The 144,161-nt window shown below is 37.2% G+C and overlaps 2 protein-coding genes and 1 long non-coding RNA gene across 5 annotated transcripts; 2 read left to right on the top strand and 1 right to left on the bottom strand.

The window, feature by feature from the left end:
• Window positions 1–43,804: 43,804 nt before the first annotated feature.
• Window positions 43,805–61,039, bottom strand: GPR65 (G protein-coupled receptor 65). 2 transcript variants are annotated; one of them, XM_085225462.1, is made up of 3 exons: window positions 60,890–61,039; window positions 59,031–59,086; window positions 43,805–56,262 (listed from the first exon to the last, which is right to left on the bottom strand). In XM_085225462.1, the coding sequence occupies exon 3, from the start codon at window positions 56,140–56,142 to the stop codon at window positions 55,114–55,116; it is 1,029 nt and encodes a 342-aa protein (XP_085081588.1). In that variant the 5' UTR covers window positions 56,143–56,262; window positions 59,031–59,086; window positions 60,890–61,039; the 3' UTR covers window positions 43,805–55,113. The 2 variants fall into 2 exon arrangements, with proteins under 2 accessions (XP_085081588.1, XP_085081589.1); XM_085225463.1 differs by having other exon boundaries at window positions 59,031–59,083; window positions 60,890–61,014.
• A 3,313-nt stretch (window positions 61,040–64,352) lies between these two features.
• Window positions 64,353–102,376, top strand: GALC (galactosylceramidase). Of its 2 annotated transcripts, none has more exons than XM_003206656.5 (17): window positions 64,353–64,585; window positions 64,960–65,028; window positions 66,861–66,924; window positions 67,765–67,878; window positions 70,659–70,798; window positions 72,193–72,231; window positions 81,151–81,281; window positions 86,237–86,392; window positions 88,459–88,583; window positions 89,583–89,710; window positions 90,104–90,193; window positions 91,236–91,325; window positions 92,404–92,548; window positions 93,429–93,609; window positions 95,906–96,069; window positions 98,010–98,086; window positions 99,771–102,376. In XM_003206656.5, the coding sequence occupies exons 1-17, from the start codon at window positions 64,415–64,417 to the stop codon at window positions 99,912–99,914; spliced, it is 2,028 nt and encodes a 675-aa protein (XP_003206704.1). In that variant the 5' UTR covers window positions 64,353–64,414; the 3' UTR covers window positions 99,915–102,376. The 2 variants fall into 2 exon arrangements, with proteins under 2 accessions (XP_003206704.1, XP_010710101.1); XM_010711799.4 differs by lacking the exon at window positions 81,151–81,281 and adding an exon at window positions 75,955–76,082 and having other exon boundaries at window positions 64,354–64,585.
• A 29,971-nt stretch (window positions 102,377–132,347) lies between these two features.
• Window positions 132,348–136,346, top strand: LOC146544335 (uncharacterized). Its single transcript, XR_014883286.1, has 3 exons — window positions 132,348–135,209; window positions 135,873–135,898; window positions 136,138–136,346. It is a non-coding gene; the product is annotated as an uncharacterized LOC146544335 (long non-coding RNA).
• The last annotated feature ends 7,815 nt before the right edge of the window (window positions 136,347–144,161 follow it).

Below are 144,161 nucleotides of genomic sequence, written 5' to 3'. Positions count from 1 at the left end.
AAGTAGAGAGGCACTGAGTACCTTTTCCTTCTTGTACACTGTATAAACCTTGGCCTTATTTACTACAAGCTGTCCCAGCCATGCTTTGTAGATTGGTATTTTATCATTAGCTTCCTGATAGCATTAATCACAAATGTATCTGGAATGACTTACAAGTATGAACTGCTCTTCTGTAGTGCTACAGGGAAGTAAGGCAATGAGATTCCTCCACTCTAGCAGAGGGGAGTGTCTGTCCATTAATGCTATGGGTTACTCTAACTGCACTTGCTCATAGCTTATAGTAATCATAAGGATCCAGCTGATCCAGCTCCAGAAGTAACTTCTCAGAAAATGTGGGTGAAACAGATTCTCTTTAAAATTTGTTTTAAAAAGATTGTGTCTCGTTCCTTTCTTTTTCATTTACTCCCAATGTTTTTCATTTGGTTGCATAACAAGATTCCTTCTGGATCTAGGTTCAGCCATTCTGCTTGTGAGTAGTTATCTCGCACATCTTGGAAGAATAGCGGGGGAAGCAGGCTTTACAATGGTTTGGCAGCTGAGGGGCTCACACTCTTATTCCATAGAAATGCTAGTTCCCTATACAGAAATAACTCAACATGCACTTGAGTTTGAACAGGGCATGTGGGGGAGCATGTTCTTACTGGAACTGTTTATGCTGTTAAACTGATGATTGCTTCCCTTGATGGTAAGAAGAGGGCATTCATCTGAAGTCCTCTACGTCACAAAATCAGAATATCTGGAGTTAGAAGGGACCCACAAAGATCATTGAGTTCAATGCTTGGTTCAACAGAATTATTCAAAATTCAGTGCCTATGTTAAGAAGCATAGTCCAAATGCTTCTTGAATTTCAGCAGTCTTGATGCTTTAACCACTACTCTGGGGAGCCTGTTCCAGTGCCTGAACCTTTCAGTGAAATACTTTTACCTCATGTCTAACTTCGCTGTCTCTTGATGCAGCTTCATGCCATTCTCTCTGGTACTGTTGCTGTCAACAGAGAGCTGAGATCAGTGTTGCCCATCCGCTCCCTGTGAGGAGTTGTATGCCACCAACAGGCCTCCTCTCAGCCTCTTCTGCTCTGGGCTAACAAAACAAAAGACCTCAACAGCTCCTCATACATCTTTGTAGCACTCCTTTGGATGCTCTCTAATAGTTTTATGACTGAAGTATAAAGGCTGAGCAGAATGTGTAAGAGAGATATCCTTTTGCCTTAATCACTTAAAAAGCCCATTCCAATAGGTGGTATAGTTGAGACTTACCTCCTTAGAGTGAATCCCTCTTCTCCTTAACAGTGAAGAATAGTAATTTCAGTATAATTTTTTCTAGCTTCTAATAGTAGGTTTACTTCTGTTCCTTGAAGATCTGGGCATCTTCCATTTGGAAGGAAGGAGAATAGTCTCTGTTTTGCATCCTGTGAAGGCACAAATGTTCTCATGAAATTCCAAGAAAAAATACTTGAGGAATAATCCTTCATTCTATAACAGAAGGTAGTTTTAGAGTTAGGCAACAAAAATGTTAGACAGTATAGCACCACTCTTTTATTTGCCAGATCTAGATTTGTACTGAAGTTCATTTTTCCAAGTTTCAAGAACTTCAGGAAAAAAACTGCCTATGTGTGCAAGAGCAAGGACAAGGAGAACGTTAGTGTCTGAAGACAGCAATCCATCTGCAAGAAGGAAATGCAGCATAGCCAGTTTACACAAACCGCTGTGCTCTCACCCTTTAAAAACAGCAGTGCAATGCAAGTATTTTCCTCGAATGAAGGTGAACTTTCAGCAAAGTGCTGTGATATCCAGCCCTCGCTATGTTACATAGACTGTGATTTTTTTTTATTTTATTTTTTTGAGACTGGGAAGAAGAGTGGAAAATGCATACGTAAGGCCATGGATGTCTCAAAGTGCTGCCTACATGCAGTTCAATTTAAATCCTTATGGGTATCTTAAATTTTACATACAGTCGCTAGTGCAGTATTAATAGAATGTACAAAGCTCCACAGACCTATCATGCTTGCTAGTTAATCAAAAGCTTGATGAAAATAAATGGCAGCTTCCCAGCTGAAGTATTCAGGAAGTTATATGGCTGCACATTTTTTGGAAAGATAAAGTCAGTGTCTACACTAAGCTATGAAGATCAGTTTAAGGAATTGCATAGTTTGTGCTCCTATCTCTTCAAGCAGAACTTTATTTCTGACCATGCAATTAGAAAGTAGCATGATTTTGTTTTTCCCGAAGTGTTCCCCAAATGCTTAAGATTTCAAGTTACTCTTTGATCAAGGGTGGAAATCGGGTCAGTCTTGGAACTGCCTGATTAATTCCCATCTACGTTTTCCCGAAGTTCTGCCTCTGCTTCTCCTAGGATTTCTGTCTTTTCACGACTATCCCTTTGTGTCCCACAAAGGCTAGTAGAACTGATGAGGTAACAGATAAGCAACTGAGTAGCTGGCCAGATGGGTCCTGAAATAGGACCCTTCTCCAGAGAGTCCTACTACATGAGTGTCCAGTTTCTTCAAGGTTTTTTTTCTTTGATGTTTCTTCTCCTTGTCAAGCGCAATACCTTTTGCACTACTCTTTCTTTTTTTACTTTTTTTCTTTTCCCCTACATCTTTGCATATATCAGACATTACCAGCACAAAGTGAGAGGTCTCTTTTCAACTTATGCCATTTGGTGAACCTGAGACTAAGAAGCTAAGTAATTTATTAGTTTTGATACACAGGGGCTCTTCTGCTTGACTTCTCATGTGAAGCGGGAAAGAACATGAGCTGCTGGCAAGAGAGAAGATTACAGCATGGGATGAGAAGTGGCCTCCTAAGTCAGTCTGGAAAGCCTTAGAGTTGGGGAGGGGGTCCCTCAGCACATTCTAACATCTTTTCTGCTGCTGCTCTCCTGCATTGAGCAAATGCTTATGGAACAATCCTGCAGAAAGCGGGCATGCTCACGTTTGTCACTCACTGCCTTTTTATATAAATTTTAGCGCTATCTAGATAATACAGATCCCTCTTAGAACACAGCTGTTTTTTCTCTCCTCTTATCAACTAAACCTAGCTGTATTCATCCTTTCTAGAGAACTCCTTTCATTTAAGGAGTAGTCTTCCTTTCTTATTCTACCTTTACTTTATTTATTTTATAAGATCAGATGGACTTAACTTGCTGCTTTTTTTTCTGCAAAGGAAGAAAGAATTGCACTAAGGTCCTGTAGAAATTATCTTTCTCTTCCAAATAAATTCCAGTCACAGATCTACAATCTCAGAGAGAACTTATGTAATCTGCAGTAAAAACTTAAAAGTAATGCAGCAGTGTTTTCCCTTGAGTATGGAAAATACTGCTTGGCCACGTTTGTTTATATTTCACTGCATTTCCTTCTATTTGTACACAATTCCTCCTAAATACAGTTACAATCTATGCTGTTTGTTTTTTTTCTTCGCTGCATCTCTTCCTTTACAGGTGGAGATTAGCTTGTTTTGTTTTCTTGCTTATTTTATTTATTTATTTATTAATATTTCCAAATAAAGCCTCAGTTCCTCCACTGGTGACTGTAGAAACTACCTAGTGTTGCATACTAGGATCCTGAGGTCTTTGATCTTGAGCATCACTTGTAGTATTTCCATTTATTTACTTCAGTATCCAAAGTGAAAGTGTATTTTTTTTTAAAGCTTTTTCAGCCTTCAAAGACTGTTATTTTGGCAGCCAAAAATCCTCTGGTGGCTGAGCTGCTCCACTCACTGCTGTGAGGTTTTAGGAAAATTCGGGGGAGAAAAAAAAAACCCCTCAGCCTAGTTCCCTCTTGCTTGGCTACGTTAACTGTACTAAGTTAACAGAAGAAAGAAGCAGAATATATTTACTGTCAGCATTACTTTGCTGTGGCTCTGTAACACACCAAAAAGTGGTGAAGTTCAATCATAGTTTTATACAGCAAATTGTCAGACATGCTATCATACTAATGTTTATCAGCTGCTTTGGAGATAGTCATATATGCATCAATTCAGTCACTTCTAGGAGCAAAAATCTTGTTCTCTGAAATAAAGTGGATAGAACACACCACAGGTGTAAAATTGCAAAAAAGAAATATGTAAGGCTCGCATGTAACTTTTTAATATCTATAAAAAGTATAAGTATAAAGTATAAGTATAATCTTAAGGATTTAGAATGAAATAAAGCCACATTTTTACCCAGCTCCAACATAGTTTTGAGAGCCTTTATTTCTGTATCCAGTAGACTATTAATCATGGAACAAAAGGCTTTGCCTAAGAGTTTTGATTTGTGTTCCGGTTAGAAATTTCTATGCAGTAAATGTTTCTTTCAACTTCTAACTGAAGAAATGGCTTTGGCGTAGTATTATCAAAAGGCATAGAAATCATTTATGAAGAATGCGGAGGAACCAGGGGAATACATCTTGGAATTTTACTTCTTATCTAAATAACTTCAACTTAATGTAGGGATTTGGGGTCCTGTATGAGCAAAGAGGAACTGAGAAATGGAAATTCGCCCTTTAGTTCTGTGAGGAAATATTCTGACATAGCAGACCCATAAATTATAAAGACATGGAAGCAGCATTTTCAAAGATCTCTTTATGCACTACATTTTTATGTTCAGCTGAAGACTGAGCATGGTAAAGTCAGTGTGACACTTGTCAGAAACGGCACTGGTCAGGAGTAGAGATCTTTATCTTCTTCCTGCCTAATACAGGCTCTATCCTTAGGTTAGAGAATTATGCTCTTGCTGACCCAGTAATATTTAACTTATTTCATATATATATATATATATATATATATATATATATATATATATATATATATGCTGGTGTGTGTGTGTGTGTGTATGTATGTATATGTACATACCAGCAGCTGAAATAGCCACATCCTAGAAGACTGAGTCTTGTGACAGTGATAGCTCTTTTCTGGAGTATGGGGGGAATGAGAAGGATAAAATTCCTTCTAGTATATCCCATAGCTGAAATGAGTTCTGTAAGTAGTGATGTCCTGAATATGCATTTGCCACTCATGTTTTGTGGGGAGAAAAAATGGCAGAGGCATCTGATTCTAGATGAATTCTCATCACTATGTATCCTACTGGTACAGTTAAGTCACTAAGACCAAGGCAAAATAGGATATTTAAATATCTGAAAACAGGATTTTTCAGACACTTTTCTGCCAATGAACTGAAATATGTAGTTATGTCAGAGTCAGATTAATAAAAACTGGGAAGAGTGAACATGATTGCATAGTGTGGGCTAGAACCGGTCCTGTAGTCGCTGTGGAAAATTCCTGCCACTGAAGTAGTCCTTTTCTATGGCCCAGTGCTCACAGGTCCTTATTCCTTCACTGACAGCACAGTACTCATTTTTCTGGAGAGTTTTGATGTAGGAGTGGTGATAGTAAAATAAATAAAATTATAAATTTAAATATGGGTTCTTAACTGTTTCTCAAAATATTCCAGTGGGGGTAATAGATAAAGACAGGGGGAAAAATTGGTAGGCATTTCTACCTTTAGAATGAAATACGTGAAACAAATTATTTTTTTTATCAAGAGGTGAGATTCTGAGGTACTGTTTAAATTTAAAGACTAGCTCCTGTACTCTTACATTGTAAATCCAATTAATAATCCCCATAAAACTTACATACCAGTAGAAGTATATCACGTTGTTTCTTAGCTAATGATGGGGGCTTCATTTCAGTATGGCAGTATGTCACTGAAATGCCTTCCGAATGGCAACAAACAAATAAAACAGGGCTGTGCATGTCCAGTGTCTTCAGCATGTTCAAAATGTCTTCAAACTCATTGCCATGACAGCACAATGAAATTATCTGTTTATGTATGCATCAAAGGAGAGAGCAAAGAACATTAACTTGCTTCAGCGAGCTATGTGCAGAAAGATAATAGTTGATGGCTGAGGGTTTGGAGAACACTGTATCGTATAATATCTAATTCAGGAAATCTTCTGAATTATTGATTACCTTTTTCTTTTCCTTTTTTATTTCATTTTATGGGTTGCTTACCATGTTTGTGTTAGCCAGCCACAGTCTTCTGAAGTTATCTGCATTAAATTACAGATGGCTGCTAACTGTCACGCTAGTTCAAAGCAGAATGCTTATTCTTTACCCTTTCTTCTGAAATCATCAGCAGGAAATGTAGAGTGATTAATATGATATTCCAGCCTGCTGCAGAGAGGTTGACAACAAAAACTCATATCTATCATCTCCTAAGGAGGTATAAAGGCAACAAAGACCTTTTGGTTAATGAGAGGAGCCAAATTCAAATACGTCATTAGAGGTATTCACATCTGTCTCGTTCATTCAGACCCAAGAGGCTTCCTATCTTCCCTTCTTCTTTGGACTTCATACATTTTTACTGAAGATTAACTTCAAAAAGGTTTTGTGCTGTTTCATCCTGATGGATGTACTGTATGTCACAGTGCTTGGCTGGTGCTGTCTGTCTGTTATGGAGCCCAAAGTATCCAGAAAATGAAGTCTGAAGGTAGGAAAAGCCAGAAGGTAGGGGATAATTTTGCCCATCTGGACAGAGACTCTGGCATACTACCTGGGACCAGCTGTCCTTTGTGGCAATGCTGTTGTATATGCTGGATGCTTTGTGATAAAGTAGTTCTTTGGGAACAACAAAATGACATGCATGCCCTATCTTCATTGCACAGTGCTGTATGTGGCTGGCTGGTACTCCTTCTGCTCTGTGGCAGTGATCAGCTGAGGCTCTGAAGCATGAGATTCCCCAATTTAGAAGGAATAAATACTTCTTTCTAAGCTCAGGGGACTCACATGAAGGAGACAGAGATTAAATCAACTCTGCAGAAGTGTCACTGGCTCCTTGAGGTCTCAGTGTTCAGCTAGATGGTTGAGTGATTCCTGATGAGCCTGTAGATAATCCAAAGGACTGTTGGAAACCATACCGCATGAGCATTCACTTAGTAATTCTAATACATTTCAGTATTCACTATACAGTAAATACACTGCCAGCAGATGGCAGAAAAAAAGAATCTGCTCTACAAGATTATATGATCACTTCTGCATTAATATGTCCTTGCATGTCCTGGAATGGTTCTGGGCTTTATTATCAACCCTTGCTGAGAGTGGTCCTGGGTGTTCCTTCTCTGCCTCTTCCTTGCAGGGCAGCTCCACTCCACTGCAGGCCTACCCAGCTGCCCTTCCCAAGCTGTGTGCTCATGGCTCCCACAATGAGAAGGGAGAGGATATCACTAAAAAGCACCTCTTTTTTTGGTGGTATGGGAAAAGCTGTAGCCATTGTCTGCACTAATCAGAAATGCAACAAGAAAGACATCGTTCCTTGGGCCTTACCTTTTAAAGTACTTATCTTCTTATATTGTAGCTTTTCCACTCCCCTGTTAACAGAGAAAAATCTCTAGACAATGCAATTCAGATTGTATGGATTTTTATACAGAGTTTGATGTTGCTTAATGTTGTTCATGATACACTTCTCCAAAAGAAGGTGTTGGGAACTTCTTATTACCTCCCTTTTCTGTTTTACTTATTTTTTTTTCTCAGATAAGATAAAGATGAAATTCCTTCTCTGATCATCTGAAGCCCAGCTAGAGTTCAGCATCACTTATTTAGGAACTTCTACATGATTTAGCCCACCAGCTGATGGACAAAAGCCTTTTGCTTCAGGCTTCCAAACAACCTCTGAAAACTGTGTTCTGCTGGCTCCTAATTACATTACAGCTAATTGCAGTGCCCAGTGCTGCATGAATTACAGCTGAGGAGAGCTGCTACCTGCTCCCAGGGAAGGCCACTAATCACCAGGTTAGCAGAGGTTAAGGTTTTTTTGTGCAGACAGAGATTCTGCTGGGGTTAAAAGCAGGAGGAGTACTGACCTGTGTACTTGTGGCCATCCTCGTGGATAAAAGCCATTGTGATGCTGACAGTCATCATCACTTGAATTCATGACCACATGGGAAATGGCAGGCAGAGCATGAGCATACAAGGCAACAATGACAAGATTTTCTATTCTGCGAGTGGAAGGGAGTGAAAGTTTTTCTTGGCATTTAGCAGAGTCTTTCAAAGAACAGATTGCTAGTGAAAAGTGTCTATCATTTGCCCACAGACAAAAGGATAGGCGCAGACTAAGCAGCCCCATCAAGAAGACAACTAACACAAATGGAGAAGGGTTTGCTCACTTTCCTTGCTAGTAAAAAACAGGAAGAATGAATTAATAAAAACTCTCTTCTAGATAATCTGATTTACAATATTCAGTTGAGTAGATCCAACTACAAAGTGCCTCAAACCCATGCAGCAGCACTTGGCATCAAGCTGTGGATGTGCTATTGTATTTGCTTTTCCTGAAGCCACTGTACCAGAGTCAGCCTGGATCATTTATCTGATACAGGCTAACCCAGGTGCATCTCATTCAGTTTGGAGAGGAAAGGTAGGGTGGCCACAAAGTATTGCTCCATATCTTAGTGCTGAGGAAGCAGATAAGCTAAAGAAAGGAACTGAGTATGAGACAGTGCTAGCTGTGGATGACAACAAAAGCTCCAAGTGCCCTGGACTAAACTGCTTCCAGCACAGTCATTTACAGCATCAGTGTCACTTGGCATCAAAACCAGAACATCTGAAGAGGAGGAGAGAGGCTTTTCACATTTTTGTAAAAAACTAATTAAACACTTTGCTGTATTTCACCCAGTACACCAGAGTTTGGTGCTTAAATTCTGTACCAGTAATCTTCAGAGAGAGGTTGAAAATTCCATTGTGTTTGAGCTACCAGGAATCCATGCACAGGGAAGTAAAGCTTTACCTTTACCCTTCTGCTCAGGGAAAGCAGATGGAGATCACCTCAAGTCATTCCTTCACAAGCCAGCACTCAGGAATTCATTCCCTGAGTGGTAACTCTAGGGCAATGTTTCTGCTTAAGAAATCATTACTAATCACTGGAAAACCATGTGGTTGAAGTTGACAGAGAACAACCGGATAGTAAATTGCAAAAGTTCTCCAGGGAGCTAAGCAGCTTTTCCATCTGAGCAGCCTACCAAAATGGGCCCTTGTTTTGCTATTCTTCAGTCTCTGGTGTGTTTCAGGCTGTTCCCTGGCTGAGATTGAAGACAGAATAGCATTCACCCCAAAATCGGAGCGAATGTAGGTGGAGATGGGAGGGAAGCCTGCTGTTCTCTCTGCTGCACTAGCTCCCCCGCCTGCAGCTCGGCATGGAGTTTGCTAGCAAAGACAAAAAGAGGAAGTCCTGTGCAAAACCAGGCCATCTCCATGGGCAGAAGGTTGCTTACCTATTCGGTTCCTTGCCTGAGCATTGTGATCAATTCAAATGCTTGAAATAAGCTTGGTAAGAAGTTAGCAACAGTGTACAGGCTTCAGAAGTCTGTTCAAATAAATAAACACTGCAGAGCACTACTGGGAAGCTACTTGCTTATTTGGGGATCCTGGAGCATTTTAGAAATGCTTTAGCTCTCCATACCAAGTACAAATACTGTTGTGCTGGGTCAGACCAACGGTCCATCTTGGCTTTATGCCTGACTAAATTCCTTGTTGAGTATGATCATATTTTATGTGAGTATCATGAGATACAGAAGTAGGAGAGGAGCATACATCAAACTATCCTCCTTTTGCTTGCTGCTGCTGCTTCTACTCTCTGTTCAGTCTACCAGACAACACAGCTCCGAGTTCTCCCTTTCCCCGGAGACCTTCTGGCTGATGATTATTATTAGTGAAGCAATTTGACTGTGCTTTTCTCCTCTTTGCTGCATTTTATCAAAGGTGACCAGTGTTAATAATTTAAGCAATCATTTATATCACTACTTATTATCCAGATGGCTCAAGGCAGCAGTGTAAAACACAACAGCAAAACAATTAAAATCAAATTAGCTCCTTGCTAGTTTTAACAGTGAAAGATTTTCTCTGATGCCACAAATAGCAGGAGCTTGAACTTTGGAAGGTAATAGAGATGGTGAACCTTCCCATGCACATGTGAAAGAAGCAGTTTCAGTATAGGCAGTTACCCCTCTGGCAGCTTCCTAACAGATTGTATAGGTAAATAGGACTAGACTTCTTAGAAAATGAGGGTGAGAGGGCTGCTACAGAGCAAGAAGACTATGTGTGTATATATATATATATGTGTGTGTATATATATATATATATATATATATATATATATATATATACATACACACACACAAACTGAGAACAATTTTGACCCTGAAAATCTGCACTCTGCTTGGCTTGCAAAGCTGTCCACACAGTACGTGCAGCTGTATTTTTTCCTTATTTTTGCTACACGTGCTACAAAGAGCGAGCTGCAGAATGAACAAGCGCAGTGCTACATGTCTGCAGATTATGTGCATAGACAAACTCAGGCAGGTCTAAGCTCGCATGCATCTTGCACAAACCTGCTATGAAGCCATGCTCCCTTCTATGATCTCTTTGATCTATTTTAATACACACATATGTATTTATCCTTCAGCCAAAACTCTATCAAGGTTAGATACAACTTGTTCCTCAGGAAATGAAACAAATGATTAAAGGAGATATACATGCTACTCTGTGGAAATTGTCTTGTCTATGGGAAGCTCTCTCTGCTTGTGAACTCATCTGAAACCAGATTATATAAAAAACATAAAATGCACTTGAAATTTCAACCTCTTATAATTGGACATCACCTTATCCTTAGAGACACCTAAAGCTAAATGTCCTGATTAGGACCACTGCCTGAGGCCTTGTACCCAGCCAGGCTGGCTCAGCCAGTGGCCCTTTGATGGCTGTGGTGAAGCTTTGAATCAGACAGCTCCTCCATGTGCTCTCCAAAGCCAGGATGTGTAGTCAGGCCCTTGCTCACGAAGGGAAGTTTGTGGTAGGCACAAGCACACCTTTCTGGCACCACTGGGTTGCTCACACATGCAAACGGAGGCTTGCTGACTTGCACAGGGCTGAGGTCAAGACCTAGACATGCTTCCTCCACAGCCCACACACCGCCCATCCTGGCTGCAAGCACATGGCTCTGGCACTTCCTCTGGGGCACGCAGGAGAAAACCTTTGCAGCCATACCATTTATCTTTAACAGGACTGGCTGCCCTCCTTTCCTCCTCTGCAAAATTGCGCAGGACTGCTGCTGGTGCAGAGGAGGAGGAGAGCATAAAGACAAGATTAACTCTTCGTTCTCCTTATGTGATTTAAACATATTTCTTTCCTTGCTCTCCCCCCGCTCCCCCCCTACTGTTTGTTTACTCAAAACATTCAGGGGTTCTTTTGGTAGGGTTTTGTTTTGGTTTGGTTTTGGATGTGCAGTGTGGAGTGAGAAGGGCACGTGGCTGTGGGAAATCAGATAGGCCTTTGAGCTGGCAGCGCAGGGTGGGTCCATGCATGTGGGTTAGTGCTGCAGGAAGTGGGTGGGGAGGAACACAACCGATAAGACTGCTAGAGTGTAAGCTTGTCTGGTTGTAAAGGTTACATCTGAAAAGATCTTATAGAATGAAAAACTTGAAAAGAGGTTGTTGGTGTTGGTTGAACATGTGCATTTTCTGGAGTGGATGGTGATTTCATAATCACATTCTGCAGTGATCCACGTACTAGAGATTATAAATCTTGAGGATCTGAGCTCCAGTGCAGTAGGCAGAGAAAAAGTCTGCTGTCTTTGAAACAGTAAATACTGGCATGTTCATGCTTGATCACATTTGGAAAACTGGGGTAATATTATAACTGAGGTAATATTTTAATAGAGCTGATTGCTGAACTGCAGAAACTCCCAACATACTAAATGAGCTCTTGGAAACAAGATGAATATTTGGATATGAAAAGTCACATCAAATTTCATGCATTTCAAAATACTTGTAGGGATGTAGATGTCTTTAAGGAAAACTGTTAATGTTGGGATTGCTAAGTACTGTTTATCTCCACCTTTTTCAAGCAAGTTTTTTTCACCAATAGAAAATCTCTGTCTCTCCTTCCTCCCTCCCTCCCTCCCTCCCTCCCTCCCTCCCTCCCTCCCTCCCTCCCTCCCTCCCTCCCTCCCTCCCTCCCTCCCTCCCTCCCTCCCTCCTTCCCTTCCTTCCTTCCTTCCTTCCTCCTTCCTTCCTTCCTTCCTTCCTTCCTTCCTTCCTTCCTTCCTTCCTTCCTTCCTTCCTTCCTTCCTTCCTTCCTTCCTTCCTTCCTTCCTTCCTTCCTTCCTTCCTTCCTTCCTTCCTTCCTTCCTTCCTTCCTTCCTTCTTTTTCTATTTTTCTTTTTTTTCCTCTTTTTCTTTCCTTTCTCTCCCTTCATCTCTCCCCAGTGAAATATAGAAATTCACAGCAATTATTTTGAATAGACTTTTTTTTCAGACTATTCCTGGGAGACCAAATGTTGCAATTTGTGAGAACTCATGTGACTTCAGTGGAGGTAGATTTTGGCTGTTTTGAAAGTTATTAGAAGTAGGTACAGATTTATTATAAGAAAAAAAATAAGAAAGAAAAAGCACCAATACCTCCCTGGGGAACTGTGGAAATGTAATAAACTCTTGCTTTATTGACAGAGAGAACCATTATGGAGGAAATATGTGTACTGAAATGAGAGCAGAAAAAGCAGATAAATTCTACTTGCATATGTTGATTACAAACAAGGAAATGCAATGTGGATTTGTTTTTACTTTAAGCCAGTTAAGGAAACAAAACAAAACCTTCAATGCTTGAAGTCAGCTACATATCTCCCATGTCTCCCATTTTGTTAGTTAACCTGTCCAAAGTAATTTATGGACCTATAGTTTCAGCTGGATGTTTGTAGCCATGATACCAATCTGAGTTTGTACTGGGAAACAAAAAGTTCATAGATTGTAAGAACGTAGATTTATGTCACAGTGCAGGAAAAGCAAACAAGCCAATTCAAATCTTCTTATAAAAGGTTGTTCATAATAGATGTGAAGTCTCCTGAAATTACTCTTTGTTCTTCATGTTTTGATGTTGAGTCATTCCAATGCAAGGATATTTTTTCCTCTGTAATCTAAATATTTCCAAACTAGGATTTGGTAATTAAAATAAAAATGTAGTAAGATCCACAACATTTCTTTGATGTTCCCCAGCCCTTGACATTACCTTGGAAAATATTAAGAATGAGGCATTTCTATCTTTTATTAGTCTGCAAAGTCTTGCAGTATTTGTCTCTGCTTTTAATTTCATTTCCCACTTTTCAAGGTTCTTTCATATGGGGAGTGGTGGGAAAGAAGGCAGACAACAGGCCTTCCATATTGCTTAAGAGGTTAATAAAGCAAGGAAGAAGCAGGAAGCTAGGAACCCATTGGGATCCCATAGCTCACTTCTACGGAATCAAGTTTAATTTACACTGTCATTTCTTGCATTCACCTGAGAATCTTTTAGCGAAAGATTCAGACTCATTCTTCTCTGGTATGGTGAATTAATGGAGCAAAAGTGAAGATAAAGTTTATCCATCTTCAGTCCTAACTATGGAACATCAAACATTGTTTCATAAAAGTGCATACAAACTGCCAGTACCCTGAAACAAAAGCATAAGAGAATTTGCATTGAAGGCAGAGTAAAAACAAGTGTCTAGCCACTGCAATGGTTAGACTAAGGGAGAGGAAGGGTTAAGCCAGGCTAGGCTTGCCTGTAATGCTTCTTGAGGAGAAGATAACATTCTAGAGCAAGATGGTCCCCCGATGTACTTAACTTACTGAAGCCCAGTTACCATCACTTTTTACCATGAAGCCCAGAAGTCCATTTCCCCAGAATGAAAGACAATATCCCAACAGCCTTTGGCATTCCAGAGCCAAATGGACAGAATTCTTATTAAAGAGATCTCAGAATTAGAAAAAGATTTCTTAAAAAAATAAAGAAGTAGGCCAAGAATAAGACATTTTGGTATTAATATGATGTATCTAGAGCAATGCTGTTCAGTTAAAAAATGAAACAAAGTGGGGGGGAGAACAGGGGGAGGCAGAATCTGGGCATGAAAGAAAGAACAAATTTCTGTGTAGACAGAATTAGATGGATTTCCAGCTGGAAGCCAACAATGCAAAGTGCCATATCTTGCACTTACTATACCAAGAAGAACAATTATTTGCATTAACCGTGGACATGGCACTTAAAGAATAGGTGTCCAGAATATAAATCTGAGTAGATGGGTTGATGGGACAGTGATTAAAAAATGTTTGTTTAGTTCTTCTTTGAAAAGGAATTTTCACTAATGTTAACCTGCCTTTACTATTCAGTAAACTTTGATTTGAAGTATTGCACGTTGCTGTCAAAAAATTGATTTAAATTAGAATATATGCAGAGAAGTATGTATAGGATGATTTGGGAAATCTGATATTTGAAGCAAACCTTGGCTTGTGTAGCCTAAGTAGCCAAGTTAGAATGAGTTGCCACATTGTATTTCAGGGACAAGGAGTCAACATCATGGAAGGATAATAATTGTTCAAAGAAGAAAAAGTATTTAAGTTGTGCTGCCATAGAAAGTGAATCTGATCAATGAAGAAAAAAAATATCTGATGGAAGTTACTGTCTAGAGTCATTTCATTCACACAGAGCTGACCTGAGAGCCATATGTGTACTTTTAATCTCTTGGTGCATGGGGAATTCGGGATACATCACGGTTTATAATGAAACAACTTAATTAGAGATCTGCCTCCTTATGATATCCTGTGGCATAATATAGCTGTGATTTTCTTTGGTCTTTACCATAGGTCTTAATTTTCTTAGGGGATTGGGAAATGGCTGGTGCTGCGTGGTGGAAAATGTAGTAGACTTGCCCTTGATTTTCCTCAAGCAGACTTGTGTGTAGTACATGGTTGCCAAAGAGGGCATCAGTATGGATGTGATTCCTAGTCCCATGCTCTCAAAAAACTGTCTTACAAACCAGATCTAAGGAGCCCCTGGGGAAGTGGGCAGAAAAATGTTTCCATGATGGAAGCAGCCTACACCTGCACATTCTTTTTTTCAAACTATTTTTCAGACCCAAATAGGGATTGGGCTACCTAACATGAATAGATACATGCAGAATTAATAGTTTGTATCTATGTTACAATTAGAATGGAGAAAATTTATGATACTTTTGCAAATTAATATGTGTGTAAAAATGTCCAAAATCAGTCACTGGTATCACTTCCTCCTAGTTTCATCAAATGACAGCATAGCTGACGATGACATTGCACAATTAATAATGATTTTTACCAAATTCTGATGAAGAGGAGTGCTTGAAAGATCATAGTTAAAAAACAAACCCAAAAATACTTCCCAAGGCTTTCCTTAATGGTGATTAATTTCTATATTTACTTTGATGAACATGTATTCTTTTTTTGATAATGGTGAAGAAACAGGGAATGTTGGGGAAATTAATTATTTTGTGGAGATACTAATTTGGCAGTTCATCTAAGTGGGTAATTAATTCCCAGGAAGTGGGCCATAGTAGTTAAACAATAGTCATATAAAATTTAACTTAAAATGACTTTGGAAAACATAAATCAACATGAGTGACTGTCAGAATATGTTGCCCTTAGGTCAAGTCCAGCTGAACTGCATTCTAAAGATTCCTTTGAAAAGTCTTGCTATGAGCATGTGTTTGTGGTATACCTGCAAAGCCACAAATTTGTTATTATGTGTTATTATAATATTTTCATAAATTTGCAAACAAGGCACAGCTAGCTTTGGTGTGATGTAAAAGTTATACATACACATACAGGTTACACTTGTTTAACTCAGCCAACAGGAACTGCACTGTATAGGCACTCCTACTATGGCCTTGCTAATACTCTGCCTCATGCATGGCTTTTTAGCTATATCAAAAGCATCGTATTAAATTTATAGTTGAGGAGACGTGGTAAAAGAGTTTCTATCTTAAGTGGTGGATGTTGTATGACAGTTCTTGAAAATTGACTCTTAAATTTGTGTTGTTTCAGTGGGTAAATATATTTTTTTCTTTCTTTTTTTTTTCTTCCTAGGAAGTCTATTTTAGTTGCTTTGAAATGAATATTTCTACAGGTAGGATGCTGATTCTTTCTCACTTCTTGGAAAAGTTTGTTCTTTTATGTTGTTTGTACATATTCTTTTTTTTTTTTTCCCAGCAAAGAACTGAAGATGAAAGTAATACTTTAGGAAGTATTACTTTTCAGAAAGGGTGGTCAGGCACTGGAATGGACTGCCCAGGGAGGTGGTGGAGTCACCAATCCTGGGGGTGTTAAAGGAAAGACTGGATGTTGTGTTGAGGGACATGGTGTAGTGGGAGCTATTGGTAATAGGTGAACGGTTGGACTGGATGATCTTTTAGGTCTTTTCCAACCTTGGTGGTTCTATGATTCTATGATTCTATGATATTATAATGCTCCTCACAGAAGGTCCTCTCCTTACCAGTTTTTATGTTGTGATGTTAAGTAGTCAACAACTCAGAAAAAATTATGTTTTTCACCCCTGCAGAGAAAAAAGGAATGTCACTGCAGAATGCAGAAGAAAGTTTAATCCCAGCTCAGCTCTGGACCACTGGTGTGCTCACACAAGCTTGATTTAGAAGGGTCTGAGGGCAACAATAGATTTTTTTTATTTTTTATTTTTTGGTCTAAACAGGAAGCAGAGAAGGAGACAGCCAAAAACCACCTGAAACTGTAATGAAATACCTTATAGAATTGACTTGCTTAGGTCTCAAGCTGCTTTTATTTCTGAGAGCAGGGTCTGTTGTTTCTTTTCCTAAGAAATATGGCATGCAGTTACAGGGAAGGTTAGGCTGTCCAATGCAACTGTTTCACTGGGTAAAGGAAGAGGTTTCTTTTCTTCTTTCGCCACCCACCATTACATGCTGGCTTTCTGTTATCATGGTCATGAACCGAGCATAAATGTAGGAAGCAAGATTTTTCAAACAAGTCTGGAAGATCAGAGTCTATTTAATAAGCCCTGATAGTTTTTGATCTGGCAAGCTATTTCAGATGCATTTAAGTCAACATCAACAAATATTTAGCAAACCAGTAAGTACTGCGCTTTGGAGAGTGGAAAATCTTATATTTCCAATGTACAGGAGAGAGTGAGAATTCACTGTTGTTAAAATATTTGCCATAAGTCAATAACATTCAAAATTAAGTGCAATTTTTTGACCTCTTTAGATACTGACTGTTTACCTGGATAAAAATGGTGAGAACATGCTGCATTTTTCCAAATCTCAAGTTTTCTGTCAAAAAATTCAGATGGTAAATCCTTTGAGAGCTGCCTTCTTCATCTGCAATGGAAACAGAAAATGAAAATTCTTGCTCTCTCCTGTACACTGGAAATATAGTATGATGTAGTTTCCACTCTCCAAAATGCAGTACTTACTGGGTTGACTGCATATTTGTGCCCTTATATATCTTAAAATGTACACATCTTACAATTTATTTGCATGTGATTAGATGTGCGTTTATTTAACATGTGCTCTCATCTGATGTTGCTCACATGTATGGTCAGCAGTTTTCAACTCAGAGCTGTAGTGGAGAAGGAGCATCTGACTAAAACTGAAAATATGAACAAAAAGTGGACTGAAATTCTGTCAGAAATGTAGAAATCTTAAAGATAAATGTTGGTGTAATAGTCCTAATATCAGCTGGCAGGCAACGGCAACTTTAATGGAATTGATGTAAGGGAAAGTTATGATGTTTCTTGCCTGATTTTTCTTTTCTCCAAGCTAGGAGCAGCAGATGAAAAATGAAGTTTCTCTACTGTATTAAGCACTGATCTCTGTGCATAGTGGAGACATTTTAAAAGGCTGTTTCAGCTGTAATCCTACACCAACAGGTTTTTTTTGTTGTTCTTTTCTGTTGATAAAAACACTCCTAGAGTTAGGCAAAACTAACAAGTATGTACTTGAAGACTTTTTGACTTAATTTCTTTCTGAAAAGAATTTTGTTTGGTAAAAACTGTCAGGTAAAAGAAACAAGCAGTGTTCTACGGTGATAGCTAGCTCCTTGACAGATTCTTGGGCTGCATTCCCCGTGTATCATTGAGCAGCAAGTCTGACCAATGTTAGCCCCTTAGTAACTCATTTTTCTGTAGTCCTTTAATAGAACATCAGGTGTCAAATGGATGAACTAGTTTGATAATGAATACTACAGTGATGCTTAGATTGTTCCTAAATTTTCCCAATCTATGAACCAAGAACTCATATTTGCAGACTACAGCCATTTCTAAAAACAAGCAGTACTAATTCTTCTCCCTGCTTTCTTTTCATTAACTGTGATTGTACAGGAAGGGAGAAAAGAAAATGTATCTTTAAAGCGTTTTTATAATGTCTGCTTCAATGTGGCAGTGTTCTTTTGCTATGACCACTTATTCTAAGATGCTATCTGTTTTCTTCAGATCAACACAATCTGCAGCATTAGCAATAAAATTTGCAGCAATGGCAGGAAAACAAGGGGAGCTAGATTTCAAAGTGGAACAAACCTGAGCCATGTATTTTGTAGCACAGAAGTGATTGCAAATATCCTCTGGTGCTGAACTTATTTGAACCACCATTTTTCTTTGTGCTGCTTTTACACTGAGTCTTCTCTGTGTTTTGCTTTTCAATTAAGGCATCTGACACTTTCTTCTAGGTGTCACCTTTCATGTCTTGTGGAGACATCCTTGGTCTAACCTTGTCAAAACACTATTTCAGCAGCCCATGGTATTGACGTTTAAATCATTGCTGTTCTGCTTGGCAAGCTGTCACGATTCGGCCTGGCTTCTGTGACAATGATACCATGACACAAGCACTGGGAAATCCTAATTTGAAAGGTTTGCTTTCATTTTGAATGCATGCAAGTATTCCTGCAGGGGCAAACCTGCAGAGAATTTGGATATACAGTCAACAAATTTAGAGATATATATATGTGTCCTATCTTTCTGCAGTGATGCTGAAACTCAGAAGTTCCCCATCCACACATTAAAAAATAAATACACACAATGTGAGTGAACAGTATTCTTGTGAATAATGTTGTTGTATGAGCCCTGCTGCCTTTGTTTGAAGGATTTAATTCTGTAACAATTGGAAAGAAATGAAGAAAAGGGGTAACATTCTGAGATATCTATATCTAGCAGAGAAGAAAAAGATTTTACTCATGTTCATAGAATCATAGAATCATAGAATCACTCAGATTGGAAAAGACTTTAAAGATCATCAAGTCCAACCATGACCTAACCATACCACTCTAACAACTCTCCGCTAAATCATGTCCCTGAGCACTGCATATTACATATTGAGATAACTTTTGAAATCTAATACATTCCTTATTATTGTTTATAATACTTTCTAAATACCTTCCTCTAATTTTTAACTTACTACTTAGGTCTGTAGCGTGCTTGTAAGATATTTTTAATTTATCCTCATGAGTGGAACTGTGTTCTAAAATGTCAGTAATATTTAGAAACACCAGCTGACCAAGGCTATTTTGTATTGACAAAGTGTATTTGCTTTTTTAATAAGATGAAGACTGATTTATTGTTGGAAAATACATGTGGTGCTGGAAGTGGGAAAGCATATATGTATAAGAAAGTCTTTCAGAAGTACTTTTGGATCAATACATTGCTGAAAAGAGATTATTTTTTTTTGCCTGATTGCAAATTTTAAATGTAAGCATATGTTCTTAATGTCTTGAAGAATTAAATACTACAGCAACTTTTTCCAGCTATGCAGAACATAAAAATATGCTTACCTATATCATGCACTCATCTGTCCTTACAGTGTCAGACAGCAGCTCCTATAGGTATAGTGAAATGCCTGATGATAAATGCTGACTTTCTTACAGAAAATTCTGCAAGTGGAATAGCCATTTCCACAAAGTTATTTGCAAATTATCTTTATTTCTGTGCTTTTAACAAATGAGTAGATTTAACTACAGAATCAATTCCCATGCCTCTCTCTCAGTGGTCTCATTCAAAGTTTTCCAGCAGGAGCCACACGATTTTGTCTTCCCAGCTTGCAGTACTAGGGCACCACAGACAGAACTTTAATAAATGTGTGATTAAGTTCATGATTTAAGCATCATTTAATTGGCTGGGAGTTTATATGCTGAAATCTTCCTTAATGCCATTTGATTGGAGAAGTATGCTAGGTAAATCAAAACAAACAAACAAAAAAACATCAAAGATGTCTCATCATTTCAAATCATAGTTCCCCCAGGATCATATAAATGAGTTAATACACTTCTGAATGTATTTATTAGCAGTTTACTTTCAGCATGTTCTTCAATGAGTGATTTCTTTTACTGGCCAGCTTTTTAATTATGCATTCTCTGTGTATCATCAAACGACATCCTCCTTCACATAAAATGTTAATAGGTAGGACAGGGCTGATACATCTGTTTAAATTTGGCATGAATGTAAGAAAAATCCCGTACTGCACTGGTAGCTTCCTTCACACAACCATTTTGTTTTCTTCAGCATAAACAAACTGTGCTAAATTAAAAGATTTGCTATTATAACATTCAATTTAGGTGATTCATGGAATTACAGCTCCAAAAACCTGTGTAGAATGAAACTGATGTAGAATAAAAATAACTTGAGTTCAGTACTCGGTGAACTCACCATCAAGTGTTGTAAGCTGTAACCACACTGCCTTGGCGTACAGTGCCTGTGCTTCGACTACAAGTGTTGTATCCATCACTCATTTTAATGCTGAGTGTTTCATTCAACCTCACATTTCTCATCGTGCACTTCTTGGGAATTGGTCATGCCTCATTTAACTGCCTTGAATGAAGCTGCTTGCTGTCTGTCTGACCTGATAAAAAGTGCTTGCAACCATGTCTAGTCGGAGCTCACCTCCAAGCTGCACTGCAGCTGCTGCTGGAGCTGAGTACAGCCTCTGAGGGATGGTGTATATGGGGTGTACCTCAGGGCCTATATGAACCAAGAGGGTCCGTGATTAACAATTCCTTAACTGCTTCCCCATCTCTGTTCTTAGGATGCATTGCAGATCTTCTCAAAGAGAAATTTGTTTTATCCATCACCTCACTTTTCAGTCTTTTTCAGTTCAGTCTTTTCTCCAGGAAGCTTTGGTTTTGGAGTGGGACTATAAGCATCCATTGAAAGGATTCTCTGCTCCACTCAACATACTGTGACACTGACAGAAAGCTTCTGGTTGAGGTAGGCCATACTCAGTGCTGGGAGCTGTTATGCAGATACACACCATTTCATATATCTGTCACAATTGCCTCTATTTTAGGTTTCTATTAAAAAAAAAAATATCTGAAACAAATGGTGAGAGGGGCAGCCAAATTCCTCCCCAAAACTACACTGCTGTTATAAACACACCACACTACTGGAATTAATCTGAAAATCAGAGAGAGAGAGAAAGAGCACGTGTGTATGAGAGATTTTTTTGATGTTTGCTGAATGGTTTGAGTTTGAAAAGTATCTTTTCTCAAAATCAACTGATTTTATATGATGCCTGCAGACCTTACTTTGCATTGACATTTTATTCATAAATCAAGGTACCTCTTAAAATCATAGAATCACCAAGGTTAGAAAAGTCTTTAAAGATCATCCAGTCAAACCTTCCACCTACCACCAATATTTCCTCACTAACTCATGTCGCTCAGTAACACATCTAAACATTTCTTCAATATCTCCAGGAAATGGTGACTCCACCACCTCCCTGGGCAGCCCATTCCAGCATCTGACCACTTCTCAGAGAAGACATTTTTCCTAATGTCCAACCTGAACCTCCTCTGGCAGTACTTGAGGTCATCTTATTAAATATTGCTCTTACATTACTTGGTGAATGTTTTACTGTTTTATGCAGGTCTGAAGGCTGTGTGATGCCTCAAATCATTATCATTAATGATTATTTAAATGAAAATTTATAGTTTGTGTCTGCTATTTAAAATCATACAGTGGTGGCATATTTGCTCTTGTGGAATGTTTGTCTGGCTTCCATTGCCAGGTTTTCTTGCTTGTACTCATAGACAGCGCTGGAATCATGCTAATGATATCCTAAGATGCAAAAATATATGGAAGATAACTGACACATAAAAATACTGTAATGAGCTCCCTGATACCCTGGGTTAAAAAAAATCTGGATTTTATAAAGTATTTTCTTTCGGGGGCACTGAACACCTGATGAATAACAGCAATTCCTGGGCATGTAAACCTTTCATTTTAATTTAAACAAGAGAGGAGCTTTCCTGACAAAGGGAATTGTAAAGGCAGTAAGAGAAGAAGGATTCTTTATATTACTGTCGAAGGAGAACAAAATGAACAACAGAAGTCATGAATCTAAACTTGATGCATGACTAAAGCAGCTGAGTCGTGACTAAAGATGTTATGACATTTTGCATACCAAACTGCCAATATTTAGTGGAAGTCTGAACTGTGTTCCTAACAAATATTAAAAGCACAAATGTACAGTTGCCAAATAAGTCTGACTTGCAAAGTTCATTCTGTTTTATTCTAGCTGTTTTGTCCCATTCTGCCCACTCATATCCACAATCATCAGTAATCAGCCTGGTGTCTAGAATGATGACAACTATGCATGATATCTGAGATAAGGAAATCTTGATTAAAGGGAAGATTAACATAATAAATTTTTTAATGAAAGTCCCCTATGTGTACAGCCCCCTATGTGTACATGCCTGCATCTGCCAGCTTGAAGGTGATCACTGAGAACCTGGTGGGTGCTGGGAAAGGAATAATTTTGAATCTTTCTTAATCTACAAAAAAAGCAGTTTGTCCCTTTAAGAATGCAGAAAAACTCTTTACAGGCTGACACTTCATACCTAGATATGAGCAGGTGTTCTGTGGGGAGCAATACCAAAACTGAGAGTTCAGTATCTTGAAATCATTAAATGAACTTGGCTGAAATCAGCCTGTGGCAGTGAACTGAAAGCTGTGTTTGCTTTTGAGGCAGCAGTGCAAGGCAAGTTTGGTGCAGCAAAGAGGAGTTTCACCTTCAGTTCTAGATAGAAATTCTACACAGCGTTTGTGTTTAGAGAAGATGTACTGGATTCAGGTAATGAAAGCCCTGAAAGAAAAATCCATACAAAGGTGATGACTTCATGAATAAATCCTGCTGTGTATTTCAAGGGTACATTAAAGGCACATTAAACTGCTCGTGTGGATTTTCACCACAGAAAACAAAGCACAACCAGTGGCTAGGCGATCGTGTAAAAGCTTTTCTTTTGATGATAGATCTTTTTATTAAACCTCTTTTCTTTCCCTATAGTGAAACCTCTGTAAAACTACCCTTGAGTCCTGTTTCTTCCTTGATTACAGCGCATCCCAAGTCATTTCTGTGACAGAGCTTCCTTACTGGGGAAATCTCAAGATGCAAATTGTATGTAAATAATTGTAAGTTATTGTAATTTTGTAAAAATTGTAATTGTAAATAAGCCACAGAGCGTGAGAGTTTAGTTGTGGAAGTCATGGTCTGTCCTCCTAATAGACACATTCTGTATGTAATATGAGATTTATCCTGCATCTTGCCACAAAGTACAAGCAAATGCAGAAGCATATGAAGTATTTCACTGGAGAATTCTTGGGCTAATCGTGATCTTTTTACATTTACAAATGCTACTAGAGGTCAATAATTTAGCCTATTCAAACAAGTGTTCATCACAAAAAAAGCCTCTACTTGATAGAAATGTAGGTAAATGAGCAAATCAAAACAGAACAGCATTATTTGCTGCAAATGCTTAAACATAGTTCTCTCTCTTTTCTCTCTTCAAAAGTACTGTAGAGAGAGGAAATATTCTCCCTCAGTGATCCCAAGGAACTCATTACAGTAAACACACTAACATGCATAATAGGTGAGGGGAAACATACGGACTGGGCCTAAGAACCTCCTAGATAGTGCCAAAGGGCCTTGAAATCAGAGCCTCAAATTCTTTCAGATGGATAAATATTAATTCCCTTCATCCTCACTTTTGGAGTTCATGATGACTGAAATCTAATTGGACGTCTCTGGCACATCTGTAATGTCCTATGATACTGTGAAATATGGTCTCTCAAAACCTTGCACTGACATGCTCTAGCCATTTTTCAATGGTTTAGGGTTAGGATGAGCAGCTACATAGCATGTCTATGTGAAGAAATGTGAGAGATATTAGGTGAAACAATCTTTGATTAAAAACAGGGCTTTAGAGAGTAAGCTGCTGACATCTGACTCACTCTTTCCTGCAGCATGTAGGTGGCTTCTGGAGCTCCATCAAAGAGTGACCCATCTTGATGATGCTCAACATGCAAGCTGCTACTGAATCACAGCCACAGCACTACAGTACTGTTTGATGCTGGGTCTTGGGGCAATGAATGTGGAATAACAGAAGTGGTATCTGGTAGCTAAATGCACCTACTGTATGTCACCTAGTTTTTAATACTTTTGCATTACTTTTGCACATTGAAAATAAAAGATGGCATTTAATTGCTGGTAGAACTGGATCATTGTGGCAGAGTTGGACTGAAAAGAAAACAGGCCCAGAGATGTGATTCACTGGCTGCAAAATCAAGTAGCAGAAAGATCAGAATTGAAGAATGCAAATGGAAGATTTCCCTGCTCATCACTAAAATTTAAAAGCATAACAATAAGTAACATGGTTGTCATGGTGACTGAGTGTTTGTTTATGGTAAAATGCATCAGGCAAATCTGGAATGTTTTTAATTTAAAGCTCAGATGACAGAGAATTGAGTATTGTAAGAAAGAACAGGAATATATTCTTGGTGGATACAATGCAAGTAATTATTTTTCCTATGAAAATTCCTTTCACAACTCACTTTTTCCTGCCTCTTTCTTCATTTTAATTCTGAATATGTTTGTCTTTTGATAATGGAGGGAGCCATCAAGTTAGGTTTGAGGAAGGGGAAAATGAGCACTACTCGTAAGCAGACTCTTGGTAGTAAGCAGACATTATGGCTTCTTATAACAATCTTTTTTAAAAAAGAATAATCCTTAAATCTGATTGCTGCACTATATGTTGTGCTGGAGCTTGCAAATACATGAGAAGTCAGTCAGATAGTATGCTGCATAGAATTAGTTTAGCATTTTTTCTCCTGAAATTGTCAGGTGACTCAATTTTCTGGGCCCCATATTCTAAAATTCAGTTTTATTTGCCTACAAATAGCACACATAAAAAAAACCCCAAAACACTAAACCTCCAGTACCAATATAAGAAAACTTAATAAAATATTCAATTTGCTGCTATTTAAATTGATGGGAAAATCTTGTTAAGATTAGAAGTGTCCAATAGGCTGTAAGATAGTTTGTTATATGATAATAAATTAGTTTTGTGTAAATTACTCTTGCTGTAATAGAGCCTACATTTGCAAGCATTTCTTTGAAATCATTCGGGAATAGCTCTCCATTTTGAACTAGTGACTTCAGTGCCTCAGGGCTACACTGGAGGCCAATGAACAACAGCATCCTCACCTACAGCTATGTACTTGCAGACAGTATTTAATGCCAATGGCAAAATATCCAATGGACTTTCACAGGAGACGTTCAGAAGGTCTGGAGCACAGAACTCAGTTGTTTAAGGATGGCAAGAAGGTTTTTAGAAAGCCTGAAAATCATCATACCTTCACTCTCCATCTCTATCTCTTTTTAAGGGTAACAAATGCAGTAAATGGAGGGAGATATCTGATTTGCATGCAGTACCTGCCAGTTTGCAGGGAACTTTTTGCTGTCACTGGTCAGAAGATAACATTTATTTTGCATTTAATTGTATTTTTGGGAATGTATCATCGTGCCTTGTGATTTTAAGTGAACTGGCAAAAATTTAACTAGTAACAATCATTATATTTTAATACTCATAGATTTCATTGAAATGAGTGGTAATACATGTATTAACTTTAGTAGGCACAAGACAGGCTTTAATGGTACACCACCTACGAATCTTTTAAAGATATTGCTTTAGAATGAGAGGAAAAGTGTTTGAAGTTCTCTTCTTGTACAAGGCAAATGATGTGGGTTTATGTTAAATTTGAAAAAAATATCAAATGACTTTGTAAAAAAGTTTAACTTAATCAGATTTGCAGATTCTCATATAGATTACCAGACTAGTAACTACCTTCTTGGTATTATTACTAAAAAAAAGAATTATTATTTGCAAATTGCATAAAAATAAATAGAAGAAATTTGAGAAGTTGCTGTAGTGCATTGGGGTAAGAAGCAGTAGTAACAATATCAAAAACACTTGAATGCAGAAGTTTCAATATTTCATAGAGGTTTTTTCTTTGTTTGTTTTTTAAGTAATAAAGTTCTCCACTTTCCTGGATCCCTTTAGAGACCTTTTTAGTGGTCCATCAGTCTTCTGAAAGAAGAGATTGGTGAAGTATTTACCATGAAAGTAGCTTTGACTTGAAATTCCATCTTCATGGAATGAAGTCATGGGTGAAACTCAACAGTGATTGTTTGGCCTAAGTTGATTTGTTAAATCAATGTTGCTCAAATTATTTTGCTAGTTGTATATTTTTTTCAACCTCAAACGTATGCCTTTGCAATGAGCATCGTCTTTGAGATGCAAAAATTAGAGATTATCTGTAAATTGTTCAAATCTGAAATAGCTGGAAAACTGAGATGACTTTTGTGGGGAGATGTCACAGAATTCAGTAGATCCAATACCTAATTCTGGTTCTACTGCTAGCTACCTGTAGTACTGGTAGTACAGATCCAGGTAAATATGGACATTTGCTTTCTTCTTCTGGCCTTACACCCAAAGCAGGAAAACTACTTATACTATTGAAAAGATCATTCTTTCATCTTGTATCTAATAGTTCTGAATAATGTCAAAGGCTCTGCTGTGAGGATATTTGGTTTCCTAAAAGGTGGGTAGACATCCCCTGACCTGCCTCACATAGCCCATACAACTTTCCGTTGCGCTAGGTGAAAGCTGCTCATACATTCTTCAGATCTTTGATGTTCCTCTTTCACCCTTTATTGTTTCCCCCTCATTTTCATCACAAATATTTCAGGCATATTATTCACCTCCCAGTCAAGCAAGAGTGGTATCATTATGTAAAAAAGAAATGATCACACAGACATAATTTTATTTGTATTTGTCTATGATTAAGGCTGTCATTATCCTCCGATGGTTCAATTTTTATTATACAATTCAGATCTGAAACATGAGTCTGAAAGTTTCCACTGGAGTATGTTAATAGGGTATCCAATGTCCTGTCTATTTCAAGAAAATTAATGGTAGAAATTTTAGTATAATGACAGGGAGAAACGCAGAACATTAAATGTCCTAAGCCTCTTTGCTGATGTCCTTGCCTGTTGGTGTAGGACAGAGTCTAGGGTGCAGCTGCGTGCCACCTGCTCAATTTAAGGGGCACAGAGGAGCAGTGGGGAGAGGAGCAAGCTCTGCAATGGCCTATTCTGCTCAGCTGACACTAATGTGTTTTGATGGCAGGGTCACAGGTGAAATTAGAGACCTTTTTTTTCCTAATCTAGGGTAAAATAATCTTTCCAGTAACATATGGGTACAACCTTCAGGCTGTCTGGCTTTAACCATGAAGATGAGGATATGCAGAAAGCAGAAAATGCAATAGCAGTAAAATAGAATTCACTCAAATAAGCACTTGTTTTCTGTTCTAGGAAGCATGAATACTGTGCCTCTATTGGATTCCATCTGGATGTCAGTATACTCCTGAAAATCAATATTTAATACCAAAAGATCAACCACAAACCAAACCCAGGGAATATTAATTAATTGGCAAATGCTCCTTTGAAGATAAATTAAGAAAATAGGGTGGAATTTCTACTCAAGATTTTTCTTTTGATAAATTCTGGTCCTTCGTTATTTTTGTTGATGGTTTTCTGCTTCAGACCTAGATTTAAGCTGAATGTAATTAAGCATGAGTGGATGTCTTCTGTCCATTCTTGAGAAAGGCAAATGAGACCCCTAAGAATTGATAACATATGCTCAGAATACTATTCTAAACACTTAACAAGGCTTTTTTTAGGACCAGACAGATTTTGTTAACACAGTGTTTTTTCTTGATGAGTTTTTTGTGGTTTTAAGAAATAGTTCCTGAGCTTTTTTTTTTTTTCTTTATAATTACTATTATTCTTCTGAAGAATACTAGTCCAGAAAGATGCAATATTTCTCAGTAATTTCAGAACGTCACCAATATTTTGGCAGAATTAATGCTTACATGAATCTCATGTTCTTATTTAACTATTATACAGTTTTGAATAATTATTTCATAATATTAAAGGTTACAGCACAAGGAGTTTCATTTTTTGTGTGGTGTTTATCTGTACCTAAACAGTCCCATACCATCTGCCAAGATTGCTTTTCCTTGATTATGGATCAGAACAATTGTAGCAATAATGAATAATTCATTTCTATGATAAACCACGGATGTGTCAGAAGACTACAATGCCTAGAAAACAAGCCTCTGACTTCTGGTTCACTGAATCAAATGCAGCTTGAGCCAGAATGGACCAGAAATCAGAGCCAATTATTTCTTGGGTTACCATTTAGAAAAAATGTTGTTGTATTATTATGGGTATGACAGGACTTTATGGGCAGAATGAGAGAAGAGCCAACAACCTACAGGACCGTACCTAAGCTGAACAGGATCAAAAACAAGTTAGGACAGATAAAAATATCTGATCAAGTATTACGTATACCATAATATCTTCATTGTTTTTTGTCACCTGTTCTTTAACAGAATATTTTGAGGCATAGGGCAATAACTGACTTCTCATTAGAAAAATATATACCAAAATCTCCTGTCCCCCACCTTTCCCTACCTCTCCAATGTATTATGCCATTTTGCTAAATGACAATAGCATTGGACGTTTTATTAGGCTTCTTAGCAGAAAGGCTGTGAGAGTAGTAGGGTAGGAAGGGTGGGCTCACCTTTGTAGTGAGTTAAAGTTGCCCTGCGGCTGTTCTTATCCTGGGAGATGAGAAGGCTAGAACACAGAAGTCGGAAAAAAGCCTTTATCCTGAGCTCTTCACACCTTCTGGAGCTGCAGAAAGAGAAGAGTTTTGAATGAGGCTGGCTAGAGTTCCAGTGTCACTGCAGAGGGAAAGCCCTGGGCTGAGCTGACACCTGCCTCAGAGGGAAGAGTTGCTTGATATGGTTCTAATTCATGCATCAGATGTTGTGCAGTGCTGTCTTTATCTCCTTCATTATTATTTTTCTTTAATAAAATACTGCTAAGCCACCTGATTTGCTTGTTAAAAAGAAAGTCAAAGCAGAAAATAAGTTTTGTTTTCCCTGGGTTTCTAAGCAGATGCTCCAGCTGGCATTTTGTTAGAGATCCCTTTAAAGCCTTGTTGCTGTCAATCAGTAGTTGGCAGAATGCTTGCAATAAAAACATTAAACATTGAGCTCCATGGCAGTAACACGATGCGTAAAGAAAAGAACTGCTCCAAGGGGCCATGGAAAAATGTCCAGTATTTAAGTGTATCTCCTGGCACAGATCTGAACCAGGCTGAAACTGCATCTGTTAAGGACTATTAGTGAAGCAGTTGAAATTCAAACATAATAAAAGAGGCTGTGGGAAACCATTTCTTGCAAATGGTTATGCAAATAATGACTATTTATACATTTTATGCATAAGCTTTCTTCTGCATGTTTCCAATGGCATTGGATGATGAATTAAGTTGGAATCTGCCCTTGTGAGATATTTTACTCCCATTTTGATCCCGTAGCTAATCCATAAATAAATGAGTGCACAGGGAGCTAAAGTGATCTGTCATTAAGAACACTACAAGTTTACATGGAATAGAATGAAATTCAGGCTGAATGGTCCCAGCTCTCTGTACCACAGCCGCTCGGTATTTGTCCTGTCAAGGACATTAACTAATACACTTAGAGTTTACCCGATGATAGCTAGGTGCATTCATTTTCTTGGCTACCCAAAGAGGTATTTCAGCATGGACAATAATCTGTCTCCTATGAAAAGTATAGGTGGTGATATCCCCCTGAAATTGTTTAAAAACTATACAAAGATTAATGAGAATTATTATATATATAATGACTATTAATATCAACAGGGAGTATAGAAAGAAGAGACTCAGGGATTTATACTATATTTCTTTCTTCTTGAATTCTCATTAGTTCCAATGGATTTCAGGTTTTGAATATCTACAGACAAGTTGAAATATAAGATGTGTCTGTTTTGATGTAGCAAACAGGACAAGTTCTTATTCTTTGAAAAAATTAACTTTGAGTAAAACCAAAATCAGATGTCTTCCTGTAATCAAACTCTATTTTCCCCTTGATTATTGCTGTATATGTAAGGAAATTGTCATGTTTTCTATTTTTTGATTTTTGGTTCAAAGCTCTGGTTCACTTAGAGGTGCTTTCCTCATCCTTTTAAATCTTTTTATAGAGGATACTTTGAAACCAGCTCACATCCAATTTGAGCAAATAACTGGTTTTGGTAAAAGAGAAACAGAAAATGCGATCTTTTCAATTAAAAAAAAAAAATCAAACTTCAAAAGAAGATTTTTTCATACAAAAAAAAAGTTTAAAAAATTGGTGATTTCATAGAGAGATAAATGTGTTTTCTCTGTAGTTTCCTTTGTTCCCTCTTTGTTGTTGAAGGTTTTGTACTTTATCTATATGCTTACCTACTGCAGTTTAGGCTTGCTGTCTCTCCAGAACTACTCTTTGATGGGCAGATCTGATTCTCTTTGCCTGCTCTTTAGCCTTTACACTCCTGCTGCTTCATGGATTTCAGGAAAGCATTTCTGTCTGACATTCGCATGGAAGGAGAAGTGGCTGGAAATGACAATGTGATCTGAAGCCTTGATAGCTGTGCATTGGCAGCCTTTGCTTTCCACTTCATTCTGCAGACTTCATTTGGTCCTAATCATATAGAGCCTATCTTTAGGATCTCAACAATTAGTGACTAATTTTTGTCTGAAAGGGACAAAACTTAACTTTCTGCATAAATAACTTTGGTTGCAGTGCATGGGGAGAGAGAAATTCTGACATGCACAGGTTGTGTTTCACTGGCTTTCTTCTTCAAGGGCCAGGATGATAATTTCAAATGGGATGATATTTCAAATTTTGATTTTCCACAGTTCCACTTCCAAAATAATAGCTACTCCTGTACACTTAAGAAAAATTATTGACACTTTAGACATACATAGATCTGTTTTGCTTCTATAAATGTGAAATGTCTTTTGGGGGAGATTGTCAAAAGCTTATACAGGATTTAGGAGCACACATGAGTGGGCTTTTGAAAAATGTGTACCTATATTAATTCCTTTCTAACTGTATGATTGGTGTTTTTATACAAGGCAGTACTTTTGTTTCAGTTTCTCCATAGCCTGGCAGATTGGCCACTGAGAGAGCTGAGCTGCCAGTCAGCTCAGATGATGCCAAATAATTAGTTATTGTGTTTGAAACCAAGACCTATCCCATATCTTTCACATTCAAATATTTTTCCATTTTGCTCACTCAGGTCACCTAATACTTGGAACTCACTTGTCACAGAAAGCTGCTTTTGAAAGTTAAGTTTTTAAAGGGGGTTTCAGGAATCCAGAATGGAAGAAACAAAAAGAAAACGGTCAAAATCTACAATTAAGGCATTTTTTGAGATGCCATGATACAGGGGATGCTTGTGTTAAAATAAGGTGCCCAGGGTTAAAAAAAAAAAAAGGCAGTTTATCAATTCACTGTAAGAGCTGGACTTCCAAGTGAATTAATTGAAATTGGACAATATTAGCCAAAAGGGAGAGCATAAATTACTAGCTGGAAGGAAATGAAAGGACAAATGGATGAGAGTGCTGGGGGACTAGTCAGTAGTACAACAGAAACGAAAACAAAAACAAAAAACAAAATCTATAGCTGTTCTACAGAGCCAGTATTTGTGGGTAGAGAGAAATAAGACAGACAGGCTTATTACTTTTATTTTGCCAGGTTATTCACAGTTGTGCAGAAATCACAGAGAACAGATTTGGAAAGACTCTTCTGATGTCAATGAAGTTTCTTAATTTTGATAGGCAACATGTAGGCATTAACCACCTGCAATTTCCATCTGTAATAATATTCTGTTGAAGGTGGTAACCATTTTGTAGTAGATTCAATTGCTGTGTGCTCCAGAACTACACTTATACGTGAGCATGGTACTTTTTTTTTTTTCATGGAAACTTGACTTCGGTCTTTCTGAGTACTTCTTATCTGATATGATTATGATTTAGATTGCAAAATGCCCTTTTTATGAAAAGGCAGACTTCTCTTTAAAGTTAGTTATTATCTACAGACTGCAGCATTTGAATGGGAGTCTGTAAATCTAACATACCTTGCCATTTTACGAAGAAAAGAAGATCCATGAATTTAAAAGGTATTATGTAGATGTGGAAAGGCTGACCTGACATAGTGCAGGAAATTCTACTAAAGATTTTTTCTCTAATGTGTTTTAAGCACAACATCACATAAAAGAAAAAACCTATCGTCTCCTTTACAGGTGCCTTCGTAAAACATTTAGCATATGCTTCAAAATCCTTGCTGTGCAGATTTTCTTTAGTCTTGGGTGAATTTCCCTTTTAATTCACAGCCAGCATTCTTACTGCAGAAACCAGCTCATTTGCGTTTTGGACCTCTGACTTCTGCTGCAACTATTCAATCTGTCTTTCTGTTTCTGTATGTGACATTTTCTGCCCTTTCATTCATTCCAAATAGATATTCTCTTTAACCTTGTGCTACCAAAACATTTCATTGTATGTGGAAGTAATGGCATTTGGTAATTGGCAATGCACCAAGTGGTAAAGGGCACCTGCAGTAATTTACTTGAATGCTGTCTGTTTGAAAGCTGAAATAATGTGATTCTTCAGCACAGGGGTAAGAGCTTGCTAACAGTACCTTCCAAGCCATTAGTGCAAAGACACTGAGAGCAGGGTGCCTCAGCTCTTTGCACTTTCCCTTGTACTGCATTATTTATAATTCTTAATCAACACCTATTGATACAGAGGATGGGTAGAAAAGGTTTAAAAGGGTTTGCAAGGATATTTCATAGTTGTTTTCATTGGCTAGGGGATATGGTAGCACGACTGTAGCTCTAAATTTCCATATTTAATTAAAAATAGTCAGGAGATTTTAGGATTATTAATTATTTTCTGTCTACATTCTTGAAAGTTCAAAATCTTTCATGTGATTAAATTGTAGTTTTATGGTCAATCCTAAATACTATGCTTATCCACATACAATAGACAGATATGTATTAAAATTAAAAAAAGTGAATATTTGTGTATATGAGAGGGTGTGCATGTACAAGCACCACTCTGGATTGAAAGCAGTGCAAACTATTGGGTTGTGTGCACAGCTGGGAATTAGAAATTAAAAAGCATGTGATTATTGAAGTGTGTGATTCACTACATAACTTAATATTAATTTACTATTTCTTCAAAATGAAATGATGAATTAATTCTGTGGAAAATTCTGAGATCTTTAGATTTTTGTTCCATGCAAAGCACGACAGGCTGACACAGCTGTCAGCTGCTGTTACTCTCTTCTGTTGAAATAAAAACGTAAAGATTCATTTAGACCAGATCTTTCACGATTAAATCAGTCCTGTTCACCCTTCTAGGCATTACTATCTAACCATTATCAAATGTGATGCTAGGCTTATGTTTTTGAGGAAGTTACAGGTCAGAAATACCTGCCCAAACCAAAGGAGAAGGGAGTAAAGAGAGAGGCACAGGTAATTGAAGTAACTTGCATAATGATCTGGCTGAGAACCCCCACTAGAAATAGAAGAGCATCCTATATATATATATTTTGATATGTGGAACTTATTTTGTTGACTGTTTCTCATTCAGAACAATTCTTCCTAATTTTCATGTCATTTTACAATGCTGATAGGCTTCTTAAGTGACAAGAATTGCACCAGCCTGTAGGTTCAGCAATAGTTCAGCTAAACAGATAGACATTTCATTCATTCAGAATGACATTTGTTTGGATGGCATGTGGTTTGAGCGCATGTTATTCATGCTCAATTATGGTGGAATAGATAAAGAACTGGAAGACACAGACACACCCATGTTTTTTAATGAAGAGCCATTGTGTCATGCTTTTAGAGTCTGAAGTGCCATCCAAGTTAATTAATTATAACAATCTGCTTTCCAATTCCATCTAGCAATTATTCCCTTTTCAGAATAGTCAACTTTGGTCTTGTTTACAGATTTTGAACAGACTTTGCAACAGATCCATAACCATGTCACCATTTCACTGTCTATTCGAAGGAATCGGAAGACAGCTGTGCAGCTGGGCAGGTGGACAGCAGCACTGAGACTGAAGGGATGTCACAGTGTTTTTCTCTGCCTCAGAGCATCAGGGCAGGTCCACTCTGACTCAGATCATATTTCCAGGGATGTGGGTAAGAAATGAGGTAATTAGATTATTCTATTTCTCAATCCTTCCAGTCCTGAAGTCTTTGTCTATAGCGCATGAGTCTACTTCATGGAAGTAATAGTTTAACATTTTTCCACATAGCATTTTGATCCACTCAGGTCTATACAGCAAAAAAAGTTGAATGTGTCTCGTGTGGACATATGGAGATAGTAACACCACTTCTTCTTAGACTTAAGTTCCTTTTCTTTTTTTTCCCTTTTAATTCTTAACAGTTTTTTGTAATGTGTGCTGCGGTGAGAGCTGTCTTCAAAGTGCAGATAAGTTTCACCCATGCTGCCAGGGTGGCTTTATCCTCAGCTCCCTTTGGATTACATGCTTGTCACTCTGATAATAATTTTCTGACCTCTGAATCACAACATTAAAGCAACTCTGTCTGCTTGGAGTCCTTTAATATTAATATAATCTATATTTAGCTTCTACTATAAACCTAAATAAAGTAAGATATAAAACCATTGACACACTTTTCCATTAGCAGTATAATTAATCCTACAAATACCTAGTATAAAACTTGATTTACTCAAGACAAGTTCAATGTATGAATAAACAGGGTCTGGATTTACGTCACATTACACCAAGCTTGAAATTGGCTCTTATATTCCTTTAATTTCCAGCATAGTTAAAGTAATGATGGTCTTGCATCAAATGTTAGATGGATATGTGGGTATATGTGTATGTGTATGAAACTAAATTATTTCTGTCGAAAGATACTGCACTGCATTTTTCAAGAGCACTGAAGAACTGCAGGTTGAGGGGGTAATTTTCTTTAATTGAAACATGTTAGGTGTCTCATGGCTGTTCACTCAATGAATCCATCATGATAGTGCTGTCTCCAGGGAAACTTGGAAAGTTATTACCTAGAAACTCAATGAAGACCAATTATGTCCTACCACCTGCACACGAGTAATACATTTGAAGATTGACAACAGCATGAAATGGAAACACTGGCGAAGGAATTTTTTCCCGCTTTAGTATATCAGTCATAGTAAGCAGCTTGTTCTCTCCTTGTCCTGTCTGATGAATTATGAGGGAAAAGTGCTTTCAGTACCAGGAAAAATTTTGTCTTGCTAGACTGTATCCCTTTGCTGTAGGGTGACAAAGTATCTTTACAATACTTTGTGCTTGGGTGCCACCAAGAGCAAGCGCAAAGCAAAGAAGGTCCTCCAGTGGGACCTGGTGGAGAAGGCTAACCCCAGAGTCTTTCTTGCATGGGCCAGCAAAAAGCTGCCTTGGGTTTGCTTAATCAGCAAATGCTGCTAATTGCCAGCAATGGGGAGATAAAACCTACCCCCCCCCCTCCCCCCCCCTCACACACACATCAACATAAAGGGAGTTTTTAACAGGTGTGAGAGTTGTATGAACTGCTGCAGAAATTATTCCTGTAGTGATTCCTGGATTTAATTATTATTAATGATAATACAGTGCTTAGAGCCATTATTACAGCTCTTTATTAAATGCACAGCATGCACTTTTTTTGTATCCTGGAATTACAAATTCTAATGGATGTTCACTACTAGAAGGCTGCATTACAAAAATTCGAATTGTGGTGGCTAATTCTGCTGAACTTATCTCATTTCTGGATTTTCACATCAATCTTAATTAGCTACTGTGGAATTGAAAGCAAATAAGAGGCTGCAGGAAACAAAGTTTTTAAAGAAAATCTGTTAAAATATGTATTGGAATGAATTTGGTTACTTATGATGACTGATAAATTAATTGATTATTTGTTCTACCAAAGCCTTAGTGCAGAAGCACAGTTTAGTACCTGTTTTCCAAGCCAACATCAGACCAAGCTGTTTTTACATTTGCATCTGAGGATGCCTAAGATTTGACCTAAGAATTCTTATGGAATCTGCATACATATATGGCAGCAGTGCAGCAGATCTGGCAGTGCCCTACCTCTTCTACAGTTATATGGATAAGTGCCTGCAAAATCATGTGCTCTTGTGAAATGCAGCCTGGCTTTGCCACTTTCAGCAATAAACTATTATATAAAGCACCATGTAAACACAGAATAGTTGATTATTTTGAACATTTTGAGGTGTTGATTAGAAAATCACATCACCAAGGAAGAGATCAACAAAGTTACTGAGGAAACATTCTTCCTCAGTGGAACAAAACCCATTTGCTTTATTCAAGCCACGTATTTGGATATCAGTACATACCCTACTCCTCAATTCCTGTGGAAATGAACAGCCTAAGAGAAACCTTAATAGCCAAGGGGAAGCAGCAGCTTCCAGCACTGCCAGACAAATGAAGGCTCAGAGGAGGAATGTGAGGCCTGGAGACCTGGTGTTTTGATCTTGAAATGCCTCAGCCTTAGATATAATGTATAACAAAAAGCACCACGTAGCTTTAAAAAACTCTGCTTCTCCTTTTATCTCCTGTTACATACAGTCATAGCTACAGATCACTCACTGCATGCACTCAGAGTCATGTTCTTTGTTTTTTTTTTCTTCTGGTCATGGTGTTGAGTTACTGAATTTCTGCAGTAGAGGTCATAGTAGCAATGTTGGGGGAGCAGCAGGAATGAAACTCCTCCAAGGCACAAGCTGTTCTCCCCTTCATGTGGCAGAGAGCATGTAGCATGCTCCTGTGCCAGCTGTGGTGAACCGGGGGCAGCTCTAATTCTGACCACCACTCTGGAAATTCTCTGCTTGCATTCAGGGCAAGCAGCAAGGATTCATGGACTCAAAGGTCCACACAAACCACACTGCTTATCTGCTCTGCAGACCTGTACACACAGTGTTCTCTGGGAAAAATAGATTTCTGAAGCAGTTTTGCATCCTTTTAGAGACTTCAAGTGATGGTGCTGCTGTCTAGGGAATTTAGCAATATTTAAACACTTTTGTCAAAAACAAACCTGGCCTCTTTTGGGTGTGACTGTCAAACTGCAATTTGTCTTGTGATGCTTTTCTGGCTGCTTGTTGTTACACAACTTTTCAATGCCTAAGTGCCCAAGAAAGTGATCAAATTAGTTCTCAGCTTTTTTGGGGGGTAACCAAATATACTGAGTTTCAGAATCCTTATTACACGCACTACAATTTTTTAGCTTCTCGATAATTTTTGTGAAGTTCTGTGTTCAGACTGTGCAGCACAAAGTGTTCTTTTAAAACTTGTCATGAAGATTTTCTTATACCAAATAAGCAGCAGAAAGGTGCTTCTCTTCTATTATGGGCTCATGTGTGCTTCACTAACAATAAATTTAAAGCTCTCTGCTCACTGGTGCATTGCCAAAATATTTTAGCTGTTGAACATCACATTTCTTTATCCTCTGTCTTGCTCTTCAGACATGCTCTCTCTAGGAATTTGCCATAGTTAGTGATACTAACAAGGATTTGTATAGTACTTCATGCGTTGATTTTCAGACAAGCCAGAGGAAATGCACTATTTCACAAGTATGCCTTCTTTTGTGTTACTGACAGAGACTTCGACTGTAGTCCTTTTTGCCTGAAAGGTCAGTAATTTAGTAATGTCAGCCAGGTGGATCTTTTCTTATTGACTCATTAATATAACAAAGGGCAGCTATATCCAGAATGATTATTATGGAATATATGATACCCCCATCTGTTACAATAGGATATCGATAGCCCAGGGAGGATGACTCATAATTCTGATGCAATGTCCTATGCATAGTATACATCATGGTGGCAGATGGAAGAAGATGGATCCAAGCAGATGAATCTGGGTGAAGTAAATGTTGCACATATGGAGGTAGAGAGCAGCAGATCACCAGGCCTAATTTCTTGCCAGAAATTCCAGCCTGCCAGCTGGCATCTCCACAATCACCAACTATTACCAAAATAATTCAGCTGAGCAGGCAGAAGTGCTTACAGCACCATGTATCCTGGCCTTAGTAGTGGCTAAGCAGCTGCACAGGGATAGCCAAGGGATATTTTAGCTCCAGAACAGTTTTCCAGTGTGACAAACTGCATAAACTGCTCAGGTATAAAACACTGACCGTGTCTAGATTTATTTTGGATTGACTGATAGGGCTTCCCAGTGCCAGAAAAAAATCATTCTGAAGTAAGTTACATGATAAGCACATTAGCAATGGAATGCAGGGCACCATATTTTCTGTAATGGTGATAAGTACACAAATCCCAGAATTTGTGTGAAGAGTGCAGCTCTTAGTAATGCTAAAGGTTACACTTAGGTTTGCAATGTAGTGTTTTCTATACAGCATAGCAATATTTGAGATACTCCAACAAGAAACCTAATCAAATAAAACTTTTGACAATGACGCTCTTTTAGAAAAGAAAATCACACTGATTATTTTCTATTTAAAATTTGAATTCACCATTACTAATGTCACACATACTACTCATCCTGTGAAATAGGATCTAGTCTGGACCTCTCTAGAGTTTGTAGGAATCTTTCCTTGTAAGTTCAACAGGAGCTATATTATGCCTTCAGTATACTGATACTGATTTTAGGAAGTCTGCTCCATGGAAATAAACACCTTTACAAGCTGACGCAAGATGATGAGTGAAATAAGTGACTACCAACAACTTTAATCAATTCTCTAGCATTATTCTCATTCAATTCAGAAATTACAGTAATATATGAGTTTGGGAAGGGAATATTCTTGATGTACCTTCTTAGAGGATTTCATGCAAAATCCAGTTCTGGGTAAGGGTATAATTTCCATTATATTCACTTAACTGGGGCTTTCCACTCAGAACTACATTTTCTTGCTCTCTTGTGATCTGCAGGTGGGTATTCTCAGGATTCATCAACTTTATTTCTGGGGGTTGACAAATAATACAAATATGTGACCAATTATCTCAATGGTATTCTTGAACTCTGTGAGGCTATTTCTTCACAGTTACATCAACCTGCATAGATGACTTGAGAAAAGAGAGAAATGTATTTGAAATATGCAAAAAATGTATTTGCAGCCGGAGGACATCCAATGTAAGGCAGTGCTGTGGACCAACGATACGCCATGACTTAGGATATTTTAAGTTTGACATGGGGCGTGTGCATTTTAACAGCTCTCCCTAACATTCACAAAAGAGCTCACATGCCATGCTTTCCTCCGTGCAGGCAGTAAGAGCCATCTTTGTGAGGTCTCAGGTCTGTTGCTGGGAGCCCATGAGCCTCAGTTCCTGTTCTATCATGTTGTCTTGGATTCTGCTCCTTAAAGCTTCTGCATAAGCTACAGCTAATAAAGAATTTTGTGTACCTTGCAGGATCTGGGCAAACAGTGTTCAGCTGTAGACTCAGATGCTCAGGCCACCCAGAATCATCTTGTAACATAAATCAGCTTTGTAAAATAGACTGTGTTTAATACTTTACATACTGCCTACAGTAGTATAAAGTTAAAGAGAAGATCTGAAAGCAGAGGGCAAATGTCATGGAATGACACGTGAGTTGTAGACTTGCACTTTGTACCTTCCTCCCTCTCCTTTCCCTGGAGGAGGATTTATATAAGTACATTCCCCATTCCATACCTTCTTCCCTTTTTGCCTACAGTGCAATCCTCGTAACATGAGGCTGAAAAAATCAGCTGTCTAAGAGCCATGTCTATTTTAGGAAATCTAATGATTTACCTATAAACAGAAAGGAGTATATCTGCAAGGTTCGTCATAGTAAACCTTGTGCTTCTAATAAAATATTGATTTTTACTCACCCAGTAATTTATGGCCTCAGTTTGCTTGATTGGGCACCCTGCTATTTTTTCACAAGATATAGCGATCACTGGGGGAGTTACATTCTTTTTAGAATACCAGTGAGTTGTGTGTGTTTTTTAGTTCTTTTTTTCAGTTCTTCTTTTTTTTTATTTTAAAGACAGTATAATCATGCACAGCTTTATACATTCTTATTACAGATAGATGAATCCCTGCAAGGCAAGTACAATTGCCATACCCACGGGAATCACAATTTTACATTCACACTTAGCTGAATTAATTTACTGAATTGGTGCATGCTATAGTTAAAGATTGCTATATATAATTTCTCATAGTCACAGCTTTTTATGTGAATTCTCAAGAGCCACTGATAGAAAAATGAAAGCCAGGTTAGAGATAATGGAGTTCTGTGCTGAGATGTCTTTCTTCATTACTCCCTTTAGAAGCATCTTCGTGGTTTAGCACCTTATATTAAATGTCGTACATTTCCACAAATGGCTGATAGCAGGAAAGAAATGCAATTGTCTCAGGACAAAAATGTTATTTTTAGTGACCTGTATTATCTCCTTGGCATCAGTTTTCAGTAATACTTGATATTAGCATGACATAAGTAACACGTATATAATTGGACTACTTGCTGCATTGTGTCTATACTCTATTCATACTTAGGTTTTTAGGAAGTTAAATATTTGCATGTGGTGACTGATCACAAAACTAAAAAATGGGAAAGAATGTCCTTTAAAATCTCTTTTAACATCCATTAGAAAATAGACTGTGCTGCCAATTATTGTCCAAGAGGACATAATTCTGGTTAGGTAGAAGTGACCATGCAATACAGAATTTATCCTGTCATGGTTTCCTATCATTGAGGAAGAGAAATCAGATATACATTTTTTTAGCTAAGGTGATTCGTTTTAATGCTACCTTCCATCAGCTTTAGGTATATCTGTGCCTGCCAATATACACTAGCCTGAATGCTATTTCCCAACTGAATATGTGCAGCATGTTGCTCCTTAAACAGTGATGACCAGTACAAGAAAAGAGCAAAACCGCCTGCCAGGATGGTAGCATGACAGGAAAGGAGAGAATCTATGGGCATAGTGACTCTGGCCCAGCAGATTTCTATGTTAATAAAAATTCCTATATGTGGCTCATAATGAATGACAGGTACACCTATTGCTAATATCAACAGGCAACTCCACACAGGATCAGGCCTGTACATTCCTTTAGTATCTGAGTCATTCGATCATGTTCCCACAGGACTAGAAATTTCATATACCTCCCTTATTGACAAAACTTTCTGGCATGTATTCTGTCTTGAACAGAATGGAATGAAAAAAACAAGACATCTGTTTTTCTTTTGATGAATTATCAACCAGTAATTCTTGTCATAGAACATAAACTTGAAATGTATGTTAGTGGGAAATGATAACAAGATCAACAACCATAGTGAGTAATAATAATAATGATAGTAATAATAATAATAGTGACAATAACAACAAAAATAACAACAATTGTGTTGCCGAGGGCTGATGAGAACACTGCCAAAATACATTTCTGAAATTAAAAATTTAACTTGGTTCAAACATTTCAGAAGTTCTTTTTGTTACAGAGTCTGAAGCTGAAATCATGTGATTTTGCCAAAGATTCTATTCCCAGAAGCTGACCATACTGCTGGTCCTTCTAAACCATTATTGATCAGTTCTATTTTTGCTGCCGATAGGTGTTGTTGGCATTGTTTGCAATTTCAGACCTTGAGACAGTCAATAATAATTGAGCAGAAAACTTGCATTGTCCCTGGGCTCAGCTCTAGCATGAATTACTATTCCTAGATTGCAAAAGGGGGAGATAAAGGACATTTGTCAAGGTTTTTGAAAGGAAAGTGTAATTAGAGCAACTCAAGCAGCCTTGATTTCTTTGTTTTCATTCTTGATTTCCTTTTTTTACCTAATAATGTTCAAATGGCCTTAGTCTCTGGGTAAGAATGACAAAACCATAAAACAAAGTAATGTGTGTTTCTTTGAAAGCAATGGCATGCTTTGTAGAAAGCCCAGATACAGAGGAAGAGCATTAAAATAATCTCAGTACACGCAGATATGTGGGGTGCTAAACTAGGTTATAACTGAATGATTTCCTCTCCTTTCTCTTCTTTACTATTGTGAAGGGAAATACTCAGTTTCAAGTTTTCTCAGAAAACTTTGGCGACTTAATTAAATCAAAGGAAGCTTCAGATGCAAATATAAAAAGTCACTAGGCCTAAAAAGCTATCCCAGAAATTTCTAGTGGTTTCTGGTGGTATTCTGAGACCCTACAATACGAACTGTTGGCTGAATGTTCAATGTTAGCAGTGGTTTCCCATTAGCAATGGGATCTACAGCTAGAGCTGGTGTATCTCCCATCTGTGTTACCTATGTCACCAACACACAAGTTCTGTAATGGCTCTGATGAGTTCTGTCACAACTTGGTATTTGAAGTCAAGGTGTGGAAAAATAACAGGTTAGTGGCAGGTGCCACAGAAATAGCAGCTGCTGAACCTCTCCAAGCTTCTTGTGATCATCCTTACTGCACACCTTAGGAAATTTTTTGAGTAGAAGTATGCAATGGTCTCCACATGTCTACTCTGTTTTACTTCAATAATAAACAAACAAATAGCTTCTGAGAGAGCTAGAAAGACTTTTTCTGGATCTCATCAAGCTCCATGGTCAGCTGGTCAGATAATTTTTAATTAGCTATAGTTTATTTAGTCCTTTGTGCAACTCATTACAATGCTTGCATGTCTATGAAGACATTTTGAAGCAAGTAAACATATTTAATTCTTTCATCATTGATACTAGTATCTGAGAATATTAAGAAAATTGCTCAACAATGAAAGAAGGTTATGGATAAGAAAACTTAATGATAGAAAGTTCTTCACTTGGGACTTTTGAAATGAAACTAATGAAAAGATAGTAAGGAATAGTTACATAGAGAATTGGAATGATGGAGACATTTTTATTATTGTTTGTATCATTTTGCAGCTGTATGACATCTCAGGTCCCAGCTGACAGGGATTTCCAATTAGCAGTGCCCACTTATGATCATGAAATTATTAATTAGTACTATCGTAACACAAGTTCTGAAATGTGGATATTTGCTTTTGTTTTTAAGAGTCCGCATATGGGTTTCATACTTACATGTTAGAAAAGCAATGTTAACTTCTGAATGAGGTTTTCAATGGATCAGTGTTTTTTTAGCTGCATTTAGCTCATTCATAATTAACGATGGTATCTCTCTCCAGAGCCTGATTCATTCAACTTCTAAAAAAAAGTTTCATTCAGTAATGCACTTTTAAATACATTTATTTTACCTTTACTGTCACTGCAATGATGAATTAAAAATACTTCATGAATTAGTGGAATAGTGGAGTAGTGGAGGATTTTTAGCCCAGTAACATTATTTTAAACTCGGGACATGGTGCAGGACAGAGAAACTGAAAAGGAGTAGTTTTTGAAGTATCACAAATCCATCTCATTCTCTGGCTTTTTTTTTTTTTTTTTCTGCTTTTCATTGCATAGAGGTAAAAGCATCCCATTTTAAATAGATGTTATTTCTGCCCAACATAGCACCCTGCAGTTATTCATACTGTGCTTATCCCCATATAATTATTAACATCATGTAAGGGCTCAGCAAGACTCTTCTCATTATCCCTCTCAAATGAGAGCAAAATGAACTAGCACTGAGCTACCAAAGAGCTAAAGCACTGTGTGGGAGAGCAGTGTGATGCTTAACGCGTAATGGTCTGTCCCGCTGTCTCCTTGAGTGTGCATACCACAAAATTATCCAGTGAGTGTGCACCAAGCAGAGTGCTGAGTGACACCTAGCATTTGCGAGCCTGAATCTTTCCTGAAATAAAAGCGTGGTCTGAAATGATGGAAAAAGCCGGAGTTTCTCATAGCAGCAACAGGCTTTATTAACAAAGGTTAGTTCCATCGCAGATGTACAGCTGTCCAGCTCCATTGACCTAGAAGGGCTCATACCAGTTTGCAGAGCTCTGGAGCTTACTTCTTGAGCCTTAACATACTCCAAAGACATAATAAAATCTGTTCCTGACTGCACAATGTAGTCAATTCAAAGTCCAGTTTCTATAGATCCATAATGGAGCTAACTTCTTTGAGGGCATGTCTTATGCAGGTAGCATAATCTGTATCATCCCTGAGTTTCACCTAGGAGGAAACACTGGAGCACAGTCTCAACTCTGACCAAAAGTAAGGGGTAGCTCTTCTGGATGGCAGGACATTGAGATCTGACTGCTGAGTCTTGTCCACTATAAAACAGATGACCAGAGCAACTCCTTAGGAACTCATGATTGCTCTGGTTATGATAAATGAACATGTAAATCAATAAAATGTGCTCAGCCCCCTTTCCCAATAATAATTATATCTAAGAACCAAAGTCTTACGCAGGTATATAGTTGATCTTATTTAGAAATAATATGTCCCCTAAAGAAGATGTTTGTAAATAAATACTATCAGAATAATAGCATGGAAAAATTACACCTTAACTGAGAAGTATTGAAGGTTAAATATCTGTATACATTGTAGCCTATAAAATACAGTCTTCCAGAATCAGGTTATAATCTCATTTCATACCACACAAGCGGGCATAATTCTATGGAAGAACTTTTTACATTGCAGTTTTCCTCTTGAAGCTTGTGAATTACTTAGACTAGAATTAAAATGGTTAAAGCTAATGCTTTTCATTGAATTATGCTTTATTCATTGTATCAACCAACAAGTACTCATTTATCTATGCAAAATTTAAAGATTTAAAAAAGGAAATGTAATTTAACCTAAAGATCTGAAACCATCTGTAGAATTATGTCTCTGAGTCTTCAAAGCTGCTCCTGTTGGTTGGTGCGACTCAGAGACCATGCTGCAGTGTGCTCTGGATATCTCCTCTCACAGACTTCTCAGAAACCATTGCAAATCAAGTTAGTCCTAACATCTTGTACCTTTTCTAAGGACATCTGATTTTAGTAATATCTTGAAATTCAACATGAATGTATTTAGATTGTGGTAGTTGTATACTAAGGTTAAGATGTAAACTTTTTACAAATAATTTTAGATGTTAAAACTACATTTTTAATGTTACTTCAGCTTTGTATTAAGAAGGTATTCACCCATACAGCTAGCAAGAACCAAAATAACCAAATAACAGGAAATGTGAAAAGGGGAAACATAAAGCAGAAAGTTGTCTGCTCTTGCATTAAAGAGGAACCAGGTTTTGATTACATCATGTTTATTTTCTTATTGCATATAGGATTTTGTGGTGATGAGTTTAGGAGATTATTCCAATTCTGACAAAATTCTCTTCAGCCTTGCTTGTGAACGTCATTTTGGTAAATGTGTCATTTCTTAACTCAGACAAAATATTAATGTCTAGTGAACTTTTTTGTTTGCGCTGCTCACTTCTCTCCAAAAAAAAACCCCAAAACACACACACACACACAAATAAATAAGTAAAAATAAATACCCCCCCCCCCCAAAAAAAAACAAATGAAAAAAAAAGTAACAACCCTAAACAAAAACCAAAATAACCAACACCATAAAATAACCATAATAATAAATAACACCAACAAACTTAAACCTATAGTAATGTATTTCCCAGTGTCAGTTGCTCAGGGTTGTTTAATAATAAAGATGTAAGGAGATAAACAGAGATAATTTTATAAATGTTCCTCTGGACATATAAGGGAGCAAGGCAGAGCAATGTAGAAATATAGAAATATAGCAATATAGCTTGGAGAAATGACAGAAGAAGAGAAGGAAACAGACATCAAGGACTAGCAACATGGGGGCAGAAGAGAAAGGAATAACAACAACCTAACGCATAATATGGGACGGACCTACAAAACTTAACATTCAATTTCTTTCCTTGTTAAATTTAGAATTTAAGTGTATATGATAGGAGCAGCAAAATAAGAGCTGATGGGACACTGCAAGTCATTAATTACAATTTAGTGGCCAGGGTTTATTAGCTTAATTTCTCATTGTATTTGAAGACATTTGGAATCATCCCAGAGCATCACATTACTGAAATGACATCTTTTTCATATGAATAGTCTAGAAAAAAATTGAGTGCAAAGAAACAAAGCTAATAAATTCTGAGAATTTAAATCATTCCATACTGCTTCCTGAAACACATAAATCACTTTGAAATGAATACCAAAATTGTTTAAAAGCTAGATAATTAATGAAATTTTGTCTTTCGAGGTTGAGAAGACTCATAATTATCACTAAAGTATTGAAAGAGGCTTGTGTAATTGTTCTGTCCGTTCCTTCCATATAGAAAGAAGAAATGAATATGGCAAAGTATAAAGTTATAGTTCCCTATAGTTATAGGGAAAAGAAAGTACAAGAACTGAACAAAACCATAGTGGATAATAGAACTGGTATTCCAACCAATAGAAGGAAGAGGCCTAATCCTTCTTGGAAGCAGGTGTGGTGAGTTTGGAGCACCTGAAAAGCTTTATCATAATGTGAGCTCTTTAGGGTACAGGTACTGCCCTGGATGTGAAGTTAGCTCTTGCAGGGACTGGAAGAATGTTGTGGAAGAACATGATTCTAGTGCAGCACTTGAAAGGTCTGATCACTAGGAATTAGAGGAAAATGATTAATTGTACTTCAGTGAAGTGAGTATCTGTGAAGAAACACGTAATTGTAATGTGGGTGAAGTATGAATCTGTTTCAGGGGTCCTTCAATAATGCAATATGCTCTAATGTACTTTGAGGTTGACAACAAGTGAGCTGTACCCCGGGAGCTTATTTGCCATAAATGGCTGAGGAGAGGAGCTGGCTGGTATGGGGGAAGTGTGAATGTCCAGTGGAATGTGTTATATGCTTTGTTGCATGATACATCAGATAGGGATTTTGGCAGACATGGGGAAGCTTTTCAGCAGCTCGGACTGAGCACAGGTGAGGCCTTGGAATTGGTGCCAACCCCAGGAGCAAGCACATGAAAGACATATGAAGAAAAAGTCTGGTGGGTTGAGCACAGGAATTAGGGGCCCGTCAGGCTGCAGATTGGAAGTGCTTGCTTTGTTAAGCAATACAGATGCCTGCTGTCTGTCTATGTATTTTGCAATAAATAGCAGGGAAGAAGAAGGTAAAAGTTTTTTTTAAAAAAAAAAAAAAATTATAAGCAAGCTGCCAGTAAATCTAGGCTTGTGGGAAGCTCATAATGTACAGGTAAGGTCTTTTGGTTTTCTTTTTGTTTTGGTGGCGTGTGTTTTTTTTTTTTTTTTTTTTTAAATGTTTAACTTCTAGTTCTCAGGTCTGGTGATTCAAAGCCTGGTAGTTTGCGGCATCTCAAGGCTGAATCTGAAAAGACTACAACAGCTCACCCTGTCTTCCTGGAAACTTAGGGGCCAGACCTGCTTGCACACTGCCTTTTTTTTTTCCCCTATGTAAGAAACACATCTTAGAATGAGGATATTTTTATTTTTTTTTTCTCTTCTGTAAGTCCTGACTGAGCAGACCAAAATCGCCACCTAGTGAGGAGAGTCTCCCAGGTCTCTCATTTCAGGCTTTCTACTGCAGTTACAATTGAGTCAACTATATTTGTGAAGTATTTTGCTACATTGCTTTGATTGAAGATGCTACATCATTTGTTCTGTGCAAGAGCAAATTAAGTGGAGATTAATTTGCTGAACAGGAAAATAGGCATTTTATAGAAAGTGTGTACCAAGAATAGGGATAACAATCACCTCTCTATGCAACTACAACTTGATTACTTGAATGTCTTTGCAATATATTTACAGGGGTCTTGAGGAAAGGGCTACACTCAATGTCTGAACTGGATATCTTATGTTTCTTGTGTGGCTCTTGGTCCTCATTTTTTTGAAGGAAATGCTAGAAATAGGTAGACTGTGTAACTGGCTGAAATCCACAGAAGTATCTGGAAGTGGTTTCATTTTTAGTGTCTCTGAAATCACTTAAATAAGTGTACAGCAAAGACAAACCTACACAGACCAAGTTAGCAATTTTAGTAAATGCTTTCAGTTAAATCCACTTTGTAGGGTTTTTGAATCCTCACTTCTGCACTCTATCACTTTCCTCTTATTTCTGGTGCTTTTTTTGTGGCTTACTTCCTGTTATTGTACAGAAATAAAAAGAACATCAAGCTTAAAAAAAAAAAATCTTATTTTAATCAAAGTGTCAAGATTTTATTAAAAATAATGACATTTAAAATGTAGTTTACTTAGAATTCTTTTCCTCCACTGCTTCATTTAGGTATATAAGAGTCATAATTTCAAGACTCTTCTTCTGCAGTGGTAAGACATGAGAGAAGGGAAACTATGAGAACCTCCAGGTACTCATAGTTGTAACGTAAAGTTGTAATTTTTAAATAACCACATGAAAGACTTCTGGTGAAGTCACATCTGAAAATAGCGGAAATTACTGCCTTTTACTTTTCTTGGTAGAGTTTGAGTTGTGGTGATAACTGTTTCTTTATGTTTTCAAGGCTGCATATGCCAGGCCCATCTAAAGTCAATTTTTGAATCTACTAATGATGTAGAAGGGATAAAAATAAATAAATAAACAAACTTCAGAGCTGAATTTTTCATTTTCCAAAGGAGCTAATTTTAAACTGCTAAATGCTACTGCCTAAATTTACCTCCTGCTTTCCTCAGTAATAATTCTTCCAAATGTGAATGTTAGACTTAGTGAAGGAATGTGTTACTCAAACAGAATATTACAGGGGAATTAACAACAGCTGTAAATTTCAATGCAGCTTTAAACACTGACTCACCGGGAATTCCTTGAGAATATATATGCTGCAGTATTTTACTAGTTTTGTTATGTTCCTGTAGCAATATGTAGGCTGGACTGTGACAGTGCATTGTGCACTGATAGCCATGCAGTAAGGAAGACTGGCACTATTCTTGTTAAAATAGGTGAGCAGGAAATTGCCAGATGTATTTCACACATCTGGCACTAATGCCATAAAAAAAAATGTGAGCATAAAACCAACATTGTTTTCCTGTACAACATCTTAGTCTGAAACATTTAGTTAGGTTGGTTATATTTCACAGAATCTGTACGCTGGTTACTGAGTGTTCAGATGGCCATGTGTACATGCCCACTGCATGCCAGGAGGGAGGGGTCATTTCTGCCTTCATGGGATTACTGTCAATGTATCAGTAGTCATCTTTAGTTTGACCTTTTGTATATTCTAAGGAGTAGAAACCTTAGTTTGCTGAGTGTTACTTAGTGCATTACAGTCCTTTAGGATGAGTAAGGCATAAGGGTGAAGCCATGTGTTTATTCTCTCTTCAAAATTAATCTTATAAATCGATACTTGGAATAATTGGAGTTACTCTTGCCCTCCAAGTGTTAAGTGGTTTTTTTTGTTGTTGTTATTGTGTTTTGTTTTTAACTGTTCTTTTCATTACAGAGTTCTTGGGTCTGCTAAGGTGAAAGCTATCTCAAAAGATGAGCGGCTGTAAGCCAGCCTGCTTCCTGAGGCCGTGGAGATATCCTATGTGAGAGCTTTGAGAAGCACAGTGCGTCTAGGTTAGCAGCAGGTACAGTGAGGTGTCAAGGGAAAAAGAAGAAAAATGAGAAAGAGTTGTGTCCCAATGGCTTTGGGATGTATTGGTTGCACCTCTCCTGTAGACTGTGACTTTCTGGATTTAGTACTTGCCTTGACATCTGCAATGGCAAATGAAGAAAACTGAGGGGATGATTCTTCTAATAGCTTAATATATCTCTGGATTAGGGCTGAAATCAAGGCACAGATAACTGTGGTAAAGTGCTAGAAGCTTGAAATGTTTCGAGGTGTCATTCATGTGGGACTAGAAAAATAGCCGTTACTTCACATATCTGTTGTTAAAGGGGAGGAAACTTTTAAATGGTGAGAAACAAAAGGTAAGGTCATGGTTTTACAAGTCAAAATAAAGCTTCAGCTAAAATTGAATATGGCATATTTGAGGATATTACCAACAGCTCTTGAAAAAAGACAGTAAGTGATTGCTTATGATGAATGATCTTCGGTTATCTCATCTGAAGGACAATGTACCACATCTAGATATCTAAAGATCCACAGTAAAATCTCTGAGGTTCACTGACATATGTAACGAACATAAAACTAAATGTTATGTTTATATGTATAATTATATGTTATCAGACACCAGTTCAGTATCTGACTGCAGTTCTACGAAATCTGTCACCACCTTAGTTTTTCATCTAGCAACAGATTTTGTGTTCACTAGGGAAGAAGAAAAAGAAAAGAAAAAAATCTGTTGTCCCTGATATTGAAGCTTTAACCAAGTTGTTGTTGCTATAGCAATAATATTTCTAAAAATACTAAATTTAAAGTAATAGCTTGTAAGAGATGTTTTTTTTCTTTCTTTTTTTTTTTTCTCAAGGTCTCTCACACTCCACTTAAAGAGGCCGGATAGCTGTATTCTCTGTCAACAAAATACTCAAAGTCGATTAAAAAAAAAACAAGTGAAAAAGTTGACCTATTTTTCCTTTAGGCTAGCATTATATCATTAAAACAGCTATTGTAGTGCAGCTGTACAAAAACTTAGAAACATTTAGAAGATGCACAAAGACTCCATTATTCCCCTCTCTCTATCAATACTAGGCCATGGCGTTTCAGATGTGGTACAGTGCAGCAGGTGAAACTGGGCAGGATTAGGCTGCCATTTCACAGGGCTCTGGAACTACAGGTAACTGATGTCTCATGGAAGGAAAATCCTGGCCATTTTCAGTGGGTGCAGCAGTCACTCCAGACTCCTGATTTGTGCAGAACCACGCTTCAGTTCCCTTTCTTAGGGCACTGGTACCAAGCCCTCTAACACTCTCACTCCTTTATCCTCTCTATTCTGAGTGGAGACTGGGAGCAAATGAAAGAGATGCTGCTTTGCCATGTTAGAAACTGGAGAACTAAACCAATGACAACACTGATGATGCTGGTAAGCAATGTGAAAAGTGGCATGTAGCTAAACTACGGCACTGTACTCCTTTCCTTACTGGCATAAAAGAGTAACAGTCTCAGAAACTTGTCACTGGAGTAGTTAGAATCATTTTTAAATGTCATTCTCGGTGAGTGGAAACAGGAACTGGAATATAGCTGAAATTCAAGTTTCTCTTTGTCTTTCTCAGTTGCTCTGAAGTCAGATGTGTTAAAGACTCAGAAAAAGTTAAGTGAGAGTGTCTGTTAGTCCATATTAGTCCACAGCTGTGTGAGTCAGGACTGATGTTAAGATGTGTCGTTGGATCAAAAAAGAATAATGATCTGCATCATGAATGTTGTGCAACAGCTTGTGGCTAGGATTCTAGGAAACACAGCTTAAATGAAGACTGAAATTGTACCAGCAAAGTTGCAACTATTCTCTGAAAAACTCCTGACTTAAGTTGCATTATATCTTTGGACTATTGGAAGATAGATTATGCTTGAAGTAAATTATTGATATATAAATTCACCTCTGCTGTTATTGTGCTGAAAACAGTATTGTTTAGCTCTGGCAGTTCATACAGTAGTTATTAAATAAATTACCATCACGATTCTTCAATTATCCATGTTCTTATTGAATAGCTTGAGAAGAGAGAGTGGTACTAGTGTATCCTCAAAGTCATACATTAATGATTTTAGGCCATGTCTGTTAGGGAAAAAAATGAAATTTGAAATCATTTATTTCTTCTTGACATTAAATAAATCTTTGGATTTTTATAAACTCTTTGGTATAAGAAATGTCCTTGCTTTTGAAGGAGTTTCTATGAACTTGTATTTGATTTTTGACTGCAGAGCTACTAGGAGTTCTATACAAAATATTCAGTAATAATAGTAAATGGATTGAAGCCTTCATGACGACATTTATTTTTCACTGTTCTATTCTCCTATAACATTGTGTGATTCTGAAAAAATATAGATGTTTATTTTCATACAGTAAATTTGATCCAGCTGGGACAAACAAATTTGGAGAGACAATGAAAAAGAATGCAAATCTTTAGCTATGTAAAAGTATTGATGTAAATACAGAAATGATTGTAGTACAGGGCATTGCAGTCTCCACATCTCAGCTTCCTCATTTTAACAAACAGTAAACAGGTAAAGCTAGCATTTCATAACAGCTGAAGAGATTAGGTACCTATGTTTTATTTTCCTGAAGTGGACCCCTAATTTATCTGAGTTCCTTCATGAAGCCCAGCCTCTGGGCCAGCTACTGTCATTGATTTCCTTTATCTCAAATTGATCTTCAGTAAGGTATGGAGGGACTATAAGAACTGATGCGATTAAAAAGCATTCATAAGTAATAATGAAAGCTGGTCCAAAGCTAAGGTTTTCATAAACAATGGTGGAAAATTCTAAGGTATAAAATTATAGGGCCAAATTTTGTGGAAGTGAAACTCTTTGAGCAGGGTCAGGACCTTGAATATACACACTCTACGATCTCTTCCCCTGCCTTCTTGGATTTGGCTGCTGTGAGGAGGCCAGTGTTGGCACTGTGCTGCCATGCAACCTGGGCATGTGAGAAGTTATGTGAGAAGAAGCTGGAGGATTCTTGATGGTAATTCCCCCCCTTGGAACAGGAGTTACTTGTCAGCTCAAGCACTTACCATGCTGTGCTACATCTCAGGAACATAGTGTCTGGCCTTGTACCTCACTGAACCTGACTTTAGCTTGCTGCCTTGGCTCTTCATCTCAACCTCAGAATGCTTTGTCACTATGGATTTGTCCAGGGCTGCTGGCTGATGCTGGTTACCATCACCAGATCTGATCTGCACACCTTGCTTGGGTGCTGTGGGATTGCACAGCTCCACGTTGAGCTTTCTGGTTCCTGGTTCCCTGTCCCTTCCAGAGCAGCCAACTCTGACTGCTTCCTGACACGTGTTAAAGTTGAATACATTTTGTTGTTTAGCTTTTGTTGTCATTCCCCTTATTTAGGATAATTTAAAACCCCAACAGATTTAGATTTCCAACTTTTTTTGCATGTAAAAGATGTAGAAATAAATTACTGAGATATTGTTTTCCCCATGAAGCTACAGTGAATCTTAGTTCTGCTTTTATTTCAGAGCTGCAGTGAAAATTCATTCTATTGCATAACACATTATGTTCTTAGGTTAGTACATGGACGCATCTGTGGTGAAGCAATTTGCACTGATGTTTGCATTCTTTTTCTTTCATAATATATAAAATGGAATTAGAGAAAAAAACACATCAAAACAAAATCCAATATAAAGATTGATGGAAACAAAGAAGGGAAAAGAATATAACTATTTAAAGATGAAGGTAGCAGCTAGAGTAATGAGACAAATGTTTTTATAAAAGTTGATAGCATTACATGATAATTCTGTTTGGAAGAGATCTAAGGAAGTCTCTAGTTCAATTTCCTGCTCTGAACAAGGTCTGCTATGAAGCCAGATGAGGTTGCTTAGGGCTTTGTCCAGTTCAATCTAAAAAATCTGCAAGGATGGAGAGTGCAAGACCTCTTGGTGCCATGTGCCCCACTGCTTGACAGTCCTCATAGTTCAAAAAATTTTACTTTTATCAACTCTGATTCTTCTTGCTTTGAGTTACGTACAATTTCTTGTCCTTCGCTGCATACTGCTGTGAAAAGCTTGGCTCCATCTTCTCAACACTTTTTGCAGGTATAGAAAGACTGCCATTAGGACCCCCAAAATCTTCTCCAATCTGAACGTGCCCAGTGTCCTCAGCCTCTCAAGTTCCCTTCTCAGGATGTGAAATAAATAAAAAAATATAAATAGATATAATTGGGAACAGTGGAATGAAAGTGGTTCTTTGTAATGGAGATATTTTCTGTGTAGAGGGATCTTGTTTAAGAATTTCCATGCTGACACAGTATGCTGGTCGTTCAAGTATAATATCAGTCCTGGATGTGTGCTGAAAAATGCTGGTTAAAATTCTTTCCATTACAGACTTGATAGAGGGACATTTTTGGTGGAAATACTTTTTTTTTTATCCTTTATGAAATTGGGAAACCACTGCAACTGAACATTCTTCCTGGAAACTGGCCAAAAGTGAAAACTTTGTGAGAGAAGACAAATTTTGACCATCTTTTCATGGGAATGTGCAGCTATTGCTGTCTGTGAACCATGTGAACAAATCTCTGCATTAACAGCTCTAATTTTGATCTGTGCTAAACTTCAACCTTCAATATTTGTGTTATTTTGTTGCCTTATTATTGTTTGTTATTGTTATTATTATGGCTTGTTAGTATTGTTTGTTAGCTTACTGATATATTATTTTTATTTAATTGTCTGACTGAGAATAAGTAAATGAATATAAATCTTTTTGCTCCTTTGACTCTACAAACAAAACTGTACTCCAGATTTCGGTCACTAGAAGCTAGACCAAAGATGGTCTTTCATGGAGACATGAAACCTCACCTTCCAATCCTTTCTGTTCCTTCATGAACATGTAAAGTAAAATTTCACCTTAGTTATCCAGCTGCGGCTTGAATTTTGTTCCTTATGTGTATTCTAATTAATGAATCTTCAGTTGTCTGAAATTCAGTATTTGTAATGAAACTGCATGCCATGTGATAATATACATTAAAACATACATTTCCCAAAAGCTAAAACGCATAAGATCAGGTAAGTAATTGTCTACATGAGGTAAACAATTTTAAGAGGTGGTTAATTGGGGAGGTTATGCTGAAGGAGCATTTGAGTCATTACTGAATCAGGAATCATCATAACACTATCAGTTTGTCTGCTCCTTTGTCAATCATTTGAATATTCTTTGCGTGTGTGCATTTTTCATTCATTTCTATCACAGTACTGATTTAAGAAAAAAATCATACAGAAGAATCTTTCTCAGATGAACTTGAAGATTTCTGTTAAAACTGGAGAACTAGATTAAAAGGACTTCAGCCTTCTTGCAGCTAAGTACAAGTGTACTGAGCATGTGGGCTAGCTAGCAAGCTGAGACAGGAGGAAGTTCTTTGGGGGACCCTCTGTAATTCTGTCAGCATATCATGTTCTTTTTCCTTGACTGTTTGTTGACACTGATTTATGTATCACACCTGATTTTAAGAAATGTCATGATGCTCCACTGATTTAACTGACCCTGCAATATATTCTTATTAGTTCCAGCTACTGGTTTCACCTAGATTAGATTGTTTTGGAGTTGTTTACTTAGATACAGACAAGGGAAGATTTATTTTTACTTTTTTTTCCCTTTACATTATCCACTTTTTCTTTGACTGTGATCTCACAGACGTTTTACAGAGTTTCAGTTTCACAGGAAGATCTGTAGGTGACCAGTGCATTGCTCTTTGTAACAGAACTGCACAAAGCATGTTCTTCTGGTTGGTTTCCTTCAGGCTTTTGTAGGTATAAGCAACACCTGAGCAAATTCAGAATGTCTGTTCGTGCAGTTTCACTCACAAAGCAGTAAAGAATGGGATCAGCAATGCAATTCAAACTTGTAAAGGCTTGTGTGATTCTGTAGATTTTGTACATTGACTGTAGAAGCTGTAGGTTAGAGGTCTGAGGTTCTTTGATGCTCCGAATAAGCAATACAACATGATAAGGAGTGAAACAAATAATAAAACTAACTGTGATATTCAGTATAAGTTTCCTGATTTTTTTCTTCTCTTCATTTACTGTGGCTTGATTACACCTCACTGCTTGGTAGATTTTATGGTAGCAAAACAAAATGATTGCCAAAGGGAGCAGGTACCCTGAGCATATCCGGAATAAGTTCAGCTGTGCCTGCCACCATTCCAGGGGGTATTTATCATAACATAATATATGATTAGTAGAATTGCAAGGATCATTAAATACTTCTTTATTCATCAGTATAACTGAATTAAAGGTACCTTCCAGAAGCCAAACAATTATGCTGACAATCAGTGAAATTCTTCTTGTACGTAAGTGCTGGAACTTCAGGGGGTGAACTAATGCCAGGTACCTATCGAGAGAGATGCAAGCAAGAAACGCAGTGCTGGTGTAAAAATTCATGTATGTAAGGAAGGCAGAAAACTGGCAAAGCCTGGCAGAGAGTGTCCAGTTGTCTCCATTCCAGGCATAATCAATCCACAAAGGCAGAATTACAGAGTACAACAGGTCAGCCAGGGACAGACTAAATAGGTAGACTGCCAACTCATTCTTTTTCCTCACCTGAATGCAAGACACATAGAGGGATATGCAGTTGATGGGAATACTGATCACCATCACAGTGCCGTACACAAATGGAAACAAATACTTATCCAGGGTATGATCATCATGGCACTTAACAGTGTTGTTCATTGTCCACCATGTGTAGTTTTGGGCTAATTCCAGCCCAGATACAATAAAAAAACAAGCCTGTAGTCTGATTGGTGCTCATCTGTTAGTTTTTCAGGATCTGGTTGGTATGATTCCATCTTTCTGTTGGAGGGGAAAAAAAAAAATAATCAGCTACTACTATGTTTTTGGGCTTCTTGATGGAATTTTTTGTTTTTTATTTAGAAGATATAAATTGTCTTTGCAGGAGATCAAAAGATTTAAAAACCTCTAGCTGGACACGTGCAGGGGAAGAATCCCAATGTCTAAGAAGGTCAAGGTCAGTCAGATGCAATTTTATACAGCGGAAGCAGATTGAGTGTCTGAAACACATCCAGAAAGATAGAGTCCTGTGGTCACAGGTCTCTCCTGTGAGAAAGTTTTGATTGGAGAGTGCACCACAGAAAAAAATAAAAAGAATAAGGTTCTGGCAGATTTCTTATCCTTGATACTCTACTCCTCCTTAAAACAATGGTGAGGCAAGGATAGAAAGATGGGGATTCAGATATCTACAGCTATTGGGGTCTGCTCAAAAGAGAACAAGTTGCCAAGCTGTACCCATATTATGAATCACTCTTGATGCATCCTTACACTTCCCTATCTCTTCACTAGTATGCAATCCCCCAGTAACTTGTCATGCTATTCCAGCAAAGGTTACTGCATGTCCCAGCAGTATTTATGTGAAATATAGCAAGTTATTGGATTCTTGAATGCATAGGAAAATCTGTCAGGTCTAAGACTCCAATGAGACAGAGACTGTCTGAGTACAGTTTCTCATTTACACTTCTTTCTTCTAAGAAACTGTACTTGCCTTGCATGAGTTTGTAAAACCAGCAATTAAGCTCATCTTAGGCACTACCAGAACCACGGGTGTCAATAGTTTCGGCATGAAAATACCAGTTAAACGGTAGCCCCAACTAGAGCACTGCAACTGAAAAGGTTGGGTGCATAGATTTTTGGAAACACTTATGTGCGTTGACCTTTCAGTAAGAAAGAGGGTACCACCATACATATGAGACAACTGGCAATCACTGATTATATCATGGCTCTGTCATTTGGAAACACAAGCTGTGGTCTAGCTCTGCTGATAAATATAATTGTTTCAGAGATCTCCTCTAGCAACTCATCTCTGTTGTGAACCTAGAATATCAGCAGAGGAGATGAAGAGGCTGTAGAATGAGTAGGTTGCAAGATAGAACTGCTTGCCAGTATTCTCACATGTGAACCAGCTCAAACTGAAGACGGTTTATGGTATAGGAATTTTCCTAAATGATTGGTAAACTCATTCTGCCCTTTATGAGTCTGATGGATGCATGTGGAGGTTTGTGGGTTTGTCAGAGAAATCCACGTAGGTTTAGTGAATGTTGAGAGGTTGTTACATGGATGTCTCTTTTCTATCGAGAAACTTTCACTGATATATACATATATTTTTTTTAAAAATGGAGCAATGAGAGAACTGGCTAGAAAGAACAAACTTCATTTTAACAGCCATTGCTTTATTTGATCAAGTTGGCTAACTTTTCACAGTTAGTCATGAAATCACTCACGTGCTTGAAAGGCAATGAAAATTCTTGAGGACTTGGCAATCTGTTCAAGTGAGAAACTTTATTTACAAGATGACTATTTAAAAAAATTCAGTGTCTGTATGCAAGACGCACATAATATATCTGCTACTCAGTGTGGTTTATTAAAACGGCATGGTAAATAGGGCATCTTAAGCTTACCAACAGAGATAAGCATCGCAAATTAAAAATCAAGCCTAGAAATTGGATCTCAGGGTTTTTCTGGCCCACTTTTCACCAAAAGCAAAGCAAATGATTGCAGACTGATTAGATAAATAACAGATAAAATACCTCTCTTCTTCTAATCACTTTTTATTGTCTTTTTTGTTTTGTTTTGTTTTTTTAATCTGTGACAAACGTTGCAGGGAAACATACCCCTTGAGAACATGTATGTAATTCAGCAGTAAGTGCATGAGGCAGTGTTTACATTTGTCATATGACTGAGAAATAGGAATTCCTTTTCCTTCCCCCAGGAAGTCTTTCTCCATTGCTAATTGACTTGTTATATTACAGACTCAACATCCTTACAAGCTCCTGACTTGTCTCCTCCCACAAGTGGCTTTATCAGCTCATTCATACTGATTTACAGACCAATAAACCCAGCTTCAACTATCTACTCACTGTTTTTAACAGTTTTCCTCTATTCATCTCACTGATCATAAGGTAAACATACTTGCCAGTATGTTGCACCTGTCTGAACAAACCACGTGTTCTTCAAGGCAAGATCTTGTTTTGCTCTCCTGCCTCCCGCCTTAAGGAATGAACAATGTAAGCAATAACTGAATAATGGCAGGCAGGGACACTGAAGACAATATTTAAAAAAAAAAAAAAAAAAAAAAAAAAAAAAAAGCAAGCTGAGATATGAAATTTCCCATGTTGTCAGTTTTTCTGTCCTTCATGTTCACAGTTCACAGCACCTCATGGCTTTCTTTTCAAACAGTATCTTCAAAAGTTTCTATGGACAAAACCCAGGAGGCCATCTAAACTTCCCAGGTAATTCATGTCCCAACTTTAATGACACACTATCAATGCTACTCATATGAGGACATGCTAAAAAGTGTGTCACTATGGTATGTATTGATGACCTATAATTGAAGTGTGTCACAGAGCCAGCAAATGAAGAATATTACAACATACACTGTAGTTTCTTGAGCAAAAGCATAAAAGAAAGATATGTTTTGCAACTGATTGCAACACATTTCATTATGGTTATCTGAGATCTTATATTAAGGGAGCCTTTTCGTATCATACTTTCTTGCTTAGCACTTCTCTGATAATTATGACCAAGTAATATAAAATGATTTGTCTTACCTGAAAATACGGTCTGAAGCACTCTCAAACTTTTTCTCATCTTCTGAATGTACCTGCTAGTAAAGTATATTTCTCAATAGTCAACTCTCTCTTTTATACCAATGATTGAATGACTATCACTGTCCCAAAATCTCTGCCATTTTGCTACAGAAAATCTGCTATTAAGAGAACTCTGAAGAAAAAAAAAGTAACTTACAGTCAGATGTAAAATTTAGAGAAATGGTCTAGTATATGTTACATCAAGTAATGTATGGAAACAAGTTTATAAATTAACTTAGGAATATTACATAATGTATTGGTATTGATGTATTTCCACATAATCTAATTTAGATTCAAAGATTTCACAATCTGAACATTTATAACATTTTGAAAATAACAAAGTATGCACTTATCCTTTCATAAGCACAAATACAAATGGATGTTCCATACTCTTATCTGCAAAAGTTCTATGGGAAGGCTGGAAGAGTATTTAAAAAAAAAAAAAAAAAATTCCAATAAATCTGCCACAGAGTGGAAAATTATGAAAGATGGAGCAGACTGTGAGGATTTCGTGTTAAAAACAGGAAAGTTTGGTCACTAAAACCACCAGTTTAATTTTGGAAACATCCACAACTGATACATTTTCACTACATGTCCTTCACTTAAAATTCAATTTAATAAAAGACTAAGTTGAGTAAGCAGTATATCACATTAGACGATGATACATTTTTGCATGTACTTGGCTTTTTAGATAAGACTCAAATGAAGAAGACACTACTTTATCGGCTAAATCAGTAGAGCAGTTGCTGTACTAATGCCACTGTGTTATCATAAGATGGAAGGACAGATTATTTTTTTGTTTCCTTTTTTCTCTAAACAAGTTCAACGAAGCAGATTGATTTTTGTTCTTAACATAAGTTATATAGGCTGATTTCCTGAAATACAAGGACTATCCATTGCTGGATATTTTCTTTAATGACCAGATCTCAAAACTTAATTCTGAAAACCTTTGATTAAAGAGCTGAAATATGTCTTCCAGTAACATGGCCTTTTTTGCTTAAAATGAAAGGCATTTATTTGCATGCAATGCTAAATTTTGCTCACAGCTGGCTAAGATTCAGTAGAAACTCAATCGGGTATGAAAGAATTCAGCCTTTTTAACTTTGAGATACGCTTCAGGGATTTTTTAATAGAGCATAGAGATTTCATTGATGTAACCAAATAGAAATATATATATACATGTATAAGAACATGGACCACACAGATGAACGTTATTTTGCTATAACTTTCTGTGCATCAAGTTTTCTTCTGTGTGTATAGAAAGATGCTGTAGGAAATATTTTCATGTTCATGATGCCTGGTACTCTAGGAAGCTAGTTTTAGAACAGCTTGATTTTCTGCCAGGTTTTAAGAATGGTGTATATTCACATAAATAATGCTGTGTACCTTGTTAATGCAATAAAACACTAAAGAAGAGTGACTGGAAAGCCTCGTGAGGCAATTTTACAGTGAGTACAGGAAAGCTCAGTATCCTCAAAACTCATGCCCAAATCCTTCCATCCATTCCCCCCTCTTTCTCTAAGCAATAGGTATTTTGATCATGACAGTACTACTAAAACAATAAATCAAGCTGTCATGTCTTTTCTAACTCATTCTTTTGAAGTTATTTGTCCTTGTACTTTTTTAACTTCTAAATGAGATATTTCACTTGTGTTGGGGGATGGAATATTACTTCCCCCAGAGCAGTCTTTTCCAGCGTCTTTTTGTGTCTCCTCTCCTTGTTGCATGATGTCAGTATCACATTAAATGAGAGCTACAAGAAAACCTGTACCACAACATAAACAGTCTATTCACTGACTTCTTGAATTTTGTGCACTTACCTAGAGAATCAAATGTTCCCACAGAGCAGTTTTACTCCTCTACCATCAGTAGGGTAATCAGAGTCTGGTTCTGAGAAGAGAAACTGCTTCAACAGATAAAGTAACAGGAAGCTGCTCTTGGATGCGCTAATGAAGCAACAACTCACAAGCCTTCTGATTTTTTTTCTTTTCCTTTTTTTCTTTTTTTAGCCAATGTACTCATATGGAAATATGAAAAATGACGGTAACCAGTTTGGTAAATCTTTTTTTTTTTTTTTTTTTTTTTTTTTTGTAAATTTAGAAAAGTTTTAATGAAAATATTGCCAAACTGCATGAGTGGAGTATATTAAAACCCCTTATTTCGGACACAATGCATTATGTAGAGAAATCATACCACAGAAATAAAACACTGTTTTTTTTTAAATTTGCATGTGTTCAAAATGTAGAAGCTTTTTCTGACCAAAAGATTTGGCACTTGCTGTTCCCTGCAGATTTATTACAGAATCAAAGAAAAATGTACATATGAGGAATTCATAAAGATATATCATAAAGATTTCAGGAGTTCCTTCAAAAAAAATCTAATTATTTTCAGAATCTTTATTACGGTGTTGTTTCTTTTCTGTTTGCTTACTGATGGAAGCAAGTTTGTAAACAGTGCTAGTTAACAAAGGATAACAAAAATTTCTTGCACTTCAATTTGCATTTTTTTTTTAATACAAAATTAATAGGAGACTGTACATTGCTTTCATGGAAGTGATTCTTTTAATATATAATTAGGTGAAAAAATTGTTACATAGACACAGTTGTTCATTCCGTCTGTGATCAGAATAATTTATAGTGTACTCTTATTTATTATTATTAGTAGTAGTAAATTCTGTTTAGAACGATTTATGTTGGCTTCTAAGAAACTGGGTAGAATTTTTAATTGCACATCTATTCGGTAACAAAAAAACCAACCTATTTGATGATTCAGATGATAAGGAGAAATGAATCAGACAAATTTAAAAGCTCTAAAATTTGTACTTCTCTGAAAACAGTATCAAGTAGCTGCATATTAAATCACTGGATGCAGAGACTTGGCTAGTTCCTTTTTTTTCCAGACAGAGCACGACTTTTTTTTAGCTATATTTTTTTTCTACTTATTATCAAATTATTCAATTCCATTTTAGGCGATCCTGAACTGGTCTCATAGCGCCCTCCAGCTTGGTGAAATGGAGGCTTTTCAGCACCTTAGCTGGAAGAAGATGGGTTAGTTTAAATTCTAATTCAGAAATTCAGCCAAAGCTTTATTTTCACGGAGACAAAAGTCATTAGACAAAGACCTGTTTCATCACTTTTCACCTGTCTTTTCCTAACATGGCATCTACTAAGAATAATGTCTGATGGGCAGTTTGAGGGTTCCTATAGGTCACTGAAGAGAAAGCAATTTTTACTGTTATTACAAATAGAGAAATGTGGTTGATGTATTTCTGAAGGTCTTCATTGAACAGTTGATGGGGGACTGAAGAATCAAAGAAAGCAAGAGAATATATGATCATTCTATATGTTTCTGGAAGTACAGTTATATGCAAAAAAAAAAAAAAAATCAAACTCTTGTCTACATCAGTATGGAACAATTCAATTTCTGATACAAGCAGTGATTGGTTTCCAGGTTTTGTTGTTGTTGTTGTTGTTGCTTTTGAGATCTGGATAAATGCAGTAACTTAAATCAGTCATCTTAGAATTACAGGTGGTATTTTGGGTTGGCAAAGATTACAGTGCTACTAAGAAGGAATTATTGAAATACAAAAGCATTAACAGTAGAAAATTTTGTACCAAAAAAAAATATTTTGTTTAAATCTTCAATAATTTTATCAGTTGTGAGTGAGTTTACAGAAGCTTCAGATCACATGTACATATGCTGTGGACAAAAATGTAAAGAAAAAAATTCAACAATTTACAAGTAAAAAAATAGTTTGAGATTTCTAATCCAGAATAAACTTCTTTATAATTCAACTATTCTCTTCTCTCCATCAAAACAGGTTCCAAGAATATTACTCTTCACCAGATGAAAGGACAGGCATTCAGCACATCAGAAGATGGAAGTATGAGTTTTGAGAGCTGATGTTTTTAGTTTCCTATGAGTGAAAGAGCATGAATTCCTCTGCTGAAGCCTTCTATCAGGAATAAATGGATATATTTAAGAAATCACCTAAATTAAACAGTTATTTTCTCATGATGGCAATACTTTATTTGCACATTCTATGTATGCAAAGCTACAGTCTGCTGGAACAAATGTGAATTAGAACCATGAGCATAATTCTGCCTCTGCTATGACTCACTTTAGCCTGAGGAAGTCACTCTGTCCTTCCACATGTAATAATGACACTATATAGCTCATTTGGGTGTGAGCAGGTTCATTAGTTAATGCTTGATATTGCTGTAAAGTGCAAATGTTTCATGAGTGTTTGGTATTGTTATTAAAAAAAAGAAATAAACAGGAAATGTTAATCAGGAAATGTCATCACTGAGGCATGAAATTCCTCAGTGACACAGACAAGATGGGCAGTCCCTCAAATAACAGCATTCTTTGTGATCAGAACATGAAAAACCAGGGCTTTTCTACAGCTCTAATACACTGCCTGCATGATGTCAGCCACTGCACTTCCCAGTGCCTCATTCGTCCTGAAACATGTGGAACACGAGCTCTGCAGAACACCAATGTCAACAGTCAGAAAGCTTCACTTTAAGAATTTTTATACTATATAATCAGACTGATCACCAGTCTCCCATGGCAAGGGGCTGGAGCTCATTGATCTTTAAGGTCCCCTACTACTCAAGGCATTCTATGACAGCCCTGAGGCCAGCCAGCAGTTCTCAGAGTACAGCCTCTCCCTGGGTGCCCTGCACCCCAGAGCCGCTCCCAGCCACACCGCCGCTCCTCGTACAAAAGATCAAAGGTCTTTCTTTCACTATGCTGTACCTATCATGCTACAGCACAAGGGATTTGGTCACAGTTACTGGTGAGGGCCTGGAAATGAGAGATGTATTGAGAAACGCCATTTCCCTTCCAGGAAAACTGTTGGAGGATGTGGATCCCGTAAGAAGAAACAATTTTGCAGTTGATGAAAGTCACTTTGGCATAAATATTGTGAACAGTGCTCATGCTGCACAGAGCGCTGTTTTCACAGAGAAGCTGCGCCCAGCTGTGATGCAAACACGCTGCCTCACTACGCATCCTGAAGCACGCGGCAGCATTCCCACACTTATCATGGTTCCTCAATGGCTTCACCCACTGTTCAGCGCCTTCCTCCAGTACGCCTCCCTACGGGTTGGGACTTCTCGTGCCCTCTCTCAAAATGGCAGTCACCAGCTTCATTCCGCGGCTGCGCAGTAAGGGTTGAGACGCCATTCCCTGTTGTAAAATGGCGGCGAGGAGCGCTTGTGCCCCGCCCTCCTCAGGCGATTGCCAGGTTGCGCGGTCACGCGGTGGACTGGGGCGGGTTCAGATGCGGATTGTGAAGGGGCAGGGCGGAGCCGGTGGCAGAGCGGTACAGGACCGTCAGGATGGAGGTTGTCAGGCGTTCTCTCTGTCCTGCGGCTCTGCTCTGTGCTTGGCTCCTGCTCGGCTCCAGCTGGGGGTTGGGACCCCCCGGGATCGGTGCTGCCTACGTGCTGGATGATGCCGGCGGGCTGGGCAGGGAGTTCGACGGGATCGGGGCGATCAGCGGCGGCGGGGTGAGGGGCTGCCGGGGGACGTGGGGCTGAGGAGGCTCTGAGTACGGCGTGGGTGAGCCGGGGCAGGGAGAGGAGAGCGCAGGAGAGCGGTGTTGTGTTGTGCTGTGCTGTGCTTGCGGCTCTGTGGGATCTCCCTGTATCCCTGCCCTCTGGGCTCCCTTTGCTCTGTGTCACGGGTGAGCAGGGCTCCTCCAATCTGCAAAAGGAGAACTGTGCAAGTGGAGGGTTAGGAAGAACTTTGTGTTTAGCAAGTTCTTTATGCTGTATTTAATTTTGTAAGATTACTAGCTGTGTGGAACTGCCTAAACCAAAAAATGGGGATGCACTTGGATATTTGACTGTTAAGGTATTTGTAATTTTGTTTTCTGTTTTAGGCCACATCTAGACTCCTTGTGAACTACCAAGAGCCGTATCGCTCCCAGATCTTAGATTATCTGTTCAAGGTAAGGGCTGTGTCACTGCTGCTCCAACATTGATTTCATGCAGAGCTTCTTACTGTCACCTGTTGGAATGCCTGTAGTATGTTCAGGCCTTCTTAAGGTTAGGCAAGCTCTATCTTGTAAATCTGTTGAAAGCTGTTTTTTCAACTTGATGCTTGAGTGCTGTAGATGAATAGTTACTATCTATGAGTTATAGATGGCTTTGTAGCTAAAAGAGTGGAATGGTTGAGCCCAAAGAGAGCTTAAAACTACTAAGGCTAACCTGGTTTGCACACCAATTCATTGTGTAGTAAACTACTAATCCAGGTATATTCTATGAAGAGCTCACTTCTTTTAGCTGATAGCTGCTGGCTGGCTGAAAAAAAAGGGATTTTTATCAGAACTTTACATTTTTAGTTGCTGTTCTTGACAGTCAGCGTGTTGGGTGTTTTTTTTTTTTTTTTTGGCAGCTTATTTCTTCAAATTATTAGGATTTCTCTTATTCCTGTTTTCAATGTATTTTCATCATACATTTTGGGTTAATGAGGGTTTTGCTGTTTTATGATTTTTAGGAAGTGGGTCAGACAGTTCTGATTAGACTACAGATAGCTTATCAGTTTTGTGAATCTGGCTGCATCACTTCACTAGAATATCTGTTCCAGATTAGTATAAAAAGTGTAGTTACTACAGAAGGAATATTAATGTTACTGTTTTGTAAGCTGCTTTAAGTAGCAAGTATAACCTGTGGAGTTACTCAACTTAATATGGCAAGGCTATTGCACTGGACAGTAATAACTTGTTTTGCTTTTGGCACTGTAAATTACTCTGCTGAAGGAGAATGTCATGTCACTTTCAAGTTCTGTAATCCAAATGGCTGGAGGAGAATAATTTACTGTGTAGTTTAAAATTGGGTAAAGGGCATAACAAAGAATAATGTATAACTGGGGAGTAAATCCATGTTCTTTGGAAGACCTAAATTGTGTGTTGCAAGTATGAGTTTTCTGAAGGAGTCAGCGGAAATATAATAAAAGAAAGTCCAGTTGTGAGAGCATGGTATTTGAAAATTTTTTAGTGTTTTCTTTCACCAAAACTAAAACTGCTATGAAATACATGGAAGGAGGCTTTGCCACAGTTTTCTTCTTGTATTTAACGTTGGTCAATTTGTATGGTAAAGATGGAAAAGGGTATGTGTAGAAGTTTAAAATAAAAGATGGCACAGGGAGCAAGGAGAGATGTACCTGAGGAATACTTGCTTCTTCTTTAAAAAAACAAACAAACAAACAAAAAAAAAACAGTTAAAAAAATAATCTTGTAGGCTGAGCAAACTATTGTCTATGTAGGTGTGGGTTTCACTCTTTTTTTTTTTTTTTTTTCAGTAAGTTCATTACTAAATCTTAAAACTTATACTAGGGTAATTCCATGGAAAAGGCCAGCTCCATTAGTGCTTATTAAAATAATGATTAGTTGTAAATTCTGGCTTGAGCAACTCTAAAACCACCAATTGCAGAAAGAACATAGTAGGTGTTGGATGAATTGTGTATACTTAAATTCTTTGTCTTGTCTGCCTGTCAAATGCAAGGGAAATGAGATAGTGGACCAAGTGGCTATTTGTTTCTCAGTATGGCAATTTTTCTTCTCTGGTAACCTGCTAATTACAGAAAAAGTTATTTCTGATGCATATATAAGCTCCTTATATCAAAGAAATTTATGAGGGTAGTGGGTTTAATAGTTTGATTATTTTGAAAGAAAGCACTAAGCTTGGCTTACAATAACATTAAAAATACTTTAATATTCCTCATAAAGATTATCTTGTCATTAGTCTGATTTCTCTTTGTTTTTGTTTTTTTTTTTTCCAGCCAAATTTTGGTGCTTCTTTACACATTCTCAAAGTAGAGATTGGTGGTGATGGACAATCAACAGGTATAGAGTATGCAGGGTTTAGCTTCTCGTTGCAGTGATGCTGTAAGTAATGTGTCCTGCACATTTCTCTTCAGTTGAGACATGGCGATGCATGTTATGTTACTGAAGTTTCACAAAAATATCAGAAATGGTGTCTGCAGACTTATAAAAGTAATTTATACTCGTGTCTTAGAGATGGTGTTCTCTTCCCCTTGCCCTTCAGTATAGAAATCTGTAATATAAGTAGTTTGCATTCTAGAGAAAATGAGTTCTCTTCAGAGCATTTCTCAAATACTGTTTCTGTAATACAAACCCCATGAAACTTGTATAGGACTTAAAAACATGAAAACACAAAGATCAGAAACAGTTTTCATTTTTAGTTTATTGAGCTGCTACATTTTACTGGAGCTTGATCACTGTTGATCTTTTTTTTTTTTTTTTTTTTCTCCTTATGATCCAAATGCTCTAAATTTCCTGGTGGTTGTTGAGACCAAGGTAATCATAAATGCATATTTTAGCATTATCATATCTGGGAACAGGAAATGCCTGATAGCTGATCACGTTCTGTTGCAAAGAAAAAAAAAAGTGCATAGTCCCTTTAAAAAAAAAAAAACCCACAAAAATGTCCTTCCTCCAAAAAACCAAACATTTATGCTAAGTTAACATGCTAAGAATGAAGGGTGGCCAGTTTTGCATGTTCCTTTCCACTACTCATTTTGCTTTGAAGTGTAGAGCAAAGAATGTGTGAACCGTATTGGAGCTATGTGCTTGACAGTGTATTGTGAGCAATGCAGAAAACTTCATGATGTGCAACAGCTTATGACACAGAAGATAATTGTGTACTGTTTATTTCCTTCCTAGATGGCACTGAGCCTTCCCATATGCACTATGAAAATGATGAGAACTACTTCCGAGGTTATGAATGGTGGCTGATGAAAGAAGCTAAGAAGAGGAACCCCCAAATTAAACTGATTGGTAAATTATTCCAAGCCTTAGGATTTTTATATAAATCTTTTCTAACTAACATATTTTACCTTAGTTATTTTAATGTACTTTTTTGTTGTTGTTGCTCTAGACAAGATATAGAATCTCTAGTATTTGGTGTGCTTGCATTGATGCTTCTCATAAACAGATTATTTTTGCTTTTCTATAGTAGTGTAACATTCTGGGTTATGACTAATGATTTGCTTGCATCAAGTGACATTAGTGCTTAGATTTAATTGCAGTGATGAATATAAATGGTTTATCATGAGGGCTGAATTTCTGAATAACCAATAGAATTAAAAATTCAGGGGAATAAATTAAATTTAAAGGAAGCATGAATCTGTAAATCTTTTGTGCCCTAAGTTCAATCATATGTCCTTATCATGAGTGCATCACCTTCCTTCCCCATGAAAGTGCTTCCTGTCTTCTGCTCTGCTGTGTGTCTATATATGTGTGTATATATATTTGAGTTGTAAGATAACTTTATTGTTTTCCTGTTTTGATTCTGGGTTGTGTATCACAGAATGACTTGGGCTGGAAGGGACCTCAGGGATCATCAACTTCCTATCCCCCTGGGACAGGTGGAGTTGCTAATCACTAGATCAAGTACTAGATCAGATTGCCCAGGGCTCCATCCAACCTGGCCTTGAACACTACCAGGGAGGAGACATCCATAACCTGTCTGGGCAACCTGCTCTAGCACCTCACCACTATCTCAGTGTATGTGACAATACGAATACAGAATCCTGGATTTTGATGAAATACTTTACAGGATATATTTCACATGAAAGAGAGGATGACTTTTTTTTTTACTCTGTCTTCAAAAAGTGTTTCAAAAGTGAATCTGGTTATAAATAATTTGGTTTTATAATGAGATGCCAGGTGGCATGTATGTACTTCCTGAAACTATATATTCTTTCTTACTAATCAAGATAGAGCTCAATTTTGAGGCAAAAGCACAAATATCAGCATTTACCTCTCGCTGCTGTTTTGAGCAAATGTTTTAGTGAAACTGTAACACTGAACTAGTTCTGAGCTAAATGCTGGGCTCTTGCATGTGCCAGGCCTTCAATATTCCCTGACAAATTTAAAGATTAGCTGTTGGACCTGACATCTTAAGATATTTGCCTTCCTCTTTTACGTTTTTGAGACAATGAAATTGACCTTGGTGTTGAATACAAGTGCCTAGTGCTATTGATAGTGCTTTCATGAAGTGTACAGTACAATTGTTTCCATTTTATATGTGGTAGTGGCAGTGGTTGCAGAGCTATTATAGTAATAATCAGGTACCTCTGTAATAGCAAGCCAGACTTCTGCGGTCTCCAGGGCAGAAAAACCTCATAATTAAAAATAAATGCACTGCATCACTTGATTGTGTAGTTAAGTCTCAATCTATTTTTTTTCTGGGTAGTAGTTTTCCATGTACAGCACAGCATAGACAAGGAAAAAAGTGTGGTTTGCAACTTCTTTTTTTAGTATTTTGATTATCCACAGTGCTCTTACAGTCAAGTGCCAATCAGATGTATGTTTCCTGGTGTTCATTAGGAATGGGTGATGCATGAGAAATTCCTTCCAAATGAAAACTTGTAACAAATGTACAAGTGTGAAAGTTGTAAAAAATACTTAAGTAACTGTTGCAATATTTTGACAGCTTTATTTCCAGGAACTTGAAAGGTTGTCACTGATGTTTATTCTTCCACTATAACAATTTTGGTTACATAATTTATCCCCTATATTCATTTTCTGCTTTGTGAGCATAGTCCACTCTATGTATCATCAGACAGACTTCCTTTCTCTGAAGTCTAAAGTACTATTCCAGTTTCAACAACAGAAGTCCTTTGATTTTTGTGATTTGTTATTGCTTAAAATTTCAGTCAGCAATATTTAAAAGCTCTTTTCAAAAGGAAATACAAATGTGTATTTTCTTTATCCTAAAAGACTGGTGGAACAAAGGTTACTCTAAGTAACTATGCAATTTCATAAAGATGGCAATTTTGCTGTTTTACTCCACCTGCTTATGAGTCTCCTTACCCCTCATCCAGGAAGCAGGTTTTTCCTACCCATCCACAAGATGTGACTTGCTACAGGCTTTGCTGGTCAGATTCTTTTAGACAAGCACTATGACAAACAGCAAGCTTACCATCTGTGACTAATTGTGATTGTTAATACCTTCTTCCCTCAAATCAAGCTGACAACAAAGGGAGAAAAGTATGCCTTTTAATTAATGAGATCTGGTGTCTTACACTGAATTAGCTGAAAATGTGAGAGAATCTACTTAGGTGAATAACTTGTTCTTATTTACCGTAAAAGCCAATAAACTCAGAAATGCTTTTTCATAGCCCTAATCTTTCTTCCCTTGCAGTGAGTAAATCATCGCTTGCTCTGAAGTCATACTCAGGAGATTTTTGCATTTCAATATTGATCCTTTGTCTACAATGCTGTAAAATGCTTTTGCAAAAGTCTTTCTATCTTTTAAACCTGTTAGAGTTTACACAATAGAAAGATTATATGTAGTCATTAGATCTCTAATAATGATGGGTTTCTGACTTAAAAATAAAATAAAAGCCACAAATGTTTGATCCCAGTTTATATTACAGCATATTCTGTGGTAAAACAAGCAATGTTTCATTGTCTTTGCTGGAACTATGTGAATCAGAAGGGTTATTTGCTCCTTCAATTTAGGAAAGATAAAGTGCAGCATGCTTTTAAACTAAATAATGCAGACCACCCACTTCAGTAATTATTTATTTCCTTTTCTTTTCTCTTTCCAGGATTACCCTGGACATTTCCATCATGGATAGGGAAGGGTGAAAACTGGCCTTATGATTATCCACATGTCACTGTTTACTATATTATTTCTTGGATATTAGGAGCTAAACAGTATCATGATCTGGATATTGATTATATTGGGGTCAGTAAGATATATTTTATGTCTTCATTTTTAAGATTTTCTTTCTTGTTTCTTTGAATACTGGGAAGGGGAGAGATGAGAAACTGTAATTGTGGTTATAACTTTCTGTTGCAATGAGACTGTTACCTAGCATAACTCCTGCCTTTCCACAGCACTGGCCATTAATGCGGAAACAGTGTAAAGTGGCTAGACTCCTGACTTCCCAATTCTAGAACAGAGTTACCAGAAAACTTAAGGATTTTGAAACTTGAGTGTGTAATTTCCTGCCTCGCTTGTTCTTGGGTTTTAGAAGTAACCAGCTAACGAAAAATGTTAGTTGAGGCTTAGAGTTTGCAAAACTCAGCTAATGTGAGTTCTTGGCATAAAATGCAGTTATTAATGTGCTGAAAGGCAGTACTCTACACTTCTTCCATTTTTACCTGCATTATTAAGTAGTTAAGGTGCATATGTTACAGTATGACTGCCATATTGTGTTATAAGGCATGATATGGAAGTAGTGAGGGAATGTCTGAGGAAAAACGTTATTTAGAGATGAGAGAGAAACACTTTTCAAATTCATTATTTGACTGGGATTCAACCTTTTTCTTTTTCTTTCCTTCTGCTTAAGTAAATTGATAATTTGTCTAAAATAAGTCTTACGCTTACTGAAATACTCATTTTGGGCTTCTAAGTGTTTTGGTGCACAATAGTTTAACTGCAGTAAAGCTGACAGTCAACTCAGTGGTCCTGGGTTGAGCTTCTGAAGTTATGGTTCCTGTCCCACTAAGAAAGTCTGAGTTTTTTACTGTAATGTGAGAATGATGTATAACTTTTCTGGCATGTCTCTGTGTTGCTGACTGTGTTAGAAAGTGTCTATCTTGCACTCTGGGTAACAACTTGTAGGGAGGCAGGGGGGAGGAAGGTATGTGCATGACACAACTTGTTAGTTCTTGCCTTGCTCTGCTTTCAGAGTGGAAGGTAAGTTCTACATTAAGTATTTAAATAATATGGTATCTGTACTGGTATCTGTACTGTTACTTGATATTCTCTATGACCATGTCTTGAAGTTACAGTGTTTTTCTCCATGATTTCCATCATACTGTAGACCCATTGTTAATGATATGTAATGTGGAACAAGGCTAACCATTGTAGAGCTCCCACAGCATTAGTGTTCCTTTCGGCAAGATTACAGACAATAGGCATAAGAATTAGATAAATAAACATATAGCTTGAATTTTTATGTGAAAATCTCTTGTGGAGGGCTGATAAAACTAATCAGAGCAATTTCCTTTAGCAAACTAAAACCATGGAGTTTAGAAACAATTGTGAAAGATTTATGTAAGTGTATATGGAATTGCATTATGTATCAATGCATCCTGACTTCTCTAAATGGCCTTTTACTTTTTGCTTTATAGATATGGAATGAAAGGGCATTTAACAGCAAATATATCAAGGTATGTATACTTTCCTTCTCAAAAGTGAAATTTACTTCTGAAGTTTCTTTGTTATCATTTACATGTGATTTACTTGTCTGACTTCCCCTAGAATAGTGACCTTAATCCCATGACTGCTGACTGAACTCTTTCTTGTGGTGGTTGCAGGCATAAAACACTTAGGATTTTTTTGTTTGAAAATTTTAATTTTGAACTTTGTAGATCAGTGTGTGCTAAATATGCAGGACATTTGAATGGAAGCCCCAGTTGAATCATACAAATTCATCTTCTTAACAGGTGAAAAATAGCTTCTTTTGTAAGTCTAAGATCTACAATTACTTAAAATTATGAAGTTCCAGTGGATATAATACACTTAAACTATTGATATACAAGTCCAGGTTCTTATGACACTTTCTGATTTGCCTTTTCCATAAAGTAAAAGCTCTATATTTTAACTATGTGAAAGCTGATACTGAATTGGAATAGCTTTTGGTTTCTGGAGCTAAATTTTTAAAGTTTGATCTTGAAATCACCAAAATATTTACTGAAATGTGTCAGCTTCCTCTACTGTATGGCTTTATTTAACATCTGTTTTAGCATTCATTCTCTTGCCCGTTGCAGTGTCATGTGGCATCTCTTCTTTATCTAACACGATTCCATTTGCAGTCAGTCATTTTAGAAAGATGTGTTTACCAAAGTGTGCATCTGTACAGCAAACTTTCTTTGTTATGACATATGTATGTTTGAATTCTTGGTTATCTTGCTAAGTGTTTTACTTTAAGAATTTATTTTAGTTGCTTCATCCACTGAGATTCTAGTTATATTTCTTAAAAAGTAGAAGAAAAATGAAACAGAAGCGATGATTTTGTTGCTTTTAAATTCTTATTCAATAAGATCCTATTCTTCCAATTTTTTAAATACCATCAGTGTACTCCTTAAATTTTAGGGTTAGTGAATCTTTGTATAAATGTGCATACTGGGGGCATGGAGTGGCTGAAACACCATTCTGCATATGTTATTGTGGAGTGTGTGTTTTGGGTATCTACGCTGTGTCCTCAATACCTGTCATTTCACATGGATGTTCTTGCAGTATTTCTAGTCATTCTCTTCTGCTGAACTACCTCCATGATAAAGCAGTTCTCCAAATGTCTAATGTAAATTTTGATGAATGTCCATTGGATTTTCTTTTCTCCTAATTGTAGCTACTCCAGAGATCTAATCATGTCCTTGCTCTTTCAAAGACCAAAGACCACTTAGATCATGTTTTGTCTTATCTGTTATCTCTTCTGAAGAACAGTTAAAAAGAATCCAAATGATTCTAGAAATATGTTGTTCAGAAACACCTAACAATTGATCTTTTCCCTTGCAGTAAGCTGACACTTTCTCCTTTAATGAACCTCCATAATCCTTAGAATCATTTCAGCAGACCTTCTGCATACTTTATACAGCGTACAACACAGATGTACCTATCAGTGCAGTTAATAGTATTAAATCAAAATCATTTATGAATAAGTAAATTATTTATTTCATGGTACTGTTTCAGTTAGACAAATTCTTCCTTGCTATGGATCGTGCATGAACTTAAGGAATGTACTTTTTCAGTAAGTGTCTAATTCAAATAACTATTTCTATGGTGGTACTTTCTGAATCCTAGTTCAGAAATCTTTGTGGTCCCATCTTTTGCTGCTCCTCACCGCAAGTGGATTCATCACTGTTAATTTACTACTAGTTTTTCTACTTGTAGTACGTTATAGCCTTAATTTTAGGCATCAGCTAGGAAATGCTGTGGGAAAGATCTTTAGAAGTCTCAGTTCCTTTAGATTTTATTTGCTAGTGAACTGCAGAACTCCTTTATTTTCAGATGTGTGGTTTTGTCTACCCTGTGCATCTTCTCCAATCTTTTTCTATCAATGAGGTCAAGCACATGCATAGACTTTCAAGGTTGTTATAATTGAACTGGCAACACTTTTGTTCTAGTCAGGTGCTTAGTATCTTACAACTGTTTGGGGCCAGAAATGGGAAGTTTGCAGCCAAATGTAAAAGAAGGTATCTGACAAATCTTGAGGTTAGACCTTGAGATTTAACATTTTGCAGTGTTTTAAAGTGACAAAATAACATAGAGTTGTCTTCATAGTTCTGAAATGTTTAGTACGTTTGCTTCTTCTGCTTGGTGAAGAATTCTGACCTAATGCACTGAAGGTTAACTATAACAGAATCTTAAACTATAATAGAGTCACCAAGTGTATGGGAACTGCTGAATCGTGGCTTGAACCTCTGATTGATCACCTGAGGTGAGCAATGAGTCAGCCATGGGAGCACAGGTGAAGGCAATTCACCTGTGTCGGAAGGGGTGGAGCCTGGCTCCACCTCTCCTAGATCCATTTAAGAGCTGACTACCAGTGGGGAAGGATCTCTTCTGGAGATTCACTCCACTGGAGTTTTCCATGCAAGCCCAGGATATGGGTGAGTGTACCTATCATTTCTGTTTCCTGCTTTGGTATAACAACTACACAGCCAAGCTCTCTGCTATACCATAACATCTGTACATTCATTAATTGTACACCAAGGTTGTAAAATATCCTTAAGATCATCCAGTCCAACAATTCACAGTAACTCCACCATCTCCCTGGAAATTTTTCTTAATGTCCAACCTGGATTTCCTGTGGCACAACTTGGGGCCGTTCCCTCTAGTCCTATTGCTAGTTACATGGGAGAAGAGGCTGATCACGACCTCCCTTCACGTAGTTGTAGAGGGTAATAAGGTCACCCTTGAGCCTCCTCTTCTCCGGACTAAACAATCCGAGCTCCCTCAGCTTCTCATAAGGCTTGTGCTCCAGACCCTTCACTAGCTTCATAGCCTTTCTTTGAATGTGCTCCAGGGCCTTGACGTCTTTGTTGTTGTGAGGGGCCCAAAACTGAACACAGTACTCAAGATGTGGCCTCACCAGGGCTGAGTACAGAGAGATGATCACTTCCCTGCTTCTGCTGGCAATGCTATTTCTGATACAAGATATAGTCTTGCTGTGGGTTTTGCCAATATGAGTAAGAACTGGACCAAAGTCATGGTTTTTTGTAAGCTTTGTGCTTCAAAGGCTTAAAGCAATTGAACAGAACTCCATTACCCTTTTTCTTTCTGAAACATTGTTAATAAGTTTAGTATCCATTAGTTCTAAGTTCAATTTGTCAACAACTCATTGCCTTAGGTCCTTATCATGACTACATACCAAGACGGAAAAGCTCTCTGTTCTTCTTCACGTTTCTAGAATCCTCAATTCCTATTTGAGGATGCATGTCTGCTGGTGTTGAAATGACTTGAAAAGTCTTCCTTCTATGCTTGTATACAGTGCCTATTGCATCATCTCTTTGTATCTAAGTTTGGAAGAAGAATTTTTAGACTGTATACTGATGTATTTTCCCAGATGCTCTTGCAGGTGGAAGCTGCTGAACCTTGTTCTAATTTTTCTTAAATTAATGTTTAGATTAAGACTCGCTTATAATACCAGTCTTTTTTGATGTGGCCTTCCGAATATTGCAGAGAACGCTTCAGTGTTCCTTATCAATAACTTTATCCAATTTGTCATTATGACTCATCTTTAAGAAGAGAAGATTTCACTTATCTGCCTAACTCTGAAGAAATGCTTCTGCTGTCTGCTCCTACAGTTCTAAAATTGTTTTCAGTCTTAAATTTTCATGTTGCATGGTTAATGAAAGGCTGTACTTTAAGTGTTGTTATCTGTTACTAAGGTACTTCGACAGTCTTTAGACAAACTGGGTCTAAGCAACATTGGCATCATCGCTGCGGATGGAGACTGGAACATTTCAAAGGAGATGGTAGTTGATCCATATCTTAATGATGCTGTTCAGGTAGTTGGGTAAGTGTGGGAGAAGGGAGGAATATTACACATTATATATCACTTCATTTCTGTAAATAAGTCTTCACCTCCATTTTTGAATAGTCATGTAGTCATAGTTCTTAATCACTTGGTTTTTAAATCATCATGTACAGTGGTAAGTGACTACTATTTCCTGTTTTCCTCTCAGCTTTCAATTCTGTGCATGTGTAAGGTGATCTTAACTCTTCCATCACTTCTCTCGAGTACTGAGTTAGGAGCTAGGTTTTAAGCTTCTTACCTTCAAAGTCTCCTGTCATTCACTAGTGCTAGCTAACCTGCACGTGCACCTTCAAAGTCAGAAAAGTTTTAGGATGCAATTCTTGATCTGGAATTGGTTCTAATTTCAGATGATCTTGAACTTTCACTTGGCACTTTATACCCTTGCAACCCTACTATACATCCATTGTTTGTGACCTTACTAGTTGTATCTGGAAGCTAGAAGATTAGTTATTGCTTTGATCTGGTAACATTCAAAGTTAGTTTTAAAACTGATACAAACTCTTGATTTCAGCAGATGGGAATGCGTATTGTTGCAGTTATGGCAAAAGGCAACTTGATTATTTGTCTGCGCATTTGCTCCCTAATACACTTCGTTTCTACCTTGCTTTTTGCTAACTGGTTTCTCTTGCCTTTGTGTTCTTGCTCATCACTGATTCTGACAACAATTAATGCATTTATTTAAAGCTATAGTTTGTTCACAATGGAAGTTAACTCTGCAACACTATTGAACCATTTATATGTGTATTTATTACTTATGCTATTAGCCTTGTTATGATTAAGAACATGCTTGTGGTCCCTGGTGTGCTGCTTGTCCTCATTTATATGTAAGGATGTGTGATAGTCTTGTAATTTTTTTTTTTTTAAACTGATCTATAATACAGTGTTTTTAGCAAGCCAGTTGAGCAGGAATTCTGTAAAGAAACTGCTTTCTTATGCATTGAGCTTATAAACATTGATCACCTGGAAGTAGCTTCCTGAGAAATATCAGTTGTAATACTGGTGTTGCTAATTTTTGCATGTTCTTTTTCTTTTTAACTTAACCTAGAACAGGCAGGACTTGCACCTCAGCAAGTTTACAGTGAATTAGGAAATGTTTTAGTTATGATTTTGTTGCTAACAGAACTTACAAAATCAGTGTGCTGAATTTGTGCAGTTCTTATTTCATTTTTCTTTAAGAGCTTTATGGAGTCAGAGTTTAAATTGTGACTTTGGTGTGTGTGGCTTTTGCTTTGTTGGCATCCTTTAGAACTGTGGACAAATTCTATTTGTTCTTTAAGATGAAAATGCTTTTGTCCCAACTTCCCTACCCCCACTGATCAGAATGAAGAGGTGTATATATCGAGTAGTGGTGTTGTCCGTTAAGACATTCTCCTTAATAGACACTCAGCAGAGTGAGAACACCATGTTTCTTAAACAGTGCTGACCTTAAGACAGCTAACTACTGGAGTTCTTGCTGACCTAGAAAAAGATAACAGTAGTTACACATCTGTCCTTCAGCTCAAATTCATAAAAATTCTAGAACATTGTAACGTTGTCTCTTAGCGATCTGTCTAGTTTCTTACAAAAATCTGCTACTCAGTTTGTTTTGAGTAGTCCTAAATTATTTTCTTTGCAGTTGTTTTCTGTACATTGTTCTGTAATCTCTTTCCAACTATAACCCTCTTTGTGACTTCGTCTTCAAGATCTATTGTGATATGGAAACTTGGGATTAAAATTAAAATTTTACTCAAATTTTGAAGGCAATTGAAATATTGCTTTGGCATCCACTTGTTTCCTTTTGTTTTCTTCTTTGATTAACATTGTTTCCCTGTGACCTTACCTGTGCCAAAAATACTATTTGTAAACTGATGCATTCGTACTGCAGATCTATGGTAGGATTTTTGTCTGTTTACTCTGCTGGGTTGTGATTTTAAAGGCAGACGACCTAGTATTTTCTAATTAAAACAAAGGTTACCAAGTTGCTACCATTCAGTGTGCTTCAATTCCTTTGACTTAGGGAGCAATCATAATGAACATAGTCCTTGTCACTATTTCATGCCAATGACTTGCAGCAGCTGCCACTGAAACAGGAATTTCTTCAGAAGAGGGAAAAATAATGTTTGGTTAGCTCAAGCCTTGAACTGTATTGTTATACTTACATGTTTTGTTTGCAAGACTATCTTCACTACTGTCTTCCTGTGTTGTTTTAATGGCTGCCTTTTTGTGTTTGTGTAGTAGTATACCTTCATACTAATCTTCTCCCAGTTTTGTTACTTATGACTCTGTACTACCTGTTCTGTGTTGAGCACCACAAACGAAATCCACGTCCAACAAAACCTCACTCTTTAGCAAGTTCTTTCTTAAGAGCTTATTTGCCAATATGTGATTAGACTTGAATGTATTACATAATATTATTTCTGATGCTTGTTTTGAAATTGACAAAGTAAAAATATTTCTCCATAGTTCTCAGCAATTTGTTGTCATTGACTTGTAAACCGTTAATAGTGGACAGTGATTGTATTTTGGGTGACTGAGAAGAAATCTGCAGTTAGGCCAATTTTTGTTTATTAGAAATAACAAATCGCATTTTATTTTTAATTGATGCATCTTGAGTCTCTTCTGACACAATGATGAAATGTCAGGAATTATTGTTGCCATATCAGTGTTTTCCCCTCTCCTATTGCCAGTTAAATAAATAAATAAATGATTGTAAGTCTTTGACTAGGGGTGACATGAATTATTTTATAATGGCTATGGCTTTTATGTAGAGAGTAGTTGTTCTGTTAATTTTTGTACTTAATATAGTTGCAGCTTTAGGGGAACCATTGGCCTTATGGTCAAGGAGGGCTTTCTTAGTCTGGTAAGGAGAATGAGTTCAGTTCCCTGCCATCTTTTTCTGTGGTGGAAAACTTTTCTGAGGAGAGATTAATTGACTTCCCCAATAGTATGCCAAGCTGGTGGGGAAAAATATATATATATAATTACAGAAAATAGTATCTTCAGGATTTATCGTGTGATTTTTTTTTTTGTTTATTTGTTTCTGTTTTTGGGAGCATGTATCCTTTCATCATTTATTTTAAAAAGGATTTTGTTTATTACATAGTTCAGAACACGAGCTGGAAACTTTTGTTTTGGTTTTATATAATTGATCCCAAGATGTAACAGGAACATAAACTATCTCAATTTAGAAATATAGATTTTACTGATAGAATAGTCTTTTTTTTTTTCCTTTGTAGAATTTCTGGGATGGTTCCTATATTTGACAGTTTGAATGCCACATTTGGAAGATAACTACTTAAGTAAAGGAGGGGCAGTTATCTCATGGTGCTGAGGCTTGCTCAATTAACTTTGCAATATCTTCACAACCTCTTTGGAAACTTACTCTACATATTTGACCGTGCTCATATTCTCTTACCCTTTATCTTGTTTCATTTTTTTTTTTTTTTCTTCCTTTTAAGTGATTATACCTAGCTAAATTTTCCAATGCTTGCCAGCCTGTAGCATTGCAGGGGATTATTCTACCCAAAGCACAGGACTTTTTCTTTGCATCTGTTGAACTTGAGTTCTTTTGTTTCTGTTTTGGCCTTGATATTAGCCTATGGAGATATCACTAGCAATTGATGCCCACTTGGAGTTTTTTCTGTCCAGCTTGGTGGGAAACCTTGCTAAAAACAAGGTGCATGATGTCCACTGATTAAACCTTGTCCACACAGGTACTCATCTTTTCACAGAAAGCAATTGAGTTTGTCAGATGTCATTTGCACCTTGTAAATCCAGGTTAATGTTCCCAGTAATCTTTCTGCCCTTCGTGTGCTTAGAAATGGCTTCCAGAAAAACTATTCTTACTGACTTTCTCAGGGACTAAGGCTAGGTTGACTGCCAGTAGCTGCTTCTTTCTTAAAGACAGGGCTACAATGACCTTTCTGTAGTCATTAGGCACAGACCCTAATCACTAAATGTTTAGCCTTGATGTGTGCAAGTCTGCAAACAGAATGTTGCTGTATTCTAGTACAAGATGTAATGGGAAAATACAGTGCAAATATAATACTGAGTTCAGACAATGTTCTCAAGGCTTTGGGTCAGGAGAACGTATTTCATGCCATTGTCAGACTGAATGAGCTTATTCAGATGGTAATCTGTGAAGATTATCTTGCGTCATTTTTCTTGTAGGTAGTGTCCATTGTTAGTGAAGATTTTATATACGTTGTAGAAATTTACACACAGTGTGAAAACAGTTAAGCATTTGATATTACTTGAATTACAAATACAGCAAATGCTTTTTAGGGACCTTCTGAATTTCAAAAAACTGTTGTTGGCTTTGCTCGTACATGTGAGCTTTAGACTTGTTTCAGTCATATTCAAGACCTTACCATTTATCTTGAAGTGTACAGTAGTTGAAGTGATAAAACTTGAAGTAAGATGCAGCTGAGCAATGGGTATGTATGTGTCTGGGGTTTCTCTCATTTCTTCTGTTGGTTGTATTTAGGAAAAGCTGATTTCATTTATATTACTCCACTGTTAAACTGAAATAGTTGATTAGATGGAAAAATAGGTGAAGCCAAATCCTTTAATGTTTGCTTTGCTTCTACAAGTCCTGTACTGTTAATGCTCAGTTGTCCTTGTCCTGCTGTTTGTGGTTATTGTAGCCTAACCCTCAGCACTCTATCACTGAAGCGGCTGATCTGCAAATAGAATATCTTGCATGAAAATGTGTTTTGTCTGTCCTTAGTTTCATCTGCATTTTTGTGTGTAAGAAAACAACCACCAAATGTTTTTCACTTTGCTTTTGTTATGTAATTTGGGATTTGGCATGACAAAAGAAGAAAATATGTCCTTCTTGGAAAGCAGTTTGTGCTTGACAATTGCTTTATTAAATGTTGTTTGGTCTAAAAGATTTTTGTTTCATTTATAAGAACAAGAATTAAATCATGATTGTTGGTTTTTTTTTGAGTATGTTCAAAGAGTCCTGAAGGAGCTGATGCCTTTCCCAGTATAAACTTTTGACAATTTGAAAAACATTTTTTCATATATTCCTTCTCTCTATTCTTTACTTTTTTTTCTCCTAAAGCTGTTGAGGTACACACTGGATAAGAATGGTCTGCAGCAGGTGAGGATCATAGCCAGCGATAGACTGTGGGAGCCCATTTCCTTTGTCTTGCTGATTGACTCTGAACTCCATGAAGTGGTCGATGTCATTGGGTAGGGGGTTCTCCTTTTATCTTTCTTGCTGATTTATTTACAACTTGTCTTTGTTTTGCTTGTTTATAAATTGCACAGCCAAAGCTGTACCCCTCTGTACTGTTACGGGTTTGATGCTGTGGATTTGATGCTGTAGTCTTTCTCACTAACCTACATCAAGTGGTTTAGTAAGACCCAGTCTGTTCAGGAGCTCAAATCCTAGCTTGATTTCAGCTTAAGACTTTTAACTGAATCATGTGTTTCCTACAGTGTGCAAGACTCTCATTTGCTGTGGCTGCACTTTTTTTGATTTGAATGGGTTTTAGTAAAACATTTTTACCCTGAAGTTTGCTTCAGTTCCTGTATTTATATACAAAAAGTACTTTAAATTTACAGCTTTATGTGCAGCCTTGTATTACTGACTTCCAGTGCTCTGTTGCTAAAGAAATTAATGTGATCCAGAAACTAACTGAAGCTTTTATTTTTTTTGTTACAATAATGTCTTGATTCTCAGATCCCATTTTATTTTGATTGAAGTTGTATGCTTCCCAAGCATTAAACTGACTGACTTGTTTTTCTAGTTCTTGTTTTCATCACTTGGTGATCAAGTTTTGCAAAGGTAGACTAAATTTGATTACTGACTTCTGCATAGAAACACGTAAGATCTGGTCATTAACTTTTATTGTAGCTCTAGATTTTAATTATGATGTTATGTAAACTTGACTGACCCAATCACATTTCTCAGACATGGCTGTTCCTGCTTCAACTTGAGTCTTTTTTGTTCAACTCATGGGACATGTAGAAATGAAGTCTTTCCTTCCAAACATAGATAGGAGTCAGTGCCCTGGAAAAATCAACCCCTCGTCTCATTCTGAACAAGAAGTATCCTAATAATTTCTTGTAGGCCCACATGGGGATCAATAAGTGAAAGCGATTACCAAATCTCTGACAGGTACAAATCTGTAGCTGTCATGATCCCAGTATAGTGACCTGGATTCATTTCTTGGCAACAGCAAACATGCACTCAGGGTCAGTTCCTGAAGCTTAACTGTTTTCATGCCAGTAAACCATAGTTGCTTTAGTCTTTGAGAGAAGTCTAAGTTTTATAGTCCCTACTCTGATTCAGTCTTAGCAGGAAGATGAAGTAGACTTATGTAATGGATAATTAGCTGGCTTCTGGGCAGCCAGTGGTGCATGTTTCATCACAGAAATATTGTTAAGATTCTTTTTAATTTGAAGCTATAAAAAAAAAAGTCAGCCAGCCAAGTTTTACGTGCCTGTACAAAAAACCATCTTGGATTTGGTAACTGAACTTGGAATCAGTGATGCTCATCAGACATGCTGGATAGGAATCTAATTACAGCTTTTTGTTATGTTATTTTGCACTATTTGCATCCAAACTTCATCTTACGGACAGTGCAGTGGCTAGAAATAGGGGAGAGCCCTGAAGAGACACTTTAAAGCTATTAATGGATGTTCACCCATGTGGGAATGACCCAGGTAGCCAAAGCTCTTCATAATGTGACATTTCCAAACAACTTTTCAGAGCTATCACATCTGCATCAATTCTACCAATAAGATGAAATATAGTAAATTACGAACAAATGTTAATCATACACATTTAAATTAAACTGTAACTTTTGTGCTGGGGAAGGGGGGGATATTTTTTAAAGATAGACTTGCAAATTCTGCACTAATTCTTAGTACTTCAGATGTAGTGCTTGTTTATAACATGTTGTATACCAGTTCAATTTTGCATGCTAAAGAGACCAAGTTATTCAGCTCTCCATGTCAAAAAGTTTTCCCTCTCTTCCTGCAGTTTGTTGAGAGAAAACAAACTTGTTTTAGAGCATCAGTGAGTATAATAGAAAATGTCATTTTTCACTTGAGTTCAGAATGCCATCAGATGACAACTCTTGTCACTTTGGTTAAAAGTATCAGTGTTCTTAAGCAGACCTGTTTTAAATGTGCATTTAGTTTAACATAGGTGTCACAGAAACCAAGACTCTTATAAAAATTTTTCAAAACCTAATTATGCACAAATTAATAATCTAGGAGTAACTTGGCAACATTGTGTTTTTCCATGATGGAATTATGATGTGATACTTATAATAGCAGGAATTGGAACTGTCCCAGGTACCTTTCAGGCCAGAGTTAGCATGAAAATTAGGAAAGTCAGTGTTGCTAGTTGACAAATTTTCTAGAGATGTTGTACTTGATTTTCTGGTTTTTGCAAGTACTGCTTTCCTGCAAAGCTTTATAGCAGTGAGAGTGTTATATAGTTGTCTTTTTTTTCTTATACTGGTGCATAAGAGGAAAAACAGTGGAACAATTTACTATTTCTCTACTGATCTTTTTTTCTTCCCTTCTCTTCTTCAGCACACTGATGTATGCAAAATAAAAGATACTGCAAAGGCTTTTATTTTATTTTTTAAGAAAAAATCACTGTAGGCAGTTGTGTGATGCAGTCACATAAGTCCTTAACTAAATAAGTTTTTCTTAATGTTACTTGTACACTGATTTAATGCAGCTGCTCTTCACAGGCAAATGTGACTTTTTCCACATGAGATATATTGCTTCATCATCTGCTGTATAAAACACATTTAATCTCATAAGACATTTAAATTATTGTTACCACTTGAACAATGAGAGGCCCTGATAATGAGCCACTCAGTTAAGCTATGAAAGTTGAAAACAAAAAATAGTCATTATGTGCATTTTCTTAAAATAAAAATAAAATGAAGCATCTGTCTTCTCTGGCTTCAGGAGAAGAAGAATCAAATGATGAAAATGTATTAAATTTTTTTAAGTAAATAGCAGTGGTTTGAAAAATGCAAACACTGATAGTAAAACAATAAATTTTTTTGTGCTGATAGGAAGTTTAAGCCTGTGGCTTCATTGTTATTCTATTCCTACTATTCTTCTCATTATCTTCATTAAGATTTATTTTTCATCCTTTTTATTGTATGCATTACTTTTTTCCTCCCTCTGTGAAACAGTCTTCTGTTATAGTATGCCTAGTTTCCTGCTCTTTTGGGCAAAGATTCCAAAATCCCACTATTTCTATTGGAGCATCACATCTATAAGGATGAGGCGTAAGTGCTCTGTTACAGTTCCACTTCTTGGGCAGTGGGAAGAGTAGGTGTTTAGGAGTCTTCTGGAACATGCTAGGGGTCCTTAAATTGATCAGTTACTTTATGTATCCATTATTCTCTGGTGCCATAAAAAGACTTTTCACTGCCAAAGGAGCAGAAAAGGAGGAGCTTTTCTCCATTATTTTGCCAGTTGTTAATTGCTGAGGCTGTAGAGTGGTACCAGATTTCCAAAAGAATGTTTTAGCCTGGTCTTGTGTGGTGGTGGTGTTATTTTGTTTTTTTTTTTTAATTTACGTTGAATTCAACAAATCAACATATACCCTTGTTAAAGTTTGCACTGTAAATGGATGGCAAATGTTGACTTCGTTCATTTGAGTGGGCCTTGAAGGGGACATGCTACAGTATTTTTAAGTCTTTTAAAAATAATTTGTTTACTTTTTAAAAACAGATGTAGTTTTCGTATGGATTAGGCATTAATTAAGGTAAAACCATCTTGTTTAACAGCTGAGTAAAATGCAAATACAGTATAAATCATGTTCATTAATAGTAATTGAAACTGTGTCTAAGAGCAGAGAAAAATTATGCATTTCGTAACTGATGGTGACACTTTTACCTGCTTGCAGACCAATGGGACAAAAAATTAATGTTATAAACAAGTGGATTTTGAATGAAGCAAAGATACTGCTTATAGTTTTTATTTGGCAGAGATTGACAGTATTTAAGAAAAAGATTTGCAGGACATGAAGTGTAGATCTATTCCTTCTTTGCATTGTCTTCGCTAGCTTCATGCCATTACAAAAACCTTTGCTTGGTACTAAGGTATTACTTGTGCTTTCAAGCCAAAGGGAAAATGTATGCTAACCTGCACAGCAGAGACAAGGATATAGCTGAAGTCTCTACTGTCTGTTACATTACCTCTAGTGAAGCTAAGTACGAAGGACTACAACTCTGGGAAACTGCCTGTTTTTGAATGGAGAGGAAATTAGTTGAAACCAGCCATCAACCATAGAAATACCTCTATTTTCTTTTATTTTTATTCCTGAGTCATGAATTGATTAAATTTGTCAAGTTTTAGCCCATTGGTAAAAAAAAAATCTTTATGCTTTCCAGTTGATAGCTTAGTTTTAGCGTGTAGTTAGTGTGTTCAGTGGGTGACCAAACCGAGAGGAATGACAGTGATTTCTGCAAGTGTTTTAAGAGATTTTATTTCTGCCAGGATAATTTGCCACATTGAATCAGTGTTGTGATTGAATATGACCAGTAGTCTTTATGTGGGAGAAGGTATCTGTACTCATACTAAGGAAGGCCTCGTGAAGACAACTAGCTTTCATTATGTTTCAGTTGTTTTCAGTTTACACCTCCTTAGCTCTTACAGTCCACTCAGTATGTGTTCTTGAAACCTGAGCTTATTAAAAATGTGGGCAAGAAGAGCCAAGTTCACGTTCAGCTGCTAAGACTTAAATGCAGCAAAGAGTTTGTAATCTTCTGTGCTGTATCTTGCTGTTAATTTATAATTATTTAAAAGTTTGCCTAAGGCACTGTAAGATAACTTGTAAAAGTAACTGTAATATGCTACCAAGGTCAATTTCAAGATAAAGCTTTACTTCAGGAGGCTGTGGCAATTGTGTGACGTATTTAAGCCTAGGTTTACTTAGGCTGATATGTTTTAAAGAAGTAATCTTGAACTGATGGGAATGCAATAAGCTGTGGATATTACAGATTTCTCTGTAGTACAAGTTTTCTATTCTAATAGAATTATTCTGAAGCAAATTTGTTTTTAACTTTCATTTTGGAGGAGAGCAATTAAGCCTGGAAATACAAACAGCAGCAATGAATTTTCTTTTTGTGATAAGCGCTCTTTCTTTTTAAAATATTGTGTAGGGCTCACTATCCTGGGACAAAAACAGTGCTAAATGCCTTACTGACTCAGAAGAAACTGTGGGCTTCAGAAGATTATAGTACTTTCAACGATGAAGTAGGTGCAGGCTGTTGGGCTCGGATCCTAAACCAAAACTACGTGAATGGAAACATGACCTCGTAAGTGTTGTGCATTGCTGATAACTTTTAGAACTTTATTTGTAAGGATTATCTGAGTTACCATGTAACACATCCATCTGCTACGTTAAGACTGTAGATAAACTGAAACTCTTTTCTCTGTCAGTCTGAGTTCAGATATTCTGAGATGTGAAGACTACTGTACTTAACCACTTGGAGAAAAAATTTTGTAGCAGCTGTAAGGCATTTCTGAGCTACAGTTTCACATGGGCCTATAAAACTGTGTTCAGATCTTTTAGTTTCTGATGATACTTTTCAGAGTAATTCTTCTTAAGAAGAACTAATGTGAAAAACCCAGGAGGAAAATAGCAATGAAGTTAACATAGCTGTATATTTCTCAGGGTCTCTATCAGTTATTTGTCTTCAGTTAAAAGTAATAGGTGTAAGGATTTTATTATCTGTTGTTTTCTGTACAACATCTTTCTGAGGATCCATTCTAAAATTTGCTGTAATATTTCGATATCTTTATTATCTTCTATAGGTTTTCTTGCCAAACTGAAATATGGAAGAAAGTTATTGGGAAATTAGATAAATCAGTTTTAAAACAGAATAGGAGACATACTTTGTTTTTCAGTGAAACTAAAAATGAAGGCATCAATATTTAGGCAAAATCATTTCAAGGCTTTTAGCTTTTATGTAACATCATTTTGGGTTAATAAAGATAAATGTTTTTACCTGAAATACTTGAAACAAAGCATAGCAGAAAGCACCTGCACGCTCATAAAGGGAAATTCAAGTTGACTATCTTCTGTGAATCTTGTTTCCTGCAAATTTAAAGTTTTAACATATTGGCTATGTGAATTCCTAGCACTCATATCCTTTAGTAGCTTACTTTGTGGTTATTTGTCTTATTCCTGTTGTTCTCTTCTTTTTACGAGCCCTTTGTAATTATATAAGCCCCATTTGATTAGCAATGTTGCAACCAGATCTTATATTCAGAAAATATTATCAAAAAGATCAAAATCTGTAAGTTCAATATTGCTTTTATTTCAGCTTTTATACTGCAAATCAGTTCTTCCAAATGAAATGAATTTAGCAACCTCCTTTCTCGAAGTTTGAGTTCCTTCCATTATGGTTGTTTTATATTGAATTTATGCAGAATTTTATCTCAAGGAAGCTGCTGAGCTGAAAATTTTGTTGAGGGGTTTTTTATGAGCACATTTTTTAGAGGAATTTATCTTTCCTGAAACGCATATATCCTGTGATAGGTAAGTCTTAAGTAATAACTTCAGAACATGAGCCTTTTGTGCTCATCTGTGTACAAATGCATTATTTCATGCCAGTTTCCTTATAGAACTCCTTTCTTAAACTGTATTTGCATATCTATGGCTGCACAGATTTTAAGGTCCTAGCAAGAGATTGCTTTGAAGAACAAATCAGAAGACCTAAAAAGAATTGACCTTGTCAGTGTCCTGACAAATTCTCAAAATAAAATCCTGGAACATGGCTGGTTAGGGTTGTATTACATTATTTATGTGTGCAGAAAAGACTTAATATTTCTCACTGGTGCTTAAAAAGCGAACAAACCCAAGCCCATCAAAAGATCACCACCACCAATCACAAAGCTAATGAAAAAAATTGTGAAACATCACAACTTCTACTTTTTTTCTTTTTTTTTCCCTACTGATTTGGTTAGGAAGTATGGATGGAGTCTTTAATTTTCAGGTGCGCATTTCCTTTAATGTGCAGCTTTTAATGGTGATACAGCCAGAGGATATTGTGTGTTGTTTTTTTTTTTTTTTTAGTAAAGTTCTCAACTCTGGAAATTGATTCTTTTTCCTCTCTCTCCTGTGTATTTATCATCATTTTGCTTTTTTATTTTTTTTTGGAGGGGGCTGTGGAAGGGGTTGCTTGTTTCACTATTTTCTCTCCTTTTAGCGGGAAATTTTTTTATGTTGATATACTTCTTTATTTTATTATGTTTTTTACTGTGAGCTAGGAAGTTGTTTTTTCACTGTGTTGGAGGAAAAAAGCAGAATAAATTCTTGTTTTAACTTGATCTAATGCTATATGAATAATAAGCAAAACGAACCTTTTTTTTTTTCCAGAACTATTGCATGGAACTTAGTGGCAAGTTATTATGAAGAATTACCCTTTGGTCGATGTGGTTTGATGACAGCACAAGAACCATGGAGTGGCCACTATAAAGTAGAAGCACCTATTTGGATTACAGGTTAAAAAAAAAAAGTGTCCATAACTATATTGTGAGAGTCTTTTATCTATGTGTGTTGTTTTTTGTACCGTGTTAAAGTAGCTTCATGTAATGTCTTATAAATTCTTTAAAGAAAAAAAGGCTTATTTCAATAGGAAGCAGTAAGATCTAAAAGGAGGCAAATTTGACCATTAGATTATATGCAGAAATAAACTGCTGCTTTTTACAGCTATCACTATTAAACTGTTTTGTTCTGAAGTGCTTGTAGAGATTAGTGTACTTTCCTTGTTCTTTTTGCTTCACTTTTTTTATTTTATCCTAAAGTAGATATCTGATACCTTTCAATCTGAGGAAATAGAATAAAGAACATATATAGTCTTGTACTACTTGAGGTTCTTGGCCTCTGTAATTCACCATTACTTCGTACATAGGAAAATGGAAGTACTTTTATGCTATGTCTTCTGAAAACAGATTGAGTGGCTACTCTGTAGTTCTTCTGTAGTCTTTACTGTCTGCCACAGAGCAAATGGCATATACAATGCCATTAAGAAAGATCAAGGCAAACATTTCAATATTTATACTTTGCTAGTTGCCCAGCATTAGGAAAAAAAAAAATGGCTATAATATCATCTGAAAAGTTTGGAGCACCTGAGTTTCTTTTTGAATTTTCTTTTGATTTTCTTTTTTTCCATGTTGCTTAGGCATACACTTATAATAATGTCATATACTTCTTTGGCAATTACTTATACTGAAAAAAACCCTACCTCATGTAGTTGATTATTCCTTAAGGAGAAGCTCTTCTGTACTTTCTCTGACTTGATTGTTTTCTCTGCCACAGAACAGATGTTTTAAAATGTGTTTTAGTATAATTCTGTAAGCTTTTGTATGGGTAGAATTTGCTTTGAAATTCCGTTACTTCATTTTGGGAATTTCCATATATGAAATTAAGGACAGACTAGAAATTATAGTTATCTTTATTAAGATTTAATTACTTTCTTATGATTTTCTGTTCCATCTCAGCGCACACAACACAATTTACTCAACCAGGATGGTCATACTTGCAAGTGGATGGACACTTAGAAGGAGGTGGAAGCTTTGTAGCTCTGACAGACGGTCTAGGAAACCTTACAATAATAATTGAAACTATGGTAATGTACATCAACAAAAGTAGAAGAAATAAAATAAATATTTTCTTACAAGTGCCTGCTTCAATTTATGCCATGTCTGTGAATATCCTCTATAATACTTCTGTAGCTTCATTACTGAGACCACCAGAAGTCCTTTTTTTTCTATCTAAACACTGTATAATCATTATATCACAAACTTATGTGATGATACACTATGGGAGAAATTGAAAGTCTTTTTTTTAAAGCTGTGTTAAGAATATTATAGTTTGTGCAATAGTAATCGTCATTAAGATAGTGAAATATTTACAAATTAATCCTGCGTTGCTTTTTATAATTTGTACAGTGTTTTTCTTGAATACTGTCATCTGATAGATTCCAGTAATGTATATTCCTTTGGTTCTTTCTTTTCTTCAGACACATAATCACTCTAAATGTATCAGACCTCCACTGCCTCACTTCCGAGTTTCACCTCAGCGAGCAACTTTCTACCTCAGAGGGTCTTTTGTAAGTAGGCATTAAATACATTTGGTCACTTTCGTAATGTGAATTGCACTGCATCTTGTGTGTACACACAAACCATGACAAGAGATCAAGAGGTCAGAACTGTTCACCTCCTGTGCTAGAGGTATATGCCTGCTGAAGTTTTAAATGTTCTTCTTTGGTTTTTACCGTAAGACTCAATGTCAAAAATGAATTTGTATTATTACTACCTCTCAATGTATTTGTGTATATTGAAGAAAAAAATTGCTGGAACAGAGATACAATTTGATTTGTCATTAGGATTTATTCCACAGCTACATGCTCTGAAGTGCTGATATAGTTTGGCTGGCGTGGTCGTGACCTTTCTACCTGTCATCAGTTGCTTTCCAGGGAATGCAGCTGACTATGTGATAGAAGTTTTGTTGTTCTATCCCATCAAAAGATATGAAACATGGGGATTTTCAGGATATTAGAATCTTCTGTTCATATTAGCAATATTACTGTGTTATTAGGATAATAGTTTACTGATATATGTAGATTGCTCTGAAAGTAATGTCTCCTATTTATTTCCATGGAAACCACAACACACACAACAAAGAGAACAAAAACAGAACACAACTTGATAGAGCAAATTCTCAGCTTCACAACACTATTTTTCAAAGTAGTCATCACCATTAGCTATGCATTTTTACCAGCTGTGATCAAAAGTTTCATGCTGTACTTGTAAAATCTGCATGGCTTTCTTAGTGACTTGTCTTTCATGTTGCTGATGCTGAAATGTACTATCTACTACCTCACTGCTCACAAAGACTGTTTGGTGTACCCATGAACATTCAGCAAGCATCAGTGGGCCAACATAATATAGTAGGAAGTATTACTTTTGGATCAGCCCTTGTATAGTTGTGAAAAATTAAGATTTGTAATGGCTATCTGAGTTAATTGGTGGCTGCCGATGAGTTCGGCAATTCTAAAATAACAGCAGTTAGACACTGATAGTTTTCAAAGCCAAATTAAAATTGTTGTTGTGTTGATTTCTTTTTTAATTTAATGTTATGTTTCATTGTAGTATTTCCTGAAAACTCTTCAGGTGTGGTACTCTAGGCTTGGTTTTGAATCTGCAAATTCTAGTCTTTTTGAGCAACTTCAACCTGTAAAGGTAAGTTGATTAGTTTTAATACTCTATTGTAACTTCTTTGAATTGATATTGCAAAAAAAAATTGTACTTCAATTTACAATATAGAATTGCAAAGTAAGAAATAGAATCCCACATGTCAAAATAATCTAAGATAACTTTTCAGAGAGAAGTTTTATGCTCTTCAGTGTAAATTCATGAAGATAAGTGCTCGGTAGGCTGGTAATACAAATTGTTTTTTAGGTCTGAAACATTGCAGCATTTCAGTAGGTATGTGGTTTAAGAGTAATGATTTAATTGGTTCTAGTGTGATAATGAAGTCTGGATGTCCTTTTTTCAGTTTTTGGGTCCACTTTACTACATTTTCACCCTATACATTTGAATTACAATAAAATGTCAGTATAGTGTACCTCAGCATTGTTTGTTCTGCCTAACTTATACTCTCCTTCTGAGTGTTAAAAGTAGTCAGATTTAGCAATTTTGTTCCTGCTACAGAAGGATTTGCAGGATGATATCTATAGTATTTATGTGGCCTGAAGGTGATAACCTTCCAACTTTCTGGCCTCTCTACCTGTATTCTTTGCCAAAACTTTGGGAAGTATGTGCTCACTGGATGCATTTATAATAAATATTTTTGAGAAGAGAACCTTTTGAGATCTTTTTTTTTTTTTTTTGTACTACCCAAAATACTAAGAATGTGAGAATACAGGATATTCATCACAAACTCAATTAAAATGTGCTTTCACAGACTGCTTTTTGTTAAAGCAGCCTTTCTCAAAAGCAGACCATTGTATGTACTGTGACTTAAATCTTGCCCGCAAAGGAGTATTCTAGTACTCTCTAATTTCAGGTGTGTGTTTTCCCCCATTCCTGGAACTGCTGCACTTCTATGCTTTAACTGTATACTTCAGGCTTGCTTTATTAGCTCTGTTTGACAAAAGTTTTACTAGCTGTATACAAACTCTCCTGGAAGTAATAAAGACTTGTGTTGAGGCAATTTTTGCTTTAAATTGAACTTTAGAGGATATTCTTGAACTCAGAAGCTTGAATTTTTTTATGTCGCAATTTGTTTTTTGCAAGTTGAACTTTCTTTTAATTCCAGGTCTGGAGGGGAAGTTTTTCTTTAGATCTAGATGTGGATGAAGTCTATACTTTAACTACACTTAAAACAGGACGGAAGTGTAACTGCCCAGAGCCTCCACCACCTCAACCCTTTCCTTCAAATTATAAAGATGACTTTAATATTCGTAAGTCAGAAATCTCTTATCAAAAGCTTAATTCTCATAGATATAGTCTCATTGTAGAAAGGCCATAACAGTTGTGGTATTTGAGTCATCTGATGTAGAAGACATGAAGTACTTTGAATGTGTTTCATTTTTTTTCTCTGACAATTTGTGTATGTATACTTCACTTCCAAGAAGGTGAATTTAATTCTAGCTCTTAACTAAGTGACTGCTACAGTTTTAAAATTCTTGATGCGACGTTATATCTCAAATGTAGTGAACTTTTTTAAGGGAATGTAAAAAGAATTGAACACTTCCCCTCTGAGGACAGGCTGAGAGAGCTGGGGAGAGAGCTGGGGCTCTTCGGCCTCGATGAGAGATTGCTGTTTGGAGACCTGCTGGCAGCCTTTCAGTATTTAAAGGAGGTCTATTACAAAGAAGGAGACAGACTCTTTATTGTGATCTGTGGTGACAGGATTTCGAGAAATTTGGGTTTCAAACTAAGATAGAGAAGATTTAGACTGGATACAAGGAAACCTGGAGACCTTCAAAGTCAGGTTGGACCAGGCTCTGAGCAAGCTGTTCTAGCTGTAAGTGTCCTTGTTTTTTGCAGGGCAGCTTGACTAGATGACCTTTAAAAAGTCACTTCCAGCTCAAACTCCAACTCAAACAATTCCACTATTCCATTAAAAGGAGAAAAAGAAAGGAACTTTGTATATTTACAAAAATGGTCCTGCTTCCAACTTCTAAAACTTGATTTTTGTACATTTTTCTAGTACAAAAGACTGTACTTTAATACAATAAGTCAGAAGTCTGGAGGATATCTTCAGAGGAAATCTCTGACATCAAGGTCCACAAAAGAAAAATAATGTTTTGGTGCTGACATATTTTATTCTCTGAACAGGTAATCCACCTTTCAGTGAAGCTCCAAATTTTGCAGATCAGACGGGTGTGTTTGAGTACTTCGTAAATGGCTCTGACCCAGGAGATCATGTTTTCACACTCCGACAGGTAGTGATTCAGCGACCCATCACTTGGGTTTCTGATGCAGACCAGACAATCAGCATCATAGGAAACTTTCAGTGGTATGTAAATACTACTTTTTGGTGACATCTGAGGAAATGGTATCCTTAATAGTTTGAATTATGATTTGTTGGTCTCTTTCAACCTATATTTCCCTTGCACTGAATGTTTTTACCTTTAAACAATCTGTAGTCATGTATAAATGATGATTAAAGGGACTTAAGTTCTTGAGCCCTGCATGGTGCTATTACCATCACTATTAAGAGGTCAGATCAACAAGATCTTATTTAAACAAGTCTTGAAAACATCCAAAGATGAAGATTTCATTTCATCTCCTAGTGTCTTGTCCTAGAGGTCCACTGCCTTGGGAAAAGATTTCTTTGACTCCTATGGGGCACACATGTTCAAGCTATTTTTGGGAATAATGATGTGAGATGGCGCACTAGGAAGGCTAAGTTAAAGTAGCACTAAGAAAAAGCAGGATCTGAATTTTGAAGTATGCACAGATAACTTTTTCCCACTGTTTTTAAAAGAGGCAAAAAGTTGATTCAATTTATTTTACTTGATTTTGAATTGTATTGCTTGATCATTACTAATTTGATCTATATCATGTTGTGATAGTTTGGGAATTAATTCTGTTATATTTGTTGCAGACTGCCATCTTCTGAGCAGTTCCTAGAATTGTGTATATTTAATTTACCTACTGATTAGAACAGTTGTATTTTTGGGTAGACGTAGCTAAGATTTACTGGAGTACAGTTATCGTTCATTCTACGAACTATAGTGGTGATAATTTTGAATGAAACAGTATATCTTAGCATAATATTTTAATTTAAAAAGTATTTGGATAAGAACCTGTTAAATAATTGGCTCAGTAACAGTAATGAATATATTTGGATAAGAACCTGTTAAATAATTGGCTCAGTAACAGTAATGAATAAACTTAATGCTTAAGTTTGATTTATTATTTTTACAATTTGGAAGAGACTTTAATTCTTTTTAGAGAACATTTTGTCTGTTTTTTTCACTGTTATCAGATCAGTGATGTTTTTTTAGAACATGTATTATGACTCTTATTTCTGACCTTGACAAGTGATAGAATCATTTTGCTTTGAAGCCTATAAGCACACCACGTCTTGTAGCTGAAGGTTGTTTTTGACATACCAGATGTGTACTTTTGCAGTTCTGTGTTAAGTAAAGCTTCGTGTTTTCCCCTGTAACCAGATTCCCCTCATTGAGCCAGTCGTATCTCATGATCTTTGTAACACATACATAGTACACTTAAATTACTGCACTGAAATCTCCGGAAACTTCCTACTTCATTTCGGTTCTATTTTTTTTTTTCTGGATTAGTGTCTTTTCAAAATAAAGCTTGTTTCTTGAATATTCAACTGATTATTCAAGCTTTACGCATCTAACTTTTATAAGGAAAGTTTTCAAGTTCAGGCCCAGTTTGCCTTATTTTTTCCTGTGTACATTTTCAACTACTAATGCACAATATAGAAATGTTAAACTAAATTTGCTCTGAATTTCTGAGATGTTTTGATTTCAGTTATCAATAGCATTCTTTGATTTCTCTCGAGTTTAGTTGGTTTTAGTTTGGATTTTAATTTTGTGAAAGTTTATGTAGCTACTCTTGAAATTTTTCGTGTTTTGCTCTGATGAACCTAGCTTCATGCTTTGAACCTAGCTGCATGCTGTAATTAGTGATATTTAACACACATTGCTCCCAGTGTCATTATAATAGTGTGAAAAATGAGGGAGTCTTGTGTTTAATACATAGGGAAATAAGAAAGATCTTAAACAACTTGTGTAATGAATATGTATCCAATAAACTGATGCTTAAGCAGTAAGAAAAATCTCATTTAATTCTGATGCAAGAGATGGGAGAGAAGACTACCAAAAGTACGTATTATTAATTATTTATCTGTAAGCTGAGGTCATAGAGGAGTTTATCACACATTTAAAAAAAAAACAAAACAAAACAAACAAACCTATGTATAATTGGAAACTTCCTTTATATATGACCTTTTGACTGTATCCATACTAGCAACAATTCATCACAAGTAACTTAAGATAAGGAATGTAGGTACTTAATTTCTTGAGCAAGCATTAATAGAGTTGGTTAATTTTTACTTGTGAGAGGCTTGTACTGCAGTCTGTGGAGTGCAAGAATATTGAGTAAATTTTTTTCAGTGCTATCAAATTGTTCTGGTACTTCTTTGTGTGATGGTAGGTTATTTTCCTTAACAGTTGTCATTAAATGTATAATATGGTGCTTTACAGTTGAGCTGAAATATTACCTCAGGAAAAAATCAAGTAATTTCAGCCTGTTAAAACACACTGTTTCTCTTACAGGGTAAACCTGACAGTCACTTGTGACATCTACATAGAAAAACCGCTTGATGGGGGTGTGTTCATTGCTGGAAGAGTAGACAATGGTGGGATATATGTTCGTCGTACCAAAGGAGTTTTCTTCTGGGTTTATGCAGATGGCACCTACAGAGTCACTAGTGACCTAGGTAAGAAGACCTTTCCTAAATTGGATGCTGATAGATGGACATACTGCATTGATAGCCTTAACAAAAATGGTGGACATTCTGGTTTTGTTACTCAGCTGCAGTCACTATGAACTTGACTCATTGTGCTTTAACAGTGGTTGCATTTTGTATATGGCTAGATCATCTGAAGGTTACTGGCTGCTCTACTTCTCATTCTCAGCTTTCTGGATATCTTTTCAAATATCTCCAGAATCATAGAGTTGTAGGGGTTGGAAGGGACCTCAGGAGATCATCTAGTCCAACTCTCCTGCTAAGATGTTCCCTAGAGCAGTTTGCATAGGAAAGTGTCCAAGAGGGTTTTGAATATCTTGAGAGGAGACACTACAACTGCTCTGGGCAGCCTGTCCCAGTGCTCTGTAACCCTTGAAGTAAAATTTTTCCTCATATTTGTATGAAACTTATGTTCTGGTTTGTGCCCATTTCTCCCTTGTTCTGTCCCTGGGCACCACCAAAAAAACAGCATGGCCTCAGCCTCTTGATGCTCTCTTTCAATATGTATAAGTCTTGGTAAGATCCCCTGTCTTATCCAAGCTAAGGAGTCCCAGGTCTCTCACCCTTTATTCCTAAGAGAGAAGTTCCAGGCCCCTAATGATCTTTGTAGCCCTTTTTCTACTGATAAAATCTATTTTATGGTAGCAAATGTAAATTATTTTGCTTTTCATAAATATTCAGATACAGTGTTACAGGAAGGTTTAATTTGTTTTATTATAATAATCCTAAGAAGATGATCTGTCTTGGAAGTCCATTATGTACGTTTGGCTTAGATAATGAGTGCCTACTGTTTCCACAAAATATACACTACGTTTTTGTATAGTTGCCTACTTGTGATGCTCATATTCACGTGTGCTCGTGATTGATGGGCATGAAGAACTGTATATATGCTGTAATCATCAACTGTGAAAACTCCTATTATATGTTTTCAATTGCTTCATAAGTTTGAATTAGACTTTTCAATAGTTTGACTCTAATGCAACTTATAGATCTACAATATGCCTGATATGAATACAGCCCATAATGACTGATTTCACACTGCACTGGATCTTAAAAATAGCAACCTCTTCTATTTGGTAGCTGTGGTTTCCTATTTCTCATTTTCTACTTCTTCACTGTGGGTAGGCAGAGTACCTGTAACTTGGGAATTCTATTACCTTCTCTTATCACACTGATTCCTAGGGAACCTCATGTTTAAATCCACAACAACTTAAGTTTCAGTTGTGTGTAATAAATATATATATTTATTGTATATACACACATACACTTGGGTTTAGAATGAACTGCACTGTTTATTTCTTGAGACATGTCAGCATTGCCTAGCAGAGAATAACTTTTTTCCATGTTGAAATGAGGGGAATGTGATTAATGACCTCATTATTTCAGATGGGCATGCTTGTTAGGCCATAAGGTATTTTTTTCCTCTATAGCTATTTTTCATCATCTTTATATTCTTCTAAAAAGGTGTCTGTATGTTAAATTACCTCGCAGCTGAAACTGCCAACTGAATAATTGAAGATTCTTCTTCTAGTGCTTAGTTGTTGTTTTTTTTTCCCAAGTCTCTCTCCTGATTTTAGCTTAGTTTAAATTTTGACTAGAACTAAACAATGTTACTTTGTGGCATCTCAAAACCTCTGAATTTAATATCTTCTAATACATAAAAAAAGGTTAGTAGAATAAGTGGAGGACTAGCTACTGTCACACTTGGTTAAGTGTACTCCCAGTAGATGGAATCTCTAGAAGCACTGGAAAAAAGCTCCTGACAGAATAGTAGAATACCTCTCTGTAGTAAGATAGTGGTCCTGAACATGTCTGAAAACAAAATGCTTTCCTTTTGCTAGCTTGATGTTTATCTGTCTCTCTAGGCAGAAGTTAAATGACACTTTGCTAACCTTGAGTGTGTTTTGCAGCTGGAGAAGAAATATTAATGAAAGGGCTTTCTGGTGTCCGAGATAATGCTTGGCACACACTTACTCTCAACATCCAGGTAAGAGCGTGGTCAAGAAGCTGGAAAACTGCTATGAAAATTCCATTCCTAAATCGTTTAGACAAAAGCATGCTATTTTACTGTTTGCATGAGATGATCCTGCATAAAACATTGATACATACTTTAATTTAAACAAAAAATAAAATACCACATCATATTCTATTTCCTGTATTTTTGAAGAGATCTTGAGAAACTGGGGAGGGTATAGAAGATAACTGGAAAAGAATGATTATGTCCTGACTTCCTGTTCTGAAGATTCTTGGTGAACTACTTAACTGTTTTATAAATCTGACTCCAATTATCTTTGCATGTTAAGGCCCTGTGTATGATGCCTCTTAAGGACTTGGCAGTTCATTCAAGCTCCCTAGTTCCATTTTTCTTTCCTGTGCTGAGAAAGTGTGGGCATTGTGTTGATGTAAAAAAAATAGCCCATTGTTGATTAGAAGCCTACTCAAAGTGTGGGATCTCCGTGTGGTGTTTCTGCATTTTTGATCATAGTGAGAAAAGTGGTACCAAACTTTACTTTAAATATACCTGTGCAATTTATCTGGACATCACATTGTTGCAACTAAAAGGCTTTAAATTCCTCAGCTGGATGCCTAGCCCCCTTGGCTAATACAACCTTTGCAACTGCAAGAGATCTAAAATAATTGGGAAGCTTAAATCCCCACTGAAGGTATCTTGTACTGTAACAAACTATAAAATTCTGTGCTAAGACTCTAACAGCTAAACTGTCTATGAACATTAGAAGCTGGTTTGATGTGTTTTTTTTTTTGCTTTTTCTGCTTTTGTATTGATAGACAAAGGAATGCTTTTATCTGAGGCATTCACAAATGTTTGTACAGCCACATTTATGACAGTAATTTTTATCTGTAAAATGAAGTTTGAGACTTGCTAACCTGAACAGAGTATTAAAAATGAGTGTAAATTATCTTAAACAGAAAACAATGATGTTGGTCTTCAAATCATGATGCTATAGAGTTGCATATACCAAAAATGCCTTTGATGTAATAAAAGAATTGTAGAGGAGGCTTTTTGAAAAAGTCTTTTTACCTGTATTTCTAATTTTTATAGACTCAGTACAGGTAAACTAGAATGTTCCTCCACCCCCCTCCCCCCTTTCAATTTAATATTGGTAGGATAAATTTTAACTAGTTCTGAAACTGTTCTCAACATTAATGGTAACATTCTACTTAAAAGTTACTAAATCCCCTTCTCTCATTGGCTGGATGACTAAAATACAATAACTCTTATTTTTGTCTAATTCTGCAGAATTAATGCCAGGTGTGTCATGTAAGAGAACTGTTTGTAGTTCCAGGTAGTTCTAGTTTTGTTAAGCCCCTCAAAACAGGTGAGCATTTGAAGGAGTATGATATAGATGCAAGAGGAAAGAAAGTTTACCTTTGAGACTCTGCACTGAGTTTGCAAGCTGAGAGTTTGGGGAAGATAAACCTTTTATATACACTACATAAAAGCAGTAGATCTGTTTCACAGAGCTGATAGGCGCTGGATGATTATGTGCAATATTTAGAAGTGCCTCTGCATGGAAAGCATGTGAAATGTAGTTGAAAATTCACTGGACATCTTTTTGACTTGTCTCATCTTCCATACAGATTGTCTTGGTGTCAATACACTCGATCACTGGATTTCACAAAACAAACTTTCTTTCCCTTTTTTCTGCCAGGGAACCTCTGCCTCAGGACTGTTAAATGGTTATCCACTCTGGGAGAACGTCACCATTTCTCAGCCAAGTAATGGCTGGGCTGCTATTGGAACTCGCTCGTTTGAGTTCGCACAGTTTGACAACTTCCATGTTGAAGCTAGATGAGGCAGCTTTTGCATTTGGAAATGACGTCATACTTTGAAGAAGAGTCAGCTCAAACTTTGGGCTCAGCTTAACACTGACACTGATATATTGGCAAAGAATCTGAATTCTCACCCTATTATTTTCTAAAGGTTTACATTACTAGTTACCAATGTGAGTAAGTTTCATCCCCTGGTTGCTATGGATTCTTTACTCTTAGAATTCTGGTGGTAAATTTTAGTTCAAGGTAACAATGAAAACAAAATCATAGATCTGATTATTTTTGAATAAAAGGATCTTAACTTCCCATCTTATTTTCAAGCCGAATTTGAAAGTTAATAGAAGAGCTGCATTTTTAAACACTAACGTGACTGTGTCCATTCCTTTCACTGTAAGAATTAAATACCAATAAACCTAATGAACTAGTAGCCCCATGCAGTTGTACTATAATCACTTTCAGATTTCATTTAGATGAAGAACCTATTTTTTCCTGTATTAAGAAAAAAAATGTTTTGTCTATTTATGCTACAATCTGAGGCTAAACATTACAATGCGAAAGATGTGTTCGATTACTACTTCCAATTTTTATCGCTAGCCTTAAAAATATTTTTTTTGAGCAGAAGGGAAATCTGTTATGGGTGTTTAAGCAATGCAGGATGTGCCTTAAGTTTCAACTACCTCCTTTTTCAAAAGAAAGGGTTGAAATAGATTAAAAGATTAATAATCAGTTAATTATTGATAGCCTTTATGGAATGGTGTTATTTGTTTTGGTTTTTTTTTTTTGCATTGTACAAGAATAAAAACTGAGTCCTGGGCCCTTAATTTATGCCAGGTTATATGTGGAAAAATTGTCTTTTTTTTCCTAGAAGTTTGAGCATCCATCTCTCATTTGTGATGGATCTAAAACTTCGAGCAGAAATGAAAGTATATCAAAATGTTACTCAGATGATAGTACCCATTCCTTTTCTGTGCTATGAAAAGAATCATGTCCTTGCATAAAAGGAAATGAAAAATATACGTCTTAAGACCTTGCAGTCTAGTCATAAGATGACAGCAGATGGATACAGATGGAATTGTATAGTGTATCAGGCTGCACTATTGTCCAACAGTATGCCTACTCCTAGACTGCATGGAGTAAATTTCAGATTGAATTTTGAATCCTTTGGAAAGGAGGGATTCTCTTTTGTTGCTACTTCACTGTTTTTTTTTTTTTGAAGTTACTGTGCTATCAAAAAAAAAAAAAAAAAAAGATCCAGACTGTAGTGAGATAGCAAATGCTATCTTCATCAGTTGGCTTTTGAATTTTTCTTTTGGTCATTTTGAATGAAAATGATGTCTATTCCATAACAAAATGTATCCCATGTCTGCATCCTATTTAACTAGCGAACAAGTAGTTCTGGAGATGTGATGGGGCACATGTGTAGGAGGCTCTCTGTAGTATGCAATATCTCATCTTTGAGAAACAGATTTGCAATATACTTCAACTTATGCTAAATGTTGTTCTGATCCGTTTTATTTTGAAAGCTAATTTCAGTAAGCATTGGCTTTGATCTTTGATGTTTTCAGCTAAGGTAGAGTTAATGCAATACAAATTATTACTAGACATTTTTTAAGAAGGTTATCTTCCAAATCGAGTTTTGGAGAGATCTCAATTTCCTAAGTAGAGATGAGTGTTTTATTTCTTTCAACAATTTTACTGACACCGCTATTAATTGGTTATGAATCATTCATAAGTGCAGATTTCACACAAGCAGTAACCTTGAAGAATGGTCTAAATGGCTAAACTTTAAAACTCCTGTAGAGGATTTTGAAATATTACCTGTTTATTTAACTGGGTAAAAAGTGAAAGCCAGTTTTCCACTGGCTTTGAGTTTCATTTTGATAGTCGAAGTGTGGGTGCAAATCTGTTCATTATTTGCTTGATTTCAGAAGGGACATGACTGGAATCCAGATGTGAAGGTATTTAAGGTCCTTATATTCAAGTAATATGAATACAGAAGAATAAGTTCTCAGAATAAACTTGTTTCAGCTGTGATGGTTTTTCTTAGTAGCATGTTTCTTGAAGAGTTCATGTTAGCTTGTGTGGGCTGCAAGCAGCGTTGTATAAGAGAGATTAGCAAAGGTGCAGTTTATCCAAAGGCGTTGTCCAGTTGTTTTTTTTACTACCCTTTAATGCACTAGTGTAATAAACTACTGTCATATTGTGTACTAAGCACAATGTATTTTGTCACTGAAAATAATGATTATTTTTTCTAATCTTAACTTATTAATGTTAGAGGATTAAACTGTTTTATGAAGAGAATAAGCGATCTAGTAGTGATATAATGTTGTTCATTCGTATGTGTGTAATTCTTCACCCTTCAGCAGGCTGTAATATCCTTGCCAGTAACAAACTGTCAGGTCTTTCACTGAGGGGTGGATTTATGTTGTTGATTATAAATACTAATCATTCCAAATGGACAAATAAAACGTTTAAAACCCCTTTATTTGTGGAGAATGCTTCTGTTAATGGATCTTGATGTCCTCCAGCAAGAAAGCTGCCAGTTTTTATCATTGTGATTCCTACTAAAGATGATTGCCCCTATGTTAACTGGATTGGAACAATTTTTCAAATGCCAAACAATCCTCGTTAACAAATATCATAAAATCAGGACTTTCGTTGTTGATATGAACATTATTTATAGTGCTCAGTATACATTCTACTTCTCTTTATTATGGGTGGTTTTTGTGTGTGTTTTTTTTCCCTTTGCATTTATTTAAAGGGATTAAATTGTACTTACGGTCACTTGTACAAAACTGCTGAGTACTGAAGTCTTGTGAGCTTAAGCTGAAAGTCTTTTTACAGGTATGGAAGCAGGTAGTGCAGTTCAGGTATATATTAAAGTTTACATGAGACTTTTTTTTTTTTTTACCTTGAGTAACCTTTTGGATCTAGCTTCAGTTTTTTTTTTAATTATCTTTTACTCCCCACTCCAAGCCTCAAACTTCTGGGTTCAACTTAAAAAGGGGAGGAGAAATTCCATGATGCTAGACACATTTTCCTGGCTCAAATCTTGACACATTTTCATGCTGATGGGCATGAATTGCTCTGGAAATGCTGTTTTCTGCTTCTGTTGGTAAAAGATGTGTCACTCCAGTAAGAAAGCATTACTGGAGTTACCACTTTGGTTATGTAGCACTGCATCAAAATTGATTCTGTCCCTTATTTTCTGCCATGCGACTTTTAGGTTAGTTGCTACAAACAACATTCTTGGGGGTTTTTAAATTTCTGCAAAACAGTACTGCTTTTCTTTAGGCTACTCATGAGCACTCATTTTGCAGCCTCCTCTTGTTTTTACTGTATCAAAAGTAAATTTCTAGTTCCGAATTTGGAATGGTGAATTGAAAACAATCAAGCTTATTATGGAAGTCTTATCTGATTTTTATCTTAAATGCCTTGGGCATCTTTTCTGTGCCCTTTAGGCTCCTTACCATTCAACACCACTATTTGGTAATCACAAACCACTGTGATCACAGTCCTTCAGAATCTCATTTCCTGAAGGACCAAAGTAACTTTGTAATTATTGCATTAAACCTCTCCTTTACTTCTTTTGTATGCCCTAGGTTAAACCAAGGCATATCTCTGGAAACTGGAAGTAAAATTCGAGGTAAAATTCCAGAAGTGTTAGAGTGGTAATTTTATTTATTTTTAAAATGTCTTTTCTGCTTGTGTTCAGTGTTTGAGCGTAAGCACTTAAATCAGGAAAGCAGTCATCTTGATTTTTACCGTGTTCATGAATGCATCTCAAAATGCTCAACTGTAAGAGAGGATGGCTGGCTCCGTGCAATACAGTCTTCAAGAGAAAATAGAGCCTAGTACACCTGGTTAATAAGGTGCACCCAGGTCTGGGAACCTTTGGCCTAGGATGAAGAAGTTACCACTGCTCTTTACGTGTTTCCAAATAATTAAAGGAAATGTCCTTATTTAGTTGAATTTCTGTGTTCATTTTTTGTTGAGAAATGCAGGTAACTTCCTTACTGTTTCTCATTTTTTTTTTAAAGAAAGTGCCTATGGAAAATCGAATACTTTGTTTCTAGAAAAGCAAATCTTACTAACTAATAATACACGCTGATACCATTTTCAAGAAACACTGGGATCTTGCAATTTAAATCCTCGTACCTGCTTTGCATTAAGAGCAAGAAGGTAAATTGTAGAATCAGAACTATTTAAGTTGGAAGGGACCATTAAAACTCATCTAGTCCAACTCCTCTGCAACAACCAGAGATACCTACAGCTCAGGGTTCTCAGAACCCCATCCGCTCTGACTTCGAATGTCTCCAGGAATGAAGCATTTACGTCCATGTCTCTCCATGTACTCCACATCTGGATGTGGTACTCCAGGTGATGTCTCATCAGCAGAGGGGCAGGATCCTCTCCTTTGCCCCGTTGCCTATGCTTCCTCTGAAGCCCAGGGTGTGGTGGGTTTCCTGGGCTGCAAGGGCACATTGCTGTCTCATGTCTGGTTTGCCCACTAAGAGTACTCTCCTGATGTCATGTACCATCAGTAGTACGTGGGTGTCCAGCACTTCCTCTGTCCAACAGTCTCACAGAATAAAAAAACAGAAGTGGTGGAGTAAAGCCAGGAGCTGAAACCTTGGCACAGCACCAACAACTGCTTTTGGAGAAAATAAGACCAGTAGAATGGAGATGAATAGGATAGATTGGAAAAGGCTGTGTTAACACAGAAACAGTGAGAGTGATACAAAGCTTCCACAGTTTCTGTGTATATCATGACTGAGATAAGAGTTGTGTTAATGCATCTATAAAATGCCGGAGAACCTAATATGCCCTTGGAAATGCAAGTCTCTGGACTTTCCCCTCTCTTTTCATGGAGGAAACTGGTGTAATTCTTACTTTAAAAAAAAAAAAAAAAAAAAAAGAGTAAAATGGCATGAAAGGAAAACTAAAGGCCTAGTCTACTTGCTGAATCTGTGGTCATTTTTTTTTTTTTTTAACACTGCATTCTTGAAGCTAATGAACACTGCTCACGTTGCTGCTTAACTGTAGCTGCTCCTTTTCCTCTTGAGACCTAATTCCCTGTGAAAAGTTTCTTAATCCTAACCCAAACCAGATAAACAGCAATGCTATTTCAGCTCATTGAGTGTGACTGACATGGGATTTGAAAGCATCGTGCGGCCAAGGCAGTCAGGACGGTGAGCTCATACTTCAGGCTACAAAAAAACCTCATTACACCAAGTCTGATCTATACTGAGAAAAATCTATAGCGGTATCACAAAGATAGATTTCCAAATGAAAAATTGATATTTGACATGAGCCTTAGAACTTTTTATCTTTCGTGACAAGTTCGTGGAGAGAGGACTTTGCATTTTGTGCCAGAAGCACTAGATGGCAGTGTAATTACAAGGAAAAAAAATAGCTGTCTGGATGGGTTCAGGGCTGCTACACTGAGCCGTGAAAACAGGCATGGATGTGTCTTGATTTGAGAAGAAAAACAATGGTTCAGACTATGGACAGCCTCCTGCAAAAATTCTACAGCATTCCTTACAAGAAATAGTAATTAATCTTTTAATATAATTTTGCATCTGCTCTAAGCATATTAGCTTATATAAAACAAATGCTTTCTAAAGCATCTATCATCTGCAGTATTTTTTTGGGATCAAAGTCGTCATAAAGAGTCAAAAAAGTCCCATTGCTGCCAGAAGCACAACTTTAGCTATTGTATGAGTCTCAGTAATCTTTGAGTTCTGTGTGCAGGTTGTGGAAGGATCTGCAATGACTTTTTTCAGTGTACAAGGCGTTTGCGGTTTTCTTGTGTTTGATCTGTGACAGCCTGTATTCTAAAAGCCTTTTAAATGCCAAGCTCTGATTTCAGAAGATATCCTTAGGAACCTGCACCCCTAGGCTGCTTTATGCAGCCTTGTGTACCTAGCTGGGTCTGTACAGGAGAATGTGTGTGTGGATGGGACCTGGCACTAAACCCCAGATCAGATGTGATGATGGATGGGAACAGTATATAAAAGCTCTCCACAGCACACAACTGTAAGACTATTTCAATTCAAGGTTTTCTCAGAAGCGGATCCCAGATATTCTGCTTTAATTTTAAAATAATGAACTGCAAGGGATAGAAACACTTCGAGAGGAATGAATGAGCATGTTTGCACAAACTGAGAAACCGTCATCCAGTTTGTCCTTGAAGAAGGTGATTCTTTGTTCAAAGAGATTTGAAGACAAGGAGAGATGGAAGCTCTGTAAGACTGTATGAATGTGTGAAGGAAGGATACAAGGAACCAATGGGAACTGGAAATGATTGACTTTGGGGTGACTGATCAACTTATAAGATCAAGAGGTCAGGAGTGTGAAAGCAGAAAGTGTTTGGCCATTACCGAGTGTCTCAGAACAGCATAATCAGAAATATGGGAGTAAATGAGCAGTGATTACCTGGACAGAAATTTGCTCCCTCTTGCCAGGTTTTCTAAAGCTTTATGTACCTAGGTTAATAAGCCAGAAATTTGCTTTCACTCCAGGCTTCCTAAGGTGATGTCCTTCACAGACCATGATTGTGGCCAGTCAACACTGGACGTAAGCATGGGCCATGTCAGCCCTGCTTGGCAGATAGCATCTTGCTGCCTCAGGGAAATCTGTGGACGTGGGCTCACATGATCTTTCTGTAGTTACAGGAGGGACCAACACAGGCAGAAGAAGGCACATAGGCCCAGGTGGCAGAGGCACTTTGTTTAACTTAAAACTGAGGTACAAGATTCTGATACAGAAAAGTATCACTTTGCCTTAGTCCCTAGAAGGTAAAATGAGAAATGTTTTCCATTTTGGAGGAGATTATAGTGTGAAACTGAAATGGAGGTTGCTCTTCTTCCATCCTGCTTTTATGTAGGGCGTCAGTGAGGTTTGCTTTTCAAAAGGACCAATGCATCATTTGTGTGATGGACAGGAGGCTGGGAACTGGATGCTTATTTATCTTATACTGTTCTTATGAACAGTATTTGATATGACATTCTGTGAAGGTGGAAGATTGTGTTTTCTGTGGGAGTATTGTGCCCTTCTGTCTAACGAAAGGGAAAGTTGTTCTTTGAGGAACTACAAAAATTTCACTTAGTGTTTTATAATCTTAATATTGTCTGTGTATTTGTTGTCTATTTTTCGTGATGAAATTCCTCTGAGTGTTGTTACTTTTATAGCCCCTTAGGTGCTCTGTCTTGTCTGGATCGTGGCTCTTTGTTGTTTGTTCTGACAAAATGTAATCTTCAGAAGCACTTCAGGTTCTCATTTTGCCTTTCCTAGGTATACTTTTAGCTTCATCTGCAAAAGTGAGAAAGAAACCATTCTGCGAATTGTTAAGGGACTGAAATATGATCATTAAAACTTGATAGATTTTCTTTTTGATTCGCAGTACTTTGCAGACAAACTGCTTACCAAAAACTGTGCTAGAATAAATGGAGTATGTACAGGAGAGTGGAAGAGATATCCCAAAGTTTGGTATGGTCTGTAGAAAACAGTGGTTATTTACAAGTATTTTTGGAGCAGGTGAGTTATACATCTGTCTCAGCCAGTGAGATAACACCAGGACACTGCTCATGACAATTGTGTTTCACGTGGATATGGTTTGGCAGTGCGTTAGCAATGTTTTGAGTTATTTTAAAGAATTCCTTCTGGGTTATTTGGTGGGGGAATTGACTTAAAATGGAGCCTTTATCTCTAGAGGGAGAAAGAAGAGCTTGGATGAGCTGCTGTTGTAAATCTACTCTTCCTGGTCACTGGCAAGCACTCCTGTTTCTGGTTTCCCCTTCTTAATGACTAACCACCTGTTTGGTCCCAGTGCTCCAGTGTTGGTGGGCGCCTGGGCTGCTTCGTGCTGTAATACATAGCACAGAGCAGTAAAGTTAATAACAAGGAGTTCTAGTAACAGAGCTGAGCTATAATTCAATGCCTTTGGGAGCCATTCATAACGCTCTGCAGAGCACAGTCTTCTCCTGAGAAGCTTTATATGGAATATACCACATCAAAGAGAAGGCTTATGCCAGTCTCTAGAAATAAGAAAGTAAGGTAGGAACCTGGGAATAACTAGCTGAGGAGCAAACCTCTGTCATATAATGGTTTAAGTGAGGCAATGGAACCGGCTCCCTTAGGAAGGGAAGACAGGGAATTTGAGGGACCTTCTGCTGGAGCTGTTGGCAGTTAGCCCTTCTAAGGTCAGATCATTGAGAATTTCTGGTTAAGGCTTATTAAATGCAGTCTGTCCTTAGTACTCTCTTGTTGAAAGGGAAGTAAGGCTAGTCAGGTGATTAAGTTTAGGGGGTAGGGCTTCACCTTCAGGCCTACAGGACAAAATGCTCAACCTTGATCTGCTATTGGCTTTTAATAGCAGTACTGATACTCTTGTAGAGTCATAGCCCAAACACAGAAATGTTGTTAGCACCTTAATAGAGCTGCATTATGGGAGGCAAGAAATCCTTGTGTACCCAAAATTGAGATGTTTGTGGATTACTGAAGAATGACACAGTCCTGACACCAGTTTTGGAGTGAAGTTTTTGCCATGAATGCAAGTTTCTTGTATCTGACATTCCCTGTCTGTAAAACGGTGTGCCAGCGAGACTACTTCATTTTCTCTAGCCTTGAAATCCATTCATAAGAATGCTACCCCAAAGGAAAATTATGGTTATCACTCAGAAGAGAAATGCTAGAAACATAGCCCTTGCTTTTTAAAATTCCACACACTTCTCCTGCCCTTTGGAAATAATAGCTTGCATGGTTGAAAGCCAGCATCATGTAATAGAGTTTACCCAGGAGAACTGGAATACTAAAACTTGGACTGTAGCTAGGAGATGTCAGCTCAACAACTGAGAAATAGAAGATCAGTCTCTATGCATGCGAAAATGGTCTAAGTCTGGCTCTGAAAATGGGTCTCGCTTTTGTTACAGGCAAGAAATTGTGGCCAAGACCTAAAAGACATTCATCTGTTGAAAAAGGTATGACTACATATTTAACTTCATTTGGAAGAATGCAATCTGGAATTTCCTTCCTGTGGCAAAATATATTTATTTGGTGTGGGGAAAAAAATAATCTTGGCAAATTACAGGGAAACATTCAAACTGGAAAGAACAATGACAACATAGTTTTGATTTCTTCCTAGGTTCTCTCAAGGCAGCTGGTTCTCTGGAAAAAGCAAGGCAGCTGAGGAAATCAGAATCAGCTTTTCACACATAAAAGATGATATTTAACAAGCAGCTGGTGGGGTAGTGAAGGGATAGCAATGTGTTCCTTCTGCCACATTCAGTATTCTGAAACTGCAGAGAAACGCCCACGAATGGGCAACTTTTGAAGCTATTTCATTGCGGTAGCATCCTTTTGACCATAATACAGTTTTCCTGTCACCTGTGCATCTTGTTGGATTGAAAGACAAAAAGAGACAAAGGCAGTGATATTTTCCTTCATGGTTATGAAGGAAAGGGTTAACTCAAGGGGGATGCTGGCTGGGAAGCAACACTGGATCAATTATATTCTCAAAAAAACGTGCAAAGGTGAGATAAGATGTCTAATACTTTTCCTGGATTTATTGCTTGAGGAACACAAAGCCTTCAGAAGAATCTTTCAATACTGTCCTTTCTTGAATCCACTTTACCTGGCATGTTTGTTGTTTTTTTTGTTTTGTTTGTTTTGGGTTCAAGTTAAAGCATGAAAACAAATAACTTCAGGCTTGACTTCAGTGCTTCCTCTGCAGATTTTATGGCTCATAGTGGACACGGAAAGACTCTCTCCTAAAGATATATTATAATTCCGGAGCAGATCAGAATTTTTCATGGTTCAGAGCATCACACAGCCTAGCAGCCAGATTGGCGGTTCTGGGTTTAAAAGAAGGAAAATAAAAGAATGAAAAAACATTGATTTCCCTGATTTAGTCTTGGAAATGAAGATGGTTGTTATTTTTTTCTCTGATGTTGAAGTTATTTGCTATTTTGGGGGTAATGGGAGTGGGGTGATACATGAGGGTTCACTTGATTCAGACTCATCTTACAGTGATTTACAATTGCTGTCAGATGAGTTATGCTATTTGAGCTGAGCTGTTGTAAGAGCATATGTATGTTCTTAGCTTGCAACAAATTTTAGTAATTTAATGATGCTTAAGACAGCTGCAGTGTAGAGAAGATGCACTATTAAAATCTATAAATCAAGCTCTGCAAATACGATAGCTGAATTGGAATTTGAGCTATTCCACTGTCTCTATGTTCTGCTTTCCTTTATATACACAGACATATAAAGTATTTGCATTTATAGTTTTGTGGTTCAGTTTGTTGCTTATATTCACAACCCTTTTTAACCACAGATGTTGTGGTGTTCACAGCATTTTATCACTTATCAACAATTATGCTATTTCTGCTTCACGAAATCCTCCCCCAAATGTTTCTTCTTGTCCAAACTGAGTATCTTCATAAACCGCATTTCAAAGCAACTTGTATAAAGACTGAGTGCTTGAATAATGATAAAAAATATGTTGTCACTTGCCACTGCCATTTAGGTGAGAGGAAGCAAAGAAAAGAAGTAGGCGTGTTGGGAGAGCAAAGCTTTTTTTCTTGCTTCTTCATTGAATTATTCTAGTTGTATCCATATTGCAATTCTGTGGATAAAGAAGAAATCTCAGCAAAGGCACTGTGGCATGAGAAGGCTTCTTAAACTGCTGAACTCTAAATTCTAGATTCCTTTATGGGCTACCAATGTTAAATGCTGATCATAGTTCTCTGTGATAGATAGAACTGATGGGTTCTGTGAATAAGAGATTGATACCCATATTATCTCTGGCTTCACAGAAGCTCTGTATCTGTTTCCTTCAACTTTCAACTTGTATTCTCTTCACATCTCAGACTGTGGTTACAGAAAGTCCTTCTGATTTCTGCCTTTCAACCGCATAAGACAATGCTGCTTTAAATTCCAGAGGCCTGTTTTTTGTATTCCACAAGCCTCTAGGAAATCAATAAATGACAAAGAAATGTTGGTTTATTTATGTGTTTATTAGGTTAATGCTACATTTCTGGGAAGGCCTTGTGGTGTTTGGTCATAATATCCTTAGAAGGCTTAACACAAGGCAACAGCACTGTAAATATATCAAAAGAATTCCAGCATTTCCCACAGTACAATAAATCTGTACTGTTCTTCACATCAGTGTGTTGAAAAAGTGCTTCCTTCTTAGACATTTCCTATGTCAAATGACTTGCTCATCTATTTTGTTGTATTTGTTGCAGTTTTTTTTAGGATCCTTAAGAAAATGTTTGTTACAAGAAAGATTCAGGCTGTTCTTAGGCAACATATATTTCACAGAATATTTTTTTTTGTGAATCAGTTCCATGTTGTGAGCTCTCATAGAACATATGCAAAGAAAAGAATCTCATTAAGGTGATGCTTAAGCATCAATAGGTGATGGCTATTTATGATTCAGATAAAGACTTATGGCTGTATCACTGGTGATAGCACCTTTCCAGCCTCACAGATGGTGTCCCATAAAGGATTTTTCTCCTCTCTGAAGCTGTTTGACCAGCCATAATTTGTCACTTATCTTGACTAGTTAAGGATAGAGTCAGCACCGTCTACCCTACTGTGCTTGAATGAAATGATGCAGACAGCAACTTTCCCTTTAATCTGGATGTCCCACCTACGGATGAGACAAGCACTTTTCCATCCTGACCTGCTGCGATCTCTCTGGAAGACACACAGCTGCAACAGCCTTTGAAATTAAAGGTATCTGTAGAGACTGGATTACTCCACTCTGGTGTCAGGGTGGAGCCCTGTCCCAGGGCTCTGTTCTCACCCCACCCCTTTGACCCAATCCTCACAGCTTGTGTGTACTCTTTTTGTTATGGCTCTGTGTTCTACATTAGAATTCGACTGAATTTGGCTTATGGATTGCTGTTCAGTTCACATAGAAGAGGCAGTTTCTCTGTGTTAATAATGTTAGTTATGGTATAGTAAGGTAAATGAAGTGTAAGAATAGAAGACACAGCTTGCATCTGGGTTTTTATGGTCTGTATTAAACTTTCAGATTGAAATAGCGCAAGACAAAGTACTGAATGGAAACAGAAATAAGTAGTATAACACAAAAAACTATTCTTGGCAGCTTTGAAGTGAACAGAAAGGTATGTATCATGCATAGTGCACTTGTGCTAGATTTCAGAAGTTTGACCCATGACACTGTTGATTAATTCTTTTCCTTTAATGAGAAGATGATTCATGACTGTTAATATCCAGACAAGGAATACTGCTTCCTAAGTCTCACCTGCATTCAATTAAAACCCTGAAATGTAGTCTATCTTCCATAAAGGGGAAAAAAGTGGTGCTGATGCCTCAACTCAAACTGGTAGTTTATAGGTGTTTAAACACTTCAAAACATTGTTCTGAGACTACTGAAGTCTGTCATCTGAAATACATCATCTGCCATGGTGTGATGGTTAAAGGTGGTACACTGGTAATACTTAATGAATTCTAGCCAATTCTCTTTATGACTAATCTATCAATAAGCCCTATTTTCTCTATGCATTTTGTATATTGATCTGTTTATGTAAACAGCTTTCACTGTTATTTACAAATTATTCTTCCTGCTGTTCTCCTTCTGTAGTGTACTGACAGCTGAGTGGACAAGATGTTATTCTCAATCAGATAATCAATGACCAAATCATTTACAACTAACAAGCAAATCAAAGGCCCTCAGAAATGGCTGCATGGATGTTACTGGGCATTAGCATTTGTGGCGCCCTGTTTATTTTTGGTAATCACTTGGGCGCACAGCTGCATCACACATGGCTACATGATAAATAGGAAAAACTGTCATTTTACTAATAGTGAATAAATATCTACTAATGCTTTCTTGTCATTTTGTATCACTTTTTAAGGCTTTCACCTGTGTTGGTTGCTTTGTGGGCCAGGTAAGGCAGAAGAACAGATTGTCCAGATGATTTTGTAATAAGACATAGCATTTTAACATCTGGGACGGCAAAGAAGAGAATCAGTAAAGAGGGAATAGAGGTTATTTCTAAGATATTTTATTCAGGACGGTTACTTACTCACTTAGTTGCAAATGCATTCACTTGTATGTGCATAAATTTGTATTGCTCTGTTAATGCATCTACTTAGCATTAAGCACAAGAATTGTAAGGTGAAGCATTTGTATTTTTCATTACTGTAGATAATAAAAAGGCTGACAATGTCATTGGGGTACCATTTTACTGTCTGTGAAGTTGCAATGCTATAGGATCTGCAAGGAGGAGATAGGTTTTGGCAATGCAGGTCCTCAGTCAACTGGGAAAGGAGTTTATTACTGACAGAATTTTTATTATGCTGGCTGTAAGTTTATTAAGCACTATACTGCATAATTTCTGTCAGCATATTGTATCATTTTCTGAGCCATATAATAATATTGCTTTGAACTTTTACAGTGCCTTCCATTTCTGTAGCTTCCTAAAAAGTTATATCCATGTTAATTGTCATAGTACCTCAAAGAAGCAAAGAAATATTTTCTTCCTCTTGGGATAATCAGTATTACTTTTAGCAGTCAAATTAAAGTGAAATAGAAGGCTCAAAATCAAGCTGAAATTTTTTGTCATGTGCTAGGCTTAGAAAGGAAAGAATGTCTTTGATCTTGTCTTTTAGTTCTTAGAGTGACAGGTAGATGTAATGATTTTCTGCTTCTAATCTTGTCCTCTCTAGCAACAAATTCTTTGAGGCAGCACACTTTTTGGCACATGCTTTGCTCAATGAAAGTGGTTGGATTCTTTGGGCCACTCTGTTAATTAACATCAAAACTTTCCGAAACAAATAATGCAGTGTTTACAAGAATGTCTTTTTTCACTAGGCAGTGATAATGAGAATTTCCCTGTATAATACAGAACAGTTTGTCCTGCAACAGCTGATGGAGTCAACTGAGGGTGGATCCAAGCAGCTCTGATTATCTCAGAATACATTCAGAACCCTAATGCTCATGGACCTCGGGCATGTCTGCATTCATGAGCTGTGCAGACTGCATGGCCATAACTGGACAGCAAATCTCCAAAAGAAACACCCAAGACACTGTAGGTCACTGAAGTGGATACTTCATCATACCCTTCTCCATGGCCCCTGTACAAGCCAAAAGTACAGAGTGATGTTAGGATGCACAATGCCTCCTCAAGAACTGCCTTTTAGACAAGGTATGAAATAAGGCCTGGTTATGTGTAGGACCTAACCAGGAAGTGTCAGGCTTTGCAAGACAGGTTGTGGCTCCCAAACTTATGGCAAGCTTGCAGCAATTTGCATTACGTTCTGCTTGTCTATGCTGACAAGGGTGGCTCTTGCTTAGCAGGAAAACATCTTTCTCTGCGACACTATCCTTCTGTGATGTGGCTGTGTTTCAGTGATGGGTGCTGTGAGCAGGACCTGTTTTGTACTGAGAGCTGGGATTACAGTGGATATATGAACTACCTGCTAGGTGTTGCTTCATTCTGAGCTACAGCAACAACCCATCCACTTCAGCAAGAGAGATCAGGTTCACTAGTGCAGCCCTCTGATCCTGTTGCCATAGCAGCAGCTTCCACAACAGAAAGGGAGATTTCTACAGAAGAGGACTAGGTCCTTCCATTTCAGAGCTGCTAACCTGTAGCCTCTGCCCTGGCTCTCCTGCATCAATGACCTGGCTTCCTGCCTGATATTCATGAGGACAGCCAAAGGCTCTCATCCTTGTTGCTGCTTCTCTCAAGCAAGAATTTCTGCTGCTTTTGGAGCCTTCTACTCCTCTTGCAGAGATTAGAAATAAAAGAGGATTAGTACTCAACTTCTGTTTACATAGGATTCTTTAAACTGCCACCATCCTGCTTCCTCTATAGACATAAATTTCAGAAAACACATATTTTTTTCTTCTCTCATTTAAAACCTTTCAGCCTTTGTAATGCACTTAGAGCTGTAAGGATATCAGTGGGATCGGTTACATGCAGGTCCAATTTGCTCTAAGCAAAACAGCGGGTAACCATCTTATAAGAGGGGTCACTGACAACACTGAGTCTATTATTTAGTCAGGACTCTAAGGGTGACCTGCAGATACAGATTTCTTCTCTTTTTTATGTCTTTATCTAAGGCCAAATGTAGCCCATTAGATTTTTATAGAGAGAGAGGAAAAAAGATTTTCCTCTCAATTTCTTTTCCATCTCTGTCAATGTGGGAAAATAAGATCTCAACATAGATTAGATTTCCTGGTTTGGCTGGAGACATTCTTGGAGTGCCAAAAAAACGATAAGCAGGGCTTCAGCAGTTCTTGCAGAAGAGGTAAAGAATGGTTCTCTTAATGTTGAGTTCTTAATTAGAGCAGTATATTTGTTACATCCGATATAATCTGATTTGGAGGTGTTCTTCACCCTGCAACTCTCCCTATAGTCAGTTTGAGTTCTGAATAGTCAGCCTATCTTTCTGGATTACGACTTCCAAGACACTTCTTAAGAGTGTTGTTGAACCCACTTTTACATGAACGAAGTGGCCAGCAGCTGCCATCTTGCTGAAAACTTTGAACACTGTGGAAAATTAGGTCAAATATGAACCCTCAGCTATTTCTAAGACTGATCAGAATGACAGATTGAGTACTCACAAGTCAAATTGACTAGAGGAGGAGTTGTGGGTTGAAGAACACTTCCAAATCCGATCATATTAAGCTGTAGCAGCTATACTGAATCAGATAGATAGCTTATTCTTTTTTCTTCTTTAAACTGCCTATCCTAGTTTTTTTTGAAGAGGGGTATTTCAAAATATACAGGAAAATGTTTTTTACTTTTGATAGATATTCTAGAAATGGTGCATATATTTAAAATGACTGCAGAAGAGAGAGAAAGGCAGTGGTCCTTGGTGTAAAAGAACAGAAAAGAACAAAGAACTGAAGAAAATACTGAAGAGGGTTGTTGCAATTAATAATCTTGCTTTTACAGAAGGCAGAATTTGGCACCCTAGTGAAGGGAGAAATGTGCATTGCAAATCATTGGTGGAATAAGTGAGGGAAAGAGATTGAACTGAGCCTTCAGGGTGAAGCACCTATACTGATGAGAAATAGGTTAAGTAATGCTCTGCTTTTCAATTATGTTAGAGCTGTAAGTGCCGAAGCTTGCTCATTAGCTGAGGCCGTAAAATGCCAAGTTTATTGTGTCATTATTCTTTCAAATATTTGCCTGTTGGGCTTGCGAGATCTTTAGCTCTCTCTGCCTGAAATTCCTGCTTGTTCTACCAAGGGAAGCTTCTCTGCCTGGCTCTGTGCTCAGAAATATCAATTCCTCACTTATTAGCTCTCCCTCTATTAAAACACTGCTTAGTGCTAACCTTTCTTGGCCTAATCCTTATGAAGAAAACATCATGTTCTACTCACCCTTCTGCTGACCATCAAAGCAGAGCTGACTCTATAGGTTCACTCCTAGTTAGCCCTTCAGGACAGCCTATCCTGGTGTCTGATTCCTCACTGAACTCTCCAACCAACCTGAGGCTATTATGTAAGTTGTACTTCACAGAATGAGCATGTGGCAGCCTGTTTTTAGTTCAGGGCCTAAGCTACTGCTTTCTTAATCAGGCAGTTACTGTATTTGCCTTATATTCAATACTTACCTAAATTAAACCCCATCAGTCTTCCAGATCTTGACTTACCCCAAAACATTTTTGAATTGTCATATTTTGCTTTGCTAGTGGCAGGCATCAGGACTTCTTGTTCAGGTGCCTGGGGACCTAGTCTGTATCTCTTTTTTTTTTTTTCTTTTTCTTTTACAGTTGAGGGTCCTTTCTTTGATTTCAGACTGTTATTTTGGGGTGCTCATAGAATCAAAGAATCGCCCAGGTTGGAAAAGACCTTAAAGATCATCGAGTCCAACCACGACCTACACATACTACCCTAACTCTAACAACCCTCCTCTAAATCATGTCCCTGAGCACCACATCCAAATGGATTTTAAACACAGCCAGGGATGGTGACTCAACCACCTTCCTGGGGAGCCTAGTCCAGTGCTTAATAACCCCTTCTGTAAAGAAGTTTTTTCTGATATCCAACCTAAACTCACTCTGGCACAACTTAAGGACATTTCCCCTCATCCTTTCACCTGTCAGCAGTGAGAAGAGACCAGCACCTTTCAGATATTGGAAGAGAGCAATAAGGTCTCCCCTCAACCTGCTTTTCCCTAGACTACACATCCCCAGTTCCTTCAGTCTCTTCTCCTACGGTATATTCTTCAAGCCCTTCACAAGCCTTGTTGCCCTTCTTTGGACCTACTCCAGCAGCTCAGTGTCGGCTCTTGAAACTGAATGATACCACTTGTTGCTTTTTGTAAGTCGTCCCTTCAATTTTATATAAGCTTCCACCCAAACATGACAATTTTTCCATAAAAACCCACTAGATGTGTCACTTGCTATACTGCATGTCATTTTAATCGTCAAGGTGCATTTTTTTCCTACTGATATATTCACTTATTAAATGGGCTGGGAATTGGATGGCTATTTTCCTTCAGCCTTTAATTGTGAGATAATAAGTGACTGAATTCAGACAATTCCGTGACATATGAAGCAAACAGATCTAAATATTTCACTGCCCCCTACATGTGTCCCCTGATATTTTCCCAGGTCTGATCATAATGATCAGAGCTGTTGAGTGTAGCTGTTTGTGAATGTAATTTTTTGGGTGATTTTTGGCATGTCTTACATATCTCCTGCCAATGGACATATGCATTTTGCTTCTGTGACGTAAGACTTTTGTTATTTTTATTTTTTTCCTCTGTGCAAGATGTGTTATGCAGAAATGCAATTCACTTTCCAAGGTGTTTCTTTTTTGTTATTGTTGTTTGTTTGTGTAAGTTTGATTTTTGTCTTTCTCTTCACTTCTTGTATCAGTCTGTTCAGAACTGTATGGGAGTATCACAAAGGAATTGGGATAGTAAAAAGGATGCTCATTGGAAGGTGAGTAGTAACTTGATAGGAATAAAGAATGCAGTTCAGTTTGAAATATCAACCAAAAATTAACTTCTCTGCAGGGATTAATGTGGAGAGCTTTGCTAACTTATGTGCTTGTACATGCTCACAGTGAATTATTATTACTACTAAATCTAAGGAGGGAAGGGGAACACTGGGAAGGAAACACAGCGTTCCCCTAATTCCTCTGCATCTGCAAATACAAGCAAGCTTGTAGGACAGACATCTCATACCACAAGAGATGCCCAGAGATATCTGTTTGATAGCTGCAGTGCTTGCTGTTTTTCATCTCAGAAGCTGTATTAGTATGCAGGGCAAAATGTATGAAGCTTCACTAATCTCGCCTCTGTGCTCTGAGTCAGTCAGTGCCTTCTGGGGAAAAGTTTTGAACAGAGAGGATGGTTACATCCTTACAAGTTGAACAGAGGATCTAACGTATCTTCAGGGACATTTGTATGCCAGGACTGTGCCACTTTGGGTTCAGATAGGAGAGGCAGAGCCCACAGGCTGGGCTATGCAGTCAGCATGTTTTTAGGGGTTGTTTCTTCTTGCAGACAGATCTTCTGCAATCACTATGGGTACTGCTTGTTCTGTAAGCTGGCACTAAGTTAAGCATTTTCCAGTTTCTTCTCTTTGGAATGCTCATGTCTCATTGTTTCATTCATAAATGTATCATTTAACAGAATAGTTCTAGAAACAAATCCAGAGTATGTCTGCAACATACTCCAGCCCTTGTAACTTCCAGGCTGAGTAGCAAATTCAGTCTTCTGGATACTTATTCTCTTTCTTCATTTTGCAGATATGATTATTCCTTCTACAGTCTATTAGTAGTTAAAATAGAAAGTTTCCAGGGAAATATGTGGGTCTAATTGAAGAGAAGAGCAAAAGAAATAACAGCCTAGAGAAATGTGGGTTCTGAGGAAAGAAATGGATGGGTGAGTGATCTTCTCATATATGTATGACTGATGCAAGGGGAAAGCAATAATTAATTTTCCATGCCCATGGCACAATTAATAAGAGTTTTAAGCTGCAGTTCAGATTTTGGTATACCCCAGGGCTGATGAACCTCTTGAACAGATGTCTTAGGAAGATGATGTCGTCACTAGAGGTCTCCTTTTTACTGCAGGTTTTTAAGCTGAATGGACTTCTTTCAGGAAATCAACCAGCCTGATTGCACTGCTTGGGAGGAATGCCTGGAAGAGGTCCTTCCAAGGTCACTGCAGCATGTTCAGAGACTCTGCATTCACTCAGATTTAATGTAACTGAATTATACTCAGCCAAAGAATCAGCATCCTGGGCATAACATCTTAGGATATGAATTTCCCAGAATAGTATCGAGACAGGAAAGTGACATTCTTCTATGTAATCTGAAATATTTTTTTTGTTTGTCTGTTTTTCATTTTTCCATGATTTGGGGAACACCACTCAACATTTGATACCACAAAGCTGTTCTTTTTCTGAAGCAAGAAAAACTACAGGTTTGCAGTTTTTCTTGCTTCAGAAACTAAAAACAGAAATCCCAGAATCTCCAAAGATGCCATCTTTCTCAGTGTGCTCTATTGGCTTGCATTTCTTTCATATGGCAGACTAGTTGTGACAGATTACTTTTCTCATAAAATATGTGAAGTGGTGTGATTTCTTCTGTGAATTCCTTGTGACTCTCCACAGGCAGCAGTGCTGTGGGACAACAGCAGGTAGGGCAAAATTAATTAATGCAGGTAGGGCAAAAATCTGATGTAGGTTGGGCAGGGAGTCTGGCAGCAGGGCTGGGAATGAATGGGCTTGGGATAACCTTGGCTCCAGGATTTTTTGGAAGGTCCTCCTTCATGACCTCACTGATAACTATCACACAGCCTAATTCTCATGACCCTAACCATGACTGGGTATCTCTTTTCCATGATCTCTAACAGGTCAGAAGACTGTTGAATTATTTGCTCTGATAATAATATCAATGTTATCTTTGACTGAAGGAAGCTTTAGACTTATTTTTCATCTGCTGAACATCCTGCTTGGTAAGAGGTTTAATTTTTCAACTGCATGAAATCCTTGAAAAGGAAATCTTTTGTTGCTGTTTGACTGCATTTTGCAGTGACAAATGGAAACAATCAATCGAGGTTACCAGCCCCAAAAATTTTATCATCAGTTTTTCCCATGTGAAATTCTCAGCAGAGAATTGAAGGAACCATGAGATCAACTTTATGGGGAAGTTGAACTAGACTTCAGATGTTTGCACTAATAAGCTGGTGTTTCTCCTCATACCGCAATGCCTTTGTAACGTGTTGTGAAGGAAGAAGCTAAATATTACTGTCAGGAAAGTACTTTCTACTTCTTACAGCTGGCAAGACTTGCAATCAGAGCTGTCCGGGTAATACTGATATCAATTCAGGTTTTTGAACATCTTTGTGGTGTGACTGAGTGAAGAAAATGTGTTGATTCATGTAGCCACATCTAATATTCTTGCAGTCATAATTTTCAATATTTTTTTTCCTACTGTAAACAGTTACAAACTTAACATTAATTCCACCTTTTATTTAATGCTCCTACTGACCCACTGAAACTTTTCACTTTCATCAGGAAACATGATGTGGTTAAAAAAAAAAAATTAGGAAAATGAACCAGAGATGCCTGATGGCTTCTCTTCTTAATAATACCATCCTCTGAAATACAATATCTTCCATAGATATCTTTCTATCAGCTTAGTATGGAAAATACTCTCTTATGCTGCCTTTTCCTCATAATAGCGATACAAATGTAGGTAGAGCATTCTTGACTGGAGCTATTTATGTTATATTTCCTGTCCATACCATTCCCTGGATCTATCCCCACATGGCCCACATTCCAGAACATCTGACAATGTGATGTGTGTCAGCTGCTTTCTCTTCTCAGCCAAAATGTTGCAGGAAGAAGAGTGTATGTTCTAAATTATCCTTTATTTTACTTTACCCGTGATCTAAAAATGAGGCTGTATTTATTCAGATGCCAAAAGGAACTTTTCCATATGGGAAGGAATACTCAGACAGACTTTATAGTCTTCACTTCTTTGTCATATGGTAGGTATTCAAATTTTTGAATTCACTGTTAGTGCTGGTAAATTGGTCTGATCTTATTATGCAGATGATGCACCTCACCAGCCTGTGATCACTGATGTTTTTATGCCAGAAATAACCAAACTTGGCACAGTCTGGTAGCCAGTAGAATTTAGGCCACCATTTTATGGTTCCATTATGGATGAGGAAGAAAAGTGTAGATGAAGTGGCATGAAGAGCCTGCTAGAGGCTTTGTGGGTTGGTGTTCACTGCAGATATGTGCTATGCAGCTCCTAATTCACCTAGGAATCCCCAAGCAGAGAGGCCAGAATCCAGTCTTGACAGCAGCAGAACAAAGTTCTGTATACAGGAATGAAAGAAAGCAAATGGACATTCAGCATTTGTATAATCATATAACCAGTCTTCCAGATTTTGCATATGGATGATAAGGGATTTTAAGCTTAAATCCACAAGAATCCTGGGTAAAGAAACACTTTATACGAAATAGTATCTTTGCAACCCTATAATCTCCAGCACTTCTGTTTCCCTGCTTTATCTTGCTGCTTTGCTTCAAAGGAAAGTGGATTTGCCTTTTGTTCAGTGGTAAATGAAGCAGATGAATGAAGTTTGGATGGTGGTTAGCAGAAATTACTACCCAGTAAAAAATTATTATCTACAGAAATAACATTGGTTACTGTTGTTTAAATTTGTGCAGTATATAACAAAAATAAATTTTGGGAATTCCTTTGCAAACAGAAAGACCTGCCACAAACGTAACCCAGAATTTGTGCCAGGACTGATTTTTTTATTATTTTTTATTTTTTTTTAACAGCAAATTGGTTACCTTTTCCTGTTTTGTCTTTTCTTTTTCTGCATTTACACTTAGTTCAAGCTGATGAGGAAAGCACTGCTGCAGATGGAGGGGATTCTGACATTTTCATCCAAAGAGAAAGCAGTGAAAGGGAGAAGTCCCATGAGAGAGTCTCCTCCCTGGATTACAGGAAGCCTCCTTAAAGTCCAGAAACTGGCTTGAGTAGCTCTATGCACTTGGACTGGGAATCATGTTGATTCAAAAGGAGGCTCTACAAAGAACTGCTGTGCTCTTTTGCTGAGATAAGGGGGACGTCCATTCACCAGAGGATGAGTGGTTCCTTGTAGGCACAACTCTAGATAGTGAAGAGATGTGTTTCTGCTTGTTGAAGAGTTTTAGGAGATTTTGTGACACCAAGGCTAAGTGCCTTCTCAAAAATATCACAGAATCACAGAATCACAGAATTGGAGGGGTTGGAAGGGACCTCTAGAGATCATCGAGACCAACCCCCCTGCCAAAGCAGGTTCCCTACACCAGGTCGCACAGGTAGGCGTCCGGACGAGACTTGAATATCTCCAGAGAAGGAGACTCCACAACCCCCTGGGCAGCCTGTTCCAGTGCTCCGTCACCCTCACCGTGAAGAAGTTCTTACGCACATTCGTGCGAAACTTCCTATGCTGCAGCTTATGTCCGTTTCCCCTCGTCCTGTCTCCACGTACCACTGAAAAGAGACTGGCCTCACCACTATGGCCGCCACAAATATGCATCAACAGGGACTGAGCCAAAGGACTGTCTACTTTTGACGCTTTCTGGAGTGTGGCTTTCTGATGTCCCGGAGCAGCAGCCTTCCCTGCACTGCTGGGTGATGCATGAAAAACAGCACCTTGTCTCCACTACTACTTTCCCATATGCTTCACTTGTGTGGGAAAGCAACTGACCATCAAACCCAGCCTTAAAAATTATTAACAGTCCACGCAGAGATACTGAAAGAGAATCTCTGCTTCTTTTCAGCCCCACCTAAAGTAGCCTTAAATATTTCAGTGTTCAGTCTCTTCCTTTTCTATCAATAGAACATTTCTTGGCTGTTTTCTTTTTGGAAGCACTGAATCCATAGAGAATGAACTCTTAACAATACAGTTAGTGTGTTCTCTGACCAGAAACATATTTTGCCTCATGTCCATGCTTGAAATGGTTTATTTGTATGTTAAAAAAACAAACAAAAAAACCCACAAACAAACAACTTCATTCAAATAGGAAAATGAGCATGAGTAAAAATATGTTTGTGGTCAGAGAACACCTACGTCCACAGAGCTGGTACTCCTTTATACTCACTGGGGGTCATGTGCACTGCTCAAAAGAACCATAATCATTCATGTAAACCTGGAGGTGTAGAAATATCCTGTTGAGTTTCACCTCTGCTCCATCTAATTGGCCTGGTATTCTGCAGCCTGTATTATTTTTCTAAGTAAAAGGGAACAATTTGCTTGTTAACAATACACTGGCTTAAATAGAGCTTCAGGTATAGATTTTCCATAAACCAAGAAAGCAGCTCAACTTATCTGTTGGCTTTTAATTCTGAAATTTATTAGCTCTCCACATCCATTGCAGATACAAGCACAGTCTTAATTGCTCCATTTTTATTCTCACAGAAAATGCAGTAAATCTAAATGGTTGTGCTTCAAACATTAAGAGGCAATGTAGTTTCCTAGCTGTAGGAAAAAAGTATTCAAAACACATTAAATTAGTAAGTGCTTAATAATGTTTTCAAGCTGTTCATCAGAATTTATTTTGAATTTGAATGAGTAAAGGTCTCAATAATGCTTAAAAGGGTAATCCAAATGGAATACTTTTCTCCTCCAACTCTGATAGTACCTTAAAACATTTTCTCCATTCCTCCTCCCCTTCCAACATTTTCAGAACTGTGAAAACAATATTTTTTTACTTTAATTATAATGCTAGTTGAGAATATGTTCTGTTGTGTGTACATTACTAGCTCACGCACTATTTGTTTATAGCTCTCTGAAAAGTCATTTTAATAAGGTCAGATTTGCAATTTAAATTAACTTTAATATTTCTTGCAAACTTCAGCTCTGTTTGTTTATGCAAGAGGTAAACATACTAGAAATTTATTGTTTTAAAAATGCATTCCTTTGTTTTATTTTCAAATTGGTACTTTCAGGTAATAAAAAGTCTTGATTACTTGGATTATTTGTTCTGCTGTGTGAAAAAGAAAAGAAGTATTTTGGGGGGGGAGGAAGGGAAAAGAATATAAGAGTGTGAGAAAGAATGAAATCACTTATTCATAATGAGAATTTCATCTGGAGAAACAATTAATAATGAACAATTTATTTTACAAATTAAAGCCTTTTTTTTTTTTTTTTTTTTACAGAATTTCTTCTAGAGGACTGCTGCTTTAAATGAATTTGAGAATTAGGATTTGTTAAATCATTTCTATAAACATATGTTTGCCCCTGGATGTCTTATGACTGTTCACTGGAATTTTTATTCCCATAATGGAATTGAATACTAACATTGGATAGCTGGTCATCTGCATTATAATGCTATTTCTTTTCTTTTTTAATTAGTTGACCCGAATTTTTCTTTCATCAGTGAAATTTCTTTCATCCCTGTCTATATCAACTGTAGATGTTTTCAAAGCTTAGCATTTTAATAGCTGATACTACAACTCTTCAAAAGCCTGAACATTAAACGTAATTCAGTTTTGCAATTAAATGAATATTCAAATCATGACTTTCTCTTTTTCAGACAGTTGTATGACTATACTCCACATAACACAAATCATGTTGCAACTTGCCAACAGGAATATGAACAGCAGCAGGTGAATTTCTGACAAGAAGTTTCTGAAAAAGTATGAAATAATTACTTTTTTGACATGCTTATGGAACAGTTAATACTTGGTATTTGCCTGTTTTATGTAAAACCCATACAACTGTCTAACTGTGGATCATAGGCACAGTTTAATTCTCACCTCTTTGAGGCTGTGGAGTAATTGCATCAGCTCATCGGTAACATGATTTTTCATTATGCTGAAAATAGATATAAAACACATTCCTGTGTGTAAGTGTAGTTTGCATGCACAACTGCAAGTTGATGATGCTCACCTGATTTATACCTCCCTCATAAAAGCTGCAGCTTCTATGGCTCTTCGTTTCCTTGCACAGGTACATGAGGTCCTCCCTGCTTTTCTGCTTGCAACCTAATGCCACTCCTGGTAAAAGTGGCAGTTAAGTATGCAGGCCTCAAAACTCTTGTTCTTCAGAAATAAGTAATGGCAAACTGTGTGATTTTGTGCCTGCAAGCATTTGTTGGCTGAGATTAACCTGTATCTTTACGGTAAGGAGGAAAGTCAACAAAACTAGCTGTGAAAGAATGCGCATTTTGTTATTTAGATATTTTAGAAATGTTTGCTTCATGATATGTTGGGGTTTATTTTGTGCCTATTTGCCATTTTTAACGTTGAGATAAACAAGGACCCTTTCTTGTGATGTTAAACGAGTAAGCTTTTCATGTGGGAGGACGAAAGAGAGGATAAAGCTTGATGTGAAACTCAAAGAGAATGCAAAATACTAGTATCAGAAACACAGGGGTGAGGTTCTGGAGTTATTTCCCTTGCTTGCTCTTCTGTTCTGTTATTTTTAAGACAAGAATTTCAGTTTGCTTTGAAGAAATACAGCTCTTAATATCATTTGTATCAGCAGCAGGAAGAAAGAAGGAAGGGTGTGGGTGGGATTTTCAAAGGAAGTGATGGCCTCTGCCTTTGTCCTTATTTGTCTGGAATCAGTTATGACAGAGACAAGGATGTTGGTGAGCTAGGGACAAGGCCTAGGGTTTTGTCTTATACCTGCTGAAACTGAATAGATTTTTGGGCCATAAGAAGACTGACAAAGACATATTCAGTGAACTCAGTCTGAAATTAAACTTCATAGAAAAAAAAATGAATTTTGAGTAAATTATTTTCAAGCACACTTTTGAAATGGAATCTGGGTCAGATCACACTGGAACAGTGACACACCAGCGTTTGTTGGGGCAGTCAGAATCTTGGTGCCTGAGGACAGTGGCCTATAATCTGCAGTTCTTACAAATCCACCCAGCTAACCTAACCTATAGATTGTCAAATGTTTTTCATCACCCAAAATAAAAATAAAATATAAAAGTCCCATATAAAATAATCGAAAATCCACAACTTCTTTTGACATGAAATGAAAACTCCTTTCAAAACTTGGCTGTTTGACAGAAAAGAAGAATTTTTTTCTGATCAATCTTAAACACAAGCTCCCTCCACAGAGTTTCTTTCTGCTGTCACAAGAGAGAAAAATTAGATGGGTAGGAAAGATAAATTTCCCAGCAGACTGTCCAGGAGTCTGACGCAAGCATAAGGGAGAAGTGGATGATTCCTTCCCTGGGGCTTCTACTCTGGAAGAAATACCAGACTACTGGTTTTCCCGTAACATACATGGTTCATCAAAGCTTGCTGCCACATACCTGTGCATCTTCTTAATGGGGCATAGTAATTCTGTTCCTGGCTGAGTCTATTAATATATTTCATAATTATCTGTGCCATTTTTCTTCTCTATTCCCTGTCTAGCTGTGCATTGCTTAAGGCTGTGACACCATAGTTTTCACCTGGTGGATTCTAACTGTTTGTTGCGTGTATAATTGTAGGTTATATTTAAAAATTGTTTCAGACCTTGGAGGTTGAATGGAGAGGTTAATCCCATTTAAAATGTAACATCTGTCAAAGCATTTAAAATCTAATTTAATGGCTCTGCTGCCTGACTCTCTGTGTATACACACAGAAAAAATGGTTAAATTACACAGGTTGTCTTGATGAAGCATTACCCACACTACCATCCACCTTTAATAAGTCAGTGGGAAGCAATAGGCTTGGCTCAAGGATGCTGGTACACTGTAAACATCGCTACAGGAATAAAATTGGTTGAAACTTTGCTAATGAAGGTTTTTTGCAACGTGAAGAAATTAGAAATGATGGAGATTACTCCTTGGGCACATTAGGAATCAAAATGAACCATAGTGCAAAATTTCAAACCATTTCCAAACTCTTAAAAAATCTTAGGATAAATGATTCCAGATGGATCAGCCTGTTTCTGGGAGTGAGATAATATTTAGAAAAGAGTTCTCTCTTCTGGCATTGTATTTTTTATCAGAGAAATTTTTGTTTCCTGGCCTGACTTCGCATGTCTCTCATTTGTGTTGGCAGGAGTGCAAACTGAAGCTGTCTGTATCTCTCCTTCAGAAGATTCTCCTCAAAGACTCATGCTGTGGATACATAGGGACAAATGGGTAAATATCTTCCTTCAGAATTCTTAGTTTATGACCAACATCTCTAGTGGCTTTCTCTTCATCTGCTCTGCCTAGATCCTGTTACTTTGTTTACATCATCATCTTCTATTTACATCCCGTTCAGAGTCTGCTGATGACATTAATTTGAAGCTGGACTTAAAATTAACTGTAGTTGGAGAGTCATGTTTTCAAACTGAAAAATTAAAGTTCAAGAATGTGTTCCTTCCTCTTACTCAAAAATATCAACTATCACCAAGTGCCAGAGACAATTTCTCAATGGTTATGTGTATTATGAATAATGACTATAGTTGAGATCAAAGTGCCAATCTTTACCAAGAAGTAAAGCCATTCACCTGGGGAAATGCTGTTTCAACGAAGTCAGTAATCTATCTGTTCAGTTATCCATTAATACTTACTTTTTTACCACTCCATTCTTACAAAGAATTGGCTGTATGCTTTTTAGTGTGTTGTTTCCTGTCATCCATTTTCACTGGTAAATCAACATCTCTTATTACTTCTTCCTTTTACATGATTCTACTTTGATTGAGGGTGTCTCAGTAGGATTGTGTATAAGAAAGACCATGCAGAAACTCTGTCTCCATTGGTTGATTGTGCAATATCCTGCCAGTGGAAAAAGCTGTTCTGCATTTTGAAATGTATAGCGTAACCATATTTAAACATCCCAAAATAGACAACTGCCAAGATGAATAAAGCAAAGAAAGGAAAGAAATGACAGTGACCTCTGTATTAGTTATAGAGTATGAACAAGAAGTGACATAAACAATCTCTTGCGCTGGAATATACATACAAAGCTGCTTGCAGGCAGAAGCTATGAGGTGCTTTAATTCCTATCAAGGTAGCAACCTCTTAAAGTCTTAGGCCAACATGCCATAGACAGGAACACTGCTTGTATAGTGAGGGAGGTCCTTGGTACTGTACTCCCAAATCTGCCACTGACTTGTTACATGATCGTGTGCTATTTATCTGTCTTAAGTTGTCTACAAAATGAAGATAGTTTTACCTATTTTATATGAATGTTGAGATTTACATTTATCATTGTTTTTTGTTGATGTCTGTAACAGGCTGCTTGTCATTATGCTCTTGTCTCATAATTCTCTATTGTAATTAGTTTTAAACTGGGCATATTTTGGCCTTCGTTTCCCAAAGACACTTCCTCATTTGCTATTCATTCTCTTGTCATAGCACTGCAGCAGTATACAATGATTAATCATTGCAATGTAACATATGCCAGCTCCTGAAGAAGTTGAGCCAACAGCACTCAGAATAAGTGAGTTTCTTAACATAACACATGGCTGATAAAATGGGAAAGATAAATGAAGCCCATAATTCCTTCACTGTTTGCACTTTCTGGTAGTGATGCATACCAAGTTGCTGAGTAGGATTTTAAATTAACCCCCCTTACTATTTGTCATAAGGAATATCAGATATATAAAATAAAGTGAAAGCAACCTTTAAAAATAGAGTGTAACCAAACACTACAGTTAAATGAGATCACTTTCCTTTTAGGTTTGTTACATTCAATCCGATTTTATGTAACAAGAATTGAAATTAAAAATTTCTCTGGTGCAGCAGAAAATATAAATGTAAAATACTATTAATGCTCTTTCATTACACGGTGGTTATTATCATGGCTGTCATTGGGGCTGCTACTGGAGTTGCTAAAGAACTGATTAGATGAAGCATTATTTCCAGAAAGGCCGTGCAAATTTTAATAAATTTGTGTTTTCTTTCATCAATCAATTTTGAATTTACTTAAATATTCTTGGATTTAAAGTCTCACAGGACCTCGGGATTTATTGGTTGCCTTCTTAAACATGGGTCAGCTATCATGAGAAAGAACAGAGGGGAAAGCAGAATCACAGACAGCACAGAAAACTGCTGACGGAATGGGAAGTACAAAAACTAGAATATGATGTGACTGCATAGAGAAAATGGGAGTGGAAAATGGTTAAGGTCCACTACCCTCAATAAACTGTACGTTCCAGCAGATTCTTTGGCCTTATTATTCTTATTATATAGAATTATATAGAATACAGCCCTTGTAACAACTTAAGAAACAGGCTAGCATTTGAATTCACAGATATGAGGTTTTAGGGACCTTGTCTGTTTTTTCAAATCCACAGAGAGTCTGAGAGATTTGTATGGGTTCAGAGTCAAGTAGGTGCCCCTTCTCTGCTTACAATATCATTTAGTAAAATCAAATAATATGCATAGACCACTAACCTGCAAACATATGGAAGGAGCTGTGGTCTGGGAAATTTCACCTGGCAGCTTATTTTTTCATTTAGTCTTTGATGTATATAGTGCAATTTTAGGAGAACAGGGTTATGAATATTGAGAATTAAGTTGGGACAGGAAGAGATTTTATAAGAAGAACAAAATTTAAAAAGCAGAGCATTTCTGGACTTGTCTACATATATTATCTTAAGAAGATATTCTGTAAGATTCTTTTGATTGATTTTGCATAACAGATTTTGATATTTTGTCTTAATATATAGCATCATAAAAGACACAAGTGAAAGTTTGATTAAGTTTTAATGAAATGGATTTGAATAGATTTTTAAGGGATTATAAGGGATCATTATGATCATCTAATCTGACCTACAGCAGGCTATCAAATATTAGACAGACTCTATCTTCAGAGTTGTACCTGTACTTAAACAATCATGTGCATAGGTACGGTAGTTGAAAATGCCAGATGCTAGGCAAGCAGGCAACCACATCAAAAAAGAATAATATCTTCTGGAGTTTATCATCCTGGGGAACAGTGGGTATTCTAAAACTGTATCCAAACTGTTTCTGACTACTTTAAAACTCACATTTTAGGAAAAGGTGTATTCAGCAACAATTACAATCCATATAATTTTAGCTGTGGGTAATTTTTCCCTATTATTAATTCTGCTTCTTCTGGTGGTCAGCTTAGTTGTTTCTTTTAGCTTGGGCTGGGCACAGAATTTTATGTGCACATACACTGTGTGACCCATGGGGAACAGAGAAGAAGAGAGGAGGAAAGCTGCACAGCCAGCAGGCCTCCTCAGAAAATCTGCCTTTGGAAAAACTGAGACTGTTGCAAGTACCATGCACTTTCTAAAAGTGGAAACTGCTTGTGACTGGCTGCTTGAAAATGTAGAGGAAGCCTGGAAAAGAATTAAGAGGATACAAACATGAAGGGAGGTGTTTTGATCTACACTTCTGCCAGGCATTTCCAGCCATGTTTTTGTTCTCTTTTCAATTCTTCAGAATGTGTCAGGAGAGTACTCTGTTGTCATGGTCTTAGAAAACACTCTCAAGGTTACCATCAGCTAAGTTTCCTTGCTTTACCAAAAGCAGATGAACAGAAGTCCCAAAGCCACTTACAAGTTTCTTCAATCCTTTGGAAACATAACTGCAGATTTTTTTGATTATTTATTTAAAATGTACCTGTGAGCTAAATACAATGACAGTCCAGGAAAAGAAAAGAGAAATAGTTGTTCAGAATTCCTTGATATCATGTGTTGTCCCTGAGTTTGACAGAATCTCCTTAGGGATGAAAGCATAAAGGAGGAAAAGAATGGTAACACAGGAAAAGCAACTTGAAGATACATTGTGCTTATACAGTCTGAAAAAAAATACCTCCTTGCTCTGAAAAGCTCACAATCTAAACAAGAAGAGAAGAGTAAGAAGGTTGACCTCTGATTATCTCTATATGCTGTGGACAAAATAACATGCCCACTGAATCATTCACATGGGGCTTGGCTGGCTTTGTAGATGGGCTTTTGTCTGTTTGCCACTATGTGTGTGGACCAAAGTTCTTTGAGCACTGTTAAACCTGTAGGAATGAATGACCAGAGTGTAAGAGGAGTACTGACCTCCTGGAAGTTGGCTAAAATTCTCTTTCTTGCTGCGATTTTCAATGCTATCAGGGGAGATAAACAAAAGTGAAGCTGCCATGAAGAGTTTTGTCTAGGTTATCCTCGACTCACTTTAACTATAAAGCACAGAAGAAGTAGGACAAGTTCTCACAGGGTCCTAAAGAGTGAGACCATCTGTATTATAATACCTTTTAAATACAAACTAGACACACAAATCATAATTTCTGCCCTACAGAAAAGAGAAAAAAGTTTTTAGGATTTTTAGAATTAGTTTTAGTCATAAAGCAAGCTTAAATTCTAGCTAGTAAATGCTTTTGCTTCAAAAAGGATGAGTAAGCAAGAAAAAGATGTGCTCTGATTTAAACCATATGACCATATCACCACAGTACACAGTTTGAGCTAGCACATCTTGGATATATCAGGGCTTAGTGGCATGAAATCTCGCTATGTAACTATAGCCAAATGATTTGAAGTCAATCACAGATTCCCTTCCCTCCCTGCCCAAATGCCTATTAAAAATCTCTGAAATATCTCCTCAGTGAAGGTTTTATCTGTAAGTTCAGTAAATACCACAGAGTGTCACAGAAATATAATTTACACACTCCCTCATTCTTGTTTTCATGTCTTTTCCTCCTTGGTAACACAGGGCATCACACAGTGCTGGCTGATCCTTGGGCTAGGATGCAGAAATACTTTTCTGGAGTGACATATCTCATGAGCTACTCTTGCCCCTGAGGCAGCTCAATTGCTGGGCAATGTCATTCCGTTTTCCCAGCAGAAAATTTCAATTTTGCAGAAACATTGTTTTCTATTGAAAAATAATTTTGACAGCTATGTCCCAAAGAGTCTCACCAGTCAGCTCAATCTGAAGGAAAATGAAGTTTATAACAAGGCAAAGCTCATCTAGCAAACAGAAAAAGAAATGCAAGTGGTGCAGCTGAGGACAGACTGATTGTTTGAGATAAGAAACAAACAATAATCTGTTGGCCACAAGTGGAATAAATAAAATACTGTGTTTCTGTAAGGATGTCTCCTGAAGCTGAGACATAAAATACAGGAACCTTACAAGTGTCTGTCAAACCAGCTCAACAGAATTAAGATGTATCTCCTGATAGCAGCAGCAGACTGTCAGCAATGTGACAGACTCTGAATAAATTGCTGTTTTCCAAAGATTTCTTCACAAACAGGAACATAAAAGTAAAAGACAATAATATAAACAAAAATTCTGCACACACTCTTTGCATTCGTCCCAGATTTTTAAGTGAGAAATACTTTTTCCAAATAAATATGTTTCCATGACTGAAGTCTCTTGGAAACTCTGCATTTATCATTGGTATATTTGCAAGCTGACCAAGACTGACAGCAAAGACTATATGCTGCTCTCCACTCTTGAATAGGTGTCATCTCTTCTGGATCACCCAAAACATGGAGGAAACTAATAAATCACTAAAAGCCTGAGCCTGGGGAGGAGAGGAAAGCTGACCTCATTTGTGAAGAATTTCTTTTTTACCAGACCTTCTGATAAATAACAAAGCTGTACTCCTACATGAGGAAATACTGGAAGAAGAGCGTGTGAGTGTGTGATTGAAATTTATTTTCTATGCTTTGTTTCTTCATCCAGGCTCTTCCTTAGCCTTATTCTCTTTTCCTGCCTTCTCCTCTTTTCCTGCCTTCTCATCCAGTTCTCTACTGTCCTCTGGCTTGCTCCCTCCCCAAAATTTATCAGGCTTCAAACTCCTTAAGCAGTTTCACCCCTTTTCCCTGATCTCCTTGCTCAGCCTTTCCCATTGTGCACCCCTAGAATTCTGGGTTCTGAATGGTTGGACAGTGAACCTGTGAAATCATTCATAGAACTGTTTCCAGAGCTGCTGTCACACAAGCTGCAAGCAATTAGATCTTTCAGGCACTTCCCCTAAGCTTATCTCCCCTGCATTCCTAATTTTTCTTCCAGTGCTGGTGATGTGTGAATATAGAGCTGTTTCTGAGCAACTCTGGTATCAAATGTATTTTAATCCATGAATCAGCTTTCTTCCCAGATTTGTTAGCCTGTTTGTTAGCCCAAACGATGGAAATGGGGCCATACTGCTACCCACAAGTGGGCATTCAATAGCTAGCTCAGGGCTCAACATGTTGTAAAGTTGCAGGCCTAACTCAGGAGGAACATCAGTTCTTTGCCTTTTATTTTCTTTCCATGACACCTGAAAAGGGCTTTCAGAGGAGTGAAATAGTGCTTCTTGTTTTAGTTTGTGATGCCCAGTTTGTATCATCCTAGAGTAATAGCTGTAGGACAAGTCTTTCCCATTTTCAGGCTGTGCATTTGCTCTGTCCTTTGTCTCCAGACCTTATCGTGTTAAGTGTAGCCTGCATTTTTCTCTGCAGCTCTGTGCGCTGTGTGTGCTGATTGTATGCAGATTTCTTGATGGTAATGTTAATTTTCCATCTTCTGAATTAACATAGAGCACAGGCTGAGTGGCAGTGCCACAGCAATAGTAAGTACTATTGCCTTAGATTCCCTGAATTTAGCTGCTGAATGTCAAGTAGAAAAACATTTTTTGCTAGTGCCTCAACTTCTCCTACCTTGCAGTAGAGTGTAGTATGCTTAGATTTGTGCCACTCCCTGAGAAATATCACAGCTGAGCTCAGCTAAGGTGGGGAAAAGCAGCTCAGTGCAGGTATGTAAAAATCCTCCTGTGACTCACAACACAAGAAATTTAAAGGTCTGTTTTTGTCTTTCCTGTGTTTGGTTGTGATTATAATTTGTAACAAGGTAAGATATAAACAGGCATGACTTGTTCTCATTCTGACTAGCATCCGTGGAAGTTGAACACCTGTTCTGAGCACCAGAGAGATGAGATGTACTTTAGAGAGTAGACATATGAGGGACACTGTGTTATGTTTCTAATGGTTCCGGTATCTGGAACCATCAGTGACTACAGTTTGAATTCCTATACCTCCTCTTGTTTCCCCATTTTTTGTCATTCTAAGACGTTAATATGATCCTCAATGTATTTATTTGACAGCCCCTCAGTTTCTTACATGCTACCAACTAATATCTGGGCACATCCTTCTTCAAGGTTTTGAGCTGGATTACAATACTGAATGTCTCTTTATTTTTCTTCTGTGCATGAATGTAGAAAGGGCATTAAGACCTGCTAGTATAATGGTGGGATCACAGAGCTGTATCTGACTTTTGTCTCTGTGTATGTGAGGGAGCCGACAACAAAGAAAGAGTGGTTTGTGAAGACAGACCCCATCAGCATTTCAATATTAGCTAGAAGCATATTGCTGCTAAGGGTGTCTGACAAGTTGTAGCATACATCTTTTTACTCGGATTTCTATTAGGATTGCTCTCTGTCCTCAGCTTCTAAAATGAAATGTTTTCACAGTGTGCATATTTTCTAAGGTTCTATCCAACATGATTTTCAACTTTTTTTTTGGCACTGTGACTTTATTGCCTATTTTATATGGGAAATAATGACAGGCTGGCCTAAACAGTGATCAGTGGCAAGACTCCTATTGATTTCACATTGCGACAGAATTTAGCTTAATGAATTCAATAACTTTTAGCATGTCTCAGACATCCACTAGTGCTATTATTAACCAGTCTGCTGCCAGCTGCCTGTACAATAGCTCCTTGTTCTTTTTTGCCTGTTGCTTAATCAAGAAAGTATTGTTGCCTGAGAACTTGGCAGGGACTGTAAGCCTGATTCAGATTTCATTTACTTCAGTGTGAACTTTGAGAAGTGTTGTGGACATTAGTGGTTTTATTCTGGGTTGCCTTTGTATGACTGTGATCTGTATATGCTTTCTTATTTTTAAATTTCTCTCAACATTTTTCACATTCACGGGGAGCTTTTATAACAAGTTCCTTAGATGAGAAAAATCTCTTTGCAGTGGATATGTGCATGTGTGTCAATGTGCATGTGTTTATGCATACTGCATAGAACATTAAATCTTACCCTTTTCATTTGCCTGGTCCCTGTAGGCCAACACAATACTAATTACCTTGGAAAATGATTGATGTTTGTGTTAAAGCCAATATGCAGGTGGAATGTGTGTTATAATTTTCCATTCTTTAATTTATCTGCTGTTAACAGCTGATTGCTGCTTTGCACAGGGGACTGTGAAAAGCTTTACCAAAGGAAATATCTGGATACATGCAAATTTAAATCACAATTGCATGATGGAAAGGCCTTTTCTTTTGTTAAGCTTTTTGTTTTTAATTTTTTTTCCCTGTATTGTTTGATTGTGTTTATGTCACTGGTCTGGAGGGGACCTTTCAGAGAGCTGACAAGTGGATGGGAAAGGGCAATGGAAGTGCAACCAAGTGAAGAGGTGAGTTAAGTCTGCTCAAACATTTGAAGAGACTGTGGTGAAAAAGATAACTTCTCATTTAATCCTTTGTGCTAGTGAGCAGCCATCTCAAGTCAAGTACTATTTAAAAAAAAGAGCAATCAAAGTTCATTAGTCATACAGGAATATATTATTTTCATCTATAACGTCCAGCATACCTCCAGGTTTTCACTGTGAATCCGGGACTTTGGAAGTGGTCAATGACATCAACTCACTCCGTTCCTAATAGAAAGTGGGAAAAATAAGACCTGATGTCTTTGGGCTGCCAACTTTGCACTTCCTTTCTTATTGAAATCACTAACTACCTGTTTCTTCACCTGCCTTGACAATCAAAGAGCTCTTACAGAGCCTTTACATTCTCTCATAATGCTCCTTTTATCATACATAAACAAAGAGAAATTGCTTAGGAGAATCAGAAATTTTACCTATCATGCACTTAAGCTCATGTCTCTGGACCCATCAAAAGGTCCTTATCTCCTCAGACCATTTCTGGCACTAGGATTTACTTCTATCTTTATCAGATAAGGGGGGCTGGGTGATACTATAGTATCTTCCTGCTAGAGTCTTTATGCTGTTCTGGTCTCCACACAAGGAGACATGGATCTTTCTGTATGGTTTTAATTTGCATGTTCTTTTGTTTGACAGATTAGAAGACAAGGTCAGTTACACAGGTAGGAAAAAGTACTAATATTTTGCTTTAAGTGGTTTACTGTATGTCAGAGTATCAATAGAGTAATTCATTATTCCACCAACTTTACTTTGAACAACTTAGAATCTCTTCTATCATTCCTCTTCCTTGAGCAATTGTTCTGAAATTATATTAACTCATAAAACTAAAGATGACAAGAACCAGGAGTGATCCAGAGGTTAAACTTCTGTCCTTCTACTTTGTTCACCCAACTCTAAGCAGATCATTCAGGCGGAGAAATCAAATGTGTCTGAAATCCTGGATGCCTCCTGTTGGCTCTGGCAATGAGCGTGGACAGCCACACCTGCCCAGTGGGACAGCTAGTTTTGGACACACCATGGCTAAGATAAGTAAGCCCCATAGTAATCACTTCCACATCAAATGCACCTATAATTACTTTATAGTACAACAACATTAGAAAAAAAAATTTCAACTACCAACACTGTTGTGTGCTATACTTCAGCCATTGGACTGAATCCTATAAATGTTCCACGGGAGAAAATCTCATTAAAATTAATGGCTGTGTTTTAGGCATAAGCATATTCACTATTCTCTTGTGGTTGTCATTTTTTCTTGTATTTCACTTAGGTTTTCTTGTTCTTCCTGTAGTTCAATAGTGAGGACTCTTTTCCCAAACTGTCCTCTCGAAGGGAGGCAGGGAGGTATATAATGTTTTAAATAAATATGCTGTGTATAGCAACAGAATAGTATAGAATTTAAAAGAAAACAAAACAGAAACTCTTGAGTGGTGTCTGCTTTGTGCATTTGTCAGCTAACCCAATCCACATGCTTGTTCATCAGGCTGCCTCTGCTGTTTCACTCTCTCCTCTTGTTTTATTTTAGCTATACTTAAAGTGCTTCATTTCCCCATGCTACATTTGGGTGTTTCTTTTGGGGTGCATTGCAGACTGTTGGGGATGGTTCCACAATCTTTACCTATCTGGAATATGGATAACTGAGGATCTTTTTTATTTATGGACTATGGCAATTATCCCTACTGGGACTGTTCTTGAGGAACTGATTTTTCCATGATTTTACCATCCTCATCCAAAATTTTGGTAATTTTCATTTCATGTAAAAAACAGTCAATCTTGAAAATTCAAGATCGAACCAAAACCTCAATTTATTTTTTTAATGGAGTTAATCCAATTTAACAGTTATCACATATCCTGAAGCAACATTAGTAAGTTCTTCAAATTTTGCAGTGATAAAATAGGAGATATTTTTTATCTTTATGCATTGTAGAAATACTAAAACTAAATTCTGCCTCGTTACTCACGGTACTATTTCTTACTTTGGCTACACAAGAAGTACAATGACAATCTTTCAATATTTTCCCATTACTCCAGTCTTTCAACTGCATTTTTGTTTTAGGAATGGTATAAGTCACAACCACTCGGCTTGCTTTCTTGCATGTATCATGTTGTACTTTTTCTTACCTGTGTAACTAATAGGCAGCATACCCCAGTGAATTTGATTACTGCCAATGAGGCTGGAGTTTATAACTCCTGCGGAACAGATCAATTCTAAAAACCAAGATGACTTCAGGAAGATAAGAAGGTAGGTGGGAAACAAATTGTCCTCTAGATACAAAACCTAATATTTAAGTGGAATATGTACAATGTCTCATGAGAGGTGTTTATATTATAGCAGAAGGAGGAAAAGCAATAAAATGAACATTTCAGTAGTGTTCAAACAATTTGTCATAGAACAGACACAAGTGTGTTGGCATTCTTGCAGATATCTGTTTCTGCATTCACTTGCCGTGCTGTTTCTGTTAGACCCAGGCAACTCATGATGCTTTAAGATTGCATGTTTGTAACCTTTCCATTTCAGTATGACAGAGTTATAATAGTGATGTGGGTGAAGGGAAAGGTAAACATTTAATTAAAGTGAATGGCATCCATCTTACACCTGCTAAAAAGCTCCTTGCCATTCAATCATATCAGGGAGATATTTCTTAATAGGCATTAAATGAATTTCTACAGTTTGTTCTGCACAATAGAAAACTATGTTTTCTCAGTTACTGTGTATCAACATCTGATTTAACAACACTGCTTATTTCCGCTCTTTTTTATATCCAGATTTTTCAGCAGCTCATTAGACGAGAAACAAGAACATAAGGCAGTTGTGGTACCTTGCATTTCTATTTGCTTACTAAAAATGGTACAATGGCTTTTTTTTTTTTTTCCAAGCCTATAGACTGTAAATATGAAAAACCATTTTCAGTCTGTTCTCTACTAACATTTAAGACTGTGAGAAAGAGTAGGCAAATATACTTGTGGAGACTGTGTGCTGTTCAGCTTCTACAGAGCAGATTGTATATTTGGGATTTTATGGGAGATAGAAGGGTTGAAAACACATTTCTCTACAAACATCACAAAAAATTAAAAAACCTAGGCACAAGACTATTCTTTTTTTTCCCAAAGATACAATTAGCAGTCTGCCTAAAAGCATTTGCAACTTTTCACAAGCACAAATTGTATTTCTTTGGTTTAGCTGATAAAGAGATCAAAGCAAATCAGATCCAAAGAGCTACACACTTCAGCATACATCAGATAAATAGTAAAATTCACCAAGAACTATCCAAGTTAGGTATTTAAGTAAGAAAAAAAACCAAAAGACAACAACAAACCATTGTACAGATGGTAAAGTACTGGGGTGGATTGTCTGAAGATGTGCTCACGTCCTTGGAGGCCTCAATTAGGCAAATATTTGTCAATAAGTATACATAAACCCCGTGTGGATAGGAGAAGAGCTGACCTTTTGAGGGCTCATATAACCACATTTTTCCATGATCTACAGTAACCATTGCTATTCCAAACTTTATGGCACCTCAAAATGCAAACTCGAAAACCTAGCACACTCAGAATGAAGTCATCGAAAAGAACTGGGGAAGTTCTGTGTTTTAAAACACAGGTCTAGGCATCTGATATAGCTCTTGGAAAGAATTTAGGTCTGCAAACCAAAATTATGGTTTTCCAGTCTCTGTTTCAGCTGCAACCTAGCTGTAGAGTATGTAACTTGGCTAAGTGTATGATGTTAACAGCTGCAATAGCACCTCAGCTTTGTCTGCTGTGAATGCTCAGAAACTTTTCTGCATGCGTGGAGTGTACTAGCTTGCCTCTGAGCACCTGAGTACCACATGCAGGGTTGTCCTCCTGTTCACACGCGTAATGATACACTCATACTGTGATATCAGCTCAGGCTATGCACAGGGTATGGTGATGCATATTTTTCTGTTTAAAGTTGGACAGAGAGAAAGGTGTGTTGTTGCCCTGTAGTTAAAAGAAGGCTGGGTCAAGCTGGTACCAGATAAAGCATGAGAGAGATCGGCAGTTTAGAAGGTCTTCTCATTAAGGATGATTCTTTTGTACATCAGAATGACACTAAGGTATGTGTCTCACTAGTAGTAAAACTAGTTTCCTGGTTAACAGTGAGAAGGGGCTGGCCATCCTTGCCATGTTTAATGGTCTCTGCTGAGAGGTTCTGCATGCTGGAAGGGCTGGTGGTAGAGGGCTGATGGCACTCTATGCTTTTCACAGGCAAGCATGGGGCAGCAGGAAGAATTGCTAAGGCAGAGATGGGAGTGCAGTCTGGGAGAGCACTGTGAAAGAAGAATGTATTAGCAGAGGGAGAAAGCCATTCTCTGCAATATTGGATATTATTCCTCTCCTGTTTCCTTCAATTAACATAGTAAGAACACAAAGGACTATTTTTTCCCCAATTCCTTCACAGAAGGAATACTATCTGTGTACTTAATGGATCAGAGGTCCATTTTCTAACAGGACAGGTGCCTAATGGCGTAAGCACAGTGGAGCTGCAGTGATTTGTTTTCAGCTAATTAGGGCTGTGATAACCTGAATTTAACCTGAAAACTTTCCTGCAGAGCAATGACTGGGCTTTTGCTAGTGCTGTTCTCCATGATGCTTCTGATAAACTGTTGCCAATTCCTGAACTAACTACTTTAAGGCACTTCAGATACAGCTGTGCAGTGGAGGTTGTGCAGTGACTAGCGTGAAGACACTTGCTGCAGGGCAACTTCTCTTCACAATGCTTTATTTTAGTTTTCTTGCCCTAAAGGTGAAGTACGTCGTAATGTTAATGATTCTTGACCAAATGAGAACAGAATCAATTGGCTGCTTGGTGGAAAACAAGCAAACAAATTACCAGCTCACCCATTAAATACCTGCATGCCTTTGCTACAATCAAATGGAAATTATTATACTTACTGAAATTATTATAGGAAATATGTATGTATGTGAACAAGACGTAATTTCCCACCTGGTTGAGAACATCAGGCAATAATTTGAACTTTCTGATTTCTTATCACACTTCAAATTTTCCTGACATAGAAAGATCTAGAATTAGAGTTATCAGCAGCTTTATTTTGTGAAAAATGTGCTCAGTTCTTCCCCACTCCTACAAACACAGAATGTTATCTCCTAAAGCCACGCAGGGCTATTACTCATTTCCTAGCAACATAAGGTTGTGCAGTCCATAATATGCTTAGGACATCTTATTTTATCTGTCACATGGTAAATTTAACTTTAAAATTAACATAATGTATTAGCATAACAAATTGACCTTCTGTCTCAAAATGTATGATGTCAAAAATCTGACTGCGGTAATATCTTTTAAGCACACTGGATACTTAAGCAATTTTATTACCTTGTCCATACATGCCTCAGACTAACATATTAACACATTACTGCTTTTATTGTTTTATTATCCCATTAATAAAGCTATAAGTGCTCTTTTATGTTAAATTTTACATTTATTTCTGTTGTATAAACCCACAAAACTCTTAACAAGATAGGCCTTTCAGGAGCTAATTGCTCTTGCAGTGGTAGGATTGGGATTCACGTCCTCAAACTTCAGGTCTGGAATTCATCTCCCATTTTAGACATTTTAAACAATTCTATGCAATCAAATGCCTGTCAGTGATTCAGCATTTTTTTCACACAATTTCTGTCTGTATCCATTAGGTTTTAAAAGCTTCCTAAATTTAGATAGATTTATTTCCCATCACACCCACATGTATGTGTTGTTTAAGTATGAATCCACACCCACGCCTTACTGCAAGGCAGTTCTCACATGCAAAATTGTAACCTATCGAACTTTTATGCTTAGGCATGTCTAGATCATTACTAGCTCAAACTGGCATATTTAAATCAAAGACCTGGAAGTGGGAACACATCTTCATCCTTGACAATAAAGTGCTAATCTCTGACACACAATTGTCCTGCTGAATCCCAGTTATCAGTACAACTGAAGAGTAATAGAAGTGTAGAGGACTTCAAAAAACTTTGACATCGTCTGCATCAACTCCCTACAGGTTAGCAACGAATTAAGGATCTGACTCCCTTGCTGCTGCAAGCTCCCGTCTACTGACTGGCCTCCGTGTTGACGCCCTCCTGAATCTGTGATACATTTACAGTTGCTTCTTACAGGATGACAAGAATTCATTAACTTCTCTGTGGTTGTCAGAACATAAATCTAGATCACTTAATGCGGGCTACTGTTCAGATGATAATCTCAAATTCAGATTTCTCACAGCATTGTCATCATGCAGCAGTAAACTGGTGCCACAAATAAGCAGGACAGACATCTCTTCTAGGCTGTTCTTAACTGTTGTGTTGCTAGTGGGATCAAACTATAAAACACACTGTCTTTTTCCTTCGTTGTTCATTTTTCACTGAAAATTAAGGCTACTATCTTGGTCTCTGATCCCTCATCCTCCTAGAGAATCTCTGGGTCAGCTAAGTGCTTCAGCCAGGGATGCTACCTGTTCTTCCACACAAGCAAAGCTCTTGGTGGCTTAATCAGCAATGTTGCTCCATTATCTGCTCTTGTACTTTGCAATGCCGAAAGAAATCAACACCTACCTCCCTCACAGCCTTCTGCATCCTCTACAAACTTTAATACTAGAAAGAGAGATCTCTTGGAAGGGAAAAAAGGATTTCCTGTCTTAGTTGTGAAACCTAACTGTCAATCAGCTTTGGCTCTAGTGCTGGCCAGAGACATCTAATGCCCTCTATGTCCAGCTGCCTGAATGGGGGATGACAATTATCACCATGTTTCCAAATGCTCTACAATGACATCTAAATATATCTGTAGGAATAGCAGCTTTGATCGTATATAACAGTGTGTCTCTGTCCTAAGCATAAATGTGGTCCATTCATAAGAGCTTACAGGAAAGAATAGAATTAAAACAAAAATTGGCAATGAAGTGAGGTTTCTGTACAGACAACCCAGAGAAATGGGAACATTTCAGAGCTACAAACAATTACATTAAAATAATAATGTTTTTAAATGTTTCTCTTTTGTTTATTAAATATTCCTCTTTATGTATGCCAAGCATAACAAATTATCTTGCTTTAAAGATAAATAAATAATTAAATTGTAGAGCAGAAAAAATGTAGCAGAGATTCACTTTTTTAATATGACTGTCTCTGTGGTATGTTTTTGTAGAATTATTATAGTAAGGATTGGATTACTTATTAGATGAATAGCTTTGTATCCGCTGATTTTGTAAACCCACCCATTTATCTTTTGAATAATTACTATGTTTGTAATTACACAGCAGGATTAATAAAATAGAAATTGGAGGGAAAAACAAGATACATCACAAAGATAAAACAACAAAAACATATTTATAGTCCCTTTTAAGGAGAAGTTTCTGCCTAAAGATTTCATCTTTAATTAAATTTATGCATTTTATTTATAGCTCCTTTTATTATTTTTTCCAGAACATGCTGACACAGCAGCGGTTTTGCTAATAGAATCTATGGTATTCCCATAATAAATATTATGGCAAAAATCCCCTCTGGACTATTCTCCTAAGTGTTAGCATTTTGAGAGTGCATTTAGGTTTGACCACCATGAATTCATGTATTGTATATTTGATTGTAAAATCATCATTGTTAAAATATATGACTTTAATAGGTCCTGAACTGGCACAGAAAAAACAGGCAGAGCTAACAAACATGGAGAGAAATACATGTATTTTGGCATAGAACAAATCTGTAGCCAGCTGCTCATCAAACTTGTGTTGTTCAGTGACTGAAATGATGTTCCTAAAGTTTTCCTAGGAGTCGTTAATTCCCAAGTTTGCTTGCTAGAACTGTCTCAGATTTGCTTGTGTAATGCTTTCATTGTTACTTTTTTTCTACCATCAGCTATGTAGCTTCCTAATTGAAGCAGATTTTGGATATGAGGTAAGTACAGGAGGAGGGGATGTTAGCAAGGTGAATAAAAGTTTATCTCCGAAAGGCCAAGTGCTGAGGAAGAAATGCTCTCTTAGTGCTGAATGACAATCTGGGCTGAGACTCATAAGGAACTTAAAAGTTCTGTGATTACCTCATTTAACGTATAAACAAAAGCAGATAGACTAAGTAGTATATTCAGACTCCACCTATTTTCTGCTATAAGCTCCCAGACAACAATTATTGCTGGATAAAAGGACAACAATGATGGCAGAATGTGAGCATGAGCAGGAAAAAGGGCAGATTTGTATGTGGGATCCTTCTTACAGAAAAAACGTTTTGCAGAAATAAAATGTAAGAGATAAAGGAAACAGTTAAGGCTGAAAACAAAGCACTACTGTTTCATAGAGCATTGCTGGGAATAGAAGGGAATTTTGGTGAAGGAAAGTAAAAACTGCTTGGTTTTTAAACAGCTTATCGCAGCAGAATAGAGGTAAGAGGCAATAAGAAAAAACAGTAATGTCTGAGATTGGAAAGAATCCACCGAACATATTGCTAAACTTTCTCTCTTTCTCTTCCCAAAATTATCAAAGGATAATTTTGAAATGGAGCCAGAATAAATTGGGAAGCAGTGAAATAATATAGGACTCTACGGAACATTTGTGTACATAGAGAGGGAAGAGAGATAATCTTCATAAGACGGAAAAACACTAATCAGCACTGTAAGATCAAGAGATTTAATTAGTAGGTTTTGAATACTTTCAGAATACTGGTACACTTAGATTGCACAGCTTAAATGCAGGCTTCCTTCTTCTAGGTGGCAGCAAATTCATGTTTTGTGACTTTTTTCACACAAAGATGTGCGAAAAGATGTGTGCCCTCAAAGATGTTTTCTAAAGCATTAACTTTCTTTTGTCTTAAAACAAACAAGCAAACAAACAAAAAAACCCACAAAGAGAGAAAAACAAGTTTCTTAACTGCCACTTCAGCTTTCTTTTACCCAGCCATCAAAAGTATGGTAGAAAGTGCACTTAGAAT

The sequence above is a fragment of the Meleagris gallopavo genome, chromosome 5 (assembly GCF_905368555.1).
Source record: "Meleagris gallopavo chromosome 5, MGAL_WU_HG_1.1, whole genome shotgun sequence".
In the NCBI taxonomy this organism is placed as follows: domain Eukaryota; kingdom Metazoa; phylum Chordata; class Aves; order Galliformes; family Phasianidae; genus Meleagris; species Meleagris gallopavo.
The sequence above is the reverse complement of the archived record's forward strand: the minus strand, read 5'-3'. Positions and strand labels throughout refer to the sequence as shown.

Bases quoted from the DNA above. Each gene is read 5' to 3' on its own strand.
- GALC (XM_003206656.5), top strand. From the start codon at position 64,415: ATGGAGGTTGTCAGGCGTTCTCTCTGTCCTGCGGCTCTGCTCTGTGCT. The intron at 65,029-66,860 runs GTAAGGGCTGTG...TTTTTTTTCCAG, and splicing joins TCTTAGATTATCTGTTCAAG to CCAAATTTTGGTGCTTCTTT. The intron at 93,610-95,905 runs GTATGTAAATAC...TTTCTCTTACAG, and splicing joins ATCATAGGAAACTTTCAGTG to GGTAAACCTGACAGTCACTT.
- GPR65 (XM_085225462.1), bottom strand. From the start codon at position 56,142: ATGAACAACACTGTTAAGTGCCATGATGATCATACCCTGGATAAGTAT.